Raw genomic sequence first — 117,410 nt, 5'->3', positions numbered from 1 at the left:
AACCTGTAGGCTACGTCTCGATTTGCGTGCGTGTGTTTTTTACGCGTTGCTGTTTTGTACTTCGAACCAGTTTGCCTGGATTGTAAAAAAAATAAAAATAAATAAGAATTGCAAGACAAACATTTGTGCGCTGGGGTGTGTGAGTGTGTAGACCTGAGGAGCCGGCGCTGCAGCTGCTCCTGATGTGTCCTCAATGCGCTGCATGACGGTGGGAGCGCAGGTTGGGCTCTGACTGGGTCGGGAAGCTTCAGCAGTGTGGCCCTAAAATCCCCAACAATTCAAATGAAGCAAAAGCAGTAAGAGCAGAACAGAACTAGTCAGGCGGCGCGATAGAGCGGAACTTCTCCCGTTTATTTGCGCCATCTTGAACTTTAGAGCTGTTTGCGTTTACAGTGATTAAAACCGAACCAGTAAATGGTTGTATATGAAGATGTAAATATGCAGCCCCAGTTTGCGTGAGAGATGTCCCCCTGTTCCTGTTTTTTTTTTTTTTTCTTTCTGCCAGTTGATTTTTTAGTAAGACAGAGGCGGTGCCTAGAGGAGGAGGGGCCGGGGTGGGATGTAGTGGGGGGCTTGAGGAAGGGCATATTCCCCCCCGCCCCCCCACCTCCCATTTCTTTCCCCCAACACACTTTGTTAAAAATTCCAACTCAACACACATAAATATCATTTGAGTTGCATTTAAATAGGTAAAACAGCAAATAAGTTCAAATGTTTTTTACAAATTCTTACAACACAACAATAACAAAGCTATAAAAACTCTTGGAGAAACTCCCCTCCCTACACCTCAACCCCCTGCAGCACTGGATTAGCCTGAAACAGACCCCCCACCACCACCACCACCACCACCACCCCCCCACTACCCAACCCCCCTCTCTTTCTTGCCCAGGCACCAAGCTTCCCAAATACAATACAAACTCAATTAAATGCTGTCTCCGCTGCGATTTACGGCAATGAATGATAAATTGGCAGTTGTTCTCACCCAATCCCCTCCCGAAATCTGCAATAATAGCTGGAGTCGTTATGTAAAATATGCGCGGGCACACATTTACCAAATTTACCGTAGGAGGGGCAACTGCCCGTCTGGGTCTTTGTTAGGAGAATCCAGCTCAAGTGACAAGGTTCGCCTCTCAGAGCACAATTTAAGGTCAAACAGCTGTATGTGCAAAATATCTGCATTGTTACCCAGAAAAAGAGACTATTAATAATAACGATAATAAATGTATCATTTATATATTGGGAAAATGCTGAATAATTGTGTGGCTTTGTAGCGTAAAATTAGCATCTCGCAAAATGTGGTCTAAGCAGTTCATAGAGTAAAATAATAATTATAAAGAGGAAAAGATGAGAAGAGAAGAGGCTGTTATTACCTGGAGGATTCATTTTGAAGCATTTTCTATCTTTAGGCACATGGAGTTGTCTCATGATAACCAGTCATACTTTTTTTTTTTTTATAAATAGAAATTTAATAGAGCAGAGGTAATATTCAGCAGCAACTTCATTTATTTACTTATATGTTTATTTATCTGTGTCTATGTTTAATAAATTATTGTAATTGTATGGAAATACAGAGATGCCACTCTGCAAAAAAAAAAATGGAAGAAAAAAGTAGAATTGCACCATTATATGTTTTATGTATAATATTATCTTCTGTTTCTGAAAACATTTTTAGGTCAGTAGTAGAAAACAGTAAAAGGCTTGGTATGATGCAATAAATATGCTAATAAAAATAACGGTTTGGACATGATAACAGATATAATTAGACCAGTGAACCTTATATTTTAATGTTCTTACGATGAAATGTGAACATTTTTCTTCAGCTGTGTGTGGTTGCTCTGTGTCTCCATATATTTCACACTGACCGTCTCTAAGCTGTCTCTCCAAGAGCATCATTTCAAATATAATCCATGCCCTTTTCTTAAATCCAACTCCCAATATAATCTTAACAATAAGCATTGTTTATTTTTATTTATTTATTTTTTGTTATATCTGTTAAATTTCACACCCAGCTATTGAAACCGACTTTCAGTTCAGATATGAACCAGATTCGCCTTTTGAGTGTGAAAAATTCACCGAGCGTCAAAACCACAAAACTGCTTTTCTGAGTCACGGTCAGCGCAAATATCGCACTGCATGGCAACACACTGAGTGCCAGACCCACTCCTCCAACGCCCTCTAAAAAAAGCAGCCAGTAAACAGTTTTGTTTTTTCCTGAAGAGCATTTCATAAAACATTTCACCCTCTATTGCCAGACATATCACTTTTTAAACCTCATGCCAAGCATGTTACTTTATTTTTGAAACAAACATCCTGAGACCTTTTACCTCTTTAATGAAACGAGAACTTCCTTCAGGATCCTTTTGTTTAAAGTAAACATGCTGATATATATATAACTTTTTTTTACACATTCTTCATAAAAATTCAAAAATGAGTTGAAGAAATTTGGATTAACTTTTTAAAACAGTAAAACTTTAAAGCGTTTATAAAGTGCATACAAAATATATCTTTTTGGCTTTGATAAATAAGTGGCAATAAAAATAACAATATATTAATTAGGACACGAAAAAAAGAATTTCAAAAATTTGCCTTATTAAAAGCGCGTAAAAACAGTATTTTACATAAATCAGAATTGTTTTTGGAAAATTATTTGTTTAATCAGGTTTTAAAGATTAAAGGAGACTCAAATGTATGCAAACTACAGGCTTTACGCCAAACAGAATCTATGCAGCTCTCAGTTCAACTCTCTCCTGAAAGGGCATAAAACAACAAACCCGCTTTTCATTTCTGAAACTTTTCCTACATTTGTTCATCTGCATTCGCTTTGCTGATGTGCTTCAATATTTCAGGCATAGATTTTGTTTAACTTCTTTTTTTAAAACACTGTAAGAGAAGAAAATGGGTTAATATGGTTTAACAGACGAGTTGGAGCTGGAAAGATAATACTTTCTGTAGAGGATGATCCACTCCCATGTTGTAGGAGTGTGTGTGGAAAAAAAAAAAAAAAAAAAAAATAGCTACTGCAGGCAATGTCAGTTTGGGCTTATTATAAAATACAGGAAGCCTCAAACGAGCAGATTCCTAAACAAATCAAATACTACAATTCCAAACAGATCCGTCTGGTTAGCTCTGAAGCCGGACCTCAACTCAGGAGACCCAATATTTGGCTTTTGATGAGTGTATCTGAGAGTAAATCTGCAGCCAAAAGCGAGAGCCGTGTATCATAGCGAAATATTGATTTCGCAGTGGCCCAGGAAAGACAGGAGGAACACTCAATCCTTCTCTCTCCTCTTTATTCCATTAATCTCTGGGAGCGGTGTAAGATACTGCAGGGTGAGTGTAACATTGTGCTGCTCTAATATATTCCAGCCTTCACTTTGCCCTGTGGCATCCATATGTTTAATTCCAGTACAAATGTTTTGGCTGCAAATGAAACTTGTCTGCCTTTTTTTTTTTTTTCTTTTTGCTTTTTTTCTCCCTTTTTTCTTCAATGCTTAGACTGTAGTTTTCAGGACAAAATTACCTTCTTTTTTTTTTTTCTTTTTTTTTAGGCTTCTGCATCTATTGGGCTTTTATATGCATCTCAAAAAGACGCATAATGATTCTTCATTTAATTAGTTTAGGGCCACCTGGCGTTCCAGCATTTCTCCTCTAGCTGATTTCAGAAACAATATGCCAAATGTGTGTTTTTTTTGCACTGTAAAACCTGTATAATACTGTAATAAATGTTTCTGTTGTATTAACACAGGTGCATTCAGTGCTTTGTTTTGTTTGTGAAATAAAGAAGCGCTAGAGAAACTATTGGGCTTCTTTGTGTTTTCTAGAAATGACTCATAATACTTTAGTTTGATGCATACACATGCGAAGCTACGGCGAATGAAATGCAACTGCAGCACATAATAAACACAAGCAGAGCTGCGGGCGTGTGTGCAACACTAAATGCTACAGACAAGACAGCCTATAGTCCCTCTTTCTCTCGCAGCCACATCATCAGGATCCTGTGCGTGAAAGCAGAGGAGATGTGGCGAGCAGGAAGGAAGGAGGCCTGTGAGGTCAGGAGGGGAGAGGATAACAGACTGAAGAGGGGTGAGAGAAATTTAGGGAGGAAACACATGTGTGTGTGTGTGTGTGTGTGTGTGTGTGTGTGTGTCTATGAAGCTGGCCCACAGTGGCAGGGGAGGTTTCGAACGTGTGCTTCCGGTGCAGAATGGCCCATTCATCATACTCACATGGTGAGCTGCTCTGTCGGTGATAGAGAGCGCGGTGAGGAGCAGCGCATTACAATGGTGCAGGGGGAATTAATGCATGCGGGTAAGAGTTCGTGAGCATTGGAGGAGGGGCCACTGGAAAGTGGACAGATGACCAAAGCAGATGTGAAAGCAGTGTGTGTACGCTTGTTTTTATACACTCCGGTGTCCAGAAGTGGACAGCACACCCAACCTGCGGGGACCCCCTGTGAACACAGGACCCAGGAGCACTGGGTACATTTTTCTTGAAGTGTGGTCGTATTGTCGCAGGTTCGAGATGCCTTGAAATGCACTATTGTCTGAATGCAAATATAAGACCAAACATGCATGTGTCTGTGGAAGTGTTCACGAGCCACAATGTGTGAGAAGATCAGATTTAACATGCCTTCTTCCACTTGCCCTGGCTGTGTTTCAGATCACCACATTCCTCCATGTGGAATAAAGTCCCGCCAACACAAAGTGTTCTGTAATTGTCAGGTGGAAGCAACATGATTACATTGGGTTTATTACTTGCACAAATAAGTCTTTTGGGGGTATGTCTTAAGACGTTCTGGACACACAGAGACTAAAATGTTTGCCCGTTATTGCAAAAAAAAAAGCTAAACTTTACCAGATTAGACAGATACCTTCTGTGAACATAAATTTTCCAGTCTGTAAGCTTTGACTCATTATATTTCTGAACGGTGAATATTGGCCCCAGTCAAAAATGTTTGGAGGGTCTTAGCAGGTTTTCTACCAACAATATCCTCACTTAAGCTTCAAGCATCTCTTCATCGACTCTGACCATGTTTGCTGCCCTTGCAGGGTTAAAGTATCCCCACAGCATGATACCACCACCATTGTGGTATGATGTGTTTGAGGTAATGTGCAGTGTTAGTTTTTATGGATGTTGGCCAAACAGATCAGGCTAGGTCTCTACTGACCAAAGCACATTCTTGCACATTTGTCATAAAACTTTGAAAAACATGTATTGTTCTCTTACAACTTTACAATTACTTAATTCACTACTTTTAAGTCTACCACACAAAATCCCAATAAAATACACTGAAGCTTGTGGTTATAGTATGCTGAAATTGAAAAAAGTTCAACGGGTATGAATACTTTTGCCAAGGCACTGAATGTACAGCACACACCCACTAAAAGTAAATCCCAAACACACACACATCAGGAGGCAGGAGATGGCGCCTTCTTTTGAATGTGGTCCCTCTTGAGATGACATCACACCAGAGGTGTGTGCGTTTCTGTGTGTGTGAAGGTTCAGTTTAAGGTTAGGTGACATAACAGATGATCTCGCTGAGGCCTCAAATAAACCTCCGCTGCCATGACAACAGCAAAATATGCAGCAGGCGTCCTAAAAAGAAGAGGAGGAGGAGGAGTCAGAGGTCAGAGGCTAGAGGAGGAGGCGGACAGATGAGGAGTCATATCCTCCGTCAGTGTAAACTCCAACCACCAGCACTTTTTCCCCTCATCTGTGAAATTCCAAATCAGCTCAGCTGGAATGCCTGGTGCTTCTCCGAGTCTGTCTGCTGACCTCTGACCAGGAGCATCAGCTGCTTTTGTGTTTCTCAGTCAAGTTCTAGAGGATGTGCCACAGCCTCCCCTGCTGGTCGAAGACTAAACCGCAGTGAGCTTTTTTTTTTTGTCAGCCGTGTCTCTTTAACTGGAACTATTAAAGGTTCCATATGAGCAGGTGAGACTTGATCAAATGTGTGTTTTTTATCCTGCGAGGGGAAACGGTGAAGGGTGAGTGAGGGGACACTCGCAGTAAAACGGGAATTGGGAACACCTGTGGGATTCTGGGACTCATCTGATTGCAACCAGAAATGAATCATGGAATGAGGCAACGTGCATCCAGCCTCTTCTCCTGCAAAACACACACACGCACACACACACACACACACACACACACGCATGCACACAAACACACATATGCTCCTCTGACCTGGTTTAGGGTCACCCAGAGGGAGACTGAAATGAGTTTCAAATGTTCACATTATTTATTATTGGCTATCATCTCACTGTACAAATTCTTTACAGATGTTAGCCTCTGGTGCACACTTTTATGTGTGTGTGGTTTGCAAATGTAATATAGAAAACACAGGATTCCTTTAAAATGTATCTGTGATCTGTGTGCGTGTCACTGAGTGACTCGAGAAGAAATGAGCAATGATCTTTATGTGGCAGCTTATTTGTTTTTGAATGCAGGAGGCCTCCTTACTAAAGGCATCAAGTATGAGGCAAGAGGGGCATCCGTCACCATACTGTCAGCACACACACACACACGCACACACACACACACACACAGAGAACAACGAGACAGGAAAGGGAAGAGAGAGCCCCAACACACACAAATACACACACAAGTTTCTCTGTCTTGTGATCGGGCCCTTGTGAGCTTCATTTGAGAGAAAATGGCTTCTCTTTTTGCAGAGTGAAAACAAGCGTGGCACAAGAGCCGGGTGATCAGTCACACACCAGATGCGGTTTCACAAGGTGAGGAGTCTGATGAGTCCACAGGCGGCGAGATACAGGGAGGCAACAATGTGACCTCCAAGACAGAAAGAAGTTTTTTTCATTACATCAAAAAACCCAGCAGACGTGTCAGACTGGATCCCCAAGTAAACCAGCCGCTCTGATTTGGTTTTGAACCAGGATGTTAAAGGCAACGTCAGCAAAAAAAATAAAATAATTACTGGTGACTTTTATCCTTACAGTATCTACACCATAAGTTTTTTGAGGTCAGTAAATGAAATGAAATAAAACAAAGATTTAAATCCTCCAGGTGACGATTCTATTATACTTAAGTCAGTTTCAAAAAGTGAGCAGTCTGATTTTTCTATCAGCCAAAAAAGAAGTATTGGCGACATTCATTTTTACAGCCTCTGCAAAATCAACTAGTGAGTTTAGTTCAAATAAAATAAAATAAAAATAAAATAAAATAAAATAAAATAAAATAAAATAAAATAAAATAAAATAAAATAAAATAAAATAAAATAAAATAAATCCTACAGGTATAGATTTTGTTGTAACTTGTAACAGGAAAGTATTGATGATGTTCACTCTTCCTGTATCTACATCATAAATTGAGGTTAGTTATTAAAATTTTAAAAAATAATAATAGTAAAATACATTATATTTTTAAACCCTCCAGGTGAAGATTCTGTTGTAACTTTGTTTAAACTCTGTGGTAAAGAATATAAACACAACCCAAGGAGAACCAAATGCTTTTAATCTAACAGAATTTACAGACCAATATAATTAGGGTGGCTAATAAAATGAAATATATTTCAACTTGAATTGAGTTTGATGTACTTTTGTGGTTTTACTGTGTGAAAGGGAGAGTCAGCAACAACAAAATGAAAAAACGATTATTAACTTTCCATCAAATAGTTATTTACAATGTAATGTATTGAGGGTGGTTAATAAATAAAATAAAATAAAATTTAATAAAATAAGACACATGCAAACATATAAAGCTGCAGGGCTGTTTTACATTAATTGTTTTAAAATGACTGTCTGCAACAATTTTAATGATTAATTTCACATTGTAAGTTAGTAATAAAAAAAATAAATAAAAAAAAACCAGGACAAGAAAATAGAAACATTTAAGTTAATTGTAAGAAAGTTTTACAGGCATTAATTTCTGCTGTCTCGACAAATAATAGTGGAGATGATAGTTGAATAATCCACCATAGTGGAAAGAAAAAATTTGCTCATAATGTCCTAAATCCGTACACCACACCAGTCTTTAACGTAAAACAAGTTAGGGCGAAATGTCTTTCTGATTTTTAGTTTGGGCTTTTCAGTCGTCACTAGATCTATTCATGGTCGCCTTGATGAAATTTGGAAGATTTCTCAAACTTTGCTTCATAAGGATAAATATATTTTTGGACGGGGGGACAGGAGAGGGAGACCTCATATCGCTTCCTAAAGGTTTTAGTTTGACCAAAAGGAAGTGAAAGGATGTCATTTGCTAATTCTATAAGCAAAAATCTGATCTGCAGATAACAAGAAGGAAATTCTGCAGCCGCAGCCTAATTTTCCTGAGGTCTGGTAGCAATGAAACTCCCTTAAAGGTCAGCGGTGAACTGAGGGGCCTGGTTGGTCACCGGCTCGCCTCGGGACACGGGGTCAGCTCCGTCACCGGCTGAATGGCACCGCTGACCTTTCTGATGTCAGTCTGGGGCTCTGCCAGAGTGTGTGTTGATGGGCTCTGGCCTGAAGGAGATTCTAAAAGCAGACCATATATATGTAGATCTATCGCCATTTAAATATATATATATATATATATATATATATATATATATATATATATATATATATATATATATATATATATATATATATATATATATATAAAGCCCACATGTTGATTGAGGAGGCGGTCAGTAGATGGGGGTGGGGGGATCTCCTCAGTTTTAGTTTCTTGCTTTCTGGAAGGTTGGTAGTAATATTTCTGCAAATAAAGAGAGAACATTTGCACACACACACGCAGAGCAGCAGGAGGAGAAGGAGGGGAGTTTGGTACTTTGTAAAACACCTAGGGCTTCTGTTTTTGGCCCCCCATGCTGGAGAGTCCTTGGCAGAGGCTAAATGGATGAAAGTAAATAAAAGTGGCCATTATGTGTGGGCTCCAGTAAATAGCTGCTCTCTTGTCTCTCTGTGCTTCAAAAAAGGGGCGGAAGATGCAATCACGAGGAAAGCCCGTGTCTTTTCTTCTCCAGCATCTACAGACAGAGGAGGAGTGTGTGTGTGTGTGGGGGTGTGTGTGTGTGTGTGTGTGTGCCTCCCCTTCCTCCACTTCTTTACCCCTCCACCCCCACACCTTTTTTTTTCTTTTCTCCTGCCCTCGCTCTCCAGTTCTCCTCTGTCTTCCCTCTCCTCCTCCTTCTCCACTCTCTTCTCTGACGTTTCAAAATCCGAGCTTTGCCCGCCCAGCGTTTTCTCAAACGGCGCAGGAAGGGGGAGAGATCAATGGGTGTCCTCGGAGAGGGAATTACACAGCTGAATTTCGATGAGAGCCGAAGAAAAGAAGAGGAAGGGAGAACAAGCAAAGGCGGGGAAGGCATGTGAAAAGGAAGAGAAGGGAAGGAGGAAGGCATATCTTTCAAGAAAAAAAACATAGAAACAGGAGGAATGTGGAAAGCTATGTGGAGAAGCTGTGTTTGACCAGACTTTGCAAGCCTTGATTTAAAAAAAAAAAAAAAGAGAGAGAGAAAGATTAGAAACATATCTGCAAAGTACAGCTCTGGGAATTGAAGGTGTTTGCATGTCAGAGATCAAATTCTCACTATTAATTGAGCTAAATGCTGAGGTTCATAAATCAGATTTGCTAGGAGAAAAGAGATATTTCCTGTTTAGGGTGTCAGGTATTTAGACATACACACAAACTCTCTCCTACACCCACACACACAGTCGTGTTTTTGTACCTTGTGGGGACTTTACATTGACTTCCATTCATTTTCTACAGCCTGACGCATACACTACCCCTAACAATCACATACCTAATCCTAACCAAAAGTCAATTCACACCTTTGCTCTAAGCTTAACCCCAAAACACAATTTCCTCTCATAGGAACCAAGAAAATGTCCCCACAACCAGCAGTGGTCCCCACAAACCCACATTGTAGACAGACATAGGTCCCCACAATGATATAAGCACCTGGTTCACACACATACACACACGTGGTATTAAGAAAGATGAAGAAAATTACAAGACACCGAGAGGAGAAATTCAAATATTTAAACCATGTGTCTTTAATCTTCAATCATTGGGACATTATGTTACAGCTACACAGCAAAAAACACAAAATCTTACAAAGTATTTTTGGTCTAGTTTCTAGTGCAAATAGTACACTTGAGATAAGAAAAACTATCGTACAATAAATTTTTCAGCAACATCTAGCAGCTTGTTTTGAGTCAATAATTCCTTAATATTGATGGAATATAGGCAGACTTGTAAAAAAAAAAAAAAAAAAATCTGCCAATGAAACTAGCACTTTCTCCTCTAACTGAATAAATACCGGAAAGAAATTGATTTTTTAAAGTTTTTAAAAATCTGCATATGATATGAAATCTCTTAACCCTTTTCATGTTTGCAGACGGGTTCTAAAATGATTTCCTGATTCTATGGGTCACGCTGTGATCAGTCTACCGCATTGCTAGTAATACTGAACCTAAAAAAAAAGTGGCTTAAAATCAGATGAGTGGGATTTAGATAGATTTTTGAAATTATTTAAAAACTCGTGGGCAGAAAAAATACTTTTAGAAATTCTAGAAACCACCACCTTCCACCTCACAGAGGCGACTCCGTGACTCAGCTCCTTCAGACTAGCCAGCGGCAACTGGCAAACACCAGGTGGAACTGTGCATCAGTGGAGCTCATTATAGGAGCTACTTCTTAGAGCAACGTTGGTAAAAAAAAAAAAAAAAAACATTGTTAATAAAGAAACCATGTTGTAATAACTTTCTGAAGGTGGAGTTTCAGAACAAGGAGGAGTTTTTAAAGTGGCAGAGGCCCAATTTTAATGAGATGAATCACAAAGTAACATTTCTTTTGTCATATTTTTAGCATTGTTTTAACAACTGTAGTTAACATAGTTATTTGATTGTGCTATAAAATAGCACTATGTGCCTGGAATCACATAATACTCCACCTTAAGAAATGCATATAGTCTTTCAGCATCACTCTGTGACAGAATGCTTCTGACTTTATTAATATTACTGAGGTGAAAGAAGAAAATCATTCAAACCAGTTTAATCTGCAATCTGATTGACATGACCTGGTCAATGATAACGTCATACATTTTTAATAGACCAAATTTTAACAACCAACCTGAAGCTGTTTTTGTTTTTTTCTTGCCCAATTTGTTCAAAAGAAGCAGCACTGACTGTTTATCACCTGCCAGACTCGTTCTCACTCTTCCCTGAGTCTTTGGTATTTCTCCAGTTTCTTGTGTTCCTTTTTCCTGATGTTTCCATTATTGAGGATGGACGCATCGATCACATCACTGTCCTCTGTTGCTTATTACCGATAAATAACAATGTGTGGTTGGTTGGCCATTACTAATATGTATGTTTGAATCTAGAAGTTACAGAGGATCTTAATCTGTCCTTCGCCACCACGGATGGATGGATGGCATTTCTTTGGATCAACAATGAATCACTGTTCTATTACTTTTCAGGTATCAAAATCTTTAAATATTTGACTTTTGATTTACTAATTTATTAAATGGATTTAAAGCTGCAGTATGTAACTTTTATTAAAAAATATGTTTTTACATATTTGTTGTAACTGTCAACATGTTGTGACAGTATAAGTCCCAAACAACTCGAGCTCTTCTGCCTCCTCTCTGTGCTCCTATTGCCACCTGCAGAAATACACTGCTCCTGTTCAGTAACAACCAATCAGAACCAGGAAGAGGCTCTTAGTGCAGCCAATCATGCCTGTGTACACATTCATCACACCCTTCCCTTTGCTCTGTGCTACGCTACAGCTCATTGCCAAATGCTAGTTAGCATGACATGGCAAATGATCCGTCTTCCTATCAGTAGCCTGTTTCTCCGCCACTAGCACATTGAGTAGCATGTACACAAGCATGATTAGCAGCTATAAAAACCTTCATCATGGCTCTGATTGGGTGTGATAAGTTTTTTTAGATCTAAGTAGCAGCAGAGGGAGGATGAAGTTGATCTTTCCACAGGTTATCTGTTGCATGTTAAACTGTCGCGACTTAGTGATAGTTTTAACAAATATGTCAAGAACATTTCTTTTACAACAGCTAAATATTGCAGCTTTAAACACATTAATGCTTATTAGTACAAATTTGTACATAATATATAATTCAAATTGTATTGTTTGTGTTTTTTGAGATAAAAAAAAAAACGTTACTGAGAAAAGGCCTCCATCTTTTGAATATAAGCTTCAGGAAATCCCCCCTCCATAATGTTATTTCAATACTACTAGACGTCTGTCATGTTCTTTTCTGGATTTGATTAGGACATTCTGTTTCTTGTCTATGCTGTTTCTGTTATAAATCAGTACAGCAATAAAAAAAAAAAAGGAAGACAGAATCCTAATATTCTCTGAGTAAGGACCTGGCTGTTCATGTGCTAAGTGCCTCTCCTAAAATCCTAATGATGCTGCTGGCACCAGAGAACCACATAAAGCAACATTTCAAAGGCAGCGTCTGTCTCTGGGTGAGCAGCCGCAGAACTGCAGCGGAGGAGAAGAAGCCGTGGTGGAAACCCGAGGACAGCGCCGTCCCTGCTGGCTCTCAGCTCCGCTCGCGGCCTCGGACGCCGTCAATTAACCGGAGATATATGGAGCTGCACCGTTTCCACCACTTCACTGAGTCCCTCCTTCAGTCGCTGCCCCCACCCCGCTGTAAAGTATCCCCACCTCCGATCCGAGGTCTGCATCGGTTCAGAGTCGCCATTCAGATTCAAAACCCTCCTCTGTCTGCCTTCGGATCTCTCCTCCTCCGCGTGCCAAACACCAAAAAAAACCTCCCGCCGTCCGAGGCCTGCTCAGACGCGTGCAAGCCCCGCGCGCCATCGTTGGACTCGCCCGCTCGCAAACATTGATTCAGGCACACGCAAACGCACACACATGTCCGTATGAGGCATATAAAGCATCCCTCCGAAGCAGTAGATCAAGGGGGAACAGGTAGGGAATTTAGCGTGAACGCACAGGCCGTAGATCACCGCGGTGGGCAGGAACGTCAGCGCCCTGCACACAGCCGGCCTTATTGCAGAGTTTAATAGAGGAAGCCCAGCATGAATCCCCACAGTCATTCTGTTCAAGTCAAACACACTATTCACAACGCTCAGGCTCAGTGTGTTAACACACACAGATGGCCCAGGCGGTATAGGACACATTACGACCCCTCAGTATGCAACCAGTGCGTTAGATATTGTGGTATAGAGTATGGATGCATGACTCTAACAGGAGTGTTCTGCTGCAGTTATCACAGCGTGCAGAGATATACATCCAGCTCCTTGTGGGCCCTTACACCACGCCTGACATTCAAGACTGTGCATGGAGAGATGAGAGCCATATTGAGCCATCAAGTGCCGCTCTGTCACCTCTTTGCTTTATGAGTCTGGCCTTTTAAAAACACCCCCGATTTATGGTCAGTTTGGGCTCCGGCTCAGCGTGTGTGAGCCTCTCTCTCTCTAAAGTAGAAAATTGGTCTGATTTCCTGTCAAAACAAGAGGCTGAAAAGCCAACATTGAAAGTGACAAGACGGTTACAAGCGCGGCGCGTTGCTTCAGAACTGCAACACGTTGGAAACTTTGCAGGAGTGTGAAGGTAACGCAGAGGCACCTGTGGAGCTTTAGAAAGTTTATTTTTTAATGCAGGCCTTGAAGCAGTGATAGATAGCTGGCAAGTATTGGAAGTTTTACATTCAGCTTCTTTACATGTGGTTGGTTCATGTAAAGATGGAGCTTTCTGCTGATGCAGTGCCACACAATATCACCGCAAACCTCAGTATGTCTTGTTGGGATTTTAGCTTTATCTCTTAAAATATGACTAAGATTTGTAATCATGCCCCCCTCTAAAAGAAAAGACACATTTTCTTAAATGATGTGTCTTTACTAGCTTTGCACATCTACATCTTGAAGTGTGTCCAGCGTCTTGGCCAAATATCTCAATTTAAACATGAGAACATGCACTTCCAAGTAATGGAGTTTCAGTTAGCTTTAGGTCTGGATTAGCCTGGTAAAACCCAGCCCTTTGTTCTACCTGTTTGTTTCGTCCGGAGGATCTGGACTCTCGGCTGTTGAGAAACAATTGCTTCCTGGAGTGGTGGACTCTGTTGACGTTTTAAACTTTACCCAATCGCTAACGTTTGCCTGTGATGTTTGATGCTATGAAGTTGTTTGCAAATAGACTGACTGCGCTGTAAACAACCACTCTCCAGGGAAAAGAGAGAAATGGCCGATGTGCAAAAGGCAACTGTTAATGTTAATTCAACAACACAACACAAACTTAATTCATTTTCTACGCTGCCATTGATATTAGATATTGATATTGTAGTCTGCCATTACAGGCAGACTACAATTCTAAAACAGCACAGAAAATCAAGTCATCGTTCACAACTTCTTCTGTTTGCTGATTGGCTTGGTAGAAAATCTAACGGTGGGAATCCAAGTATACAGGACAAATTCCAGACTGAGCTGTAAGCGAGATTTGAATCGAGCGGAATAGGAAGGTGATGGCCAGTCTCGGTCTGGACCTTTCTGACACATGAACACACTTTGACCTCAACCATTCCACTGAGGCTTCAGGTGTGTTTGAGGTCATTGTCCTCCTGGAATCTCAAATCTTCTGCAGCCTCTGGTGACTATTCATCCTGTATTCACCTCCTTCCATGTCCTATTCAGCTTGGACCAGCTTACCTGTCACTGCAAAAGAAAAGCATTCCAACAGCATGATGTCACTACTGTGTTTCAAAATAGGGCTGCTGTGTTCTGCAGCACTTTCTGCCATATAAAACATTTTGGATGCAGGCAAAAGAGCTAAAGAAAAACGATTGTGGCTGAAACTGACCGTTGCACTGATTTCCATATGTTTAATGTGCCCTTGTGGCAAAATACTAAATATTTTATGAATTTTGTTCAACAGTTACTATTACCTTTTATTAACTCTTCAATAAAAGTCTGATTTGCTACTTGTGCATCCAATAGCTGGATTGTTGAAAGATTCTCCGACCCGAGCTGTGAATCTCTGCATCTCCCCCACGGGCCTCTTGGCTGCTGAAGCCAGACAGTCACGTCTTGGTATGTTTGCAGCTGCACCACAATTTCTCCATTTTCAGGACTTTTGATGTTGTTTTAGAACCCAACCCTACCTAACATTTCCCTACAACTGTTTCCCTGACCTGCAGATAACCTGCCTCTGTCTGGATGCAAGTTATCTGTTGATGAGTTCATCTGAAGATGTTTGACGTTATCGATCGACTAATGATTAACTGATAAGCGGCCAATCTTAAAGGCCGCACCAGAAGCAGGAAGCGGACTACACGCATTGCATTTTGGGTGAAAACGACCAAAACAAACGCAAGCAGGAGAAATGGTTTGTGGTCTTTTATCAACGACAAAGGAGGAATACTCCAACAGCTAAAATCTGCCGCTGCTCCATTTTTGTTTATATTCTCCTCCAAACGCAAGAAGGAGGAAGTTGCGTTCAGGGTCTTCTTCAGAGGTTTTTGTATAATTTACTTCAGTGGTTCTTGGTGCAGCGCTTCGACAGGCGAGGGGGTGAACAGGATTTTTAAGAAGTTTGACAAAGTGCAGTGTGAAACTGAACCACAGCAGCTGAAAATGTAACAAATGTTGCATTTTTGGTCCATAAAAACATTCCAGACTCAGATTGGCTCACATGGAGGAAACTCTCTAGAATAAACATCCTTCATCAGCAGAACTAGGTGCTGTGTCATTGTGGACGGAGTGTGATGTGTGGTCCCATGTGCTGCATTAACGGGGCAGACACTAGCTGTTCAAGCAGGAAAACGCCCGTTGTTCCCCCGGTTTTTAATGTGCAGCATTAGTCCCGCAGTCGTTAGCGCTGCAACGTGGTGCTTTGATGACGGTCAAATGACAAAGTCTTAATAGAATATAACGGGATAAGCGGGACAAAGGTGGGCAATGTTCAGCTGGATGCAGCCAATTTCTGTGTGAGAGGCCTGCCTAAAAACCCTATTCATAAGCCGTCTAATGCTGGTGCGTAATTAAATGTGATTACTGGAGCGGGGGGGCGGTGGAGGGGCTTCGCTCTGGTTCTCCAAGGGCCACACACAGGACTGGAGGGAATGTGCATGCGCTCATTAAGGAGGCGCTAACAGATGTACACAAGCAACAACCACAGGCGAACCTGAAGATCTGAACTGCATCTCCCTCTGCCTTCCACCAACACAAGCAGGAGTATAAATATATATATATATATATATATATATATATATATATATATATATATATATATATATATATATATATATATATATATATATATATATATATATATATGATTAAACTTCTCAGGCTTTAACAGAACGTGGATTCGATGTTATTGTTGAAGAAACTGGAATGTGTTTTAAGTTTTCCAAACATCATCCCTCAACTGGAACTTAGAGAGTAAATTTGCGTTGCTGTTTTTAACCTGATGTTCCAAAATCCTTCAGTGGTTTCCAGCATACAGAGAGAAAAAGAAAATCAAACAACCAGCAAGGCGTTTGGCAGTAAATCAAAATCAGGAGAAATTTTCAGTCAGTGATAATAAGGAGCCAAACAGGCAGATATATAAACAAAATCAGTTACGGTTTTCCAGCCTCACTTACACACACACACACACCCACGCACACACACACCTCCACTGACGCTCCGGTTCAGTTTCCTGGGCAGACATGGTCCCCTGGTGCTCATGGGAAATAGTGAGCATGCCAGGGCCCCACAAAGGCGTCCTTTCAGCCGCCCGCATGCTTGACCTGTGCAGGGTCAACGCTCTGCTTTGTGCCCCGCGACCCCAGAGCGACCCCTGGGTCACGCTGAGGGCTGGAGGTCAAATCCAGATGCCTGCGTCCAATTTCGCCCCAACCGGGTTATCCGTTCAAATCTGCCGTAAAAATCTGCCCCCCCCCTCTCCCTGCCTCACCCAGGCTAACTCAGACGCTTCCCCGGCTCCTGAAGCCTCCCAGTACCTCTACACATTACTGAGCCTCAGAGGAACATAGGCGCTCTGCAGTCTAATTGGGCTACGGTGGAGTATCTCTCACACTCAAGCTCTCTCAATCACACACACACACACACACACACACACGCACACACCCCCTCATGCACGCAAACACACAAACCAGCAGGCTTGACCCCCTGTAACTGCACTAATACCCAATCCCATCGCTGTTGGTCAATCCTGAGGGATTAGGTGAAGAGAGACACACAGACAACCCCAGATACATCCATATACATAAATGCAAACACACACACACACACCCACGCACACACCAACACACACAGGAGCACAGCAGGACTGGCTGAGGGTCTACCTTGAGGGATTATGTGCAGAGAGACAGGACCCTCCAGCCAATCAACCAGTCTGTCACATTGATTTTGAGGGGTCACTGCCACACAATGGCCAGGGTTTTTCCTGTCTTAACCTTTCTGATCATGCACATATGCACACACACACACGCACCCCCACACACACAAGTTTGTATTTCTACCCATATTAGGATTTTGCATTGACTTCCATCCATTTTAATAACTTCATTTATGCCTAATCCAGACATTTTCTCCTAACCCCAACCACTACTGGTCTATTTCTAACCCTAACCTTAACTAAAACTTAAATCACACCTTACTGCTAAAGCTAACCCTTAACCCTAACAAGAAGGTCCACCGTAGTATGACTGGGCTAACGGCCTTTAGAAGGTTAGTAATGCCAGAAATGGTTAAAAGAAGAATAGCTAAACAAGTACACACAAACTGTGTTCATACTACAAATATGTGCGAAACTTTTTCTTTATTCTGCTGATTTAAAAAAGCACAATTTCAGAATTGCTGGGTTTCAGACACGCGACCCGGATGACGCGCAAAATTCAAATGGAGGGCCGGAAGTAGATTTCTCCTGTTCAAACCAAAGCAAAACCGATCACAACAGTTCACTAATGCCCCAAATAGGCTGGAACAGACAAGGCATCTTGAAAAAAAATATGTATAAAAAAGACTTCTCTTGTAGTATTGAGGATTTACCTGCATGGAGGTGATCCACATCACTAACTATCTGGTGCTGCAGACCTCGTATTATACGAGCCAGAAAATATGTTTTCAAAAGCCTGGAGAATACAATCATTTAGTTCCAAGTTGGAAAGTATCTTTCTCTCTATGAGAACGGTACGAACAACCATGCAGGACGCAGACTTTAGACATTTTGATGCTGGATCAACAGAAATAAATGGGATGCATTTACTTCAGGCCGTCCCTCTGCATTGGGTGACGTCAGTGCCACGTCCTCTGAAACCCAGCAATTGCAGTGTTTCCATTTAATAAGAAAGGCAATTAAAATCACGTGAATAAATTTGTTCCCGCGATAAGTCATTAAAAACAAACCATGATCCTACCACTACTTCTTCTGTTTCTTCATCTTCTTAAAATTAGAATTTTTTTCAAAAATGGCGTGTTTCCATTAAGCAAATTTATTTTCATAATGCCAAATTGTGCAATTATATGGAAAATTGAAACACAACTATACGCACACACAAACACTCACACACACCGCCCACAGAAAGGAACACATGGACCTTAAAGACGTCCACAAAAACACACACACACACGCACATGCACACACACACACGTCACAATAAATACAATTTGATTAGCAGAAACAAACAGCCATACATTCTTTTTACTTAAATGAAATATTAAGGACATAAATTTGATTTTATTAGTGTTAAAATGCGGTTTATCGAGAAGGACACATGCTGGATTACAGACTGAAAACTGGCTAAAAACAGTTCAATTATTTACAACACTGACCTATCAGGACTGGTCTGGTTTAACCCAACAGGTTTGTTTTTGGGTTTCACCCAGAGTGCTGGGTTAAGTCATCGACCTAAAACAGGGTTAAACCCTTTACCTAAATGGATTGAAAAGAATAACTGATAACCTTGATCAATAAACAAGTATTATTTGTGTTGAAATGTGTCATGTTTATGTTTTGTTTAATTTGGGATTCAAAAAGATCAGATTAAAACAAGAATTCAATTTCATAATCCCCAAAAAAGGCTTTTTATTGGCAACGCCTGAATATGAGTGACGAACTTATCAGTTTCCCTCTAATTTACCTCATTTTCTGGTGTGAACTAAAGCTATTAACTCAACCCACTGACATTATGCAGCGTAATTTTTCCATTTCCTACTTCACCTGTTTCACTGAACAGGTTCACTGAAGTCTGATCAGATGGCATAAAGTTCAAAACGAGAGCTCTGTGAAGAATCATGAAGAAGTTTAAAAAGTCCAGAATTTAATTCCGTCTATCTATCTATCTATCTATCTATCTATCTATCTATCTATCTATCTATCTATCTATCTATCTATCTATCTGTCTGTCTGTCTGTCTGTCTGTCTGTCTGTCTATCTATCTATCTATCTATCTATCTGTCTATCTGTCTATCTGTCTATCTGTCTATCTGTCTGTCTGTCTATCTGTCTGTCTGTCTGTCTGTCTGTCTGTCTGTCTGTCTGTCTGTCTGTCTATCTATCTATCTATCTATCTATCTATCTATCTATCTATCTATCTATCTATCTATCTATCTATCTATCTATCTATCTATCTATCTATCTATCTATCTGTGATGGCTAGTGAAGTAGATTTTGTAACAATCTAAAACATCTGCCATATCCACCCACACACATGTATATATACATCCACATCCTCTGTGCAATTCAGAATTCCCCTTCCTTGCCTATCAAAGCTTCATCACATGCCCGCTTTAAAAGAAAAATCCCTCATCTCTGGGGGAAAGCACAACCGGCTTCAGGGGGAAATTTAAGGTCAAGACCCTTTTCGCCCTCCATGGGTTACTCCTTCCAACCCCAGCCTCCTTCTTCTCTTTCCTGGTCAAATGACACAATAGTTGTGTATCAGAGAGGGCACCGGGCAGGCGGAAACGAACCGGGGCCGCTGCCAGCAGCATCTCAGGTGCAGAGGCTAAAAAGAAAAAAAAGAAAAAAAAAACAGAAAGAAAAAAAAAAACCCTCTCCAACGTCATCGACTGCATTTGCTCTTTTCTGTTTTAGTCCTTTGTTGCTTGTTTCCCTTTCCTGAAAGGAATATCTGAGGCCTCTGGAAAAACAGGATTCCAGCATGTCTGTTGGTGCTTTTGTAAAATAAATATAACAAGGCAAAAATATTCTGTTACTAGTATATGACCCTCAGGGGGAAACAAGGAACAAAGAGCACTGTCAACAAAATGTTCTCCAAAGCATAATCTATTATGCAGGAGAAGAAAAAAAAACCCATTTCCATCTAACTAATGACATATCAGCATTTCAGGATGCATTAATGTATCAGTAGCACCGAGTTGCATCACATTATATCTGTGTCTAAATAATTATTTAAGTAAAATGAATTAAAATCACCAGTGAAGTTAATGTCAACAAAAAGAAATATATGTCACAAACAACATTCAAACTGAGGGCTAAAAGGTGAAAGAGAGTGCTAACAAAAATGAAACGATTGAAAACTCATCAACTTTTGTCACAAATCATCTGTAAACTGATATATAATGATGATAAGGAGAACTGCAAAAACATGCATAACTGTTAAAAACAGCTACAATCACAAAATGTGTCCGAACAAGGTATGGGATTGTATGAGATTGGTAAAACATGACCAAACGCCACAGTTTTATTGTATTACCAAATATATTCTAACACTAAAAAAGGAAAATAGTGGTCACATTAAAATTAAGCAACAATTATGCTTAAGATGGCATACAGAGACTATTATAGATTTTAAAAAAAGGAGTAAATTTCCACCAAAAATCTCAGAAATGTTGGGATTAAACTCAGAAATTTTCCAGAAAAACATGGAAAATTTCACAGTTTCAAAAATCAAAATGTTGCTAGAAAAAACTTTGGAGTTCTGAAATTAAACTCACGGTAATTTCGCAGTTTCAAAAGAACATATTTTTCAACTCTTAGGAATTTTCTGAGTTTCATAAAACACATTCTGTAATGTTGTCAATGTGTCAAACTAGAAAATTATTTTAAACAAGTTATATTAAATGCAGGATGCACAAGAAAATGAAGCAATGCAGAAGAAAGATCAGTAATATTAGTGGCCTTGGAATATTATTAGAGTGAATGGAAAGAAAGAAGCTCATTATGTACTAACAGTAAAACAAAATACACCTTGCTCGGTTACCATATACACTTAAAATGTTTTTTTTTTTTTTTTTTTTGTTGCCTTGATGTAAAACAAACTTTATAAAAATCTCGATCAATTTGCCTTTTATAATAACAATGAAGGTCTAAGAGAAATTGGGTTTCATAAAAAGTGGCATTAAAGTTTCGACCACTAGTAGGCGCCCGAGTATTTCATCAGTCTTTAAGTAGAGGCAACGTCACTCTGCTCTTAGATACCACTTCCTGGATACACTTTCAGGGAAGCAGTCCTGTTGTTTTTGTTGATGTACTGTGATACACTGATTTTCTTCTCTCATTAAACGCACCAACACGCCTTTTACCCGCAAAAAACGAAAGAATGTGGCGGAATTACAGATGATAACGTAGCAGCACAGAAAGGCGGGAGGGCGGAGAGTAAGGTAGGCAACTAGGAAGTTAGCTTTGTGGCTAATGACTTTCGACTTTACAAACTGCCTACGTGGACTTATTTACCTTTACTCAAACGCTATTCGGGTAGCTTATCAGCTGGTATTTTAGAAAAATCAATAAAGTTAATTGCGTGTTCTACCGGGCAGTCGTTGTGTTTCCTCTCAAAGCGCCACGTCACTTATCCACGGGGAAGTAGACCAGCAGCTCCAGAGATTAGACCGAGCCAAAACAACACCGGTGGTCCTCACGTCTCTGCCTCGTAAAGCTTTATTGGTTTTGTAAGACCACTGCCACGTACGTAGCAACTGAAAATGACGGCGTCAAACTGGGGCCTGATCACGAACGTGGTGAACAGCATCGTTGGAGTCAGCGTGCTCACCATGCCCTTCTGCTTCAAACAGGTGGGTCACTCAGCTGCCGCCATAAGGTTCACTTTATTCCATGCAGACAGGCTGAGGTTCACTGAAACTGTTCTGATGGAGTGTTGGATTATTAATTTTTTTGTCACTTGCTTTAGTGTTATATTGAAATATAATAAATATTTCGTACGTTTTCAAATGGCTTCATTGAGACATTTATCCAAATAACCAATTCTTATTTTGATTACGTATACTTTTAACTTTTAATTTTGGTGCCTACTCTCACTAGGCATTATGGCAATATTTTTTTTTAAATAGTTGTCTGTTTAAAAACATCTAATCTGACAGGGCATTTTAGTGCCCTGTCAGATTTAGCGCCCTCTGGATCATGTGAAATCAGTTTCACACAATCCAAAGTTTTTTTGTTGTTTTTTTTTTTATGTTTAATTTAAATAAAGAATAATGTGTAAAATAAGATGCATATAAAAGGAATAGGGTAGGTTCAAATATGTTTAAACTGTCTACAAAAATGGTTATGTAAATATGTATCACAGTTTTAAAAGTGTATGTGAATATGTTGAAAATAAACAACATATTCACATACCTAAACCTATATATCTTAACATTAAGCTAAGATATATAGGTTTATAATTTGAAAAACTAAGGGTGAAATTCAGTGGGAATTTATTTACCTAAATTTACAATAAAATCTGTGAAAAGCTGAAAGTATAAATCATAAAAAACAATCAATTTCAAAACCTTTTTCAAAATGTATATGACAAAATGATGAATTTTGCAAGTATGTTTTTAAGCTCGCATTTAGGCAAACTGAAGTATCATAGCTTGGACATGAAATCATCTATCACTGTTATGCAACGCAAAATGGATTTCACAGCCTGCATGTTTGAATCCAGTTGTTGATGACGGCATATTTTATGTGGTCAAAATGGATTTTATTTCTCACTCTGTGGATTGTAATACCATCATCTGATTATAGATTTACTTTATTTGGATTTTTTTTTAAACTATAAGCTGCATATATGTGTGGTCTTTTTTTAGTCTTGCAACCTTTCTGTGTAGAAGTTGCTTGTTCTTCCTGTGCATGATGAATGGACTTTTACCAGATTCAAACTTCCTCCTACCTTTCTAAAAATGCACATGTTGGATAAAAGGGTCGCTCTGTGACTCGTTCATGGTTGAAATTAGCAGCCTCTTTCAGATTTTGGTTTTTCTATGTACAATGAGAGAGATTTAGCAAAACATGCACAATCTGAAGCCTACCTGTGGCCTTGTCATGTCACATGTTATCTGTTGTTGTAGCAGAAGAATCTTTGCCTGATTATTTTAGGGCTCATATTCCGCAGATGGAAACTATTTGGTCTTATAAAGCTGGTGTTTCAAATTCATTTTCATTTTGGGCCATATAAAGATCATCAATGTAATTAAATGGCCTGTAGTGGCAGAATGTATTCATGAAAAACAAACTTAATGACAAACTGAGTATTTTTTCAAATCAGATAGTTTGGCATGTGCTACTGGGCAACATTTTTACAGATAAATAACATCTTAAAGAAATATTGAGTACAAAAAAAAAATACTTTTTGTGCTTCCCATTTATTAAAGCTTTTGCATTCGTCTTAATTTTGGAGCGGCTAGAATCACAAACATTGGTCTGTTTTTTCTCAAATGCAAATCTTCTAGTTCAAATAAGAAAACGATCAACATGTGGAAACTGTCTGACAATAACGCCTTTTTTCATGTTTTCTATCCATCATGATCAGTTTTCTACAAAAATTCAGACTATTTTGTTGCTTTCTGTATAATTGTCACTTTTAGTTTGTTATTGAACAGGTAAAATTAAAAAAAGGCACAAAATGTTCTTAAAAAAACCCTAACACTTCTGTGACCACAGGTCCTTTCTACTTAACAACTTTGTTGCTCACGGCACAAAGTTTGAACACCACTGGTCTAAACTGTCCATTTAAACAATTCCCAGAAATTCTGTGAAATATGAAAAGACCAGAAGTAGATCTCGTACTTCCTCCATAATTTCCTGAATCACAGGAATTGAACGTAAAGGTTGGGTTTGACGTTGACCTGCCTCTCTGCTCCTCCCCAGTGTGGCATCGTGCTGGGCACTCTGCTGCTCTTCTTCTGTTCATGGATGACCCACAAGTCCTGCATGTTCCTGGTCCACACCGCCAGCAACACCAAGCGGAGGACTTACGCTGGACTGGGTGGGTAATCTGTGGTGCCTCCTTGTTGCCGCAGTAACAGAAGTAGCAGCAGTTGTGGTTTTGAAGAAGTGAGAAAGCCAGCTGCTCCTCCTTCAGGATGTCAGCTGATGAAGTGAGTTTCTGTTTGATTTTTCACGTCGATGTTTCCGTCTCTGCAGCCTTCCATGCTTATGGGAAACCTGGAAAAACGCTCGTAGAGACCAGGCAAGTTTCACTTTGTGTGTTTTTAGATTTGAAATGTTTTTTGTTTGTTTTTTCTGTGAAAACTCCGCAATGACGAGAATGTAAAGTTAATCTCAGACTTTGACTTTTTAAATAAATTGAAATTCTTTTTCTCGTCTCTGCAGTATGATCGGTTTGATGCTCGGGACTTGTATCGCCTTCTACGTTGTCATTGCTGACTTGGGATCAAATTTCTTCGCTCAGCTGTTGGGTTTACAGGTTTGAGACTTGCTTTATAAATCAACGTTCAGTCTTAATCTGCTCCCCTCTCTTAAATACACAAAAAATCTGTCAAAAGCTACAGCGGGGGTGTCCAAACGTTTTGCACCGAAGGCTGAAATCCTCAAGTTAGAAGCCTTTTTTGTTTTGTATTTGTGTTTTATGTGAGATAATTTTCAGAAAATCAATAAAAATTTGAATTACAAAAAAAAAAAAAGAAAAAATTAACTAGAACTGGAAGCAGTTCCAGTTATCAGTGGCTTCCCAGCCTTACAAGTAATTTTAATAAAACCAAAGTTAGCATGACATTTGAGGTTAATAAAAAAAAAATAAAATTGATTTTTACATTTTCCATTTAGAAAATAAATTTGCCATGGCAATCTGCATCAAAATTGGAACATTCTTCAAATGCTGCCAGGGGCCATGAAAGCTTATTCTAAAGGCCTCGAATGGCCCTCGGGCCACACTTTGGACACCCCTGATCTGTAGCCAGTGAGTGTGACTGCGGTGGTATGACTGTCGTCGTTGCTGTGCTGCGTTCAGGTGACGGGGAGTTTCCGTGTGCTCCTGCTGGTCTCCGTGTCGCTGCTGGTCGTCCTCCCCCTCAGCCTGCAGAGGAACATGATGTCCTTCATCCAGTCCTTTTCAGCCATGGCTCTCATCTTCTACACCCTGTTCATGTTCACGGTGAGCCCAGTTCCACTGTCTGTCCAGTACATGCGAGGACTGTCGGTGAGGTCAGCAGGTTAATGGTTTGCACCAGCAAAACAGCCTCTGTATACACGAGTCAGAGTTTCTCTATAGATTGGAGTCAAATCCTGTTTAACAGTACATTAGTTGGTGGCTCTGTTGCCTTGCAGCAACGAGGTCCTGGGTTCGAATCCCGGCCGGGGGTCTTTCTCCATACTGTTTTTCATTGACTTGTTTTTAATCTCGTACAAACTCAACTATAAAAGTATTAAAGATGAGTTTTCATTTAAAGCGTCCCTCCATATTTTCTGTTCCTCTGTTTGTTCTTTCTTTCTTTGGTTTGTTCTTTCTTACTTTTTATTTCTCTTTTCTTTGTTTCTTTTGTTCTTTATATTTTGTTTCTTTCTGTATTTCTGTCTCTCCTTTTAAAATACCAGTCAGTTCTTTGTCTTCATGTTATTCCTCAGAGGAAACCTTCAACAGACTAGATGTAAAGGCTTCAGATTTTGCCCAAACCTCAAAGAAATATTCAGTCATATTCAGTTATTGTACCGTTGTTAAGGGAAACCTGCAGCACTGGTTGTCTTCAAAAATGATGCTTCAGATGTTTTTGTGGCTGACGTTTTGCTAGTGCAAACCAATGATAATTATTTCTCATTTCTACCTTTAGATTTAGAGCAGCTTTATTTTATTGTGTATTCATAGTCTGTCTTGTTTTTATGCATGTAAAAACCAAATGAATCTAACGTGCCGTTCTGCTTTTCAGTTGGAGCTCCTGATCTGTTTGAACAAATGTTGTTTTTGTTGTATTTTTTATGAATTGTTGCTTATTTGCTCCGTTGTACCAATGCACCAACAAAGTACTGTCTTGCTCCTGTTTGTAAAGAGCAAATCCACACCAAGTCATTCAGGCAGAAAACAGTTGCTGTACTGGTCTTTGGATTAAATCTGACCTCTAATCTGCCCAAGAAATGACTATAGAGTGGATGCAGGCGCCAGAAATGGAAGATGTCCAGTTTCTATCGAGAGAGTGTTAGAGTTTCCAACTTAGCAACTTTGTATCTATAATTTAGCAACTTTTCAGACAAAAAAATTGATTGCTGTCTGTCAAAATAGAAATTGGTAGGTCAGGCTTTTTAAGATCGGTGATCGGTCAAAAAACTGCAATCGGTGCAGCGATAATTTTAATGGAAGATTAATTTTATTGACTTATTCTAGAGTCAGTTCTTGTTTCCACTCAGCATAACTGAACTTTGACTACGTAGCCGTTCAGCGCTGATCAGCACCAAGCTGGCCTCTCAAATATTTTTTTGTTTTTACCAGTCTGGGCTTTGCTTCCACAAGAACAACAGAAAAGTCAAGAGACGTTCTTCTTCAGAACGTTCTTCTGAAACACGTTTTCAGGAAGTGGAAAACAGCTGTTAAAAATACAGTTACAGAACTGTTCCATGTTTTCACACAAACAAAAAATTCTCTGTTATAAGAGGGACCAACATAATTTGACATATTTGTGAAGAGGAAGGAAAAGATGCATGCATTATAATTAATAACAACAAACTGGATTCATCCCTTTTTACTCTGTTGGACAAAGATGCACCAGGTGACATCTTGATTCAGCTATATAAAAACCATTAGGGATGAAACGATTAATCATAATGAATCGATTAAAGAATCGTCAACTAGTTTTGTAATCGATTAGTTGTTTACTGGATTCAAAGAGTATATTTAGACTGCTTTATTTATGCACACATTTTTCATTTAAGATGCAAAAGCACATTTTTTGTCTGTGAAAAATTTACCCAAAACTCATCAAGTGGCAGATGTAGCTTCAGCTGATTTAATTTTGCAAAAATAAATAAAATAAATAAATCTATTAAGCATCTTTAGTTGTCCAATCATCACTCGATTAATCCAAAAATAATCAGCAGATCATTCCTACAACATTTTGATAAGTTGGGGCCCCACAAAACCTAGAGACGGCCCTGCTGTAGTACTGCAGACGGTTGTCAAGGCAACGTTCTACAGCAGAGGCTGGTCCAGCATCAGTTTCCTGCCTGGTGTGAGTTAGGTTGCGTTTGTGTTCAGATTAGTTTTAGTGAATTCCTCCAAAGTCTTCAAACTGCCGTGGTTGCTCTCTCTCTCCCTCTCTCTCTCTGTCTCTGTCTCTCTCTCTCTCTGTCTCTCTCTCTCTCTCTGTCTCTCTGTCTCTCTGTCTCTCTGTCTCTCTCTCTGTCTCTCTCTCTCTCTCTCTCTCTCTCTCTCTCTGTCTCTCTCTCTCTGTCTCTCTGTCTCTCTGTCTCTCTCTCTCTCTCTCTGTCTCTCTCTCTCTTTCTCTCTCTCTCTGTTGTCATGTGAGTTGTGGAGCATGTCGGTAACCTAGAGCAGTGGTGCGGTGAGTTTAACTCTAGACCCGGCCCGACCCGGCCCAGTCACCTCACCCTCTAATAGATGTATCTCCTTCCCTCCCTCTTTCCATCCTACCCTTAACTGATCTCCTCTCTCACCCTTCATCATCTAACTTTCCCGACTTTTTTTTTTTTTCCTCTCTTGTCCCGCCTCCCTTCCTCTCCTCTACCTAACATGTGCATCTCCTCTCCCTCCTCTGGCTCTTCCCTCTCCTCTTTTCGCCGCTGTCTCTGCTTCTGGTGATGTAGATAGTGTTGTCGTCTCTGCGCTACGGCATAATCTCGGGCTCCTGGGTGGAGAAGGTTCACCTGTGGCGTTTCAAGGGCGTCATTCAGTGCCTGCCCATTATCGCCACAACCTTCTGCTGTCACCCGTAAGTAAACCCCACCCCCACCCCCAATAACACCACGGTAAGGGCAGAGAGTGAAGGAAGCTTTGCTCTCCCTATATCTTTCCTCATGTTCCCACCTGAACCTTCTGCCCATTCCTGTCCTTCATCCCCATCATTCATTCACCTTCTCTGGTTTGAGCTGTGTGTGTGTGTGTGTGTCTTCGGTGGCAGTAGTAATAAGGTAGAGGGGTTTAACCAAGTTTTTTGCTACACCTCCACCCAGAATGAATCACAGTGTTCTGGATGTGGAGGATTTTTTTGTTTGTTTGTTTTAAAGGAGCAAGACAAAGGAAACGCTTGCTGGTGAAAAACCTGTCAGGTTGTCGCCCAAAAACCTCCAGTTTTCCCCAGCTCCCTATTTGACTCATTCTGTCCGATTCCGACGGGTTTTTCATCCAGGACGCGGCTTCCTTCCATTTCTGTCTCTTCACGTTTTTTGATTTTCTTCCCTCAATGATTATGACGAAGAAATCAGCGAGCTGTCGACATGGACATCATCCTCCTTCTTCCTCTGTGCTCTTCATGTCCTCCGTCCATTTGTATTCATTTGGTCTGGGCTGTAACCCCCGCTCCCTCCTCCCTCCCCTCCACCTCCTTCCCCTCAGATGGTGCTGTCCTCGTTCAAACACGGGCTGCTCAGCGGCTGGTGGCTAGGGCAGGTCTATGTGGTGCGCTGGGAGGGTGTTTTTCGCTGTATCCCTATCTGTGGGATGGCCTTCGCCTGCCAGTCGTAAGTACTCCTTTCCCCCATTGCCCTACTTCAGGATAACATCATAAAGCTGATTTGAAAAGGTTTTGTCCGGCTTCAGATGTTGAATTTATTCTATATCAGAACTTAATAGGTGCGGGCCGATCTGAGAGTCTCATAGTATCATTACCTTGAGTAAAAATAATAAAAAAAAAAAAGATCTGATTTTCTTTAAAACAGAAATGTGACTATTATTCCTACTGCTGATTGTGATCTCTGTGAATGGCGGAATATGAACAGAAAAAAAAAACTTTTTCTTTCCTGTATTGGACAATTTCAATAAGGATCTCAAAGTTTCAAATCAACAGTCCAGCTTCTGATATCTGTCGCAGAAAAACAGTACAAATTCAAGTAAAATATATTAATAACTGATGAGATTTATTGTCAAAAACATAAATGGAATAAATGCACTATTCCTTAAACCAGGGGGGTCCAAAATGGGTTTCAGTTTCCATCTATGTCCCCAATGTTGCAGTTTAATTAAATAATAATAATAATAATAATAATAATAATAAAGTGTTGCATATTACTAAACAAAATATTGATCTTTTAATAATTCCACAAATGTCCAACAACTTTTATGCAATGCTGAACTCTATGCACCCTAAGCTGCATTTAATTTTTATCAAAGTTGGCTAAATATGCCTGGTAAAAAAAAAAATATGTAGTTATATATATATATAATTGTTTTTCTGCGCTTTTGATGAATATTATTTATATATTTATCTCGTGGACACTTTGGACTTGATGATTTAGGTCTGTGTGATAATGTTATTACCAGGAAACCAGTAAAAATAATACAGATGTTCCAAACCCCATATAGAACTGCGCTGCATAGAATGGAAGATATGTTTCAGTACAGGCATACAATAATGCACTCCTGGCAGTCTCCTCTTCATCTTGTTAAAAAGGTTGTCCCACTTACTGCCTGATAAAAATTCTTTCTTTTTGAATTGGAAAAACCTACCGACTTCATTGTTTTTCCCCTAATTTGTTTCCCAACAAAATATCATAATTGATATTGAGAAGATAACTGTTGTCTTAATTATTAATAATAATTGTAATTATAATTCTAATAACACATTAATAATCATAACAATAATGATAATCAGTTTAAAATGACCAGTGTTGCTCATTAATTATTAAACACTTTAACAAGAATGTTTGGAGCAGGAAATGGGTCCCATCAGTGCCTTTTGTCTTCCTAGCAGACAGAGTGAAAAATGTTGTAGGCTTTTATAATCCAGCTGTTCAGCAGTGTGCAGCAACATATGATCCATACAAGTAGAGAAAACTCGTCTTTCCCTGGCACCTCATTAAAAACCCTCTGGTAAGATTCTGAAGATTTAAAACTTAGTGTTCTTTGATAGCGGCCCGTGTTCAGTCCCTAAAGATAGTCCAGAGTAATTTAAGGACTCTTTTTTTGTTTACTCGTGTCATTTTCAAGGATTTAAGGATATAGGTTGAGTTTGTCAAGAGGGGGAAAAAAAAGGCAAACATTTGAGGATTTAAAAGGCAAGTTTATGTTGCAAAACTGACGTAGTGAAATTTCTCTGTTCTTAAAAGCAAACATAAGCGATCAAAAACTGCCTTTGCATTCCAGTGAAGTTCCCCACAGTGAGTCTAGTAATCGCTGGAGCAGCAGCCTCCACATTTCTTCCCTTTCATCCCTCTGCTGGCTCAATCAGTGCCTCCTTTGTGCCGTCCTCTACCGTCGCTGCTTGCCCTGGGTGTGCGCCGGCTTTGAGCGGGTTGTGGGGCCGCCCGGACCGACCTAATGGATGGAGTTTGTGTTGGATGTGAATGCAGCGTCGGGGAAGGATTTAGGGGACTGTTATGGTGAGATCATTACGGGGCAGATGTTTGGGCGGCGGTGTTTTTGTTTTGTGCGAGAGTAAGTGAGTAAAACTGTTGGGAGGAGGCGGTAGCTGTAAGCCTGGAGACCTAAACCTGACTTGAATTAATGTAATGACAGAGCTAACTAAACATGGTGTGGTGGGCATGTGCATGTCACCCCAAAACAAAGAAAACATGCACTTGTGCTTGTGTGTGTCTGTGTGAGAGTTGTTGTGCTAAGTGATATTTGGCAGAGGGGTGGGGGGGGGGATTTCTTGGCCTGTGGTCACACTGAGCAAGGCAAGCACTCACTCAGCTTCAGCCAAACCACTAATCAACACCTTGGATTGCCGCCATCTTACAGACACACTGATGCATTCACAGGCTGATTAAACAGCTCTTAGCACATTGGATTTTTATTACGTTCATGAAATGTGTTTATTTTCAGCTAGAACATTACTTAACATCGCCATTATGACGTGGTGGGAGCTGGCCCTGTGGTCTCTTTTTGGGAAGTAGAATAATGTGGAACGCTTGGCTCCTCTTAGGGACACGTTAAAGTGTGCAGCAGAAGCCGTCCCTCTGGGAGGGGCCGGTGGCAAAAGGTTGGAAATCTGCTCAAAATGTCGGGGTATGAAAGGATTTTATCAATCATATACAAAAAGTCAAAGAAACTGTTGGATTTATACTCAGAAGTTGAACCCTAAAGGTCCGTGGAGCAGAAAAAACTTTGATAGAGATAGTAAAGAATTATAGTTCATCTAGTTTGCACTTGGTACTGAGAAGTGAACAGTTCCAAATCAAACAGTTGTTTGAAAATCTGACTGAACTAGTCAGTCCAGGGTTTCCCACGGTGTATTATAAGCCTGGCAGGCCACCAGGCTAAGCATTGCTTATTTTTTAAGTCTTTTTAAAATGTTTGCATAATTTAAGGCTTTATAGTTAGTGGTCAGGTATTAATCTCCCATCTTTCAATAGTACATAATTATGAAGTGATATTTTCAAATTTGCTGTCAACTTTAAACATCTTTTTAACTCAAAAACTTGACCGCTGGATGAATGAGCACCCAACCACTGGACTGGGTTCTCTGGGGGAAACCTTGCAGTCGCATCAATAAAAAGTGAGCATGATTGGTTTAATGTATCACATTATCAGCATTAAAGACTACACACCCCAGGGTTTGTAATGAACAAACCCGAGACCATAATAAATCATTCAAAACACTTTTTCACCCTTTAAAATATCATTCATGCTGTGTATTTCAGCTGAGAATCCAATCTGTGTGATGGATCTACTGGTGTAAGAAATAAAAAGCTGCAATAGCCTGGTTGCATAAGTGTGCACACGGTGAAACAAACCCTTTAACAAAGTGTCTCCTGATTCAGTTTCAGCATCGAGTCTTCCTGTGTCGCACCAGCCACCAGTTACACTGAATCTGATTAGCCTGTGATGAAATTCAGCTGAAATACTTGGATTTTTCATCTTCTCGCGATGTGGAAAACATTTGCATTCTTTAACTCGAGCCATCGTTTTCAGATGGGTTACAAACAATCGCAAGAACGTCATTGCACTAAAGTATCAGCCAGCAGAAGGATACAAATAGCTCCACTGCTTTATTAATGCACCATATTTTATTTAATAAATAGATCATTTTCACCAATTGAAGGTTTGCCAATAGCTGCTGCAGCTGGTGCGGCTCTCTTTCACACTGCACTGTGTCAAACGATCCAAACCCTTTAAAAACCTGTTGACCTCCTGTTGGGGGCGCTGCACCAAGAATCACTGAAGGAAACAACATAAGAACTTCTGAAGAAGACACTGATCACAACTTCCTTCTTAATGAAATGTAAACAAAAGTGGAGTGGCTTCAGATTTGATGGGTTTTAGTATTCCTCCTTTGTCTTTGGCAAAACACTTGCTCTGATCATTTCTCTTGCTAGCAGCAGACTCACTTGTTTGTTTTGGGGTATTTACCCAGAATGCCCTGCACTGTGGTCTGCTTCCTGCTTTTGCAGCGGTCCCAAGGCTGCTTGGAGTTCACACATTAATTTGAATCATACCAGAGTTCACTTCAGCTGAACTGAGATCTCAGTCTTCAGAAGGACCAACGTTTGCTTCTCTGTTCTGAATCAGAGTTCGATTTCGCTTGTTCACATCTCCCCAAACGAACCAGACTTTCTAGGCACACAAACAAAATTTTTGATTGAAGTGAATTGAGCAGACCTGATCTGAATGCGCTCTAGATTTTATAGAACTTTTGCAGTACAGAGAGTGTAAAGATTACACTCTCTGTACTAGGGAAGGTTTGGTGTGTTGATAGTCTACTGCCAGAGGAGTTCTGAAATTGAATAAAGAGGAGATTTTAAAAGGCGTACACATTTAGCCAACCATTTTCTTGCAGCTTTTGGGGTTTTTCTTTGCATTACAGCAGAATTGTTTCTTTCTCAGCTGAATAGTACAGGACAAATGTTACATTATATGTGAGTAAAGAGTTCAGAATAATTTATTGTGGTCTAATTTTTGTTTTTGTTTTCACAGTAGCGTGTTGACTTTTGAGAGCAATTGCAGAATGAAAAGAAATTATTGCTACTGGCTTGAGTAGCTAACGGTGTCTGCATCCAAAACAAGCTAGCTGCATTCCGAGAGCAAATGGGTTTCTAAAAATCTAAAAACAGCTGGTCTTTCCTGACTATTTAGCATCAGAGCTTCACAATTTTGTTGAATTTATCTTTTCAACTTTTAACCTGATGCACAGTGAAACATGTCATTCCTGTAACTGTGAAGAATTCCCCCACCACATCTCCCCAGTTTCATCAGAGGACATCAGCCTTCCAGTAAGGACGGTTGAGTGACCATTAGATGCTTGCTGTTACATTTAATACTGGCGGAAAGATTTAATGGCTCACACATAAAATAAATTTTTAAAAAAAGTGTTAAGAGATAGCATCCTGGTAAGGCTGGAGCTAATAAAAATCAGAGTGTGTGAAAGTGAGACAGGCTGAGAAAGAACAAGAGGAGGAGAAAGTTACGGCGTCTCGCTTCCCGTCTTGTTTCTGCTCTGTGGCTCTTTTGTACCGAAGAAAGGAGGTGAGGGGAAAAAAAGAGTCTGCCAGGAAAGTTTATAATGCTCTAAAACCTGCCAGGCACTGGCTTTTATATATAAAGCCTGTAAATTTACTGGTTAATGTGTCAATGGTCCCATCCACATAGCTGCCCCTTGCTACAGCACAGAGCAGGAAATGATGGAGAGAGAGGAGCAGTTTCACATTTTACCTCGGCCAGCCTTGACTACTGTCACCTATTCTGTGTCACACACACACACACACACACACACACACACACACACACACACACACACACACACACACTGTTAGCATTTTGTATGCCCTTCATCACACTTCCATCCCATGTGTTTCGTTTGTGAACATTTTGCATGAACTGACAAACTTCTGGCTCTTCATATCTTGACTTGGAAATCCACAGATGCATGAGCTTTGAGATGCGATTTTTAGTTCTCCGGATTCCAGACAGGAAGTTCTCTTAAGATACAACGTGGAAGACGACTTGCTCAGTGTCTGACGTCGTACTTGTGTGATTTAATCCCAAACTGCAGAAAATCTCACTCAAATGATCAGGCATTTAACATTTCAGTACAAGACAATTCGCTTTTTCTTAAGATGATGTACAAATGTATACATAACCCTAACAGTGCCAGCTGGGAAAAAAAGAGGTTTGTGGAAGAAAAATGTCAGTAAAAAGCATGGTAGTGAAACTGATGGGGGGATAAAATCTTCCAGAGGATATCAGCATGTTTTTAATTTAATGGACTAATTAGTATTAGTAATTAGCATCGGAAAGAAATGAAAGAAAATCGAATATAATTTTTGTGACGTTGCAAATTGTTTATTTGTTGTCAAAATACATTAAGAAATCGGTGGAAGGGTCACATAAAGACAGTTATTACCTGAAGAACATTTGTAGTTTAAAGGACTACAAATGTTCAAAATGTCCCAACAAGATCTTGGGAAACTCATCTCTGCATTCATCTTTAGTTGAATTTATCACTGCAAATCATGTCTTCAAATTTCTGCCTCAGTAGCCAGTTACACATCTGCAGCTGAACTGGCTGCTTTTAGTGAAGTATTTTATTTATTTATTTATTTTGGATCTAAAGAAATTGCACGTCTTTTTACTTTGGCTTTTTAGTGGAATCCTTAGAAATGGAGAATCCACAGAGTCTCTGTAGAGGTTATCTAAGGACTTGTTCTGCTTTTGTGACATTGAAAATGTTCATTTAATGTTTAAAATCAAAGCTAGTGATGTTTTCATAAGTGGCTCCTTCCCCATATGTAGATATAAAATGATGCAAAAATGTTCGAGCTTGAAAACCAATATTGTCTAGGAAAAATGTGAAAGGGAAGAAAAATCTTGTTTGGTCAATAAGATGAACATTTTTCAAGTGCTTCAGATTTGACAAAACTCTTTTCAAAGCAGGTATAATTAAGTTAAAATCTGATCTCTCTCCATTTCCTCTTATTTTTTGGCAGCTGGCACTAGCTGGGCTTTACATGTTTTCTGTAACATTTTGCAAAAAAGGATAGGACAGAGGCTGAGTAGGTTTTCATTCCCCATAATGTGAAGAAGAAAATAAAGCAGTCTGACTCAGGTGAACTGGAAGCACTACAGTTGCCTTGCAGTTGATGAAGGCTTCATTTGAACAATCTTCCTGATAAATTAGTCATGTTTTAGTGGGATAAACAAAAGCAAGCAATGAGATCAGATGAGTGCACTTCTGACAAGGACAGGAGAAAAGAGATGCATCATTTGATTACTGAGAAGCACTAACGGGCCCCCATATGCCTGCTCATTAAAAAAAAAAACTTTACAGAGCCAATCCCAGTATTAAATCTGGAATGAGTGGCTGTGAAGATTGTCATGTTGTCAGCTGTCAGGACGGCAGAATAAACAACACAATTTCCTCAACATCTGTGGAACCAGGCTCCCCCTGACCTCCTGAGTTAGATCTGGAATGATGGAGTGCCTCCTCTCAGAGGAGGGTGTATCTGTGATAGCGCAGGCAGCATGCGAGCCGCAGAACTGCAGCTCCAGCATGGCGTTGTGCGCAGCGGCATGCCGAGTTTTGTCGTTTTGGCCTGCTTGTTCCTCACAGGCAGGTGCTGCCAACGTACGATAGCCTGGACGAGCCGTCAGTCAAACGCATGAGCACCATCTTCACCTCCGCCCTCAACGTGGTCACCATCTTCTACATCACCGTGAGTAGAGCCGGCACTTCTCATCACACCTGGCAGACTCACCTTTAGCTCCACCTTTGCTATTACAGCATTTGCTTTTAGCAGCAATTAGGGGTCCACTGATTGTAGTTTACAATCAGTGGACTACAATCAGTGGCATTTTATAGCATAATCAAGTAACTATGTCAATTTCAGTTGTTATGAAAATGCTATAAATTTCAAATGGGACTTAAAAGAAATTTTACTTTGTAACTTATCACCTTGAAATTGGGCCTCTGTCTCTTTAAAAACTCTTGCTCTTTCTGAAACTCCACCTTTTAGGAAGTCACCACAACATGGGTCCTTTATTAACCCTTTAGTTGAGAAGTAGCTTCTATAATGAGCTCTGCAGATGTGCAGTTCCACCAGGCATTTGCTAATTGGTGCTGGCTAGTCTGAAGGAGCTGAGAGGGGGCGTTCCAGGGGGGGGCTGCTTAGTGAGGTGGAAGCTTGGAAACTGCAGCTCGGAGGAGGAGCTATATCTCGAAGGCGGGGCTAGCTCCACCTAGGTGTTTTGCACACCTGAATGGTTGCCATGGAAATCAAAGGATTTCCCAAACATGCTTGAAAGATTCAAAGCAACACTCCAGATATGTTTTTGATGATGGAATAACATAAGATATAAAGCTCAAAAAAGTGGATTTTACATAATACTTTCCACGATGTAACTTACCATTTATATGCTTATTTATTTATTTATTTATTTATTTATTTATTTATTTATTTATTTATTTATTTATTTATTTATTTATTGTTTTTTGGGGGGAGGGAGGATTGTCCCGAAAAGTCCCTAAATATAGCAAAAAGTTCCTAAGGTGACTATGTTAACCTGTTGGGAGGATTTGTCAGTCAACTCTCTCAGAGGGGACAGTAGCTGATTTTCAGAGATCTGTATCATCCATCCAATTTATTTATGCACCCCAAGTAACGTTCAGACATAATAATAATTAAAAAAACCGTTTATTTGTCCCACCCTCCTCAACACTACATCCTCTGCTTTCCTCTCCACCAGGTGGGCTTCTTCGGCTACGTCAGCTTCACGGAGAACATCGCCGGCAACGTGCTCATGAACTTTCCATCCAACCTGGTGACAGAAATGATCCGGGTGGGCTTCATGATGTCTGTGGCCGTTGGATTCCCCATGATGATCCTGCCCTGCCGCCAGGCCATCAACACCATGCTGTTTGAGCAGCAGGTAGGGCCAGGAAAATGTGTTTTCACTCACCATCAGAAGACTGCTTGAGTGCGTCATTCATTGCCTTCAGAAAATATTCACACACCCTTGTGTTTTATTTCTTTTTTACACCTTATTAGTTACAACCACATATTTCAGTGTATTTTATTGGCGAAAAATAGAATGCAACACAGCTGCAAACCCACCGAGAAAACGCAAAAAGAGAAGAAATGTGAGAATTGTATGTTTCTAGATGTCCAAAGCTGGTTAAAAACCAGCATTAAGTAGAGTTGACTCAGAAAAGCCTGATACAAACGAGGCCATGCTTCAATTTAACAACTATGTTCTTGTTTGTGTTTGTCTATTACATCACATTCCAAAAAAATATGTTAAAGCCCATGGCTGTGAAGTGTAAAAAAGTTATTAATATTTTGGAGAAGCACTTCTGGAACGTTAATGATAGACTTGAGGTGTCCCGATACAATTTTTTCTCTTCTGATATGATACAGATATTACAGCTTTGAGTATTGGCCGATACTGATATTGACCCGATGCCATATCAGCACAGATGCATACTTTATTACTTATTTTATGGTGTGATGTTAGCAAAGACTTGATGAAGTGATGTTACTCAAACAGAGAACAATAGCCAACAACAATAGGTTTGAAAACAACTGACCCCTTTGTTTTTAATAAACCAATGGGTCTGTGTGCAGAAGGCAAGACAGAAATGCCGGGGCAGACTAAATGCTGGAATAGTGCTACCAACAGTGTGCTTATGTAGGAGATTTTAGATGCAGGCCGATATAATCCTATACCTCTTTTTTGCTGATTTCAGACCGATTTCTAATATCAGATCTGGACAACCCTGCGACAGACTTCTTTCATTTACAGTCGAGACACAAAAATCACCTTCAGTTTTGTAGATGTTAGTTTAGATACCCTGAGTGGTAGATTAATTTTTTTTTTTTTCTCCAATCTGACTTCTGGTTCCGTCTGACAGCAGAAAGATGGGACGTTTGCTGCCGGAGGTTACATGCCCCCTCTGCGCTTCAAGATGATCACACTCTGCATTGTTTTTGGCACCATGCTGGGAGGCATTCTCATCCCTAATGGTACATCCTTTGTGTGTGTGTGTGTGGCATGGACTGAAGGGTTTAAAACTGCGTGTGTGTGTGCATGTGTGTGTATTTTTGTGGACGTCTTTAAGGTGCATGTGTTCCTTTCTGTGGGCGGGATGGCTGGGGAGCTTTACGATGTGTGTGAATGTGACTTTACGAGTCAGTGACTGTCACACTCTAACACAGTCTTTAAATCAGGGGCCCAACTTTTATCTCCTTTTAGATGGGCTGACGGTTAGATAGGGCTGTTATTCTCCCCAGCTCTCTCTCTCTCTCACACACACACATATATATAAAATCACACAAAGACAAGTTCACGTACACACCAGTACTGGCTCTCTGTCAGCTTCTTTAGGTTGCTTTACCGCTCACAAACAACTCCAAAATGGTGGAGATGAAAAGGTTGGAAGGTTAGCGTTCCTTTCCACTTCGTTTCATTGTTCAGTTAGTTTCTGTTTGTTAAAGGGCTGATTGGTTGAACACACATGCGGACACACACACAAGGGTGTGGGGTGTGTTTGTGTGTCTAATCAGACTAATAGACTGAGGAGAAATGCAGCGAGGACCCCGGGGAGAATGGACACTAAACCTGAGCAGAACAATCTGGTGTCTGTCCCCTAAATGGAGGGGCTCCTGGGGCCCCGTGCCCAGTGCGCTGCTCCTCGGTGGCAGAGCCCGGACTCGTGGTCCGCTGCGCCCTGCCAACAGCAGCAGCAGCAGCAGCCATTAATAATGGCAGACACAAGGTTAAATCTACAGAGGATTTATTTCAACAGAAAGAGCTGGACAGAACACTCAGTGAAGCTTTTTGTCATGTTTTTGAAATTAAACACAGGATTATTTAAATGGGCCATTTCATTCACCAGTGTATGATTTTCATCACTGAACTTGATCAAACTTTTTTTTTTGACCTTTTCTACATATTTTTACTAGACTTTAAGCTTCCTGCTAAGAATTTTGTCATTGTTTTGATGTTTGCTTTGTAAATTTAGGCCACACTTGAAAATGGACTTAGTGGTATGGAAGCTCATTTCTACCTGGAAAAAAAAAAGTCCAACATAAATTGGACTGCCATATTTATGAGATGGAAAGCCGCTCTGTTTCTATAAGGAGGCCTGCTTCTCTGGAAGCCCATATCCCATAGTCACTACTTTGAATTAGGAAATCAAAATTATGACTGAATCTCAAAAATTGTGTCTTTAAAAGTTGAAATGATCACTTTGTATCTCAAAATTGACTTTGAGAGTCAGTTTTCAGAAGATACAAAATTCTGACTTTGTCTCATAATTATAACTGAAAGTTGTAATTATGACAGAATCTCAAAATTCTGACCTTGAAAGTTGAAATTATGACTTTGTAGCTTATGATAATGACTTTTAAAGTTGAAATTCTGACGTTCTGTTGGGCTTTTTTTTTTTTTTTTTTTTTGTCTGCCTTGGTGGAAATGTCCTCCCTTATCCTGGTGAACTGCTGCTCATCTCTGTGTTTCTCTCTTAACAGTGGAAACCATCCTGGGTCTGACCGGTGCCACCATGGGCAGCCTCATATGCTTCATATGTCCCGCTCTCATCTACAGGAAGATTCAGAAGAGCGGCTTCATTTCTCAGGTTTTTCCTTCTTGCACAGTGTGTTCATCCTGTTGAACTTTGTCACGTTTCATCATAATACCACCACAAACTTTAAAGTTGTTCTGCCGAGATCTTAGATTTTAGATTTTAGATTTTAACCAACACACAGCAGAGCAGGATCATACGGGTTTTTTAGTTTTCACAGTTGAAACTCTACTACGGGTGATTTGTTGTTATTTTTGAAGAACCAGCATTGTTTTGTTCTCTTTTTAGATTTTTAAATTAATGAAAAGCTTTATCTTCCAACATAATAATAACAAATGTACATGTTAAAATGATTACTGACACTTTGTGTCATTCTGTTGTGGAAGTTCAGTGCAACTATTATACCGGGATCGCTTAAAAATATACTAAAATCAACATTTGCTAATAAAAGTTAGAGGTTTTAGGAGCCGTTGTGGAAGGTCCAAGGATCCACTCGCAGCTTGCAGGCTTCTGGTTAAGACCAAAAATTCACTTTTGTTCTCATTTGACCAGACCAGCATCTTCCACATGTTTACACTGTTCCCTGCTAATAGAACGTCTAATGACTTCCTGTCAGGAGAAGCTGATTTCCTCTCACCACTCATATAAACATCAGATTTGTGGATCTGGCCTTCCTGGTTCATGACAGATTCTACGTTCATAGAACAACTGGGACTTGTATCCAACTTTTTCACAACAGTCTAACTGGCCCAATTTCAGTCTATTCACCCCTCACAAAATCTAATTTGTGCATCTTCCGTATGTCTGACCAATTCGGATGCGTATCTGACTGTTTTAAAAGTGTCTTCAGTCACAACGTTGTATTTAATCAGATTTGTACGTTGTCGACGGGAGACGTGCGTCATAATTCTGCACTAGAAGAAGCCAGGCCAGACGCAAACAATTGCTGAAAAATAAAATCAGAATTGGGCGTGCCGTGGTGGCGTAGGGGACAGCGCCACCCTCGTTTGAACGGCTGTCACGGGTTTGATTCCCGGACCCGGCAACATTTGCCGCATGTCTTCCCCCCTTTCCTGTCAGCTGACTTTCATATAAGGAACACTAGAGCCCACAAAAAGACCCCCTGGAGGGGAAGAAAAAAAAAACATCTAAAAGAATAAATAAAATCAGAATCCTGAAATTGTGACAGATGTCGGTTACACTGGAGTTCCTCCACACTTGGTTCTGACTCCACGTCCAAACAGACTTCTCAACAGAACCTGCAGTTCGTGCTCCACAAAAGGCCGCTGTTATTAGTTGTTTGTTCATTTTATTAGCTTCCCTCATGTTGTTTTGATCTGGTGACGGTCCTGTAAGCTCCTACCGCTTTAAAACCCAGCCATAAACCTCGGCGTCCCTTATTACATAAACAGCGCGCTGCTGTGTGACGTCTGCATTCTTCTTCTGCGCATTCAGGTCGTGTCATCCAGTGGAATGAAAAAGAAATTGCAATGAATAAATCAGAATTGAGCATCAAGACCTGCTGTGTGAATGTAGCTTAATAGTTAATAGTGCCTGGTTGTGAATCTCTACAGGGTTAAATAGTGGCTGAATGTGAAACATTTTGAAGAGGGGTAAATACTTTTGGTAAGCTGTGTGTGTGTGTGTGTGTGTGTGTGTGTGTGTGTGTGTGTGTGTGTGTGTGTGTGTGTGTGTGTGTGTGTCCTGTAGCTGGTCCTCTGCGTTGGCCTGGGAATCCTCCTGATCAGCACCTTCACCACGCTCTCCGTCTCCAGCAGCAGCCCCAGCTACAAAGTCCCAGCTCCTCCTCCCCCGGCACCCAACAGGAACATGGCGCCTCTACCAAACCTCCCCGACCCGCACGGTAAAGATCACGACTTCCTCTAATGGCTGCCAGACACTTAGCCACTTGATGGACTGTAAATGAAAGTGGTTTTCTAATGAGCCGTGGAAACATTTACCTCAGCGGGCCGGAGCCGGGGCCGGGGCCGTCTGCTGAGTGTGAGATTGGCCAGCACCACTGCGTGTCATTATTTTCTGTAACACGCACCAGCAACAGAAAGGAGATGCTTGTTTCTTGTTTTGCTTTCAAATTCCAAAGGCTTGTGCAGCAGACTAAATGTAAAAAAAATGAATCGGAGGCAAAGAGCTATTGAGATTAAAACAAAAGCACAGAGCAGCAGCAGAAGAATGTTATTTTTTCTATTTCTCTGAGAAGAAAAGAGACAGACAGGGTGACTGGTAGTCAGACAGGCAGGCAGGGTGAGGAGATAACCTCTTGATAATATCTGAAAGCAGCGCTCAGTGCTTGACATTGATGAAGCGGGATTGATGCCCTTCAAACTCCAGCAATTTCTCTCAGCCCCTCTGCCTCTGTTCATTTCTCTTACCAGCCCCCAACCCCTTAAAACACACCATGTTCAGCCTCCTCCACCCTCAAACCTCGTGTGGCAGCTAGAAAATGACTGCAGGCTCAACCTGTACGAAGCAAATGGATGCAGTGGGCTCAGAGGGAGATGAAGAAAACCAATGAGACCCGGAGAACATTGTTTTTATCTGGGTTTGTTGTTTTGGGGTAACACAGGAGTAAGAATAGTCGTGAACTTCACAGTTCCTCATTATAAAAAAAAAAAAAAGAAGACAAAAACATGTTATTTTCCCTTTTTATTTCCTCTAAGTTGTCTATTTTCTGTTTATTATAGGGTATCAGCGCATCCTCAAAAAGTCTTAAGATTAAATTAAGGCATCTAAAACAAAGATAAAATATGTAAGTTAGCTACGTTAATCACAGGTCTTAAATTTTGTAGAGGCAGGTCTATTTAGTATCATATGTAGGTATGTATGATATGAAGACTGGTTTGTTTTTCTGGTGGGGCTTTTCTGTCCTTCAAAAGTTTGAGTCGCACGCAGACATCTTTATTCCGTTCTGTGACTCGAGGTGGTTGAGGCTAACCAGCTGCTAATAAGCCCTTGCTAGCCAGCTAGCTTTTTTCCTAAGTGCCAGTTGGCCAGACGAGTCGACGTCCGACTTCGCCACTGAGTCATTTCTGTTGCCATAACCCGTTCGATTCTACGTGCAATCAGTGCAAAAAGTGCTTGGCACTACTATATAAAAGTGACGCAATTTCCTTTTGTACATTTGTGTCGTAATACAGGTCTTTAATTTCATTCTTAAAAGTCATAAAATTGAGTTGGTAAAACCTGCAGAAGACTTGTATTATCCTTATGGAGCAAACAATCCACCTGTTTTCTGTTAGTTTTAAACCGTGTTCCCTTTTACTCTGAGATGAGGCGTCAGATATGTTGTTTTTGCATTTGCTGCCACCTAGTGGATCTTTTGAAATCAGCAGTTTGAAAACTAAAATACAGATGCATCTTTATAAATTGTATTATCAAAAAACGTCTTAATTTTAGCAGTTTAAATCAAAAAGGGGAAATTCTATTTTACGTAGATTAATTACACACAGAGAGGGTACATTATAACATTCTTATGATGATCATGGCTGACAGTTAAAACCCCCAAATTAAAATTTAGCACAAGACCAACAATAAGTTAGACAGAGGGTCATTTACAAGACACAAACAAAAGTGTTCTGGAAGCAAGCTTATTGGTGGAAAGTTGAGTGGAAGAAAAAAGTAGCTTGATTTTCAACACAAATTAACGCAAACTACATCAGTGCGTGTCGCGTCTCAGTAACATACAGCCGGTGTTTGAGTTGATCAAGTTTTTCTTGTCCTCACAGATGATGCTGCGGTCAAAAAACCAGTAGAAATAGAGAAGCCTGTTCTTCCAGAAGGGAACGAGGTGCGGCCCGCGGAGAGAGACGCCGAACCCCCCCAGATCAAAGGGCCCGTGGAGAAGAAGAAGGAGGAAGTGGTGCAGCTGGACCGCCCCGAAGCCGGTAAGGAAGCTGAAGCAAACTGTGAAACGGAGCGGATCCGGAGCCGCTTACGACCGCTGTCTGTTTGCTCTGCCGCAGTTGTGCCGGACGGAGAAGCCCACCGCCACGAACCGCCCATCCCTCAGGACGAAGTGAGGGTCAACTCCAGGAAGGACAAACCAGAGCTGGAAGAGAAGAAACAAGCTGAAGAAGGGCTCAAAGCAGAGCCACAAAGGGAGGAGCCGGGGCCCGACCTCAAGAAGGACGACAGGAAAGAACGAAACGCAGAAGAGGCCGTTGGAAGGAAGGAAGAGGGGAAGGCGGGTGGTCCGATGGCATCCAATGAGGTGCTGGAGAAGCCGGTCAGAGAGGTGGGCAAGCAGGACTCTGCCGCACAGAGGGAGGCGGAAAAACCTGCCAAAGAAGCTAATGCTGCAGAAAAGGGTAAAGATTTAACAACTAGCAATATAGGAAATATGCAGCAATTCCCTCTTGTGTGTTTTGTCCAACTTCTGTGAAATTTCTGACCAGCTCCACCTGCTGAAGGAGAGCATCACCCTGTGGCAGACGCTGGCGCAGCCGCAGACGGCAAAGACACTGCAGACGAGAAGATGGACGGTAGGTTCAGCTAATTTACTGAACGTGAAGTCAGAAAAAGTGAGAGGTGGAGAAAATGAAGGTGACAGAAGCAGCAGTAGGATACCAGAACCCAACCTGAAGCCTGTCGCAATGAATCGATTAATCACAAACCAAGATGAGCTTCACTCATGATGACTTAATATTTTTTAAAGCGAAATTTTGTTTACAGATGCGTCATAATCTATTTTATTTATGGTTTTGGTTGTAAGTGGTTTTTATTTCCGTTTCATTTTTGATATTTCAGATGTATTCCAGTGTGAAGCGTTCTTTACAAGATCACAGTTGTTGGTCTTTGAGAGAGCATTGAGACTTGAAAATGGTCTCAACAATATTATCATTTATCACAATAACTACTGGACATTTCTTCCTGTCCAGAGAAATGTGTTTTGGAGAGCCTTCTATGTGTGCCTCTGTCTGTTCTGAAAGCCTTAGAATAGTGCCTTGCTTGAAGGTCACAGAGGAAGCTGGAATTAAACCCCAAACTTTCTGACTACATCCCAGCTCTCCCCAAAACGACGGGTTTTGTTTTTGGAAGAAAAGGTTCCAGTTGATTAGAATCCAGTTCCAAGACATCAGGTTCTCACTCTGAGTCATTCCTGATATCCTAAGGTGGAGTTTGCTGCTCCCTGTATTTAAGTTTACTTCCATGATGGGTTTTCCTTCAGAATTTCCTCAAACATTTTCTTCTATCAGAGCTGGTGGAGCGATATTCAACGTTGACGTAGCTTCCGTCCTCTGAAGCTAACAGGCTAATGATTTAAAATGAATGGAAAACAAAACCTGCAGGATAACTGAAACAATGTGCTGGTAGTCGACCCCTCCGACGCTCTGATGTCCAGGTTCTGCCTGTCTACCTGTCCTGGTTTCCAGGTACATTTCTGCCCATGTGGACACTCAGAGAACCCATGTCAGAAACCCGGCCTGGCTCCCCAACAGCTTCCTGGAGTTAAAATCTAACTTTGTTTCTTCTCTTCCTCTCTCTTTGCTTGTTGCACCAGAGGTGTTAGACACGCGTTGATCTGATTTTAGTTTGATTCTTGCCGCACTCGGCTATCTGACGTGGCTTGTTCACTCTTATACTCTGTTGTTTACTTTTCTCCTCCTCTTAACGCCTTTGCTTTGTTTCCTTCTCTGGCGGATTCAAATGGCAGTGATAAAAAAGCTGGTCGCAGGTATGGACTCCCTCTTTCCTTCTAGTCTCTGTGTCACAGTCTGTCACCACACTCACTCATCAGCTGATCAATAATCATTACTTTAACACGTGGCTCATTTTACTAACTGCTGCATTCGTTGACAAATGGTCGTGAACGGAGATGCACCAAGATGGAGACGGTTGGGTTTTCAACTTCCTCTGCCCTGACTGGTGACTGGCTGGTCCAAGGGAAATTTAAAATCCTATTTTTAACAACGATTCCAATTTGTTCATTGAGCTTTTTATCTTTAATTATAAAAAAAATTGCCGACATAATTCTCTTCCGATGGAAAATGTTAATTGCGACACGAAGTGTTATTTTTATGCCCAGGCTTTTTCAATAAGCTTGGGCATAAAAATGAATCTGCACCTGAATCAGCTTTTATTAATTAAACATAACGAGTGTTTTGAAAGAAAGTGACTCGTGTCCTGTTCTTATAGCTGAAAATAAATTTGTTCACTCAAGTCCAAAAGAATTTGAAAACTAGCTACTCTATGATGAACAAACGTCCCTTTGCTGCAAAACCCCAGCAACAAATCGGCCCACTTTCTACGGAGGCCCCCAAGGGACATGGGGGAAAATTTTTCTTTTGCGTTCCCTTGCAATAAACAAATACTGCTTAATGTATTATTTTTTGGGGCTATTATGTACACAGTTAGAAATATCCGTTTAAAATGTCAAATTTATACACATTTAAAGAGCCTCAGTGAAAAACCTGTTCATTCTTAACTCTTTGGTGCCAAAAATTAGAAATCAATTTATTCACTGCATGTTTGTCTATTGGTGTAAGGCTGGGATGGAACTGCACATGAAAACAGCCTTTAAAACCATTCAGACCATCAACACTAAAGAGACACAATCCAAACTGTCAGATGACTTTATTACCCCGTGACAATAACTCACAACTTGTCCAGATAGTTTGGATGTACATTGAAAAACCCAAAACAAACTTTCCTTCTTAAGGAAAGTTTGTTTCCATCTTAGAAGGGAGATGGGAAGCCCATGTTTGACCTGTTTTGCTTTTGGTTTTTTGCACATATGTGTTTGTGGTGCATTTCTATCCTACAGAAAAAAAAAAAAGAGATATTAACATGCGTGGAAAAAACCTCAGGAAAACCTTTGGCAGAAAGTTGGTGGCCACCGTGAGAACGACTTTCTGTGTTCAATGATGCCGCATGAACTGATCAGTGCGTTATTACAAGAGAACGCAAAACCTACTGCCAGGTAACAGAAGTTTTGTGAAGGAATGCAATACTTTTGCAAGGTAACTCAAAAGAAAAAAAAAATCCCCCTGTTCCCTGAGAGGCTTTCTAACTTTCTGCTTGATTATAAACTTTCTGCTTGATTATAGCTCCTTTTTAAAATTCTTTTCTTTTGACTCAATGATTTTGACCCACGGGACACAAAGTTGGACACCCCCTGTCTTAGAGTTACGGTAAAGCTGTACGTTCTCCATGGAGCACACAGATAACTACTACGTTATTAATGCTAACCCATTAATCATTAATAATAGATACTACCTTTTTTTTTTGTTTTCATTCTAAAACAAAACAAAAAAAAAGTTCAGATCCTTTTTTTAACAGCCGTTCTTTCTCACACAGTGCGACATTTCCATTGAATATAAATATTAACGGCTCTCATCAGGAAGGCCACATAAGAATTTCCATGTTTTCTAGATTTTGATGGACTTTGAAGAATCAAACTGCTAAAACCTTGACCTGCAGGTGAACAACTCAACCTGGTGCATCTCTGTTAGTGAGGAAAGCCTCCATCCACCTTGCCCTCTAACATGTAGCTCCAGTCCTGTCGTTCCTGAGGCTGCGGTCTGTAGTGTGTCTTGCTTCAGTTGGATGTGTGTGTGTCCGTGCAGAGGGCCAGCTGGACCACGCCGTGCTGCTGCAGGTGATCAAGGAGCAGCAGGAGCAGCAGAAGAGACTTCTGGACCAGCAGGAGAAGCTGCTGGCCGTCATAGAAGAGCAGCACAAGGAGATCCACCAGAAGCAGCCGGGCGGTGTGTACACACACCACACACACACACACACAAAGACACACGACTGCTGTTCAGCTGATTTATACATGTGCTGAGCAGCTGTGGGTTTTCTTCCTTTGCATTGGCTACAAAATTTATCGTTTTGCTTAATGGAAACACTGCAATTTGTTGTTTTTCAATCCTAAGTTTTTGTGCTACAATCAGGTTTTTTTTTTTTTTTGGCAGTATCAAAATTGGTTTATTTGTCAAAACTGCAGTGGAAACACTTTTTTTTTTTTTTTTTTTGCATCACACGAGTCACATGATCAACAACTGAACATCGCCACTGGTGCAAACTACAAAGACGAAACCAGAAAGGGGCAGGAGTATCATCACGCTGTGTATTTTTCAATAATTTATTACGTAAATAAACTTATTCGTAGCTGATTTTAATTGTTTCTTGTTTAATGGAAACATCGCAAGTGCAAAATTGTGCTTTTTGATGTTAGCAGAATTGTAGCCGTGTTTCAGTTAACCGCAGAATTATGCAAATTACAGAAATGGTTTTACTTGATGGAAACGCAGCAGTTTGAAAAAAAAAAAAAGCAAACGTTATTTTTTGATAAAAAATGTTTGCAGCAGGATGAGGCGGTTTTTCAGCCGTGTCTAAATAGATGAATTTTGTAAAACTGCAATGGAAGAACTTTTCTTGCACCACAGGATCAACAACAGGATGCTACTACTGGAGAAAACGATGATGAAAACAGGAAGTGGTGGTAGAATGATGGTTTGGTTTTTGGGTTTTTCAATGTGCAGCTGGCTCCAGCAGAACTCACAGAAACACACAGTTCATTGAAAGTTGTCTCATTCCAACCTGTTGAATCCAGAACTCTTCTGTAATTTCCCCAGAATGCTGCATAAGCAGCCGTTCCCAAGTAGGCGGGGCTTGTTGCTCCAACACCTGAATAAGACGCCGACGTCTCCTCTGATTGGCTGATAGTTTGTTTAGTTCCATGACTTAATTATGAATATATCTCATGTAAATGTTTAAATCCATCACTGCCATGATTTTAACGACTTATAGACAACAATAATTCATTATTTATTTTTGTGTGTGTAAGGAGCTGCAGATGTTGAGGCAGAGAAGGGAGTCCAGGACGAAGGAGCGGGGAAAGCCAAAGATCCCGACGTGGGATCAGACCTGAAGGCAGCAGCAGCTGGAGGACAAGATGCTGCTGCTGGGGAGCAGAGAGCGGCTCCAGCTGGGAACGCAGCAGGCGAGGCCGCCAAAGAAGCTGCTGCCGCTTACAAGGAGGACGTCAAAGCTGCACCAGGAGGAGAGTCTCAGCAGCAGCAGAGCGATCTGGGGGCCCGGGGGGTCCGGCTAGGGAAGAAAATATCCGCAGAGCTTCAAAATGATCAGGCGTCTCAAGTCAAAGACGAAGAAAGAAAACTCGATAAGGAAAAAGAAGCGATGGAAAACCTGAAAAAGGACACACTGGACAAGGACAAACTGGACGGAGACGGAAATAAAAATATCGCCGGTGAGAACGAGCTGGAAAAGGAAAAACGTCAGAGGGAGATGATGGAGAAGGAAGCCCAGGCACAGCTGGATGAGAGACGGGAAAAACTGCAGTTAGAGAGTGAGAAAGCTGAAAAGGAGAGGATAGAAAGAGAGAAAGCTGAAAAGGAGAGGAGAGAGAAAGCTGAAAAGGAGAGGATAGAAAGAGAGAAAGCTGAAAAGGAGAAGATAGAGAGAGAGAAAGCTGAAAAGGAGAGGATAGAGAGAGAAGTGGAGGCGCGGGTGGAAAAGGAACGAGAGAAGAGAGAGAAGCTGAACAGAGAGCAGGAGCTCACCGAGAAGGCAAAGCATTCTGAGAAGCTCCGGGTTGACGATGAGATCAACGAGAGAGCAAAGAGAGAGCAGGAGGCGAAGGAGACTCAGGAGAGGCTGCAGCAGCTGCAGCTGGTTCTAGAAGCCAGAAACGCAGAGGGAGACGAGGGCGAAGCTTTGAAAAAGGGAGGAAGAGACCTGAAAGAGAAAGCTTCCTCAGAGGCCGGAGCCAACACCGACGCTGGGGCCAAGAAACGCCTCCAGGGCTCCCACGAGAATGCCAGGGACCAGGGAGAGACGGATCTGAGGCGCAGGAAGAGAGCCCTGGGGCCCGGAGAGGCCGCAGGGCCCCCGGGGGACGCCGGAGGATCCAGAGGGGTCCACGGCCTGGAGCCCCTCCTGGAGCTGGGGGGCCCAGACCTGCATGCTGCCCTGGAGCAGCAGCTGCTGGCCGGGGGAGTGTTGCACTCCAGACAGATTAAACAGGTCGCAGTGGACGATGGCGCAGAATAACACACACACACACACACACGCACACACACACACACACACTCTCTGCACCTCTCCAGCTGTACAGCACAAACCTGCAGAACCTCAGAACTCCGCTGCCTTCATCAGCCTCTGATCCACAGCTGACCCAAAGTCTGTAAATATTAACTTATTTTTGTCTCTTATGAACATTCTGGAAAGGTCACTGTGTAAATAGAACTATCTCTATGCAAAATCTGTCATTTCTGAGCAGGAATATTCTGTATGTAGTGTTGATATTTGTGTGGATGGAACCCGCCTCTAGTTTTCACGCTGTGGTGTTTTTGTCGTCTCGGTCCCTGTTGTTCTGTTAAACCCGGTTAAGGCTCTCCTGTGCATCGCAGCCTCATAAACGGCTCATCAGCTGAACGTAACTCTCTTCCTTGGTGCCTTCCCTTCAATATGCTGCAAAACAGACTAAATGTGCAATTTTTTTCCCCCCCACACTTTTTTTTCTCTTTTCTCCTTTTTTACCTTCATTTTTCTACACAATAAGAATAAAATGAAGGCGATGAGATGTGCGGTTGGAAATCTTGTCTGTATTTTCTGATCTCTCCTGTGAAGATCAAGATAATTTTTACAAGCAGATTTTTCTACGTGTAATATTTTGCTTATAAAAAGATCCAATAAAAGATATTCAACATTATATATTGCTGGTTTGTATAAATCTCGACTGAAATGAAATAGTTTTGTCTTCCCTATCATAACATCCCATCAAAGCTCCACTTGGAAGGTTTTCTCCCACAGATCAGTCCAGATGTGTCATCTGGTTTTCTTCTTGGCCTGGGAAACAAATGATGAGAAAAACTTTTCATTAATCAATAATTCTAACTCCTATAACACCAATTCCACTATTGCGGACTGTAACTTACTGCGTTTGTAAAACAGGTCTTTAGTGCCTCAAACTCTTTAGCACACAGATCCTTCCTCAGCTCCTGTTTACCAGATGTTGTAGCAGCAACACACTTCCCATAAACAGCTGCCTACAGCGAAGAAATGAAAGGAAACAAAAATTAGTCATATTCATTTTTAATCATCTTGCAGGGAATATTTAGTTTGACCTCTAAAGTGGAGTGTCCATTTTTATTCACTCCAGTTGTGGTGATTCGTCTACAACTGTGCATAAAGGTGGGGAAAACAAAACAGTGAATTTCCACCACAAAAACATAGATCTTGGTAATTTTCTAGAAAACACATGGAGGTTTCTGACAACGAAAAGTAGAAAATGGTAATATTTTCAAGAAAATATCTGAGTTTTTTGGTGGAAAAGATGTATTTTTTCTATCTACGATACCCCTGATATAATGTATGTCTGTCAGGTTTGCACATCTAGGAGACTGAAACTTTTGCCCTTTCTTCTTTGCAAAAAAATAAGCTTTGTTGGGTTGGAATGAAAAGTTTTGGGAACATTTTTTTTTTTTGATTTATTCTTTTCACTGATTTTCATTTGAATCTAGGTCCGCATGCAGGTGGGCTGTATTTACTAATGAGATCCCGAGTGAAGCCAGTTTTTCACTAGATTTAATTTAGGATAAATAAAACCTCAGATTAAAGGAGTTGGATACAAATGCATGCCACACTTTGCAGTTTTGTGCTCTTGTAATGTAATCACGACGCCTTTAATGAGGGAATTTGTATATTATGAACAATATCACACTTATACAGGAATACAAAATGCTTTAAAAAGTGCATGTTTGATATAAATTTGGTAAATGAGACTACAACCTTCAAATACATACGTTTTAATTAATATTTTGCAGCCCATGCCAGAATACAGTTGAATATTTATTTAGGAAACAATGTAACAAACAATGTAAACAAAGAGTAACTGTAACCCAGTTTATCTGTAGAATCATCCTAACGAAGGACAAACAGGTCATCAACAAGCCTCATTATGTTGGATCTTACCTCATCTGCACACTGAGCTAACAGCTCAGGGAACCGTCTCAGTCTCTCTCGGCTACGACTCCATACATTTGACCCCGACATGCTTTTGTCCTTTGTGGTTCACATCAACAACAGTAAAAAAAAAAGAAATTCTGCAGTGCCTATTGGTTTATTAAATTCACGAACAAACCCAAAACCTGTTTAAAACAAAGATATCATCCAGTAGGTAGTGTATTCATGCCAGCCAGGGACAGCGCCATGTTGGAATCTCTGTTACATGAAGGGAAAAAAAAGTCAGCCTGATACTCTAAGTCTGATTGGCTGACAAGAGCTGTCAGTCAAAGTGGTGCCTGTGAAAACGTCATGGGCCGGGAGCTTTTCTTTCTACCTGATTCGCTGATTCCCACGCTGAGAAGGCGTCAGTACGCGAATAGACCTGAAGTATTCTAATTACTGCCTTCTGATTGGCTAGCTGTCAATGATGACCCCGCCTTCCCAGATTAGCCGGAAAATGAGTGACAAGCAGCTAGGACTGCTAAATCATGGCAGCATTTATGGAACGTTTATCTTTCCTGCAGAAAGTAAGTGAATTTAACTTGCGTTGAATGATGACCGAGCAGCTAACACACTAGAGGAAGAGGACACGCAGGAGCTAATGCTAACTTGCTCTCCGTTAATGCTTTATCCTGCTTGTAGCTTCTTATTGCTAGCATTCAAGCTAAACACCTAAATAAACAAGTTTATCTTTACATATCTTGTTTTGTTAGAGCTGAAAGTCACTGTGTTATTATATATATTATTATTAATGACTTTTCTGGCTCCTGTGTGTTAATATCCTAACAATAATAATAATAATAATTTCAGATCCCCACATTGATGAAGGCAACAGCAGATGATGAAGCTCCCTGTCCTGGTTACCTTTTCCAGGAGATTGGAAGTATCCTTGTTTGGCTGTTGTTTGTCCTGCAGGTTTGTGTTTTTTCCAAGATCTCAGAGCCTCCAGTGCTACATGGTTCCACTCAGTGTAAAAGTATTCACACCCTTTGAGCCCTTGCACTCCACCTTCACCCAGCAGACGTCTTCCAACAACGAGTCTCATTCTGCCGCTCTTATTAACTTAACTGACAGATTCTCCCATCTGATGTGTTTGTCTCTGCAGCTCCTCCAGAGTTGGCGGCCTCTTTGCTGCATCTTTATTAATTCATCCTCTTTCCGCATTAAGATGCTAAATAGAGCAGTTTTCACTGAGATGTTTGGCCCCATAATTCGCCCACGGGCCACACATTGTCTACAGGATGCTGTTTCTTTTTTCTTTTCAGTACAGTGTTTAATAAAATAGAAAATGATTTTGGTAGGTCTGGATTATACAGCTGAACTTATCATGACATAAGGGTTTCATATCAGCCAGTATACACAATTATTGATTAGTACTTTGTTTTAAATATCTGATATACTGCCAAGCTGGTGGTGTGACCTTACATTTCTTTATGCAGTTTTCTATCTACGCCGTTCTTTTAAAATTTTTAAGCAGTTATGAGGCACGGTAGCAAAACATTAAGCTGTTGCTGCGCAAGTTACTCGACAGGTTGTTGCTAGGTAACAAAAGAGTGAGTAAGTTAACGTGAGAGCTTGAGCAACTAAAGCCTTACCTCTTCCTACATCCCCCAGAATGCTGTGCAGATCTGAATTGGAGTTCAGTGAAATTATTGAATATTTGATCAATATCTCTTGATATTGATCATGGTTCATGGCTGATTTATTGTCCAGCCCTAGATTTCGTGTAATCTGCGTAATACACACATGAATACACACGCCTGCCACACTTTCCAGATTTTTTTTTCTAGAAAAGCTCTTTGATGAAATGTTTTGTTTGATTTTTTTTTAGATTATTTTCAAGCTGTGCTGCTCTTTATCGGTACAAACCTTTGACCTTTAACCCCGCTGTTAGAAATCTGCCACGAGTCGTCTGGCTATGGCCAGTGTTTGCTGGAATATCTCCTGGAGAGGCTGCAGGTGGAGTCGTGTCACGTCAAGCTGAAGGTGAGAGCGACCGGCGCCAGCCGCGCCTTCCTGTCCTCTCAGTTCCTGATGCCTCTCCTCTCCCCCAACCAGGTGCTGAAGATCTTCATCCATCTGTGCGGACACGGCTCAAAGCACTTCCTCACGGAGCTGAGAAGGAACTCCACCTTCATCCAGCAGGCATCGAGTGAGCCCCGCACCTCGATGCTTTCAGGAGCTTCAGGCTCCACGTACTTCCTGAGCCGCTGCAGATTGTTTACGTTCTAAAAACCTGCCTTTCAGTTTACAGCGGCGCTCCAGACCCCGTCCACGGCACGGCGCTGTACCAGAAAGTGAGGAGTGCGGCACAGGTGAGCTGCAGGATATCATCTGACTGTTACCACGGTTACAGTAAGATGATGGAGCATCCCACTCAGCTCCTTCAAACTAGCCAAAAGCAATTAGCAAACATCTGGTGGAACTGCATTTCAGCTGATCTCACTATAGGAGTTACTTCTCAGTGAAACACTGGTAGAAACATGGTTAAAGGGTTAATAGAGGAGCCATGTTGTGATGACTTCCTGAAGGTGGAGTTTCAGGAAGAACAGGAGTTTTTAAAGAGACAAAGGCCTTAAATTACAAAGTCAAATTTGAAATGCATAATTTTTATGACAACTGAAGATAACATAGATACTCGATAAAAAGGCACAAGGTCCCTCGAAAATACATAATACTGCTCATTTAAATATATTTGAATATATATTAATTTATTTTTGTATTTGCTCTGCCTTCCAGAGCTGCTGTTTTTTTAAATGTCGTTGTGCTTTCTTTCACAATAAAGGGATTCTGATTCCAGTGACTGTAAGTTTGAACTGTTTTCTTTACAGGAAGTGGCCCGTTTACTTTTTACGGATGCAGTTTCCACCAAAGACAGCATTGCTCCTCCCACCACAGGCCCAGCATCTCTGGGTGAGTATATGTGCTATTTAAAAAAAGAGCTTTGTGATGTTTCACCTCGGAAACAATCACTCGTCAGTGTGTTTGTTTCCGTTCAGGAATGGGGTCAGCAGGCTCCCAAAGGTCGGGGTTGCAGGGATTCGGGTACAGTCCAGGGAAGCAGGGGACAGGTGAGGGACAGTGGTTGGTTGTTCAGTCTGTGGAAAGTTCTCCATGATGAAGCTGTGTCTCTGTGTGTGTGTGTGTGTGTGTGTGTGTGTGTGTGTGTGTGTTATAGGCAGCGACACCCTGCTGGATAAGATCCAGAAGGCTGCTGAGGTGGTGGCCAGCGCCGTCCTTCCCCCCACCGAGCACCAGGGCATCCGCTTGCATGAGAACCACTACCGGGCAGTCGTGGCGCCATCCGCACCCATAGAGGTCGCCGTGGCAGCATGCGCTTATAACCTGCCCACTCGCAGACCAAAAGGCGAGACATTTGCGTTGTTAGTTAAATTATTTCTCCTTCAGCCTCTCAGTGTTTTTGTCACGTTGCAGCCACACATTCAGTGTATTTGTTTCTGTTGTCGTGGTGAATAATTGCCATGTGGACAACGACCCTGAACATACAGCGTATTCATGTGGTAGAATGACCCAGTCAAAGTCCCAACCTTAGGCGATAAACCAACTTTCTACTTTTTCTGAGCCGATGCAGCCCTGGCGCCATGGCAACGTAAAGACAAATAAATCCCTTCTCTGTGTGTCCCTTCACCGCCACAGCCAGCCAGCGATGCCCGGGGCAGGTGGGGGGCGGATGGGAAGAGACGGACAGCAGCAACGGCTCCTCTCACCACTCCTCACAGGACATGGCCGCCAACAGCACAGCTTCTGCTGGCAGCAAGTCAGCCGGCAGCAGGAGCCAATCAGGAGCCAGCAGAGAGAGTAACGGGGACCCCTCTGAACGGTCAGTAAAATCCTTTAGCTGGACATGTTGTTGTGGTTTTTAACTGAGTTTTACATATGGAGTGAATGTGTGTCTCTGCCTCAGCAGAACTCATCGAACTACATTTGGTCACATGTTATTCCATCGTCTGTGTTGATTTAACCAACAGACAGGATAAAATCCAGGTCCAGTGGAGGTAAAACTAGGGAGAAGCACACACCTCTGTTTTCATTGTTTAACCACGTTTAGGAGTTTTTGTTTTGGATAAACTATGAAAAGCTGGGATATTTTTTTGTGTAAACTTGCTCAAGACAAGCCTGAACCTCCGTTGTCGGCTGATACTAATTAGATACACACCAATCCACTTCTTTCACTTCCAATTCCAAAGTTATTGGAAGTGTTATTGGTTTAGTATCGGCCAATACCAATCTGGTACAGAAAAACCTGAAATTGACTTAAAATGTTTCTCTTTATTTAAACAGACATAAATGTACTTGATCACTAATTCATTTGCTAACTCTGCCCCAATACAGCACACTGAAATACAGCAATAACTTTGGGTAGGTTACACAAAATTCAAAAAATAAACTGAAACAAACCTTTCAAATGGTTCAGAAAGGGCACTTAGGAATTCTTAATAAAATATAAAATAATAAAATAAATAATAAAGCATAACATCTCTGAGTTTTTACACTGTTAATTACTTTTGTTGTCTATGCATTGTGCACATTCAAGTCTCTTAAGTCCTCCATCTGAAAGTGAAATTTACAAAAATGTGCTTTTTACCATTTTGTTTAGAATTTATTGTGAAACATTTTGATTTAAAATTGTCACCATGAATTTCAATAACGTTTAAAAGAAACTGACTAAAATTTTAATTTTATTATTTTCTCCCGTTTTATTTCCACCAAAGCATCAATAAATATCAGTAAATTTAAAAATATGATTAAATGACGTCTCATGTAATCATTTTAACGACATCAATCATGGTTAAGTAAGCGCCGTCCCGAAGACGCTTATATCACATGTGAAATCTAATAACTCAAACACTTTAATTTCTCTGAATATTTTGTGAATAATAACTCATTTTTTTTGTTCAGTAACATAAGACTTCTTTTTATTCCAGTGGCTTTCATGCTTTTTTTCCCCCCACTGAAGGTCTCTGTGTCCAGCTCGCTTTAACCGGCTTGTCCACTTCAAAATGTTCAGAATTTTAATGAGAACAAAACCCAAGTCATGTTTTCTAGACACAGATCTACCAGGGGAACCGCGTCATCCTTCCCTCTTCAGCTTTTTGCGTGGATCTTCTTGGAACTGGCACAGAACAGCCTCTACTCTGGTTGCCTGGGTGATCTGGCTTCTGCTCAGATAGAATATGAGACCCAAAATCCTTGGACTATAGCTGAACCAAACCAATAAGATTTTAGTGTTGCATAGTAGTGGATTGCTCTGTAAAAGCCTTGCTCTCCACATGTAGGACCGAAGCGCTGCAGCTGGGGGACTGTGGTCAGGAGATGGCTCTGATCAGCAGACTGACCGAAGGATCCAAGGTTTTCCTGACCAGAGAGGAGAGTCAACACTTCCTGAAAGAGTCTGTGCTTCTCTTCTTCTTCAAGCTGCTCTCTCTCTTTCTCTATGCTTTGTGTCGTCTAAGCTAATGTCTCTTTTCATCCTTCTCAGGTGTTCTACTCTTAATTGTGAGGTTGTGGTGGAGTTGCTCTCAAGCAAGCTTCAAGACCTATCGTACACAGTTAAGATGGTAATAGAAACACTTCGCAGAGAGGCAGGGGTGCACCGATAAATTGGGGCCGATTTCCTTCATTTTGGGAGATCGGTGACGGATCAGTACCCGAGAAACCGATCTAATCTACCAATCAAATCCAGGGTTTCTTCTACATGCGACTGATGGTGGCATAAAATAAAATCTGCCATTAATTTAAATATTATGAAGCGTTAAAAGTTACTTTATTTTTCAAAAATCAACCTGGACGGCTCTTGCCTGTCTGGCTGCAAAAGTTACCCACTGCACGCTGCGTCGCACTCAGGAGTGAAGAAAAACTAGAGGCAATTGTCCAAAGCAGAGAAAAGGTGAAATAAATGTACCTAACGACGGTTAAGTTGAATCCATTTTTAGTTCAAGTTTGAGAAAAAGCCCCTAACGTTGACGTATGTTGGATTTGAACGGCAGTGACATAGTTGATACAGTCTGTAATGTTGCAGACACGTTTTGAAGGCTCCCTGACCATGGTGTTTAATCAGGGTGGTGACACCCCACTGATGCCAACTTAGTGACTTTTCAGACCAAAAGAAATTCATTGCAATTCCAAAATCGGAATGAGCAGTTCAGACTATTTAAAGATCGGTGCACTCCTTCTGACAAGCCTTCTGTCTGCTGTGAGGAGTTCTTCTTCCTGTGAACCTATGGTCCTCTAATCCCGCAGCGGGCTCTGTGTGCTGTCGCCTGCCTCATGACCTCCGACCTTCTTGCTCTGGAGCAAACATTCCGAGCGACTCAGCTCAGACTCTGCCAGCTCAGTGAGGGCCCTCCAGGACCCGTGGCCAACAAGGCTACCAAGGTAAGAAAGGAAGACGGGGAAGGGAAGGGCTGAGAGGTCAAAAGGGTTTGAGATTAGGTGGAATGCTTATCGTCTCTCTCCAGATACTGCGACAGTTTGAGGCTCTGATGGGCGGACCGCTACAGGCAACCAGACAAAACACGGCGCAGAGCAGCCATCAGGCAACGCCTAATCAGTGTCACCCCTCTGCACACTTGGAGAGCTCGGAAGCAACAAACTCTGCCAACACCTTCTCTGGACCTAATGAGTCTGAGCTCTCGTCCAGCATCATCCAACCGCAAAATCTCCCGTCTTCATCTTCCAGTCTGGATGAGAGTTGGAGATGCTCGACGTTAGAGCAAATGGACGATCTGACCGGCAATAAGGTTGAGTCGGTTAGGACTGCTGGAGACCCAGAGCTTATCGACAAAGAAAGTCCCTGTCTTACCTCTGAACCCGAGAGTGCTCCGGCCAATCAGAGGAGCCTGAGTCTGTTTAGTGGGATGGAGCTGGTGACCAGGGGGGCGGCGCTGTGCGGACGAGGCGTCCCGCACGCAGAGTCCGACGACACAGACGAGAGCGGACTTAACGCTGAATGTTCACAGAACTTCTCCGTGGTTTGGACTGAAGACAGAGAGGAGGAACCTTCAGGCTGCAGTCCTGTCTCATCGGATCCAGAACCAGTGTCCGTTTTCTCCTTCCTCAACTCTTGACTAATTGCAACAATTCTGTTCTATGATGATGTCAAATATATAGCCTTTCAGAAAGTTATTTTAACGTATTTTTTTATTTTAACCACTTATAACTTTACCCCATGTGCAACCAGTCAGGCATGACATTATGACCACCAATATGGATTTTTAGGGATGCATCGATTGCACCTTTCTGTCCGATCACCAATCTTTAAAAAGCTTGACCTACTGAGTCCGATTTTGGCCGATACCAATTTTGCTATAAGAGATACCTGGTAGTACCTGGTAAACTTTATGCTCACAAATAACACCTACAGATGCCTTATCGATCAGGCTGTCTGCTTGTAGGAATAGCATGAACTGAGTTCTGTCCATTTTTGTCAGGATTATTCCATTTTAGTCAGCAACCATGTTGAGTGAAAAGCATCAAAATGGTGCTGAAACAGACATTTTTCAGTATCCATATGTGGAAGTGTCTTCTGTTCTAGCAGGCCTGACTAAAGCCTTTACTTGTGTCAATATTTGTAAAATCTCTTATTCTGTGGTAAAACTATCGCAATTTGTTTCTCATCATCAACGATTCAAAGGATTTCTGGCTCAAAATCCCTTTGAGGCTGTTTTAGTCAAGTCCTCAAGGGCCAGCATCCTTCAACTTTTAAATGTGTCCCCTGTCCAACACACCTGAGTCAATAGCTAAACTACATTCTCTGTATGGAGTCAAGTTGTTCAAAGTGACCTAAAAATGTGACTTCAGGTGGTTTGAGGCAGAGTCTAAAAGCCCTTGAGGATCAGAGTTTGACACCTGCGCTTTAAAGGATCTTGGTGCCAGACACCAAAGCACACCCTCAGTTGAGTCCATGCCTTAACTGGTTGTGGCTGATGAACACACTACTTGACAAGGGTCATATTATTATGCCTGAACAATGTCCCTGTTAGATTAACTTTTTTTTTTGTCTGTTTGCTGCTTTCAACAACAAACTCAGCCAAGAGTCTGACTTGGAAAACTACGGAGAAGCATGTCTGTCCTGACGGGAGGCTGAGAGTTTGGAAACTTTGATGCCTTAGGTTTATTTTCTGTGAAGTATTATAACAGCTGGGGTTTTATGAAATAGCAGGATATCACGATGCCTTACAATGTTGAAAGGCAGTAAGCACAGAATCAGAGATTCAGAGAACAAAGATTGTTTTTTAGCTCATGGTTGCTTTATCTCAGGATTCTTTTTTTTTTGTTTGTTTGTTTGTTTTTTTAAGTAACAACCAACACCTCTGGTGCATGTTGTGAACCTTTAAGGGAAGCCCCTATTTGTGATTTGCACTACAGATGCTTTTCTTTTAACCTCAAAACTTGGAATGAAATTAGTCTTCCATATGTTTTGCTACTAAGCTGTTATGTGGGTGTGAATTTTTCTTTACATGAGGAAAATGTCTGGGGTAATTGTATTTGGAAGGTTGTAATGTGCATGGTTTAAAATTGAATGGATTATTTTTTTATATTTGGGGTTCTGAGTCTGTGATGGGACAAGTGTTTGATCTGCAGTCTCTTCAAATGTCATGTTACATTTACAGACTACAGTAAAGTGCAGTACAACTTTATGTAAAAATAAACTGCTTCAGTGAATACAAACCATGCTGCTGAACAATAAAACAGGCTGTACTTTTGCTACAGCACAACCGCTTCATAAATGCTTATTTATTGCTGCTCAAGACAAACTCTTAACTTAAATATTTAAGAGGAACGCATAAGAAATTAGCTGTGATGCATGAAATAAAGTTATTTCAGGTTGCTTTAATTAATTACGTGCCCTTTTGTTGAATACCAAAACCTCACATCAGATTTGAAGTGAGGTTTTAGCTTAACAGTTAGCTTAGCATGGCACGTTGTAGTTACTACATTCAAGGTTTAAAAATTTATGTTTTGAAAACCAAAAGTCCAGCCCCTCTCTGACGTTTGGATTGTGTAGACTTGGATTCTCATATGTTAAGGTTATGTGCAGCCATATGCATGTGAGCAGATAAAAAAAGAAAAGGGAAAGACAGAATCCTTTTCTGAATCTGTTATGATTCTTGAATCATAAGATTTAAGAATCACTTTAAGTTGAACAAAGTGTTTAGTCATTCCTGACTTTGTTTCTCTGGGGTATAAACAGCAGAAGCTGTTTCCATTACAAACCTGTGCCCATCTTTGTTGCTGTCCCGCTAGTGAAAAAAACAGGACTCCCAATTGGTCTCTCCATTAAATAAGAATAGCAATTAAAAATCGCACGTGAATGAGTTTGTTCACGCGAGAAGTCGTTAAAAACATGCCACCTCAACGTCTTCCTACCACTTCCTGTCGTCGTCTTCTTCGTGGTTTGCGCCAGTGCAACATCCGGTTGTTGATCATGTGACTCGTGATGCGAGTAACAAAAAAAAAAGGCGTTTCCATTGCAGTCTTGCGAAATAAACCAATTTAGAACAGTTGAAGAAGTTGGAAGGAAATATTTCAGTTTCTTTTCTAGCTGATTGAAATCCTAAAATCCTTTTTTTAGATTTAAAACATCTGAACAAAGAATTAAGTAAAGGTGAGGAGGTCTTGGTTTGAAGACATATGTATCGTTGACGTTAGCATAAAACACTATTTTTCTTTAGTGTTTGTATTAAAAGGTAATATTTAACCAATTTGCAATGTTCTGTTATTTTATCAACAAAATTTTTTGTTTTAAACAAACACTTTTAGATCACGCTATGCATGTCATTACTATGCTGTTATTAAATTATGCCATGAAATTGTCACCAGCCACTAATTTTTGAAGATGACCAGCTTCCTATTTAGAAACATGCAGCCAACTGGAGTAAAGTGCATACCTTTATTTCAATACACAAGCACCTTGGATCATCGTCACACTTCTGTTGTTATTAGCACCAATGAAGAATGTCCATGCAGCAACGCACGCATGTAAAAAGAATGATACTTCTTGATAAAGTGCACAGGGTGCGTACACGCACTCACACACACTCACACATAAACACAGCACAAGAAGAAAAAAAAAAGACACAGTAGCTAGACCATGGAAAGGCGGATGTGTACGACGTCGTATCAGGGCCACTTTGGAGTTTCAAAAGTTGGAAAGTTTTTGATTTTTGAAAGTGTAAACTTTCCAGTTTTTGAGATTACCCTGAAAATGTCTGAGATTTTTCTAGCAGATTTTCGGCTTCCCAAAATCAGAAATTCACTTGTTTTTTTTTCTAGAAGAAAAAAAAAATTGATTAAAAATTTCTGATTTTTTTTGGCTGAAATTTACTGTTCCTTTTTTTTTTTTCTAACTATGATACTAATACGCCGTCAAATTTGTGCTTATGGTCTCAACCAATGATAAGACGAGCTGAGCGGCTCATCGACCCTCCGAACCTCCCACTCAGACACACACACACACACACCAGACTCCACCCCCGCGCCAGGATCCTGTGACGGCGTCAAAGGCTTCAGCACTAAATAAGACGACAGAAGAGATCAAAGGTCACGTCGAGCCCAGCCACCCTCTGGTCTGCAGGCTGCTGAAGTGCGCCTCCCGCAGGACTCTGTTGATGTGGTCGTAGGAGGCGCTCTGCCCGTGGCCATGGAGACGGCGCTGCCAGGAGCCGGCCGAGTCTTCACGCTCCGGTCTGCCGCAGTTCTTCTGGTGGCGCGCGCTCAGCCCGGCGCTGGCCTCAGCTGCCCTTTCTGGACTGCTGGTTCCGTTGCTGCTGTCGCTGCTGGAGGACTGCAGATGCACACAGAGAGGAGGGAGAGCAGGAGGAGATGCGGAGCTTTAAATAAAATATTCTCAACAGATAAATCAGAGAGTGGTGCAGTTGCTGGGAGAAGCAGGACTATACGTGTATCACACACTCTAAATGTCCACCGTTTCTACTGACAAGGACATTTATTACATATATATATATAAAAAAAGAAACATGAACTATTCAAAGGAAACAAATAAAAGTAGGTAGGAATGGGATCACTAAAGATGATGACTCTGTATGGAGTCTAACACTTTTGAAAGTAGATTTGAATCTAAATGGGAAAGTTAGGTCCTAATTTATTTAATTTATTCTTGAATGGCCCTGGGCCCCACTTTGAACACTCTTGGTTTAATACTCTGGCTGAATACAAATTCAGACTTTTTATCTGTGAAAATCATGCATCCTTTGCGAAATATGTCAAAACTCAAATGGTATCAATACTTTCTGCAACGCGCTGCAGAATGAGGAAGAACCTTGGAAGCGCAGAGCTAACCTCCGAGTCCAGGTCCGACACCAGCAGGCAGGGACCCCCTCCTGACCTCTTGGCCTGAGGGTTCAGCTGGTCGTCGGCGCTGTCACCGCTACGGTGTCGCTTCCTGTGCAGAAACCGGACAAGAGCGTGTGACAGGAGGAACTGCAGGGAAGGGAGAGGCAGGAAGAAGAACCAAAAATAGAGCCACACACTCATATGTTCCACGTCTGAACACATTGTCTTTAACAAGACCCAGAGGAAACTATAACACATCAATAAAATGCAGTAAATGACGACACTTATTCCGTTACCTGTTACCAGTCAGCATTTCTGCAGCCTGATACGGAGGATATTTGGCACCGAGTTGAGAAGACTCCTTCAGAGGCTTTGACAGCGGCTTAGTTTTACCAGCATTTCTCGGTGGGACTCAGTGGCACAGCCTCACTAATCTCACCGGAGAGCCTCGGGGAGTGGAGCCGAATCGGTACAGCTAACACACCAGCCCCCGCACTGGGTAGTCCGGCTCTCTTCGGTTCTCCGACGTGTTCTCAGAGCGAACCCACAGAACCTACTGCTGCGTGTTCTCGTTCACTCAGCGTAATCTCGGGGAACTCAAGGCATGACGGCGAGAAGGGAGCAAACCGACCCGCAGCTAACTACTTTAGCCAAACACTTCTTCCGCTTTCGTATTCACACCGTTTATGGCGTCGAGAAGCTTTATGAGGCTCGCGGTGGTTCGATGAAACACAACAACAGATAAATTAGGGAGATATTACACTTCTAATTCCCAGGCACCAGGAAGTCGTTTAGTAGTACCGCTTCAGAGAGCCGCTTCTCTGAGACGACGAAGTTGGCATCATATTCAGAACGTGACTAAAGGAATATTCAGCTCCGTTCAACGACCATTAACATATCTAATTCAAAGTCTAATAGAATGCTTAAACAAAGAAAAAATATATTGTATTTTATACTTACTACATATTAAATAGTTTGTGATTTACGAAATACATTTTTTTCAATTTGGGAAAACAAAAACATTGAAATGTCTCGTTTTTGAGTCTTCATAAAAATCACAAACTGTGTCGTACAGAATCTATACTCAATTCAAAACAATCCAGTTCACGTATGGCGATTCTTTGTATTTCAGTATTAAATGAGCGGAATATCCCTTTAGTGAAGTTTCGGACTTGGCTCTACAAGATTGACGCGAACTTCAGCCTGATTAAGACTCCACCTCTGTGTTTACATTGCGTCATCAGACGTTATAATACTGGGCTCATTAGGGGAATTTGAGGTCAAGATATTAGGATCCAAGAGATGGCAGCAGTGCAACAAAAATGGGTGCAAGCTGCCGTTACAATCTAAAGAAGAAGAAGTTGGACGTTAACGCCATGGTGAGCTTTTGCTAGCTCCTGCTTACAGCGACGTTTTAATAATAATTAATAATAAAGGACTAATAAATAATTAATAAATAATAATAATTATCTCATTATAGTGAGATTATTATAATGAGATGGTATTTCAATATAATGAGACAGTATCTCATATAGTTGTCTTCCTGCCCAGCCTTCTAACCGTACAGCCAGACAAGAGGAGCAGCATAAGTAAATGAGGTGGATTAGCAATGCTTGCTAACAGCTGACGGTGTCATCTAGGATATGTTACTGTGGAATATTGTTTCTGTTGCTCAAATTTAAAGGTGTTATGTCATGGCAGTTATACACCAAGCTGTCTCTTTACTCTGAGGCTTTGCAAGACTGACTGCGGCCAGAGATCCTTCCTGTAGTCCTTTGTGATGAGAAATACAAGCAGCATACTGTAAAGCACATATGTCAGAGTCAAGGCCCGCGGGCCACATCCGGCCCGCGAGAAGATTTTTTACGGCCCCTGGGATGATCTTGATTTATTATTAGAACCGGCCCGCAGACCGCAGCAGGCCGGCACCCCGTCTGAAAAAAAAAATCTTCCTTATTTGAACTGTAAGTAGTTCTTTAAATGTTCTGTGAGATGATGTACTTACCCATGTATCCATAACAACCGGAACTTTCAATATCCACCAAGTTATTGCCGAAATATACCGTCTATTAAACGAGTGCCCCCCGGATTAATTACACTCTGTGCAGCTGCAGCTGCGAAGTTACCGTATTAACCCGATACTTGCTGGAAAGTGCAACGTCTCCCCTTTCAGAAACCGTTGGAATTTTCCCACTTAGCGCTACGTGTGGCGGAATTACGGTACTGCAAATTTAGATAGATTTTTGCACTTTATTTTATTGTATTTCAATCCAATTATATTTTTAAAATATTTCAGTTGTGTCTGTTGAAAATTAAAGATTACTGACAGAGCCATAAGAAAATATTGCTTTATTTATCTGATCATATTGGAATATATTTCTTAGGTTTTCAGTAGGTTCAATTAGGTTCACTAGACTATATGCGTCATTTAAAAAAATTTAAATGAACATTCGATCAGTCCGGCCCTCGGCTTGTAGCTACATTTTTTATTTGGCCCTCCGTCCATTTGACTTTGACACCCCTGCTGTAAAGACACAGTGAGTGTCATAAATTATGGACATAGAGTATAGAGTGCACACAAAGCCCTGATCATAGCATTAATGAATATGTAAAGAAATTCATAAAAAGTGAGAAGAACCTGGGTCAACATACATCAGTGAATATCTGTGGTTGGTTCGCTCAAATGTTTGGAGCAATCCAGCTGCTGCGGTTCCTTAAAAACAGAAAACATAGAAAAATTTAATAATTGCTTCTATTATACAGGCAAAAGGTGCCTGCCCAAAAATGGACTTTTGTTTATCTTCAACATCCCTGCTGAATTGTTAATAGCATACAGCAGAAGCAATTCTGTTCCAGTGTCTTTAACTCTTCAGTCTTTAACTCTTTTTTTATAAGTGTTAGTGAAGCAGTTTTCTTTAAAGACAGCAACGGGGTTGAGGGGAGGAATCACTGCTACACTATGCTAGGCTCAGCCGCAGTAAAAGTTAGTTTTTATTATTCTGATATAATTTCATTCTGTCTCCATCTCCTGATCTCCGGCCCCCCATCCCACAGATGAACGTGGTCCAGCATTCTGAGGAGAAACTCCGCAGGGCTTTGGTGTCTAAATTACCTTCTGTGGCTAAATTATACAACGACTACACAGAAGGAGAAAGGCGCCTCCTGGAGGAAGGACTGCACCCTGGGCAGCGAGGGTCTCTCTTCCAGCCCATCACTCTTCACTCTGACTCGGATTGGATCGTTGCTCATCCTGAGGAACCCCAAGACTTTGAGGCTTTCTATAGAGACCCTCACCGCAAGACGCCTGACGCAGGCCACAACACTATTTACATACAAACTATCGGTGAGTGAGCTTGTGCTACATGTGACTTGAACTTTTTGAATTTCTTGTAAAATGTGTTTTTCTTAGAAGGTTGAAGGTTGTCAAATAATTCAACAAGTATTGCGAATTTGATGTATTGTTTTACAAAACCCTGGTTGCGCTTCCAAAGACCATAAAATTGCTCGACTTGAAATTACAGAAATGGATGTGCTTAATGAAAGGACGCCAATTTAGAAAAAAAAACCCTCATGTTCAGTAAAAAGTTTTTTTAATATGAGGTCATATTTCACAAAACTGCAATGGAAGCCCATTTTTCGCATCACACAATGTGATCAACAGCAGGATGTTACTACTGTTGGAAAAAAGTGAAGAAGATGACAGGAAGTGGTAGAAGGTTGAAGGCATGGCGTGTTTTTTAACGACATCATGAGGACAAACTTATTTACGTGATCTAAACTGTATTTCTTACCTAATAGAAACATCGCAATTGTGAAATTGTGTTTTTTTCAACATGAGCAGAGTATCAACAAAGTTTTGAGCACATTTCCAATGGAAAAATATGTAATAGTAGCTGTGTTTCCAAATCCACTAAGGTCGAAAAAACACAATTTTGCCACTGTGGTGTTTTCTACAAATAAGAAACTACCTCGTTGTAGTCCCGACATTTTTTTTTTTTTAATCAAAAAACTATTGTTTTTTTTATAGGTGTGTTTCAGTTAAGCAAAATGTTTTTTTGAAATATCAAACCGTGTGTCTGTTTGCAGGTTCTTTTGGAGATGAGGGACTCCAGACAGACCAGTGTGTTGAATGGCTCAGAGATTACTGCCAGGCCTTTTTCTGGGGGCTTTCTGTTAAGTTGCTTCCAGCAGTTGGTGTGTCTGAAACAGGATGCTCCTTTAGGGTGAACAGCAGCTCACACAACCTGCAGATTCTCACGGGTAACTCTGACATATTTCTTCATCCAAGCTTTGCTTCGCGATGTCAGTCGTCTGTACTTTCCCTTCAAACACGACCTGTTTGTTGTTTCGCTTTGAAACAAAGGTGACTTGTTACGGTTTCTGGGGAAAAGAAAACCAAAAGATGCTTTCTGCATAGTTGGAATCACGATGATTGACCTCTACCCAAAGGACTCCTGGAACTTCGTGTTTGGTCAGGCTTCTCTCAGTGACGGTGAGCTTTTTGTCGTCGTTAAGGAAAATGTACAGCAACCACTAGATGGCGCTCAAATGCATAGAGTGTGACTTTAATTTCCACCCCCATCAGGGATGGGTGTGTTCAGCTTTGCCAGATATGACGACCACTTTTACTCCAGAAATTATGCTGGGAGGCTGAAGAAGAAGCTTCAGCCGAGGCAGGGAGATTACTCTGTGTTCCAGGGATACTACACTCCACCCATCACCAGCACTCTGCTGCTTCGATCCTGCAAGGTTGTTAAAGACCATATGGAATCATTTTTACACGTTTCCATTTTCAGTCGCACTCATATTTTTGGCTTACAATAGTTCTATTCATTTTTCATGCTTGGAGTTTATTAAAAAGTTAGCGCAGAACAGCTGAGGACACAGCTGCGCGATTGTGTGATGATGTCATATTGAGGAAGCTGAACTCGGCCCCTGATTGGCCCATTAAGGAGGCATGAGGAGAAATGTCTGACAGCTTGGATACCTATCAAACTGAGATCCCCACCCAGGGATTTAAAAGATCATAAACAGTTATTTGAAACACAAAATCTCAGAAATGTCCAAAAGTTGAAAATTCTTAACCGTTGAAGCTTATACATTTCCAAGTTTCTTTCTAGCAAATTTCTGAGATTAATCTAAAAATGTCTGAGTGTTTTTTGTTTTTTTTAATGTTCTGCTCCTGTTTTTCCTCTTATCTACAATGAAAGGAAAAACACATCACACTTTCTCTTTCAGTGGTGTCAGTTTTTTATTTCAGAAAAGCTGTACTCTGAAACTACTCTATTTTGAAAATAATTGCAACGACTAAAGTGACGGTTGCATTTTATGACTTCAACATTTTAAGGCCTAAAACATGTTTAGAAATAACTCTCCCAGTCTTTGTGTGTTCTGTGCTTTGAGTGCAGGTGGTTTTATCTCACTTGTTCTGTTTGTGAATTTGCTTTGATACGGTGTGTGTGTAACATGCTGTTGCAGACCGTTACCCATGAAATTGGCCATATGTTTGGAATAAAGCACTGCCAGTGGATGAACTGTGTCATGCAGGGATCGAACCACTTGGAGGAGTCGGATCGTAGACCACTGGACCTCTGTCCGATCTGCCTTCACAAGCTTCAGGTCGCAGTCGGATTTAAAATTGCTGACAGATACAAGGTAAAACTACACTCTGCTTAATGTACGCTCAACTATTCAATGTACTGGAGACATTTTTATGCTGTGATGAGGATGAGTGCAAAGTAACTTGGCGTTTTAAGGGCATATGATGTCAGTGTTAGAAACTCTGATTACATCAGCAGGTTTTCTGGGAGTTTCTGGGTCGGTGTTCTGCGCCCTGACATGCCTGAGTTCACATGACGGACTGAATTTTAACCTCACTGTGGTACATAGCTGGTACATCCTAAAAAAATATCTTTCTCAGCATCTGCTTGAATTTTGAACCCTAACGGAATGCTGCGTATTTCCGCTCCACAAGAAGGTTTTTCTGTAACAATTTGTAACATTGTCTTTTTTTCTTTCTTCCTTTTTTTTTTTTTAATCTCTAAACATTTTAAGGATCTCCTTGTTGTTAAATTGTTCTCTTGTCCTTCAGAAATTCCTGAAGCATAAACCCCAATAATCCAAAACAAGATTAAAAATCAATGTTGGATTTGAACATTTATTTCAAATTCAGGGTCTGGTTTGAGTTCCCTCTCTTTCCCAGCTTTCCCTGCCCTGCTTTAAAGCTGCAGATTGTAACTTTTATTAAAAAAAAAATATTACTTTTGCACATATTTGTGTTACCATGTCGTGACAATGTAGCATGAGACAGATAATCTGTCTCCTCCACCTCCTTCCTGAGCTGCTATTGTCATGTGTAGAAACGCAGCCCTCCAAGTCAGAAACAACCAATCAGAGCCAGGAGGCGTGTCTTAGCGCTGTCAATCAATTTTACTGCTAAATGTGCTAATGGTGGAGAAAGAACTCCTCGTTCCAGGAAAACCACTTATCCACCATCATCACTGGTTATGTTAACTAGCTTTAGCATTCAGGAGGGGCTCTGCTGATGGAGAGAAGCTGCGTCACACCTGACCACAGTGGGTTTTTTTCTTCTCCCTGACCTGAATCTTTGGTAGATGACACTTTTTCACCCAACTCTGACCACCTCACCTAGTGTTTCAGCAACAAGGCAGTTCAAAGTGCCTTGTTGTTTATGAGGATTTTACGAAAACATAAAACCATCATAAATGCAGCATGCAGACAATAATTGTGAAAACTAGTAACAAACATTGCATTTTGTCAAATGCCATTGTTAAAATCATCAAAATATATTAAATATGTTGGTTTATGTTCCATTTCAGAACTCTAAACAGGTGGGTGTATAGTCTTGATTTAAAGGATCTCTGTGTTTCAGCTGCTTTGGAGTTTTCTGGAAGTTTGTTCAATATATAACCAGTTAATCTGCTGATTAGAGACTCTCCCAGAACTATAAGTATCTTTTTTTTCTCTCTCTTTTCGTAAACCTTTTAGAAACATTTTCCTCTGCTGGTATCAAGTCCCACATTTTGTTACTTTATTTTTTTAAATTAACAATACTGAAAACAATTTCTCCTGTACATCTGTCTCTGTTAAATAAATGGATCACAAAAAAATCCTAAAGCAACTTTGCCAAGATTGCTGCTCATAAGGTTGTACTTCCAAGAAGATTCCATTAATATGACCGGCAAGGTGCAAGAAATGATTTATTTAGTCACTGATTAAGTGGATGGTTACTGTGATCTTCACAGTTTGATTTTGCCATATTTTGGGAGAGTTTATTCATCATCACACTATTTTTACTTTGATTCTTGTAAATAATATTTCTGTGTGTTCAACAGGCTTTACTTTGCTGGATGGAAGACGACGAGCGTCAGCTGTCAGAAGCAGAGGGGGCGTCTGCTGACCACTCTGCTGTCCGTTTTCACAAACCCACCCAAGCCTTCAATGAATCCCGGCTGTGGCTCCGCAGCTGTTTGGACAGACTGGAAATAAGTTAGCAAAAGTGACTGCCAGCTTTCATTCCGCTGATGAAGAGTTTTGTTTAGGTCTCTTCAGGTCGTTCCTGTGGCTCAGTGGCAGGGCTGGGATCTTACAATTGGAAGCTTGCGGCTTCCGCGTGATCTGGGCATGACACTTAACCCCAAGTTGCCTACAGCTTGGTGTATGAATGAATGAACATGTGAAATACTCAAATGACATCTTTTAGGCCAATTGTTTCTCCTTCATTTGGCTCAAACACAAAGAAAAAAAACAAGTCACAAGTGCAGCTGGTTATCATGAGTAAACATGCAGGAGGATCATTAAGATATTTTTTATTGATTTATTGTGTAAACTGAGGATTCGACTGATGTGTCACTGATATGACACGTTAAAAATAAGAGGGAATTTGGATGGAGGGTCATACTTAGAAAAACAATCAACAGGAGAAAGAAACTGTGAATTAAGGGACTTAATGTCACATTTTGATTTTGGTCTGAAATGCAAACTCCAATCTGATGTGTTTATGCTCAGATTAGCATTAGCAGGTCGTTTTGCATGGATGGATGTGTTTACATTATGCAGGCTCTTCAGTGACTGATGTGATCAATACATGAGCCATCACTTCATGACACAAAAATACGCCTGGAACGCTTAATTAAAAAGTTCAAATCACATCATTGCTTTATTGCGATTTAATGCGTCTTTGGTACAAAGTGACAAATGATTGATATACAGAAACAATAGATTATAAAAGAAGAAAATACTTTTTGTTACATTCTCCTGAGGTTTTGGAATTTTTTATTTATTTATTTATTTATTTTATTTTTCAGTTAAGTGCAATAAAATCTATGCAGCATATTTTGTTAGCAGCTCTCTTTAGTTTCTAGAATTTTCCAGGAGTGGTTAGACTGATCAACAGCTGATGTAAAAGACTTCAGTGTTAGGCCCTGATTGATATCAGACAGACAAACTAACTTCACACTGCAACACTGATGACTTATTGAGGACGGGCCTTTGTGTGACATCTTCTGTCACTGTTCATTCACTTACACTCTTCACTAACAGAAAAAAGTACTAAAAAAGCAGTCATTTTTATATTTGGCATGTGAACTTGTAGAAAAAAAAATACTGGTTGTTGGATCATAGATCCTATTTGAGGTAAAACTCCCTATTTCAATCAAACAGCACAGCGATATTTCCCTCTAGGCATGATGCGGTATGAAATTATGACGATATGATGCGTCAGGTAAAAATATCACTGTGTCGTGGTGTCACATGGTGGATAAAGGTCACCCCCTTGTTCTACTCTTAGCTTGGTACAAAGGGTCTGAACGCTCAGCTATTGAGAAACGATTGCTTCCTAGAGGAGCGGACTCTGTTGGGGTTTAAAATTTTCCTAAAGTCGCTAATGTTTGGATGTGACATAACGATGATGCTACAAAGCTTCCGGAAATTAGGAGGCGGCTGTTGATGTTAATTAATTTTTGAAAGTGTGGCCAACATGGACTGAAAGACTTCCTTCACTTCCTCTGCTGCCATTACTAACACTACAGTGAGAGTACAATTCTAAAACAGAGCAGATAATCAACTCCTCCTGTATGCTGATTGGCCCAGTAGATATTCTACTGGCAGACTCCACGTCAGCGGGAGGAAGCCCAGACAATATCAGAGATTTGAATCAAGCAGAGTGGCCTAGGAAGGCTAGGCTAGGTGTGGTATTAGTATTACAGCTCTAATATGCATCATGTAGCATTTCCTTAGCATGTTTTGATGTGAACGCATAGGCAGTTTGCTTCTTGCATGTTTGTGGGCTGATCCTCTTTGACATGATACGTTGCTGCCAGAACAATTAGAACAGCCATTTGAATTTAACTAGAATTTCTTTTTTTATTTTGTTTACACTAGTGGCATTTATTTGAAAGCAATTTGACAGGAAGGGGTCAAAAAGAAGGGGAGAAAGACAATGGGAGACGAACGTGGGATGGACACATCCTCTGTCTACATGGCTCATCTCGAAAGTCTGCGCCACTCAACAGCCCTTTATTTTCATTTCAAATTTGCCTATCACCATAATCTCTACAGTCAATCTCTAGATCACAAACACAGTGATATTTGTTTCACTAAATGTAGCTCGTTCATTTCACCACAGCATGAACTTTACCTTGAATTTAGAAACTTGCCCTCCTAGATGTATGATCGTGTTTGCCTCTGGCTACAGTATGGTAAGCATGTTTTGCACATAGGACAACCTTCTTCCTCCAAGTTGCCATCTGTCTTCCTGCGGTAGCTGATGTACTCCTATAAAGTGGACTTTATTCTTGTAGACAAGGTGGACGGGTTGTGATAGTGCAGCTACACTTGACCAGTTTGATTTGACCTCCGCTCTATCTCTGACCAGACAAAAATAAAAAAAAACGCTTGTACTGCCAGAATGGTATGATGGAAAACTTTTGTGGTTTTGAAACCGTGATGTTTTTTATATTGCGGTATACCTTGAAACCAGTAACCAGTCCATACCTACTTCCCTCTCATAACTGTTGAACCTTCTCTTTACTGCAACCTGGACTGTTGACCTTACACCCTTACATTCATTTGATTTGTTCTTTTACTTGTGCGTTTTTTCAGCTCAGTGTTGAATTGTGACCTCCTTGACTCCTTCCTGACTGACGTTCCCTTTGTCGTCTGTCTCAGAGCAGTCGTGTGCCGTGTGAGTTTGGTCCGGTTTCTCCTCTCCGCTCACCTCCTTGTATCCAGGGTTCCTTTCATGTTCAACTGCAGAGCATTTCGGGCTTCTCCTCCTGCAAGGCAACCCTTTTTTAGCAGGTCTAACAAGTCCCAGGAACACAGCACTCAGTCCCATTCCCACCGCGCAGGAGTAGAACGCCGCTCCGTAGTTCTCAGTTACATCCACTAGCACACCTGTAGGTACGGAGTGGGCACAGAGAAACAAGTTCAGTGAACTATAAATCTAAAACTATGGCATCATATTATTTGGTCCTCCACTGATCGTTTTGGGGTTGAGAAACTGATCTCACTGTCCTCAGTGACATATTTGTTTTCATACTAAGAGAAAAATGGAATAAGAAGAGATCCATGTGTCTAAACAAGTTTGAAACGATTGGAAGTCTAAGTATCACAGACCTGTTCAGGCTGCGCAAATGGAATACATGAACCTCAGATACTGTTTGATGTTTTTGAGTCGTTTGTTAATCCAGTTCTCTCATGCATATCTATGCTTCCTCTCACTTTTTCACTAAATAACAGCTTCCACGTCAAGAGAGTTGTTGTTGAGCATTCTGGTAGTGCTTACTTGAGGTGTTTTCTAAATGAGTTTCCAATCAGTGAGTTGCTGATCAGAACCAATCAAGCTGCAAATTGTCAATTGTGTGTCGCAAGTAAATTTCTCGGTGCATCTCTACTTTTAAGGGCCTATACATTTGCTTAGGCATCTTAAATATTATACTACCAGAAATGTTTACCCATAAAAAGATCTTTCCTACCTCCAAGTGGCGGCCCACCCAGTCCAGCAAAGCTCTGGATGAACACATAGACACCGGCAGCTGATGACATCCTCTCCACACCCACCACCTCGTCCTCTGCCAGCATAGGGATGTGAGTGCATGCCAGGGTTCCCATGAAGAACCCGTACACAGCACAGCACAAAGCCAGAGTGAAAAAATTTGTCACCAAGGTAAATCCCACTAAGTCCACTGTCATCATGATCACACACACCAGGAGCACCAGGAGCTTCCTCGTCTTGAACACATCCTGGGACAGGACCCACCCGATGACGAATCGTCCAAAGATTTCAGCCACGGCCATGATGGAGAGCATGTAGGTGGCTTGCTCTCGCTCCACGCCACGGCTCACGCTTAGCTCGATGATGTAGAGCGGAGGGGCGAAGAAACCCACAGTGGCAAACAGTCCAAACAGAGAGTAGAAGATAAAACTGCAGTCTTTGAGGATGGAGAAGTCTAGGAGACTAGAATTTGCAGCAGATTGCTTTGTGCAGCCTGAGTTGCATCCTTCTTCTTGGTCTATCGTTTTTTCACCATCTTTGTTGTGTTTTTCTGTTTCCGGTTCCTTACTTTTTTCCCGAGAGTTTGGAGTCATCTCTAGCCTTGCCTCTATGTCCAGTGAAGTATTCTCCAATGGTGTACACGGGTTTTTAAGTGTAAGTGACAGGACACCATTAGTCGTCTCAAAGTTCTCAAGAACCAAACTGTCTACAGTCTCTTGTTTCTTGAGTGCTTCCAGCTCCTTTGGGGAAGACGTGTCAATGTTTGGGCTTTGGGGCACTCTGGGTTCAATAATGATTGGCCGGAGCAGCGCACCACAGACTATGATGACGCTTTGCAGAGCTCCGATCACTGCCATTGTGCGTCTCCAGCCAATTTTGTCTCTTAACACAGAAAAGCCTAAAAGGCAAAGGAAATGCAGTGATGAAATGAAATGTGTGATTGCTCAGCTTATTTAAAGATGAACACATTTTGTCTTATGTTGTTTAACCCCTACAAGGTATCGTCACACCCAGCAATGGGGTCAACAACTCTTCCTCTCTGAGGGAATTTCTGTCAACTCCTCGCTCTTAGTTCTTCTCAGCGGCTGACTGAATCAGTTTTTACATCCAAATTAAAAGTTATTGAGACCGGTCCAATGAAAAGTACCTCTTGTTTATGGCTTCTCATCTCTTTTTAACTGCCATTTTTTGTGTGCTATTTGTTGCTGCCTCTTGGCCAGGAGGTGGAGGAGGTGATACTTACTATACTGTCACAATATGATGACAGTTTTAACAAATATATGTACAAAAATATTTATATTTCTTTATAAAAGCTACATCTGCAGCTTAACCATGCAGCCAGAGCTACCATGGACATGGTTTTTGATCAAAGCATATTTGTGTTTTAGAATGGGTCAGCTGAAGTCCACACCTAAATCCAATTGATGATCTGAATCTGGAACAACAATCTGGCTGAGCTTGTTGAAGAAGTTAAGAAAAATAATGTTGGCCTCAAGATGAGTAGATCTGGTATAGACATTTCCCAGAAACTTACAGCTGTAATTGCAGCAAAAGGTGGTTCTAAAACATAACCACTGAGTGGGGAGAATTCAAATCCTCTTTGTTTTGTAAATCATGTCATCCATTTTTAGATTATTCTCTGGTCTCTGTACAGAATAAGTCCCAACAAAATACATATAAAACATAAATACGTCAACAAAGCACTCTTGGAATGTGTGCATAACAATCATCAGATCCGGATGAGACTTTGCTCTCACCTGGAGCTAGGGCAGACATCGCAAGGGATTCCCCAGTAGAAGCCAGAGCAGTGACCAGAGAGCGCCGACGGCTGAAGTACTTTGACAGGATGGTCACAGTGGGCAGGAAGGTCAGACAGTAGCCCAGACCTGCACAGTTCAACACATTTTTGTTTAATTCACCAAGACACATCGCTGTAGGAAGGCTTCAGAGAATTCATTATAGGTCTAGATGAAGTCAAACAGATACCTGTCACTAATCCATAGGTGATGTATATCTGATTGAGTGAACTGGTAAAGCTGGTTGCAATGGTGCCAGTGGATATTAGTAATCCTCCAATCATAACAACAAACTGGAAGCCAAAGTGGTTCATCATCACCGTGGAGAGAGGACCTGCAGATTACAAACAAATTGTGATTTAATATCATTGCCACTCATGGGCTGGATTTGTTTTCTTCAGAGCTGCATCCAGTCTGAACCGGCCACCTACTATTAAACGCCATGATGAACACACAGATGGAAATGATCCACGAGACCCGACTGTTGGTCTCACCAAACTCCTCCATCATGTCCTGGAGGAAGATCCCAAAGCTCTTTATGATGCCATATGTGAACATCTCCACCAGGAAGAACGCCACAGCCACCACCCACCCCCATCCTCCGTCAGGGGCCTTGGTGTACTGTTTGGCCCCCAGGAACTGGGTTAATTTAGCTCTGCACAGTCCCATGCTCTGCAAAAGAGGAAAAAGCTTTAATAATCGCAAGGGGAGTACCAATAAGTCGGCCTCAATTGCCTTCATTTTGGGAGATTGTTGATTGGCCGATACTGAAGCCGATCACCATCTACCAGTCTTGCTGACCTCAGCAAAGGTCTAAAAATCAACCATTGACCTCTATTGTTGTGCTGTGAGGGAGGTTTGACTGACACACCAGCCCACCAAGTCATGTACATGTTTGGAGTTAATAATAGTCACCAACTCAACGACTTTCTTGCTATATTTGACAACATTTCACACACAAAAAAAACACACAGCATCAGCCAAAATTGAAATTGGCAAGTCTGGCTTTTTAAAGATTGTTAATCATTAATTGGACAGAAAACTGCAATCGGTGCATACTGTTAGCATGACTGACTTTCAATCAACACTATGTGAGATTATCAAATGAGATTTCCCATGAGATCCTGGTTTGATGTGAACCATAACCATCAGTGTTGACAGAAATAAAAACTTGTAATATATCACTTTGTGAATGAGATTCACTTTTTTGGGATCTTCTCATCAGAAACCAGGAAAAGAAAAAGGGGCAGCTATTCTTTTTGAAACAGAAAATGTTACATTGAAATACAGGCCACTTTTTGTTTGTTCGTTTTTTATTGGTACTCTGAAAACCCTCCACATCCCAAAAACTAACGATACAAAATCAGCTTATAGAAAATTTGAGACGTGTTTATTTGTAGCCTAAAAAAACAAGTGGGATACATTTGAGGTGAACAGATGGAAATAGCGCCTCCTACAGTCACCGTAGAGATTGGTCGCAAAATTAGGAATTTTAAAAAGTGGGTCATTCTCAGTCAGTTTGAGGGACTTTTATTATTATTATTATGAAGAGGAAAAAAAAGTGTATTTTAAAACAAAAACAACAAAAAAATAAAATAATAATAATAATAATAAAATTAATTTTTATGCTTTGGCACAGTTAGAAAATGACCAAAACATGCACAGACCTTTGAACCGCGATCAGTCCGCGATGTGGAGCCGAACCTCGGCCACCTGCCGGATGCAATGAGCCCGCAGTAAGAGCGCTTCGGATTAGAGTCCCAATCCCTGCTGGCGCTGGTTCGGTCGGACTCTGCAGAACCCGCCTCAGTGGTTCTAACAGCGAAGAGCCGTCAAAGGACGCCTGACCCTCCCTCTGACCTGCTCCTCTTCTCCTCACTGACAGGTCAGATTATCTGTTTTACAGAACCTCTGCAGTTTTAGTTCAACTCACGCCACTCCGTTTTCATGCTGCACATCCTTCCAGCTATGTCGAATGTACAAACACTGTCAGTGCGGAGCCCATAGATGTCAGGAGAAGAAAGAAAAAACAGTAGCTGAAGTTCAGCCTCTTTCTGCAAGGTAGAAACTAATTAATTATTAATACTTGAGGAGGGGGTGAGAGAGGGGGGTCAAAATTGAGCAAAAAATCCAGATGTCGACAGTATTTTTGTTTCTTATTTGCAAAAGTGGTGCATTTACTGACACTTCAATCTCTACTACTTATGAATAAAATATGAATTTTATCCTGTAGGAGGAAAAAACTACATTATTCCTCGGCCTTCCAAGGAATTTATTAAAGACTTAAAGACATTTGTTTTCATTTTAAAAATTGCAAAAGGGGAACTGCAATCAACTCTGTAATCCTCTTATAATAAGGTATGGAGATGAATCCTAATCCAAACTGTTACAAATGTGCATCTTTTTATTAGCGATCTGCAGTTTCTGAATTTTTCCTCTAACTGTCCCTCTTAAGGGCAACATTTAAAATTTTACCTTCACTATATGAAACTTATGCAATTTCCCCTCATGGCTTTGTTCAGTTTCGCAACAAGAAGAGATTTCATAACCGCCGCTGGTACGTTAAGCGTGCAGTGGAGTAAACCCAGGTTCATTTCGATCTGCTGGAAACCTTTAATGAAAGACTTATTCTGCACAGTATGCTGTAGTTGCATAACACTTTATTTACAAAGCAAATAAACATAAAGGGTAAGTAACCATTGTCCCATGCTATTACACATACAGGGATGTGAAATGTGAAAGAAAAAAGAAAAAAACTCCTGTTAGAAAACACCAAGAAAAACAGATTTAAGCGTGTTAATATGTTAATACACCTCCAGGTGTGTATGAATGAAAATGGGCATTTATTACCAACCCGAAACAAAAGATGACCTACAGAGAATAGAAAAGACTGAGATGTGTTCTATGTCTTGTGTGATCTTAATAGTTACAAAAACATACCTATAAATATTTATATTGACTGATTTTGAAATGATCAAGTTAAAACTTAAGTACGCATATCAAAGGTGTGCTTTGAAGTTTTCCATATTATCACATTACATTACAAATGTCAAGGTTTTATATTGGGAGTGCATACCTACACAAAAAGAACCAAATGCTTTTTTTTTTTACTTTTTGGAAAATAAAAACAATAATTTAACTGGTAATTTGAGACTGAGTGGAGGTTAGCCTTCCACCAGGACAACAACAGGAAACATAAAGCCAGAACGACAATGGAACAGTTTAAATGGCCAAGTCAAAGTCCAGACCAAAAAATATATTCAAAAAATCTTGGTTTTATTTCTCTACACCTTTATCACAGCAGCAAGATTTACCTGCAGAGGGGTTGTGAATGTAAATAAAATCACATTCCCAACACACTTTTCAGATTTTTATTTGGTTCAAAAAATATATGAAATCAGACCATCACCAAGAAAAATGATAGGTTTTCCTTTCACTTCACAATAATACACTTCTACTTTACCAACGGAAAATACACTGTTATGTGACAAAACGGAACAAAGTCTTGAGAAATGAATAACTTGCTGGCTGTATCTATTTATAAAATAAAGTAACATGTATAACATGACATTAACAGACTAAAACATTTTAAAGGATGGAAAAATACAAGACTTGGAGATGTTTTTGAAGTCTTGCATATATTACTTACAAGCAACCTACCTGTACTTCCTCTACTTTTTTTTTTCTTTTGCCTTCTTCGGAAACTTTTTGTATGATCTTTTATTTTCTTAGCAAGTTATCAACCAGCACACAAATGCCTCTCTCGTTTCTTCATTTATGACTATTATTTACATCTGCTAACATAGTCACTCATATTTTGCATTCTGTTGGTTTTAAACAACAAAACGCCTGATTATCTGTGTGCTTGGAGGAGATGTTGACTTAGGGTTGTATCCTCGCGCGCATGGCGCGTGACGCAAACGTCCTCGTTCCAGCCGGCTGTATGTTGTCGCGTGCTTGTTGTTTAATGACAACTCACTCCAACACTCACTCACACTGTAAGTATCTGTACGTCGCCTTTTTAAGACATATACAGCTCAGTTAGCCAAGGTAGCGGGTTTTTTTTCCCCCACTCACGGAGCAGTGATAAATGAAAGCCAACCAGAGAGGACATGCCAGGTTGCGAAATGTTTCGTTTTGAAGTGTTTCTGTCTGACCTGAGAGTTGCTAATTTCAGCTGAAATTAATCCGTTCTTCGTCGGTGTGGCTGCGACTGTTTCCACTGTCTTCCATCTGCGAACGACCGCAGCGTAGCCCACGTGCTGTGTATGAGCCACATGTTCTCGCACGCATTTGTCCACAGACACGCGTGAACCCCGAGAACAGGCGTGCTGTGTGTGTCACAGAGTTACATTCATACAGAGGAGGGTTGGAGGGATCTGGTTGCAACCAGTTCTAAGTCTGTAATAACCGTCCAGAGAAGCACACACGCCTTTTTTAAAACTTGGTCCACTCTGATTGGTGGTTGCAGGTTCTCAGGTTGAAATCTGTGGAAAGTCCTATTTAAATCCACATGTTTTCCAGGTTTGTCCCAAATTTTTTCAACATTTGGAATGTCTGCCCTCTGTGTACAACATGTCCTTTTAGGTTAACAATCTACATCAGTTAACAATGTTGAGATTTACCTACTTTTCCAAACTTCCATTGCAATGAGTAAGATTTCCCCTTCTGCCTTGTCCTTAAGGCGAAAATGATTCAACTCACTCAACAACCTTTAGCACGGAACAGCCAGAGTAAATACAAAATGCAATTTGAAATGAAATGTGTGAGAAAAATAATCACTCCTAAATCTAACAAACCCCTGGTGGCAGCTGGCAAGGGTTTTTCATGGCTTTAGAGAAACAATGGCCCACGTTTCGCAGAATTCTTATAATCCAGTGCTTTAGCGTGCAATTGACCTGTATAAAGTAGCACCATAGAATGTTAGTTAAATTTAAGTACAGACTTTAAATAGGCCATTCTGAAATGTTCATTTTAATTTATTTTTTCCCAGTTTAATAGAGTTTATTTTATTTACATTTGCTTACCTTGACAACTTTATAAACTTAATAAATGAACTTGGATCAACTTAATTTGATGATTTGTGACTAATTCTCAAATGTATTTTTTAAAAGTTGGAGCTGTATTCTCTTTTTTTGGTGTGACTTATTATTATTCTTTAATACCATGTGAAGACCGTAAGGTTGTTCATCTTCTTCCCATCTCTGTGTTTAAATCAAACAAACCTGAGTTTAAAGAAGGCTTTCTATGCACCGATTGGACATTTTCTAGAGACACGGAGATCTGCATGGTCACAGAATCAATAACTGCCTACATCTCTTTCTGTGTTGACTCAGTAATAACCAAGGAAATTGTTATCAAGAAGAGACTAAATAACAAGCCCTGTGTATGTCACAAAAGGTCGACATTGCTGATAAGTTGATAAAGCAAAGGAACTAAACAATTTCTATTTGTTTGAACGTCCAGCGCAGATGCTGGGATTTTTACGGGAGGCAGCATATAAATTCTAAATGAGGATGGAATTTTAATCAAACCTGATTCTCCAGCCGAAGTTTTTAAAGCTGTTCACAAGGCGTCACTCTTTTTGCCCAAAACATCTGCAGATGAACTCACTCTTGTACGGCACCAACTTTTCCAGCTTTCACTTGACACACACTGAGAGCTTCAGCTCTGGAAAAAAATAAAATTTGTAATAGTTCCGGTTCCTAAAACGTTGAGCCCTCATGAGAACAATGATAATCAGCTGGTGGCTCTGACCTCCAACATTATGAAATTATTGGAGAAACTATTATTATTATATTAGAGAGGTTGAACCATCCCTCGATCAATATCAAGTTGCCACGAGAAGAACGCAGCACAAATGATGCCATTTGAACAATAATGCATTTGGTTTTATAACACATTGAAAGCTCCTCGGTGTATACCAGACTGCTTTATTGATTGTAGCTCAGCTAATTAATTCAATTCAACGTCACAGTCATCTGAAAAAACTGCTCCACCTGAATGTAAATCCCTTTTTATTAAATTGTACCATTTTATAGGCCACAGCAGGTGTACTTAGCTCTCTCTTTTCAGACATAGCTGTCAGTATACATCAGTATACCTTCACATGTTTCTCTGTCCCTTACATGGCTTATGGAGAAACTGCAAACAGGATTTTTTTTTTTATAGCTTATAGCTTCCTTCCAGCCCCTTTCCCATAAAGGCCAGGTTTGTGGAGTGTGTCTGTAACTCCTCCATCGTTGCCTTGGGCCTCTCGGCTTCTTCTCTGATTAATTCTCTCCCAATTACTTTAGGTTGGCAACCATATCTTTGTAGGTTTTTTGTTCTTCCATAGTCCAGTTTTAAAGACTTGAACGTAGCAGTGACATGTTCAAAATTTGGAATATTGTATTATAACCTAACTCTGCTTTAAAGGGGAAGTATTATGTCTTTTTCAGGCACTTAGTGCCATTTTGTAGCACAATCAAGTAACTACGTTAACTTCCGTTGTTATAAAATTCTACATATATCAAATATGAGTTAAAAGTAATTTTACTTTGTAATTGAATGCCTTGAAATTGGGCTTCTGTCTCTTTAAAAACTCCTGCTCTTTCTGAAATGGTGCCTTCAGGAAGTCATCACAACACGGCTCCTCTATTAACTGTTTAACAACGTTTTTACAAGCGTTTCACTGAGAAGTAGCTTTTATAATGAGCTCAGCTGATGCCCAGTTCCACCAGGCATTTGCTAATTGCTCCTGGCTAGTCTGAAGGAGCCAAGTAGGGGAGTCACAAGGGAGAGCTGTTCTGTGCGGCAGAAGCTTGAAAGCTTTGATGCTGCAGCTCTGAGACGGTGCCAGGTCCATCTAGGCGTTTTGCACAGCTGAATGGTTGCCATGGAGAATAAAGGATATCTCAAACATTCATGAAAGAATCAAAGCAACACTCCAGGTATGTTTTTGATGAGCGAACAACGTTATAACATGATGTAAAGCTCGAATACGTCTATTTTACATAATGTCGGCCCTTTAAATTTCTCTACATCTTGGTTTTCATGATGATGTTTGTTCTGTAACTGCTTGAATATTATGATATATTAGCCAAGCTCTAAGTCAAACATGTCTTCCTTTTCACAGTTTTTATCCCAAGATGGTCAGGCCTGTGTCTCCGCTGCTCCAGACTGTGACGTTGCTGTCAGGGCTGGTGATCTTCACGGTTTCACAAAGAGGAGCAGAAAAGAAGCCAAACTTTATCATCGTACTGGCAGATGATATAGGCTGGGGAGACCTGGATGTTAACCAACCAGAGAAACACACAAATAATACACCAAACCTCAACCAGATGGCCCAGCAAGGGCTCAGGTAAAACCTTTATTTGTGATATATGAGATGTGAGCCTCTGATTTCTATGACAAGTTAACAAAGTAATTAAAGTGTAATCTTCTTAGAAGAGGACCTCAGATGTCATAAACTGTATGTGTATGAATAAACTTTTTCCAGGTTAACAGACTACCACTCCCCTGCTTCCACCTGCTCTCCATCACGTGCTGCTATCCTGACCGGCCGCTATGGTCTCAGAAATGGAGTGACTCATAACTTTGGTGTGAACTCTGTGGCTGGCCTGCCTCTGTCTGAAGTCACATTGGCCCAGTTGCTTCAGCAGGCCGGTTACTACACCGCTGTTATAGGGAAATGGCACCTCGGACACAACGGACCTTACAGTCCAAACAACAGAGGTGAGTCTAGACAGATTTCACTCTGTCCTCTGCCTGACTAGCATTCCAGTCCTGTCTGTGTTGATTGGAGCAGTACCACCTGTACTCAGCATTGTCTCTGCTTATCTGCTGAGAGTAATGATAGGAGTTAAGAGGGTCATTGGAGAATTGGAGTAACTGTAAGATCAGGGCACAGAGCATCGGCCAGCACGCTCGGGCCGATGTCATGGTCATGTTCATGTGGTTGTGGAATGTTCGTTTTCTACACTACCTTGAAGACACACTGAGCCATGAAACCCCTCCCGTTGCAATCATAGCCGTGGTATTTTGGCATATAGGTGTAGTTTATACCAGTATAGTAAACACATATGTTCACACATTTGTCGGAGAAGGACGTAATGATTGACAAGCTGGAATACCTTATTTTATTTTCCTTAATGTCAGAAGCCAAAATAAAGGAGCATGAGGCTTCTTTTGGACATTCGCCCGCTGAACCGGAACAGAACTGAACAAGGAGAGTGCAGTATTTTGATCCAGCAGGATGTACTGCTGACTTGACTTGTTCCTGCTCTGTGGCTGAAAAATCAACTTCTGCAGGTTTAGTTGTTGGGGCTGTTTTTTTTTGCATAAACAAACACAGCCATGAAATTCCGAGACAAAATGACAGAATTTTTGTCAACCAACTTCGAAAACAACGAGAACCAATTTTACCCCAACTGATGCAAAAGTAATATGGTAAAATGACAATAGATTCATTTGATTTAACCATGACTAGTATGTTCCTCCTATTTATATTGCTGATAAAGTAGATCTATCCATGTGTCTATGGAGCAGTTTCTGTATAGAGAATCAAAGGGTGTGAAGCAGGGTACACTCTGGATAGATCCTGGTACTCTTGATAAAGATGACATCCTGTATGACGGTGGCCAATGTCAGCTGGATAGTTGTTTCAGTCATTCTCCAAAAATGCCTTAAGAAGGACCATCAAAGGTTGTTGACTTCCTCTTTAAAGAACTCACAAGCTTCTGGGAGGTTTGCTGAACACACAATCGTCAGAGCCATTAGCTGGCAACTTGGACCCTAAAGGTTTGCTACTGGTAACTTTGTGCCAGGTAAGTCAGGGGATCTACAGAGGCTGATGAGAGTCCTAGATTTTGGTTCGTTTGGTGCTATTTTAGTGCCAAAAATTAGATTTACTCAGAAACAGGCGTCTATCATAGCGTTGTGATAAAGTTATACAGAAACTGCAGAGGCCTGATATCTATTGAAACAGTCAATGGTAGAAATCATTCTACGGTCTTTATATATCACTTAAATTGAAACATGAGCACATTTGCACCTCTTGTACAATCCTGCATCCTTCTATTTGCCTGGCCTTCTGAGCACCTCCAGTCCTACGTCTCCGCTGCAGAAAATGTACAAAACAACCATCTTCCAGCTGCTCCTCATGTGACAATAAACATCATTGCCGATTCTTCTTCACCAGCTGAGTTACAACCCTCTCTCTTCTAGCATTTCGGTTCATACTAACAGATTCAAATTCCATTACATACATTCAATTTTGAGTTAGAACAATTTTTTCTATCTAAGGAAACACAGGAAATGACATCAAGTCATTGACTTACATCATTCACTCCTCCTGGACCAGCATGTGTTGTTGACTGAGCCTGCATGTAGCGACAGTGGAGAGGAAAAACTACAACTTGACTAGAAGAAATCTCCAACAGAACCAGCTTATAACCATTTGTGGCAGATTGTTTTAGCAATGGTGCTCCACAACCGACTGGTTGTTCTTGTTTTGTGAACAGGATTCGATTATTACTTCGGCATTCCCTACAGTAATGACATGGGCTGTACTGATACACCAGGATATGATCTACCCCCGTGTCTCGCTTGTGTTTCATCAGAACCTCAAGTGATCAGGTGTGGCTGTTTTTTGTTTGTTTGTCTTTTGTTTTACTTTAACATCTGTTTCTTGCACAGTCGCAATATTGGACATTTCAAAGAATAAAAGTTTATGCATCACGCAAATTTGGTGTGTGAAGCTTTTGGTGAAAAGACATGCAAAGGAGAATATTAAAGGGACATTATTATGCAAAATGTAATTTTTTTTTTAGGTTTACATCATGTTATAATGTGATTTGCTCATCAAAAACATACCTGGAGTGTTGCCTTGATTCTTTCATGCATGGTTGAGAAATGCTTTAATCTCCATGGCAACCATTCGGCTGTGTAAGATGTCTTTGAGGACAAACGTCCTCACCTGAGCTGCAACTTTCAACCTTCCACTTCACAGAGCAGTCCTCCCCCAGAACTCCCCCATAACACTGCCCCTTCAAACTATTGTCATTATTTGTGTGAAAAATCAAGATACTTTTTTTGTTTAAAACTAATTTCATATCATGCCACAACTCTACCTTTGCAGACCCTCATATGTTATTGTGTCTTCCTGTTGTAGACAGAGGAGGAGTGTTCACGGTGGCTGTTATTCCAAGGTGGGACTTCCTCTGGTTGAAAACGGCTCCATTGTGGAGCAGCCGCTGAACCTCTGGGCGCTAACAGAGAAGTACAGATCTGCTGCTCTCAGGATTATACAAAGTGCAAGGTACAGCACAGTGAACACAGAATAGATGAAGCTGTTGATCTCTGCCAGACAAAACATTTGGATAACTCATAACATCCGCTTGCTGATTGCGCAGAGGACATTCTTATTGATTTTTACAAGTCGGGACAATACAGACCAGTACGTAATTTACAACTAACGGAAAAGTGGGAGGCACACAAAAGCTGTGAAATTTACAGAAAATTTGTTCACAAAAGAAATGATCAATTAAAATGCATCAGGGTAGGGTTAAGAATAAAATGGTTTTTATTTTATTTCCAAAATTAAGTCATATTATCAGAGAAAATTTGCGTTAATACTAACAAAAATTGTAATAATTCCAGAATAAAGTTTATCAGTTTTGCTCCTAACGTTTTCAAATCAACATTCACCAAACACATCACACCATCATCTTTACCCAGCAGTCAATGAACTACTCTTGACTTTTTGATTTGATGTTTGTGTTGTGACAGTTGTAGTCACCTGTCAGAAAATCAAAGACAACATCCAGCAGAATTAGTTGTTAGCCGTTAGCTATTCACTGTTGTCTCGAGTGTTTTTATTAGAGCATATTTGCACTGTAGTTGTACCAATAACACACTCCTGGTGTGTGTGCATGTTTGAAGCGTATGAGGAGGAGGGCGGTGAACCCTGCTGCTTCCAGCTGTTGATTAAAAGGCAGCATGACCCCATGCTGCACCAGGGGGTCATGTGAACGAACCCTGTACTTTTCAGTCAATGCCACAGATTTGAGTGGCTAGAAAGCAACAAGCTACACATTAAGTTACATGTTATTCATTCTAATCTAAACTATATTTGTTTCCATTGTTGACAGACACACAATATTTATTTCACACACAGATAATGTACAACAATTTATTAACCTTTTAAAAGGAGAGATGCTTTGCTGCAACAAAACTGGGTTACAGCAAAAGATGCTCATTTCCACCTTTAGTCCATGGACAGTTTGGTACTAGTGAAATACTACAATTTAACAGATCATACATAGGTGAAAAATCAGTGTAATAATTAATTACACACATATCTAATAATTCATTATCTCACTAAAACCAAGTAAATCAAACTGCAATCCTTCCAAACAGTCCATAAAGCCATTTTGTGCCAAATATGTAAACATTTTCTAATTAGAACATGTTATAATCTCACCAAACTGACCCTGAATGCTGTTACACCACGTAGCTTAAAGTAAATCAATAAGCAGCCTGTTAGGTCATGTCGCTTTATCTTGACTCTTCCTTATGAGGAAATTATGTTGTTGTTTTTTATGTTTTTCAAAAATCTTTACCCATCACATATTTTATGAAACTGTGACAGACTGGCGACCTGTCCAGGGTGACCCCGCCTCTCGCCCAGAACGTAGCTGGAGAAGAACCAGCAACCCTCCTGACCCCATTAGGGACAAGGGTGACCAGAAAATGGATGGATGGCTGGATGGATGTTTTGTGAAACAGAATTGTCCTGTGGTTCCAGGGCCCGAGCACAGCCATATCTCCTTCTGGTGGCGTCGGCTCACATGCACGTCCCGCTCGCCCCCGCGGTGGCGGAGCTTTCAGGTGACGCAGTGTACGCCGCCAGCCTGCGGGAACTGGACGGTCTGGTCGGGGCGTTAAAGGCTGCCGCCGATGAGACGGATAGAGGGAATACTCTAATCTGGTTCACTGGTAGGACTGTTTCATATCTGCCCTCACGTGACTGATCAGAACATCGTGTGATGGAGTCAGCAAAGTGTGTGTGTGCTTTAGGCGACAACGGCCCATGGGAAGAAAAGTGCCAGTTTGCAGGGAGCGTTGGGCCTTTCACTGGAAAATGGCAGACCAGCAAAGGTGTAACAAACTGAAGTTGAGATCGGCTCACTGAAATCCCTCAGAAGGCTTCACGGTCAATTCTTGACTCCCTATAAGGTGAACTTTTGTTTCTGCATGCTAGGCGGCGGATCAGCTAAGCGGACTACATGGGAGGGTGGTCACAGGGTACCAACTGTGGTGTACTGGCCAGGCAGGATCCCTGCAAACACCACCAGCTCAGCCCTGCTCAGGCAAGCCCTGTTTCATCGTTTACATCAACCAAGTCAAACACCTGCAGCACTTCTCCTCGCTGACTACACCAGAATGTCAGGGAGACGAAGATGGTCCAGGTCTGAATGTTGAAGGGAGTAGGCCTGTCACCATGATGTCAAATCGTTGCAGAAGTTAATGCGATAAACAATAATATTGTCGTTTTGAGACTATTTTCAAGTAATATAATGGTAATAGCGTAATAATGCAAGAACACATTCTCAAAGATCAATAAATTTTAATTTCTAATGAACATTTAGCACTGAAACTGGAAGACATTTTAAGTATTCAAACAGAAACAACAACAAATAAAATGAATTATGACGACTCTGTAAACAGAATTAATTGTCCTTCAACAAAAAAGGGTTAGTTGAAACCCAAGTACCAGATTGAAGACTTTTATCATTCAGGTTTTGGTAGATAGAGACTGAAGTTTGTTTTAATTCCTCATGTGATTAATATATTTGTTAGTGCGACATATATTGTCTTGACTTGTTATGAAGGATATATTTAAGCCTACTTTGGTAAGTTTTACAAGCTGATTATTTATGTAGCGGTGCTTGTCAACTCATAACCTGAATTGAAGCCCTAAGGCCATGAAGTTTGTATGCATTTAATAAACAGAAAAGAGAATTTGCACCTGTACATTAGCTCTGTTCGGAAAGTGTTTGTAAATTGTTCCACTATAATTAAAAAGAGCTGAACTGTTTTGAATTATGATTTCATAACTTACATTCTTGCTTCATTTTTCATCGTGCAGTGGTATGGACATCTTTCCAACAGTTCTGTCTCTGGCGGGCGTAGCGCCCCCTGCAGACAGGCGTTACGATGGAATCGATGCCAGCGGCGTTCTGCTGCGCGGCGAACAGTCTGGTCATGAGGTACAAACTGCTACAAACAGGTGGAAGTGTTGCGTTGCTGCGTTGCGTTGCTTTGTAAAATGGGACTGTCCTGTCTTGTAGTTCCTCTTCCACCCCAACAGTGGCGCTGCAGGAAAGTTCGGGGACTTGCAAACAGTTCGAGCCGGAAAACACAAAGCTTTCTACATCACAGGTAGAAATATAGTATGAATATCAATAATTTTGCTGCTACGTCCATGCATTTGTTTCTGAGTGGAAAAATCATACAAGTAGCGCTGCAGCTAACGATTATTTTAATTGGCCATCAATCAATGTCAATTATTGTGACAATTCATTTATTAATCGGATACAAAAATAGGGACATTCTGAAGATTTTTCACTAATGCAATATTAGAAATATATATATGTCAATAAACAAATAATGCAAATCCTTTTTTAAATAGGAAAGTATACTTTTTATTTCTTAAAAAGCAGTGGCAGCATTCCTTTAATGAACACTTGATCATTTGTAGCAAAAGATGCATCTGCAGCTGAAAATTCCTCCTAACATCAACATGTGAAAAGCTCAGTGCTTTCTGCTGGACTGAACATACTTAGTGCCGTGGTGTAAAGACAATCTGGTGATTATTTTATGATTATTGGACTAATCATTTGTTAGCAAAGGTCACAGGATATTTATTATTTCCAGAATTTGAATCAGGTGAAGCTAAATCTGCCACAAGAGGAGTTCTATGTACAACATATTTACAAATAGAAAGTTGTTGTTGTTTTTTATTTCAGATGCCAAATGTATATTTTTGTTACGGTTTTGGTTAAATTACCTCCTTTATTGTATTGTTTTTTAGTAGTTGGCCTTTATTGAATCTCTATTCCCCAGTTATTGATCAATCGATTACTAAATTAGTTGGCAACTAACAAGTTCTGCATTGGGTCCTAGAGGCAGAATTTACTGTAAATTCTCTCTTATCCACCCATGGTTACAGTTCTATATGTGGCTGAGTTTGAGGAACAATAAAGAAGGACCCGAACCAGTTGTGGTGTCTGGTGGATTATGCACTAGTTCATACCACCAGCAAATTTAATATGAAGTTGCTGCAATGGACCTCATCTCAACCCAGCAAACCAACCTAGTTAAAGACACACACACACACACACGTTTGTTTCTCAGTCTTCGCAGGGATTTTCCATTGACTTCTATTCATTTCCATAGACACTAAACCTAGACCTAACCATTGCTAGTACATATTTAACCCTAAACCTAACCAAAACTTGACAGAGTTTCAGAAACATTTGTTTGTCACGTTTGTCTGCCTTATGACGTGAAAGTTACACAACAAAGAAGAGTTCAAGATAACATAAGATTCATTTGAACATTTCACTTTTGTGGAAGGATTTAAAACTGAAACAGATTTCATTTTTGCAGGTGGAGCAGCAGCTTGCAGCGGCAGCACTGGCCAGGAGCAGCTCCACGATCCACCTCTGATATTTGACTTGGATCGTGAAGAAGCCGAGGAAACACCCCTGCAGTTCGCCACAGCCGAGTACAGGGCGATTGCAGAGAGGGTAGCCCGCAAAAGAGAGGAACTCCTGTGGGACATCGCCACTGATGGATCGGTGTCCACAGCGGACTACAGCCAAGATGAATTAGCGGCGCCGTGCTGCGATCGGAGACAGGCCGTGTGTCGATGCCACACCGTGTGCAGAGGCCCGGAAGAAACATTAATAACAGGCACAAGGAACGGGCCATGAGGTAGGCGAACAAAAGCGCAGACACACGACTCATTCGCAACAGTTAGTGTGCAGAAAGAGTTGATTAAAAGGTTCAATGTTCAGATGCAGCAGATGTGCAAACAAGAAATACCAGCAGCTGAAATCTGATTGTTTATCTAAAGGGCTTCTGGTCCAGTTCTGTTTCAGATCGATACTTTAAAAAATCCATAATACATCTGCAGCCATCAGACTGTGTGTCATTTAAGTGTCATTTTGTTGATCTGTGAACAAAGTTCCTGTTAATCAGCAGCATGTTTCACCTGTAGAGGTGATTGGTCATCCAGGCTTCAGTTCCTTTGTTGCACGTTGTCGTCTGAATCCTGAGACTGACCAGTTCAGAGGTCTGAAGCCATGCGACTCTTAACTTCTATCAAAAAACACTAAAGATGTAGTGTTTTAAAATGCTAGCTGTTTTCATGCAATACAGCTCTGGAAAACATGAAGAGACCACTGAACTGAAAACCTCCTGGTTATTACACTACATATTGATTTCTGAACTCTTCCTGAGCTAAAACATTATTGTTGTTTCTAAATGACTATGAACTTGTTTTCTCTGCATTATTTGAGGTCTGAAAGCACTGCATCGTTTTAGTTATTTTGACCATTTATAATTTTCTGCAAATAAATAGTAAATTTTTGCTTGGGATTTTAGAGACGTGTTGTCAGCATTTCATAGAATAAAAGAACAATGTTCTTTACTCAAAACATATAAATATAAAAAGTCAACTCAGGGAAACTGATCATTTTAAGTGGTCTGTTCATTTTTTTTCCAGAGCTGTATATGTAGTCTAAGGGATATTCTTTTTTAATATGTTTTTTCTCTTTTGGTTGCAAAGTTTGTGCTTCTTTTGAAATAATTTTCTGTTAAAAATTTTACATCCCACTGAAAAACTCTGTACAATCTTGTTTTATAAAAAAGAAAAAGTTAGATAACTGTTATTATTTAAAACCTAACATAAACAATCTAAATAAGCTAAGCTAAATAAGCTAACGTGTTTTATGTTGCTTTGACCAAAGGCCAAAAAAGGTTCTGTGTTGTAAAAGTCACTGACTCCTGAACTAGTCCCAAAAAATGCCTAACAGGAAGCACAATGTACTTATAAGTAAAACACATTTAATGATCACTTGTTATTTTCCACGCTAAATGATTTCAGTAGTCAAATATGCAGAACTTAAACAGACACAGGGAGTTTGGGAGGTTGAGTCACTTTGAGCTTTAATGTGTCGCTGGGTAAAATATCCTGAACTGAACAGCTCAGAGTGTCCTAACAGCGCCATCTTTTGGCAAGTCACGTTTAATTACCAGGTTACCTAGTACACTTGTATTATATAGAAATTCAATATTTACACATTATACATACAGTAAAAATTCTTAACATACATTAGGTATGGTAAGTCTATGTGCTGATGTGTAATAATGCTTTTGCAAAAGAATGTTTAATACATCAATGTAAAAATAACTGAGTTACATCTGAACATCTTCTTATTAAAAAGGTTTGAATGCTATCACTGAAAGTCAAAGACGTGTAGCTTCGCCCCGTTCATCTGGTCACCAGCTCCTCAGAGTTAACTCTTCTACATTTATTATCAGGTCTGTTGCTACCATGATTAGCATCACAGCTGCAACTAATGCATACAGCATGTGTAATGATGGAAATAGTGTGTTACTCACTATCCTTTCCTTCTTTAGACCACTACTTCTCTGTTTCGAGGCAACATTTAATAACTTTAATAAACTTAAAGGGTCTAACGCTGATAAAAGAAAAGATCAGTGTATGGTTGTAGGAAAGACTTCAGATAATTTGTATCAGGAAATACTCTTGTTGTCCTGAGCTTTAAAAGAACCGGCCCAGTGTAACGTCACAGATGGACTTTACACATGCCTTCACAATTCGAATCTTAAACAAAAGTGGCATGTCAGGCTCAGCTGTTTTTAATTACAACACAGTTACGACGCCTTGCAAAACGGCTCACACCCCTTGAAATTACATTTTGTCACTTCAATGTGTTTAAAGGAACAGGAACTGCAACAGACTGGTGACCTGTCCAGGGTGAACCCGCCTCTCGCCCTGAAAGTTAGCTGGAGATGGACAGCAGCATCTCTCCTGACCCTGTTCAGGGCAATTTACTATGATGTAACATATGTCATGGTGGGTATCAACATGGTGGAAGCTAGCTCGCTCTATAGCGTTAGCTTCTGCTAAATACCATGTTGGTATAGCGCGATAGCCTTAGTGTTTATGATTAATGCTTTAGGGTTAGCACAGCTAACGTTTTAGCTAGCGGCGCCCACCACTTCTCTTTTCCATCCATTATCTAACACCCTTGTCCCTAAGTGGGGTCAGAGTTGTTATTGCAGTTTAGGGGAAGCTAAGTGCGCTAAACATACTCAAAGTTAGCATTCATTCAGTGCTAAAGCACTGAGTGGAAAATTAGCTAAACTATTAGCACATTAGCGAAGATGTGGCCACTACTGGAATAGAGTGACTACATGTAGGGAATAGTTGTGAAGAGATGAGGAAATGACACGTTTTTTTCTAGAGATAAAATATGACAAGAGTAGCTCAGATGTGTCAGCAGTAACGTAATTAAACATATTTCAGTTACAACTACAAAGAATAAAAAACAAATAGTTGAAGTCCAAAAGCCATGTAGGGGTCACGGTGCAGACGTGTGTGAAGCCAACTAGTCTTAAGCGTACCACACACACTGTGAAACGTGGTGGTGGCAGCATCATCCTGAGAGTTTTTCTTCACCAGGGGCAGGATCATTGATTAGGGTTGATGATTAGATAAAAGGAAACCTGCCATCTTGGACACCCCACTGTTTATATCAAAGCATATTCACGAGTTGCATCTGTAAAATGACAAAATGTGGAAAAGTTCAAGAGGTGTAAATGAGTCGAACCCAACCGCTCACCTGAACACTGCCGGAATCAGGCACCGTAAAGTCTGCGCAAAATCTTTTTTTATGCCTTCAGGTTTAAAAAGACGTGCAGCACTGGTAAACAGTCAGCACATGATTTTTGTTAGAGTTAAAGCTGCATAAAAAGGGCTACACTTAATACCAAATACAAACTTCCAGCATCCCTCCTGAAGAACACATGAAATATCGGACTATTTTTCTTAAAGTGTAACCTCTTGAGTTAAGAATAAAGTGCAATATTCAGAGAAAAAACATTAAAATTAAAATGGGAAAGAAAATCTTAAAGGTTCTTAATGAGACTGTCTGCATTCTTCAACAGAATTAGCTACAATGATAATGTTACTTCTCTGCCGAGGTCTCTTACTGTTTGAAGATATCTAACACTGCTGGTTATGGCATTATACTGACTGAAAAAAACAGAAATCAGGAGGTGTTTTCCTAATGAGAGATGTCCTAGTGCTTTTTTCTTACAGAATGAGATGAACACAGGAACAAGCACAAAGTAATCCTCTAGCATGGTATCCAAGGTCAACAGTGAGCTTTGAGGAAGGTCGCAGAGTCTCTAGTCATCAGATCATTCTTTCTGTTTGAACTAGTACTGTCGATGTTCTGGAAATCTTTTTTTTTTTTTTTTTGTGCGGGAGCATGATGGGGATGTTGGTGGATTAATTACTCTGGTTTCCAACTGGAGGAAATTCGTTCTCGTCATCCAGACAGATTGGGCCCTCTGCAAATTCATGCTCAGGGAAGACCTCCCCTCTCTGGGCTCCGCCGTCTTCAGAGTAGCCTGGGAGGGAGAGAGAGAAGAGAGAGATGTTTTCTGATCAACAATCCAAAGGGGAAAAAAACGCTGAAATTTTAGGGGTGCACCAATTGCAGTTTTCTGGACGACTGTCGATTACCAATCTTTGAAAAGCTTGACCTGCCGATTTTGGCCAATACCAATTTTTTTGGCTGAAATGTTGCTAAATATATTAGGAAAGTCACTGAGTTGTTGACAGTGAACAAACATGCAGACATGACCTGATGGGGTGCATGTCAGTCAAACCTCTGGGTCAGTGGTTTGACTGACATGAAAGTGGGAGAAAGTGGACAGTGGCTGATTTTTAGACCTTTGCTGAGGAAGATGAAATCGGTCGATAATATCGGCTTCACACTTAAGTATCATCCAATCACTGATCTCCCAAAATTAAGGAAATCGGGGCCAATTTATCAGTGCACCCCTAATAAGTTTGGCTCTTTTATTTTGCCCAACTGCACATCTAATAATCTTCCCAGTGGTTTTAGGTTTTATTCTCTCATATCCGCTGTAGATATTTCATGTTGATATATCCAACAAATCTCTGGATAAAACTCCACTTTGGTCCTGTTAGGTATTGCCATTAGAATTACAGCAACTCTTAAAAGTATTCACACCCCTGGATCTTCTTCACATTTTTCACAACCACAACCTTCATTCTTTTATTATAGGCCCACAGAAAATATCACAGAGCTCTGAAGTGGAATCCTTCTTCTGTCAGGCAATTGTTATGTTTGTGTTGGTGTTTCATCACAAAGCAAATGAAACACATTTACTCTAAAAGGTGTTTCAAGCTGTAGAAACGCTGTGAAAGGTTTTAAAACCCAGTAAATGTCTGCCACTACCACACTTTATTAAAACGTGGAAAAAACCCGTAAAACAAATAAAAAATGGATTATACATATTCAGTATTGAAAGACATTTCTAACTCAACAACAAGTTACCCAGGAGCGTGGTGGAGGAAGGAGGCGTGGAAGGAAGAGCCACAGTGGCAGCATATGATTGGCCGGCGGGTTGCTGGGGGCCGTCCTCTTGGTTCTCCTCTTCTTTCTCCTCCTCCTGCTCCTCTGATTCAAAGAGTCTGAAGGAGCAGAGCAGAGGGGACAACACGGGAACATGAACATCGTATCATTTTGACAGCGTAAATATTTCTGGTAACATGAACACACCTGTGTTTATGAACAAGGGCACACTCGCCTCCCTCCTGCGGATCTACATTGTAGACATAGAGGTAACCCTCAGAGGACGCAACCAGCAGCCGTGGAAGCTTCTGAATCCTGAAACAAAGATAAAGTGTAAACAGATCGATTTAGAAACATTCGACTGCGTGTTGTGGATGGAAAAAAAAAGGAGGAGTACATTTCGGACAAAGAAATTCTAATTTCAAATATTTTCCAGAAATATTTATTTCTGGAAGTAAATTTTAAGAAAAATAAAATTTTTGAAAATGTCAAAAATGGGCAAAGAAAAAAAACAACAAAAAAAACTCAGAAATATTTAGATTAAGCTCAAGAATTTTCTAGAAAAAGCTTGGAAGTTTTCTGAACCTGTGAAGAAGAAAATCTTTGACTATTGGAAATTTCAAAACTTGAGCATTTTCTCCTTCTTGCGGTCAGAAACGAATGCATTAGGGCCATTGGGCATAGAAAAAGAAACAAAAAACAGGAAGTAAATTTTCCACCAAAAAAGACTAAGAAATGTTTACATTCATTTCAGAAATTTCCTCCAAAAAACTTGGAAACTTCTGAGTTTTAAAATTCGAGATTGTTTGACTTTTTGTCCTCAGTTCTATTTCATTTTTTTCCAGAACATTTTTTGGCAGAAATTTACTATTCCTTTTTTTTCTGTCTACAATTACCCCAATAAGCCGTCATAGGTACAACCCTTTTATATGAAAAATAAAAACAAAGTAAAATAACTTTCTGGTGCCGATTTCTTACGTGGCCAGGGCACAGATGTTCTTCAGGCCGAACATGTTGAGCCGTACGGTGGCGAAGGCGCGGTCCTGGTGCATCATGTCAGACACATGGGCGGGTAGGTAGGTGCTGGCTGCTGTGAACATTTTCCCCACGTATGTCGACCATGTTGGAGATTCCTCATCTTGACTGGAGGGAACATGAGGGTTCAGGATAAATATTTAAATTACTTTTTTTTTTTTATCCTTACACCACTGACCATGCCAGCAGGTAGCAACAAAATCAGCAGAGACATTAAAAAGAAAGCTAATTCTAATGCTGCAAAAACATGATTCTACATTTGTTGTTGCAACACTGAAAGCCTCCGATGATCAAAACTGAGATGAAGAAAAGACTTTTAAGACTTCTGTTGGCTTTCTTCTCATTATAAATTTGTCACTGGGTTGTTTCAGGAAGAGAAAAATGTCCACCATCGTTAGAAAACCTGGGAAATGTCATGATATCAAGCAACTTTTAATTAAATTATTATTATTATTATTATTATTATTATTATTATTATTATTATTATTATTATTATTATTGTCTTTTTTTAAAAAACAATTTCTAGTTTTTATAAATGTCCCAAAAGTTGTTCAAACCAATCTTTGGAAAATGTGTCAGGTAATATATGTTAGCTTACACATCAGTTAAAATAGCGGCAGTTACACTGTAGTTACGGTTTGATTCCCTTAGTTTTTTAAAGACAAAGGTTCCGGGATCAATATGTAGAATTATGATTTATGGATTATTTCAATATTCTTCAGTTAGTTCTTTAAAAAAAAAACTAAGACTTGGGATACTTTGTGACATATTTACAGATATTCAGACAAACATTTTGTTTTGAGTAAACCTGACAAGATTATGAAAACAGATTATGGAGATTCTCACCTGTGCATAATAAGACGTTATTGGTATGATCATTGGGTGTTTGGGTTTTAGTTTCCTTCGGGGTTTTGATCATTACTGTGTTGGTTAGATCTCACTAATATTTGGTTGATCTCTTTGTGTTTGTTATTGTCACTAAAGTGTTGCCATATTAGTGTTTTCCTTTGCTTCTGTTTTGTTTCTTGTATTCTGAATTTATTTCTCTTAGATGGACGTCAGGCCTTTTCCCTTTTGGGTTGTAGACCCTATAGTTTTAGTTAAGACTTCCTCCCTCAGCCTTCCTGCTGTGTCCAGTCACAGCTCTTCCACATCTCCTCCGTTTAGTTCAACTTCTGCCTCTTTATTTGAGCTCCTGTTTTTTTTCATTGTTCCTTTGCTGTATTTTTCCATTCTGCTGCCTAAATCTCTGTCCATGCTCCATGTCCTGTTCTTGACACACTTCATGACAGTTACTTTGACTAGGTCAGCACGGCATGTTGAAGCGACCTGGAGAAAGCAGGTGAAGTAGGTTAAAGGTCTGTTTGTCTGCATTATAACTGCAGCCGGATGCCAAAATGGGGGCAAACAGCTGGCTTGTGCTGGACCTGATAGGTGTGTATTCAGTACAATGTGTGCCTGACATGAAGCAGATATTCCATGCTGTGGGAATAAAATAAGATTTGATGTGATTAAAGCAACATTGTGTATTTTCTTATCATCAAAGGAGAGGATTGTGATGGAAAATTGTCTTATCTGGTAATTAAATCAGAATATATTATCTGACAGTAAAACGTTCTGCCGCTGAACTCATGGCCAACTAAAATCCAAAGTTATGCTATGCTAAATAAATGTAACACTTGTTGAGTAGTGAATAAAAACCTTGTAAAAGTTGTTCCTCTACATATTTTGTAGCATCGTCTGCAGGTTTGTAAAGAGGGAAATCAGACCAGGAAGTTGTTAGATAAACGAGGAAAAGCCACCATGTGCAAATAACATTACCTCTAGAGAAGGCCTGCGGACCTCGACTGAGACATTCAAGCATTTATGACCCAGAGCTTCTAATCGGTGACTCAAACATAAAAGGAAACGGTGTTTACCTGGGGCTGTGTTGTTCCAGTTTGAAGATGTGAACAGTCTCAGTGTTGCTGGAAGCGCACAGGAACTGAGCGTCTGCGCTGAACGACAAAGAGCTGATGCTAACGTATCTGAAACAGGACATCAACAAGAAAACACTAAGTTAAGATGCAATTGTGCATTTTTCAAAAGAGAATATACGTCGTTTATAATAAGAAAATCATCTCGGGAAAAGAGAAGAAATCTGATTTGAGAGTCTGTTCATAGTTAGCCAACGCGAACTTCAAAATTCCTTTTCAAAAAAATATTATTTACAGATGTAGCAGTTTGTGAAGCATCAGTGCATGCAGCATGGTACTGGGAAAAAACAAATACAGAATCACACTCGATCGAGTTCTTGAACAAGAACTGAAAAATTCCAACCTCTGAGTGTAGATGAAAGACATGATTCCTCTCACCTGACAGAAGCTGTGTTTCCGTTGACCATAAAATTGAGCAATTTAACATTTTGAAAATAAATTAGCTTAATTGAAACTTGGCAACCTCAAGAAAACTCATATTTTTAAATAAAAAGTTTTGGCATGAGAATGAGGTGTGTGTTTTTTTGGGGGTGGTTTCAAAATTGGTTTATTTTTCAAATCTCCAATGGAAACGCTTTTTCCACATCACGAGTCACATGATCAACAACCGGATGTTACCACTGGCACAAACTACAAAGAAGAAGAAGACAGGAAGTTTATGGAAGATGATGGCGCGGCGTGTTTTTGTAGCAACTTATCGCGTGAACCAACTTATTCACATGGGATTTTGATTCCATTTCTTATTTAATGGAGACACAGCAATTGGAAAATTGTGTTGTTTTTTTAATATTAGCAGAATATTGTCAAGATTTTGTGTATATTTATAATGGAAACGCATCCAGGTACTGATGTGCTGTTAGCCTGTTAGCATCCTCTACAAGCCAACGCCACAAAAAGTACTTTGCTGAGCTGGCAGTTTTTCCACTACTAAGACGATTCCCTTCATCCCAGTCCGCAAGCGCAGCAGCACAGAATATTAAAACCACATATAAACACAAACCTTTTCATCCCCCGACGAAATTCAAACAACTTCTGACCCTCTGGGATGCTGAAAACTCTGATAACAGTGCCCTACAGAGGAGAAGAAGTAGTTCACGCTCCCTGTTATTGAAAACAACAAAAGCAGGCTTTTGTCGTTTTCATGCTCTCGCCTTCTCAGATGCGCTGGCCAGCTTTGTGCCGGAGGCGTTGAACGCCAGGGCCGCCAGCGGGCTGTCGTGGGCCTGGATCAGGGTCACCGTGCTCTGACAGTGGGAAAACAAAGGCTTTCTAGTGACATGCGTCCAGTCTCAAACTGGGGTTCACCACGCCAACCCCAATCCTCACCAGGTTGTTGGCGTCGTAGACCGTGATCTCTCCAATGGTGGCGCTGCCTGGGTAAGCCAGGTAGGAGGTGCCATGGTTAACGGACAGCGCACACAGACCTACAGGTGAGCAGAGGGAACATCATACAGTTTTATACCAGTTGAGTCAAATTTCAACTTGAACTCTTTCATTGTGATTATGTTTCTGTCCTGGTTAGTTTAACTTGTGTCCCACTTTGGATGCCCGTGTTTTAAGTGAAAACTCTGTAATGTATTTCAAATAACCAAAACAGGAATGTCTCTGCGAACGTTGCGTTTTTTTCACCCATATCATCAAATGACTTGCTTACCGTGTTACAGTGAGCTGCAGCTGCTCTCCTGGCTAAAACACTAATTTTGTAAGTAATTGTTCTGGCTGAACCAATTCCCATCCATCTGTATGCAATGAAAATGGACAAACTGGAGAATCCAGTTTCTGGATGCTTTATTTAAAACAGACTCCAATTGGATAAAAAAAAATGCCTTTAGTTTTGATCGAACCAACTTTAACACACTCCACTAGAGATTACCCACTAAATATATGTCTAATATAAATACATTATAAGCTAAAGAGATGGTGCAAACACTTAGTTATCCATAAGGAATCTTCTGAAAGAACACTTTTAACTGATTCATGTGCACAAGCAAGTTTGGAGTTAATAATTTTGCGCACACATTTTGAGACATTTTGGTCCATTTGCTCCTGCAGTCTTATTTTCAGTCAAATGACCCTGTAGCTGGTGTGTACCTGTTGGGTTGACCGGCGTGTTGAGCAGGGTCTTGAGGAGTTTCATGTCTCTGATGTTGTGGATGTAGATGGACTCCTCCAGGCACACCACGAGTCGCTGAAGTCGACAGACCAGGAGATCAGCACGGCAACGCAGCCGGACACAACCGGAAAGATCCGCTTTTCCGTTCTCACCTGTCTGTTCAGCTTCACCGATAGGATGTTGTTGGAGTAGCTGTAGTTGCAGATTTCCGTCCCCTTCTTGAAGTGGTAGACGTTCATTCGACGGGGCATGGAGAGACTGACTACCACCACCAGGCTGCTGGAGAACAGTCGCTCCACGATGTAGACGTCTGGGCACTCCACTGAGAGAGAGGAAACAGACACGAAAGCAGCCTCGTGAATGCTAAAGCTAGTTAGCATGGCCACCGATGACGGCGCACAAAAGGGTTTCCTGAAAAGGTGAGTTGTTTCTCCATTCACACTTTAGCAGCGATTATATGAGATTGATTGACAGCACTAAGCCCCTCCTCCTGTCTCTGATTGGTTGTTTTTGATCGGGGCGACTCAGGAATGATGTGTTTCTTCAACAGAATCTGAGGGAGGAAATTGATCCACTCACAGATTACTGGTTTTAATTTGTCATGCGTCTTAATTTGTCCTAATTGATGGTCGCTTCTGGAGACATCTGTGGTTGAGAAGTCATGAGACAGCCCATCTGATGAGGGCTCAGAAAGCCATTTAGAGAATACTTTGATTAGCAGAATAATGCAGCAGCAGCAAAGTGCTTCTGTGATAAATATGAATCCAAAGTTGCATGTTCTGCGACAATAAATCCTCTTTGTTTCAGGAGGTTTTGTTTGGTGGTGAGGTTAGCATCCTGCTCCGTACCTCCTTCATGGATACAGTCCAGTTTGTCCACAGCTGTGACGGAGAAGAGCCGGTATCCCGTCTTCGTGCCCACGGACAGAGAGCTGCGATCAAAACACACACACACACACACACTGTCATCAAGAGAAGGAACTTCATGATCAGAACCTACAGTATGAAACAACCATCTCCCCGGCAGTTAGGGTAAAGAATTATTTTGCGAAAAAGAACAAATGGAGACCTTTAAGAAGATGGATCGCACCGTTCCTACTGATAAACACGGTGGTGGCAGCATCATTCTTTAACTAGGCATTCATCTGTAAAGAACACAATTGTTTCCACTGCTGACCAAATGTATGCAAACTTCTGAATTCAGAAAATCTGTTTTAAAAAAAAAAGTTCTCCCTACGTTTTCTAAAATTTGTCAAAAAGAAATAATTTTTGCTCATTCTGGCTGACCTAAATCGAGAGAAGTTTGGTCTGATTTAACTTCAGACAGTGAGACAAAAAAATATGCATGTCTCTATTAATTTGCTGTAAGTAATCTTCTGGTTTCAACTGTTTAAGCTGAGTTATTTTAAAAAGAGCCTACAGTAGACAAGGACGCCCCCATTTTTCCCCTCTTTATTTTTTCAAAGTATCGTAGTTTTTATAAAACTGATAGGATGACATCAGGTGAGTTGTTTATATTCAAGTGTTTGACTCTTAGGAAGTTTTTGGGGACAACATGGAGCTATTGGCCAGGGGACATAATAAACCTACCATGGATCACTGCCTATCTGCTACCTATTAATGTACTTCAATTTTCATTAAAATACAAACAGATATATGTTTATATATAAGTTTTGGCGTTCTTGTATATGTTTTGGTGCTCTATTCAGTACAAAGAGAGAAAAGAGAAAAACAATAAATCGTCGGCATCCAAAATATATGTATATTTCTTTTGTACTGGATATTTTTTTGGACTGGAAAGAGTACCAGAACTCTGAAGTGGTTTTGGGCTGAAGTGCAATTATTCTTAAGGACTTCAACAACCCCGGGCTGCCTCTTACTTCTTCATTAACATTCAAAAAACAAAGCAAAATGCTTAAGAAACATATTTATCCATGTTGCTAACATATATGTGTCCCTCGATTTGTTAATCCAGATTGTTGATGTTATGGTCAGCGTGGTTCGACCCTAAATTCACTACTTTGATGTGCAACAGGCCCTGAAGATTAACACAGTGGCCTACTTCACCTCCACCTTGTCTTCAAGTTCTGATGTTTCGATTAAAAAACCCCTGCAGATTTGTTCTGTTTGTTTCACTGTTTGGGTTCATTTCAACAAAACTAATAAGCCGTATTATCTGGGAATACGGCTGGACATCGTTATGCAACAGCCAGGTACATGAAGGAGTTCACCCTGGGCTCGACTCGGCCAGGCTCGGCCCGACTCGGCGCGGCCCGCAGATCGCTTACGTGGTGTCCTGGTTGAACGAGGCGCAGATGAAGTGGCGGTGCGGTCCGGGGCCCTCCGATATCGCCTCTTGGGTCTCCATCCGAGCCACCGGAACCTCTGTCGTCTCGCTGTCCGAGGTTGAAGGCCTTTGGCTCGGGCCGATCCCCGCCGGAGCCCGCTGCTCCTCCTCGGCGTCCAGACTCCAAGCGCCACGCTCGCACTCTTGAGGGAAAGGAATGTCCAGGCTCAGATAGCGGTTCGGGGAGCGCTCATTTCCCAGAGGAAGAGTTCTGCCGAACCGAAACAAGATCAAAGATCAATGCTCTCACCTCCAGAATGAGATGTTTCGCCGTAGCCAGTCAGGAATCCTGTTATTATCCTGCTATTAACTTCCAGTGTTCTCTGAGAAAAACAAAAACAGCTGATGGGAGGATGCGTCACAATCAGCCGCGTAACGATTGGCTCATTCCAACAGGTCAACCCCCTTCCTTCTCGCATTGCTATTGGCCAACATTTTCTGCGCTGACGTATGAGTGGATAAATCGTCTAAACTTCAACCACGAACTGCCTATTAAGAAGGCATTAACGCCTGATTGGTCGACTAACCTTTCTGTCTTATCACGAGGAATTGTTTTGGTTATTTAATTGGATAAAACATGGAGACAAAAACAGCCCAGAGAAGGCGCAAAAGTTAAAAAAAAAAAAAAAAGAAAAAAAAAAAGTTTGGAGTCATCTGGTTATGTTTGGCTTTTTTCTCGGGGAAGGAACATAACATTTTTTAACCGTAGCAGGTTTTACCTGTGATAGATTTACTCATACTTGTGTCCAAAATAATAGCAGTGAAAGACAAAAAAAAAAGATTATTAACCAGATACAATACATGGAAAAGTAATTAAAAATGTGTAGTAGAGTACCGGTAATAGAAAACTAACAGACATGTATTCTTTTGTTTCTGTATCTGAATCTAAAATAACACCATTATTAAGTTCAATTATCCATCCATCCATTTTCTTACACCCTTGTCCCTAGTGGGGTCAGGAGGTGCAGGTGCCAATCTCTAGCTAAGGTTCCGGGCGAGAGGCAGGGTCACCCTGGACAGGTCACCAGTCTGTCGCAGAGCAACACAGAGACAGACAGGACAAACTACCATGCACACACGCACACACACTCACTCACACCCAGGGAGAATTTTAGAAAGACCAATTAACCCACAGGTGTTAAACTCCAGTCCTCCAGTCGCTGTCCTACAGTTTTTAGATGTGCCACAGGTACAAAACATTGGAATGAAATGGCTTAATGACCTCCTCCTTGTGTAGATCAGTTCTCCAGAGCCTTAATGAACCAATTATTCTATTCAGGTGGTGAAGCAGAGGCACATCTAAACATTGCAGGACAGTGGTCCTTGAGGACTGGATTTTTACACCCCTGATTAACCTATAAAAGTCATGTTCTTTTTGTTTTTGGTTTTTTTTTTTTTTGGGGGGGGCGGGGGGGGTTGTGGGAGTACCCGGAGAGAACCTACGCATGCACAGAAAGACCATGCAGAAAGAACCCAGGCTGGGACTAGAACCCAGGACCTTCTTGCTGCAAGGCAACAGTGCAACCAACTGTGCCACTGTACAGCCCAAGTTCAATTATCATCTGTTAAAAAAATATTTTAATGTTGCAGACTTATTGTGCTATCTTCAGATGATTAATTCATTAGCATAATACATTATTTGATAGGTATTTTCTAAACCTACATAAAAAGAGAACCACAGACAACGTTTATGAGTTTTCAACCAAGCTTCTGCAGAAGGAGAAAACATAGCAAACCACTTCTCCAAGGTGTTCACCATGCGTTCTGACTCTCTGCATCAGAACAAGTCTTTTTATTACAGAACAGAGCAAGAAAGGAATGTAAAGGTAATAACTCAAAGAAGATAGAGAAAGATAATACAGGAACTAACACACAGGCCCTTTAAGGAGTATCCCTAGATTAGAGAGCAGCTGCAGCTTCAAGGTCTTGGGAAAAAGCAAGTTTTGTCTTTCACACAGTTTAACAGACTCTTCCTTTCTGGGGTGTGAATACTAAACCTATGAATGAAAAACAAACTAGTAAACCAACTAATGTAAGAATGATAACAATACATAATTATTCTAACATTATTCATTATTGGTTGTTACATATATACATATATGGTTCTGGGCTTTAGAGCAATTATATATATAATAAATACATACCTCTTATGCTTTCCTTACACACAGTACAGAAAAGCTAATACTATTCACCTGGTATAATTGTAAAAAGCCTGAAAACAGAGCTAAACAAGAACCTCAATGTAGTAAATATTTTTTATTAGAAGTGGTTATCATGATGCGTCACTAAATCAGCAAATCAATGGGTTTTCACATTTAGTGCTCAGTAAAGAGCAAAAAGTTATTGGCCGGCCTTTTCCAATCTACTGTTCTGGGAAATATAATGAAAAAGAGAGTTTATGAACTCATTTACAAACTACAAATCTAATTTGGTTCAGATTTGATTAGGCAAACAGAGATTTCTTTGTGGCATTTCATAATTGTAAATCTGAGTGAACAAAAATGAATTGTGGAGTTCCTCAGAGGTCCATTCTTAGGCCACTTTATTGAACATCTACAATAACCCCTATTTTAGATTGAAGGGTTCTACAGCATTTCCAAAACGTTATATCTATATGTCAGCGCATAGCTCCACATTCACTCAGATTGTCCATAATAGAAATGAGACAATGCATCAGACTTTCCACCAACTTAATGCAATTCGGTTGCAAAAGATTGCTTTTGACCTCAAAAATGAAACAATTTCAATAGTCATGTTATATACAATTAATTTTCAACTGGTTGTTGTAATAGCTTTTTCTGTTATTTTTCTTATTTTGTGTCTCATTTTCTTGCATTGTGCAGTACAGGTATTGCATCTGATTTGGATTTTTTATAAAGATACTATAAGGATACTTTTTGTTTGATGACTGCATGCTAGATATCCTATTTGTTTCAGACATATTTTTGCAAAGTTTAAAATATTTTAGTTTTTTAGTCTATTTTATATCACTTTGTTGACATTATTCTTTTTATGTATTTTATAATTCACTTCTTTTTATCTGCGTTATCTGAACAAACTTTCTTCCTTTGTCCAAAGATTTTTTAAATCTTTCGTTCGATATACCTTAAAACGTAAATTAGTAGCTGCATATTGGCTGTGTTTCGTAAAGGGATCGTACTCTGACCACAGTTAGACCAAAACAGCAGTTTCATTACTGAAACCTAGGTCTTGCATACAATTAAAGCACTTTCAAATACTCTCATACGCATTTTACCGTTTCATTTTGCATTAATGTGCAAACTAACTGAACGTAGATGATGATATTGCTTTCATATTAGTTAATCGTGTTCCGGTAACAGAATGTAGATTGTTAATCTAACTCGTTTCATCAACTGCTTTTGTGTGTGCAAACCATTTCCTTGACGTCACCATTTCCGCGCTGTCTCCTTTAAGGTTGCTACGGGTTACAGGCTCACATGTCAGAACGGGCAGAATTGACGTCAGTGACGGCTGCTGATTGGTTGTCAGCCGTATCCGGTGGGGCAGCGGTCCAAGGCTCGGAAAAAAAAATCGAAGCGAGCAGGAAGATCTGGTAACGGTGCGCTTTGTGAAAATATCATACGTTCCGAGTCTTCATCGAAAGGCTCGGTGGGATTTTACACTTTTTGTGAGTATTTGTGTCGTTTCACCGCAGTCTGTTTAGGTGAAATTTTGTTTCCTGCGTTTCTCGTTTGTTTATGATAGAACTCAAGATGGCGTCATTGGAGGAGAGCTTTGCCTTTGCACAGAGCCAGCGAGCCAGTCGTTGACGCACAACGTAGGCCAAATATAGTTAGGTAGTTGTAAACAACCTTTATTGAGCATTTTTTGTGCGTTTAGGGGAATATTTTTCAACCAGTTCCTAGTTAATTTGTTTGCGGTGGGTAGCTTGAGTTCACCCGTCGGCCTTCTTGACCTACACGGCGATACTCCTACAGACAGGACATTTGATTTATATTCTAAAAAGCAGTTTTACTGAATACACTTGCATTTATCGACCTTCCTTCATCACATTTCGTCGTTTTCTCATAAGCCACGTTAATATGCACGACGAAAATGTCTCCACTTTCAACTGACATTTGTTATTTGATGGACAGCAGGTGAAATTCTGCAACTAAACCGAGGACTTAATGAGATTTTTGGTAGAGCCAGACCGCCACAATGGGTACTTAGATCAGCCCATTACACAAGGCGTAAATTCTCTACTAATAGCTACTACATGTGGGTCCAAAAACAGGCATCTTCGGCTTACAGGTTCCGCGCTAGGTTAGATTAAAACAATCCTGCCAAATTTTCAGTACAGACGGACTTTATTGCTCAGAACCTATGTCTGGATTATTATTATTTGTTTTTTTCTAAGTTTGATTACTGGTCAGTAATTTTCCTTGCACAGTTGTCAGATTAGAAGTGTCATGGGTGCCTTTCATGCTCAGTGCACATGCACAGTCCCCATGCAGGCAGAGATTGGATTGTTCTGCTAGTGACACGAGTCCTCTTTATTCCTCTAAAACGCACACATTGATTGGTGGCAGCAGTTGAGAGGCAGTGCTGCTGCTGAAACGGCGGACAGGTTGAGCTCAGTTAAAAACTGAAAGCCTCCGGAGCAGCTAAGGTCAAGATGCTTTTGCATTTTTGTAGAAATTCTGTGCTGCGTATGAATTCTGTTGTGGTTCTGCCTGTTTAACAGCAGCTCTGTAACTGTAGGCCCTGTGCGTGACGAGGCATCAGATAGTTGAATTATTTTCATTCAGTCACATAAGTGTGATCACATCATATGACCAGACTCCCTGGAGAGCAAAGCAAAACCCCGTCTTCCCACTCCGTCTCACCCTGGTTCTATTTTTCTCACGTTCCCATCAGTTCTGTTAGTCCTCGTCTCATCCTTTCTCGGGATCTTAATTTCAGTATTTCAACAACACAGCGCCAGGTTAACCCTCTCAAAACCTCCGTTGTGCAGTTCTAATCTGACGTCGGGCTTTTTGTGTCCTGTCCAGCGTTAAGGTCAGAGGTCATAGAGCAGGGTCGCGGCTGTCGTCATGGCATCTGGAAGTACGAGCAGCGAGGAGGAGCGGAGCCTCAGGGAGTGTGAGCAGTACGTGCAGAAACACAACATCCAGCAGCTGCTGAAGGACTGCATCGTCCAGCTGTGCACCTCCAGGCCCGACCGGCCCATGGCGTTCCTCAGGGAATACTTCGAGAGGCTGGAAAAGGTGTGTGTTTGGTGTGGTTTGTAATGGTAAACAATGCATCACACCGCCTTCATTAAGTGTGCAAAATAATGGATTCTTCTCACTTACTCTTCAGCTGTTACAATCATGTCATCTCTTAAACACGTTTTATTCGTTTTCTATTTCTACTGTGCTGTTGTTAAGGTTTTGGCTTTTGTTTGAGAATTATGTTTGAGAAAAGCAGATTTTATTTTTTTTCAATATGATCTAAAATAGAGAATTACTTATTAAATCAAAAGCAAAATGGCTTCCAGTCAGGTCAGGTCAGTACTGTGTCTTACATGGTGGTAGCTGTTGTTTTGCAGTGTTTCCTGCTCTGTCCGGTGCTTGCTTTGGCTTTGAATGCTCAGACTAACGCAACCTACTGAAACATCAATATGTGCTCAGGGCCTTCTGAAAATATTCAACTCTTTCAAACAGATTTTGACATCACACTCTTTGGTGTCGAAGGGATTACCAAGTGAGGAGGACAAAAGAGGTGGCTATTTTCCTCATCATTGAGGTGCTTAAAAATGAAGTCAGAGGAAGGACCAAGATGGAAGAAGTTATGAAAATACTAATAACACATATTTTACTCTAGCAGCACAGACAAATAAGAAAACCGGAGCTGGAGTTACTGTCAGACAGTGCAACCAAGGGCACCGCCTCAAAAAATGCTATGTAGTTTCATTTTATTCAAGCTGCAATTTATAACTTTAATAAAAAAATATGTTTTCTTCACATTTGTTAAATCTGTCATCGTGACAGATAATCTGTGAAAACAATCAATCTCCTCCACCTCCTTGAACTATTATCGCTAGTTGAAGTAATGCAACATTCCAGCCAAAACAACCAATCAGAACCAGTGGGACGGTCTTAGCGCTGTCAATCAACCTCATTCACTCACTGCTAAATGTGCTAATGTGGGAGAAACAACGTATCATTACAGGAAAAATGTTTATCTGCCATCATTGGTAAATATGCTAATTAGACTGAGCATTCCCAACAGGCTGCACTAGCTACAGAATAGCACAGAGCAAGAGGAGGGAGGATGAGCAGCACCACATAAGATTGTGATTGACAGCAGTAAAACTCTCCTGCCACTGATTGGTTGTTTCCAGAGAGAGAAGGCAGAGGAAATAGATTATTTACAGATTATCTCTCATGTCGTAATGTAACAATATAATGGCAGTTTTAACAAACGTAAAAAAATTTATATTTTTTAAAAAGTTACATACTGCAGCTTTAATTTCACTTAGGAGAGGAAAGATCAGGAGGGATGTGAGTTCGAGCTGCTGCTGACTGACTCACTGTTGTTAAGTGGTAAATGGTTCATGGACAAGTTAAATATATGAATATCTTGGTAATTATTTTCCTTCCTTTATTAAATGCTAGTGAAATGGAGGCAAACAGTTTGTAGCTAAGCTAACTATGCTAAATGGTTGATAATCTCACACAGTCTAACCACCTCGGAGAAAAACTGGGTTAAAAATTGACACTTTTGTCTTTTTCTCTCTCTTATGTCTCAGTTTATTTCAGTTCCTGATTTTTCTCAATTTCTTTAGTGGCAAAATAACCGCCACAGTCATTCTTGTCTTCTACTGACTGCTGCTGAACACCGTCACCATCAAGCAGGATCAAACCATTTCATGCAGATCCAGGGGGTTCAGTGCAAATATGGATGTGTGTTTTTTGGTCTGGGAGTGCTAGCATTTAATTTTTACTGATAAAAACAATTTTAGAAAACACAATATGATTAATTTTGTAATTGACAAGGCCCCATTTTATTTAATTCCTCTGAAAAAAAAAAAAAATTGTGGAGGCCCCCCTGTTGGTCAGGGGCCCTTGGAATTGTCCTAAGTTCCCCCCCTATATGGAACCCTTGGGTAGCATAACTTATTATATCACTCAGTTTTGAACAGTTAGCGTAGGCTAGCTACGCTGACAACATGCTAACCAATGTCAAAACAACAGGTTAATGGTGGGTAACTATGGCAACCAGTGACAGTTTAAAAGCCCACAGACTCTTTCTGCAGTCATGTTGCCTGCGCATCCATCATGTTAATAAAAAATCGATCAGACAAGATCAAACGTAACCTGTATATAAATGTTGGTCTTATCTTGTAAAAAGTGTTCGCTGCAAATCCATGATCCCAATGAGGATGGCTGCTTTCCATAGCCGATTTAACTTTCCTCATTAAAAGATGGACAATAAAATGGCAAGTATGGTTTGCATCGTGTGGTTGTGCAGCTGGTTGCACAGTATCCTGTCACCATTTTAATGTGAAATCAACTAAATAAAAGTGATATTAGATAACTGTTTTTGACAGACTATAAAGGAGGCATTGAATGCATTGGTCACCTGACATGACCTGCTCAGTCATGACAGGTTTTGACGTCTGTCATGACTGAGCAGGCAGAATTCTGAAGAGCGTGACATCACGTGAAAAGGGTCAATAGAGAATCATAATTGTTAGTTCTGGGAATTGTGAACCCAATTAAAATGCTCAAAAATCATTTGAGAATGATTTTTACGTTCCTATTTTCCTATTTGTGAGTTTACTGCTCATCATGTCCTCGTGATCACCATATGTGCTTTGAATGATTCTTTGAGATTTTTATCAAGAAAAGGCCAGGCAGCTAAGCTAACTTAATACTAATCATTTAAGTAGCAGGATTTTATACACAAACCTATTTTTGTTTAAATATAAACTGATGGGATTTGACACAGTACAGTAAATGAATGTTCTGTTTGTTTACACTGTCTGTTCATGGCAGTTACAAAGCGTAAACACAATCTCTAGACTAAATTGAAAAAATTGGTTTCTGAATTAAAAATAGTTTCTGAGTCGAACCGCTGGACGCTGAAAGATTGGCGTCTCCACATACAATAGATTTCTGATCGCAGTACGTTTTCCTCTCTCACTTGGCCCTGCAGGAGGAGGCCAAGCAGATTCAGAACCAGCAGAAGGCCAGCAGCTCCCGCTCAGACTCGCGCGATGAAGAGGTGTCTCCGCCCATGAACCCAGTGGTGAAGGGTCGCCGGCGGAGAGGAGCCTTCAGTGCCGAGGTGTACACAGAGGAGGACGCAGCCTCGTACGTCAGGAAGGTAGGCACGGTCTGACGTCAGCCATCAGGAACATGATGCATGCAGTTCTTCTGTGGATCTGCTTCAAACATCTGTTTTCCTGCTGGTACTGAAGGTGATTCCAAAGGACTACAAAACCATGGCTGCTTTGGCTAAAGCCATTGAAAAGAATGTGCTCTTCTCACACCTGGATGACAATGAAAGGAGGTACCTGCCTTATGCTACTTTTTTAAAGAGGCATTATCATGCAATGTTGCCATTTTTAAGTTTTGCATAACATTATAATGTTATTTCCTCATAAAAAACATACCTGGGGTGTTGCATTGATCTTTTCATGGATGTTTTAGAAATCCTTTAATTGCCAGGCAACCATTCAGCTGTGTAAAACACATGGCTGGATATAGCCCAGCCTTTGAGAAGCTGGAGTTTCCAAACTTCCACCTCACAGAGCAGCTTCCCCCATGAGTCCACCACTCAGCTCCTGCAAACTAGCCAGCAGTAATCAGCAAACCTCTGATAACCTGCACATCTGCTCACCTCATTATATGAGCTACTTCTCAGAGCAACGCTGCTAAAAACATTGTTAAAGGTTTAATAGAGCAGCCATGTTGTGATGACTTCCTGAAGGTGGAGTTTCAGAAAGAGCAGGACTTTTTAAAGAGATGTCATTTTAAGGCATTAAATTGCAGAATCAAATTTTTAAAGTCATTTTAGATGTACACAGCTAAACAGAAGGTAACAGTTATTAGATAGCGCCATAAAGTAGCACTATGTTCCTAGAAAACACATAATACTGCCCCTTTAATAAGTTCTTCTTATAAACATGAATATACGTCCAGCTCCTCCTCTCATAAACCTGTTCTTTCCCAGTGACATCTTTGATGCCATGTTTCCAGTCACCTACATTGCTGGGGAAACAGTCATTCAGCAAGGTAAGGAAACATCCGTCCATACTCGACAATTATTCAAAGCATAAATTCACTTCCAAACGAAACATTTTCTTTTTGTACCTTCAGGTGATGAAGGGGACAACTTCTACGTCATCGACCAAGGAGAGATGGATGTGAGTGTCTCCCTATCTCGTTGTCGTGACGTGGCAGACACGTTTCCGTCTCTTTCGGGTGATAAAACTTGTCTGACCGACTGCTCAGGTGTACGTGAACAACGAGTGGGTGACCAGCATCGGAGAGGGAGGCAGCTTCGGAGAGCTGGCACTCATCTACGGCACCCCGAGAGCGGCTACAGTCAGAGCCAAGACCAACGTGAAGCTGTGGGGCATCGACAGAGACAGCTACAGGAGAATACTCATGGTATTCAGGATGCCCTGGTCTGTGTTGTTTCATGTGTTTGGAGGGACACTAACACAATTCGGCCTTCTCTGTAGGGAAGCACTTTGAGAAAGAGGAAGATGTACGAGGAATTCCTCAGGAAAGTCTCCATTTTAGGTGAGATTCTCTGGTTCCAACAGTTTAAAAATAGACACAGATCATGTCACCTGTCTGAAGATCTGAATAACAGAACGAGGAGCTAAAAATACCTTCTTGTCAGTTCAGTTCAGATATTTCTTCCCATCTCCATCCTCAGAGTCTCTTGATAAATGGGAGCGTCTGACGGTGGCCGACGCCTTAGAGCCCGTCCAGTTTGAGGACGGCCAGAAGATCGTGGTGCAGGGCGAGCCTGGAGATGAGTTCTTCATCATTTTAGAGGTATGCTTCTGTTTTTCAACAAACATTTTACTCTTTAGACATTAACAAGTTCACTAATGTACATTAGTGAACAATCAGTGTTAAATGTGCTGTTTCAGTTTGTTCTGTCGTTTACTGTTTTCTTAAGCTTTGTATAAAGATTTTTGTTTTTGTTCTGTTGAACAAACTAGACTAAAACTAATCAGAGATTTTTTTCTTTTTTCAGGGTTCAGCAGCTGTCTTGCAGCGTCGCTCTGAGAATGAAGAATTTGTTGAAGTAGGAAGATTAGGACCGTCTGACTACTTTGGTGAGAATCGAACAAACACTATTCCAGGATTTCTGATTTGTACAGCGGACAGTAAGGATGTCCCTAAACATTTTCTCACACTGCTGTGTATTTGGTCTACTTTAATATTGTGATTGTCTGACACTTACTGCGCTGACCAATAACGTCCCAGAAGCTGCACTGTCCAGTTTTATTTTGAAGCAACAGACATTGATAGAAGAGCTGGTAGAGGGCAGCTTTTTTTGGCTTCTAGAAACTTCCATCTTTGCCCTGCTGCTGGTGTTAGAATGTGGAGCAGTTTGTTGGAGAGCTAGGCTACTGCTAGCAGGTTTCCTCTATGTTTAGGTAGTACTTGTTGATAATTCAGCAGGCTAGGCTAATGCTGGCATTTTTCCTGTGTTGATAGGACATGTTGATAATCCATTTTCTATGCTGTTTCTGTGAATCGTGTAGTTTCACTCCTTTCATGATGTTAGTGTTTTGAATGACTTGACATTAATTGAATGATGTTTCAGCTGCTGTCTGTGCAGCTCTAACTCTACCGTTTAGTTGTAGGACTGGAGCCCACTAAGATAAGAGCTGATTACAATGACATACAGGCTAAATGATTAAACACAAACGTTTAAGGTTTGTATTTAGCTTCCTTTCAGTAGTCGTCTCTCTCTGCCTCCCAGGTGAGATCGCTCTGCTGATGAACCGCCCTCGCGCTGCCACAGTGGTCGCCCGCGGCCCCCTGAAGTGCGTGAAGCTGGACCGGCCCCGTTTCGAGCGCGTCCTGGGCCCCTGCTCAGACATTCTGAAACGCAACATCCAGCAGTACAACAGCTTCGTGTCACTGTCTGTCTGAGGGAGGAGCGCCGCTCCCCATCTTCTTTTTCTGCCCCCCCTACTCTTCCACCTCCTTGTCCTCCTTCTCCTCCTCCTCACCTTCTCTTCTGTCAGACCCAGGGTCCACAAATGCAATTTGCTTTTTGTTGTTACTTTGCTCTCATTTATTTTACTTATTGGCTTTTGAGTTCTCTGTTTGTTTTACTCAAATGGTTTTTTGCTGTCTCCACGTGTCACGCTGTGGTGACTTTCAGCCACTCACCAGCGCTTGTACCAGCTGCTGTACGCTACCTTGTAGACACAGTTACACCACGTTACTTATCTTTCATATATATATAAATATATATATCTATATATATTTGCTGGTTACACTTTTTCTTTTTAGATTTCAATTTAAAGCAGGAGATCTGAAAGACTTTAGGGTCTCAGACTGATGAGACAATCAGACCTTACAAGGCGCTTTTACTGTTTTGCTTTCAGACGAGGCGAAGGCTGATTCTTGCCTCTAGGTACACAGGAGCAAGGCAGAAATATGACCGCACCCAACTGTCTTTCTGCTTGTTTTTAATCCTTTCTTTACGGGAATCAGCTGTGATCTGAGACTCCATTCGTTTATTTTTTTTATTGTTGTTTTGTTACCTTTTCGACGGTGATGACGAAGGCGGTCACGTGTCTGTTTTCGCTTAGTTTGGAAGAGTTTGTACAACTTAAAGGGTTTTTATTGTGCAGCTACCAGGCTAGTGCCAAATGTTGATTATTGTCACAGCGCAGACATGCATAACTGCGGAAATGTTCCCTGGAGCTCCAACAGGAAGTGGCTAGAGCCCTCCTAATCGACTGAACAACCACACAAGAACTGCCTTGAATACTCGAAGGAGAAGAAGAAAAAAAAATACACAAGAATAGAAGGCAAAGGAGTATTACGCGAGTTTCAGTATTCAGTTTCTTTAGAAAAAATACCAAATAACTTGGTCGCTCTTCTGCTATTGTTTATAATCAAAATGTTATTATAGTATAGTTCTATTATTATCATTGAGAAAATGATAAATCTTATGGTTTGGAGTGAAATATGTTTAACTGTCTTTTGTAAACACTTATTTTTCCATAAATTCTATTTTAGGTGTTTGGTGCCACAAAGTACTAAATAAATAAATGATTCTTCTCGTCGACTGACATCAACAGTATGTAACTCGTATTGTGTAAAACGTCCTGGGAAAAGTTTTCCAGCAGCAATGGGAGCACGTTTTGAAGGAAAGTGAAATATTTGGCTGCTGAAGCTGGCGGGCAGAGTAGACTCACTGCTGTCATCGCCTCTTATCGCCTGCAGGGGGAGCCTGACCTGTTCTCTACGCTTATTTAAAGACAGAAAGGAAAAAAAAAAGAGATGCTTGTTGCAGAAGCAGGAAGTTTGTCGGATATTTTGTTTGTTATCCCTTTGGCTTAACTGCTTCACCACTATTTAGATAGCATATGATGTTTTTGTAAGATCTCTACCAAGTGAGGTGATGTTGATCTGACTCCTCATTCCCGCTTCACTCTTTTATCGGAGCGGACCTGTGAATCCGCAGTGTCTCTGTTCTTTGCTTCATTTAGAGCAGTCGTATGCGCTTCACGTTGAGATGTCTGTTTGATTTTTTACTTTTTATTTTTTTTAGCTTTTTTTTTTTTGGTACTGATTGCGGAGTGTTCAGCATGGTGAGAGGAACGTCTGAACTTAAACTGATCATCTGTCGTCCCAGCCGGCCCCCCGGGTCACTCCTGGGTTTGTGTCCACTGATGACACGCCGTGTTTATCCTCCGTCAGGGCGGAGGGAGTCACCTTCATTGTTTTCATGTAAATAGCTGCATCGGAGGTTTTAGTTGGAATTGTTTTTAGCCACACTGCAATCGTCCCGGTTTGCCTTAGCTTACCTAACCTGGGCTTACAGTAGTTGTCCGTCACTTCTAGCCCGACCTTCAGAGAGCTTGATTGGTGTGCAGCACGAGGAGCTGCGGCCCGTCAGAGGACCATTCTTTTTCTATTCTAACCTGTATTTAGTTTGACCTCCTGTATGTGCAAAGATGTTTATCCTTTTGGTATAGATTGTTCCAGATGGCAGTTTAAGCAATAAAAAAGTAAAAAGCCATTCACCTTTGTTTCTGGCTTCATTATTTTATTAATTTATTGTTGTGGCTTTCTGAGTGTTCTAGTCCTATATTGCAGTTTCTCTTTCACACTGGGACTCACTTCTCCTGGGTTTCCTCCACATAACTTGCTGAGCTCGGCGGTCGGGGCGTTATGACGGTCATCCTGCTGTGTTTTTGACTAAAAGCTGGCGGGGAATTTGAAAAATATGACTCGTAATTATGTGCTATTGGAAGACATTTTTAATACTTCCTGAACACCAACTATAAAGTCTTAAGGCAGACATAGAAAAAGCAATTAAAATGAGTATACATTTTTTGGCCATCTTTGCCCTCCTGTTGATATTTTAATGTGGAGCAGTTTGCTGTAGCTCTGCTAATGCTAGCATGTTTCCTCTGTGTTTAGATGGAACTTGTTGATAATTCAGCAGGCTGGGCTAATGCTAGCATGTTTCCTCTGTTTAGATGGGCCTTGTTGATAATTCATAACCCATTTTCTATGCTGTTCTTGTCGATCATGAGTGCGGTTAATGTTAGCTTGTAGATCAGTAAAGACCGGCAGTGGTTATCTGAATAAAACAGACACCTGACCTCGGTTTCCCTCTGTGTTCACATGCTCTTGGCAATTAAATTCTGATTCTAAATCATAAATATTTGCAACTATACATTAAATGAGATCAGTATGGAAAATCATACAGAATCTTTGTAAGCATTCTGTCTTATAATGAAAACAACAAAAATCCCATAAACATTTACTGAGCAAGTTCTGATGCCTGTGAAATGTCAGAAAAGATGCTACACCGCATCTGAACAGCAGAGGGAGACATTTATCTTGTGTAACTCTTGAAAACTTGTTCTAAATCAGTCCACTGCTGCATAATAACCAGAAAGATTTATGAGTTTACACATCCTTTCAGTTCTACTTTACTCTTTTTTCCATTTGGTCACTGGTAATTCTTCATTCCAGACAGGTCTGCTTACACCATGAAGAAAAAGTGTCATGTTAAAGCAAACTCTGTGCTTTAGAGAGTTTGTTGGACATGGTTCCAAATCCACACCTTGCTGCAT

At 40.7% G+C, this 117,410-nt stretch overlaps 9 protein-coding genes across 15 annotated transcripts; 5 read left to right on the top strand and 4 right to left on the bottom strand.

Annotated features, from left to right (window-relative positions):
• The first annotated feature begins 21,382 nt into the window (after nucleotides 1-21,382).
• slc38a10 (solute carrier family 38 member 10) lies at nucleotides 21,383-50,520 on the top strand. Of its 4 annotated transcripts, XM_044103607.1 has the most exons (18): nucleotides 21,384-21,572; nucleotides 21,750-21,983; nucleotides 24,061-24,178; nucleotides 24,337-24,382; nucleotides 24,526-24,619; nucleotides 25,163-25,306; nucleotides 27,964-28,088; nucleotides 35,862-35,964; nucleotides 36,995-37,177; nucleotides 38,160-38,271; nucleotides 39,778-39,884; nucleotides 41,541-41,694; nucleotides 43,574-43,732; nucleotides 43,811-44,155; nucleotides 44,243-44,329; nucleotides 45,502-45,522; nucleotides 47,414-47,554; nucleotides 48,634-50,520. In XM_044103607.1, the coding sequence occupies exons 2-18, from the start codon at nucleotides 21,894-21,896 to the stop codon at nucleotides 49,857-49,859; spliced, it is 3,255 nt and encodes a 1,084-aa protein (XP_043959542.1). In that variant the 5' UTR covers nucleotides 21,384-21,572; nucleotides 21,750-21,893; the 3' UTR covers nucleotides 49,860-50,520. The 4 variants fall into 4 exon arrangements, with proteins under 4 accessions (XP_043959543.1, XP_043959542.1, XP_043959544.1 ...); XM_044103608.1 differs by having other exon boundaries at nucleotides 21,383-21,983; nucleotides 48,643-50,520; XM_044103609.1 differs by lacking the exons at nucleotides 27,964-28,088; nucleotides 45,502-45,522 and adding an exon at nucleotides 28,712-28,836.
• Nucleotides 50,315-52,052, bottom strand: ndufaf8 (NADH:ubiquinone oxidoreductase complex assembly factor 8). Its single transcript, XM_044103610.1, has 3 exons — nucleotides 51,783-52,052; nucleotides 50,747-50,857; nucleotides 50,315-50,657 (listed from the first exon to the last, which is right to left on the bottom strand). Exons 1-3 carry the CDS (start codon nucleotides 51,861-51,863, stop codon nucleotides 50,637-50,639), a joined length of 213 nt encoding a protein of 70 aa, XP_043959545.1. The 5' UTR covers nucleotides 51,864-52,052; the 3' UTR covers nucleotides 50,315-50,636.
• A 175-nt stretch (nucleotides 52,053-52,227) lies between these two features.
• tepsin (TEPSIN adaptor related protein complex 4 accessory protein) lies at nucleotides 52,228-60,561 on the top strand. Its single transcript, XM_044103605.1, has 13 exons — nucleotides 52,228-52,342; nucleotides 52,626-52,698; nucleotides 53,710-53,801; nucleotides 53,874-53,967; nucleotides 54,063-54,130; nucleotides 54,647-54,728; nucleotides 54,815-54,886; nucleotides 54,994-55,182; nucleotides 55,473-55,656; nucleotides 57,113-57,226; nucleotides 57,316-57,394; nucleotides 58,077-58,211; nucleotides 58,295-60,561. Exons 1-13 carry the CDS (start codon nucleotides 52,304-52,306, stop codon nucleotides 58,901-58,903), a joined length of 1,830 nt encoding a protein of 609 aa, XP_043959540.1. The 5' UTR covers nucleotides 52,228-52,303; the 3' UTR covers nucleotides 58,904-60,561.
• A 1,153-nt stretch (nucleotides 60,562-61,714) lies between these two features.
• Nucleotides 61,715-63,959, bottom strand: si:dkey-21c1.1 (uncharacterized protein LOC100150256 homolog). Its single transcript, XM_044103604.1, has 3 exons — nucleotides 63,428-63,959; nucleotides 63,138-63,240; nucleotides 61,715-62,622 (listed from the first exon to the last, which is right to left on the bottom strand). The coding sequence occupies exons 1-3, from the start codon at nucleotides 63,442-63,444 to the stop codon at nucleotides 62,380-62,382; spliced, it is 363 nt and encodes a 120-aa protein (XP_043959539.1). The 5' UTR covers nucleotides 63,445-63,959; the 3' UTR covers nucleotides 61,715-62,379.
• A 142-nt stretch (nucleotides 63,960-64,101) lies between these two features.
• LOC122823699 (archaemetzincin-2) lies at nucleotides 64,102-71,302 on the top strand. Its single transcript, XM_044103603.1, has 7 exons — nucleotides 64,102-64,510; nucleotides 66,186-66,474; nucleotides 67,218-67,391; nucleotides 67,495-67,623; nucleotides 67,717-67,880; nucleotides 68,610-68,786; nucleotides 70,487-71,302. Exons 1-7 carry the CDS (start codon nucleotides 64,454-64,456, stop codon nucleotides 70,643-70,645), a joined length of 1,149 nt encoding a protein of 382 aa, XP_043959538.1. The 5' UTR covers nucleotides 64,102-64,453; the 3' UTR covers nucleotides 70,646-71,302.
• On the bottom strand, nucleotides 71,289-82,527 carry LOC122823697 (monocarboxylate transporter 7-like). 2 transcript variants are annotated; one of them, XM_044103599.1, is made up of 6 exons: nucleotides 77,612-77,923; nucleotides 76,376-76,616; nucleotides 76,135-76,278; nucleotides 75,906-76,034; nucleotides 74,129-75,046; nucleotides 71,289-73,547 (listed from the first exon to the last, which is right to left on the bottom strand). In XM_044103599.1, the coding sequence occupies exons 2-6, from the start codon at nucleotides 76,611-76,613 to the stop codon at nucleotides 73,255-73,257; spliced, it is 1,722 nt and encodes a 573-aa protein (XP_043959534.1). In that variant the 5' UTR covers nucleotides 76,614-76,616; nucleotides 77,612-77,923; the 3' UTR covers nucleotides 71,289-73,254. The 2 variants fall into 2 exon arrangements, with proteins under 2 accessions (XP_043959534.1, XP_043959535.1); XM_044103600.1 differs by lacking the exon at nucleotides 77,612-77,923 and adding an exon at nucleotides 81,479-82,527 and having other exon boundaries at nucleotides 71,292-73,547.
• Nucleotides 77,691-92,452, top strand: arsg (arylsulfatase G). Of its 3 annotated transcripts, XM_044103596.1 has the most exons (12): nucleotides 77,787-77,829; nucleotides 77,911-78,005; nucleotides 83,062-83,286; nucleotides 83,425-83,660; nucleotides 85,448-85,562; nucleotides 86,098-86,244; nucleotides 87,733-87,923; nucleotides 88,005-88,085; nucleotides 88,189-88,297; nucleotides 89,077-89,197; nucleotides 89,279-89,369; nucleotides 90,600-91,462. In XM_044103596.1, exons 2-12 carry the CDS (start codon nucleotides 77,920-77,922, stop codon nucleotides 90,923-90,925), a joined length of 1,728 nt encoding a protein of 575 aa, XP_043959531.1. In that variant the 5' UTR covers nucleotides 77,787-77,829; nucleotides 77,911-77,919; the 3' UTR covers nucleotides 90,926-91,462. The 3 variants fall into 3 exon arrangements, with proteins under 3 accessions (XP_043959533.1, XP_043959531.1, XP_043959532.1); XM_044103598.1 differs by lacking the exon at nucleotides 77,911-78,005 and having other exon boundaries at nucleotides 77,691-77,829; XM_044103597.1 differs by lacking the exons at nucleotides 77,787-77,829; nucleotides 77,911-78,005 and adding an exon at nucleotides 79,861-79,942 and having other exon boundaries at nucleotides 90,600-92,452.
• A 2,031-nt stretch (nucleotides 92,453-94,483) lies between these two features.
• Nucleotides 94,484-103,658, bottom strand: LOC122823698 (WD repeat domain phosphoinositide-interacting protein 1-like). The gene is made up of 13 exons (XM_044103602.1): nucleotides 103,353-103,658; nucleotides 103,044-103,245; nucleotides 101,605-101,687; nucleotides 100,909-101,078; nucleotides 100,735-100,831; nucleotides 99,970-100,067; nucleotides 99,795-99,887; nucleotides 99,644-99,714; nucleotides 98,587-98,694; nucleotides 96,611-96,775; nucleotides 95,840-95,947; nucleotides 95,615-95,751; nucleotides 94,484-94,658 (listed from the first exon to the last, which is right to left on the bottom strand). Exons 1-13 carry the CDS (start codon nucleotides 103,519-103,521, stop codon nucleotides 94,537-94,539), a joined length of 1,623 nt encoding a protein of 540 aa, XP_043959537.1. The 5' UTR covers nucleotides 103,522-103,658; the 3' UTR covers nucleotides 94,484-94,536.
• Nucleotides 103,659-106,570: 2,912 nt separating this feature from the next.
• LOC122823694 (cAMP-dependent protein kinase type I-alpha regulatory subunit) lies at nucleotides 106,571-116,344 on the top strand. The gene is made up of 11 exons (XM_044103595.1): nucleotides 106,571-106,751; nucleotides 108,118-108,333; nucleotides 111,269-111,439; nucleotides 111,534-111,625; nucleotides 112,289-112,350; nucleotides 112,435-112,481; nucleotides 112,570-112,728; nucleotides 112,803-112,863; nucleotides 113,003-113,124; nucleotides 113,330-113,411; nucleotides 114,065-116,344. The coding sequence occupies exons 2-11, from the start codon at nucleotides 108,160-108,162 to the stop codon at nucleotides 114,235-114,237; spliced, it is 1,143 nt and encodes a 380-aa protein (XP_043959530.1). The 5' UTR covers nucleotides 106,571-106,751; nucleotides 108,118-108,159; the 3' UTR covers nucleotides 114,238-116,344.
• Nucleotides 116,345-117,410: the final 1,066 nt, after the last annotated feature.

Source organism: Gambusia affinis, linkage group LG20 (assembly GCF_019740435.1).
Source record: "Gambusia affinis linkage group LG20, SWU_Gaff_1.0, whole genome shotgun sequence".
NCBI classification, from domain to species: Eukaryota; Metazoa; Chordata; class Actinopteri; order Cyprinodontiformes; family Poeciliidae; genus Gambusia; species Gambusia affinis.
Note: the sequence above shows the minus strand (reverse complement) of the source record. Positions and strands in the feature narration are given on the sequence as shown.

Coding starts and splice junctions, on each gene's coding strand:
- slc38a10 (XM_044103607.1), top strand. CDS start 21,894: ATGACGGCGTCAAACTGGGGCCTGATCACGAACGTGGTGAACAGCATC. Junction 24,179..24,336: donor GAGGACTTACGCTGGACTGG/GTGGGTAATCTG, acceptor CCGTCTCTGCAG/CCTTCCATGCTTATGGGAAA. Junction 41,695..43,573: donor AAACCTCCCCGACCCGCACG/GTAAAGATCACG, acceptor TTGTCCTCACAG/ATGATGCTGCGGTCAAAAAA.
- ndufaf8 (XM_044103610.1), bottom strand. CDS start 51,863: ATGTCGGGGTCAAATGTATGGAGTCGTAGCCGAGAGAGACTGAGACGG. Junction 50,858..51,782: donor TAGCTCAGTGTGCAGATGAG/GTAAGATCCAAC, acceptor TCTTCGCTGTAG/GCAGCTGTTTATGGGAAGTG. Junction 50,658..50,746: donor AGACCTGTTTTACAAACGCA/GTAAGTTACAGT, acceptor TTTGTTTCCCAG/GCCAAGAAGAAAACCAGATG.
- tepsin (XM_044103605.1), top strand. CDS start 52,304: ATGGCAGCATTTATGGAACGTTTATCTTTCCTGCAGAAA. Junction 54,887..54,993: donor TCCAGGGAAGCAGGGGACAG/GTGAGGGACAGT, acceptor TGTGTGTTATAG/GCAGCGACACCCTGCTGGAT. Junction 57,227..57,315: donor AGTCAACACTTCCTGAAAGA/GTCTGTGCTTCT, acceptor CATCCTTCTCAG/GTGTTCTACTCTTAATTGTG.
- si:dkey-21c1.1 (XM_044103604.1), bottom strand. Junction 62,623..63,137: donor TGTCGGACCTGGACTCGGAG/GTTAGCTCTGCG, acceptor GTGCATCTGCAG/TCCTCCAGCAGCGACAGCAG.
- LOC122823699 (XM_044103603.1), top strand. CDS start 64,454: ATGGGTGCAAGCTGCCGTTACAATCTAAAGAAGAAGAAGTTGGACGTT. Junction 67,392..67,494: donor CAACCTGCAGATTCTCACGG/GTAACTCTGACA, acceptor TTTGAAACAAAG/GTGACTTGTTACGGTTTCTG. Junction 68,787..70,486: donor AAATTGCTGACAGATACAAG/GTAAAACTACAC, acceptor TGTGTTCAACAG/GCTTTACTTTGCTGGATGGA.
- LOC122823697 (XM_044103600.1), bottom strand. CDS start 76,613: ATGGGACTGTGCAGAGCTAAATTAACCCAGTTCCTGGGGGCCAAACAG. Junction 75,047..75,905: donor GATGTCTGCCCTAGCTCCAG/GTGAGAGCAAAG, acceptor TTTGCCTTTTAG/GCTTTTCTGTGTTAAGAGAC. Junction 73,548..74,128: donor GGGTGGGCCGCCACTTGGAG/GTAGGAAAGATC, acceptor CCGTACCTACAG/GTGTGCTAGTGGATGTAACT.
- arsg (XM_044103596.1), top strand. CDS start 77,920: ATGTACAAACACTGTCAGTGCGGAGCCCATAGATGTCAGGAGAAGAAA. Junction 83,287..83,424: donor ATGGCCCAGCAAGGGCTCAG/GTAAAACCTTTA, acceptor AACTTTTTCCAG/GTTAACAGACTACCACTCCC. Junction 88,086..88,188: donor AAAATGGCAGACCAGCAAAG/GTGTAACAAACT, acceptor TCTGCATGCTAG/GCGGCGGATCAGCTAAGCGG.
- LOC122823698 (XM_044103602.1), bottom strand. CDS start 103,521: ATGCGAGAAGGAAGGGGGTTGACCTGTTGGAATGAGCCAATCGTTACG. Junction 99,715..99,794: donor TGGCCAGCGCATCTGAGAAG/GCGAGAGCATGA, acceptor TCTCCTCTGTAG/GGCACTGTTATCAGAGTTTT. Junction 94,659..95,614: donor TTCCTCCACCACGCTCCTGG/GTAACTTGTTGT, acceptor TCTCCCTCCCAG/GCTACTCTGAAGACGGCGGA.
- LOC122823694 (XM_044103595.1), top strand. CDS start 108,160: ATGGCATCTGGAAGTACGAGCAGCGAGGAGGAGCGGAGCCTCAGGGAG. Junction 108,334..111,268: donor ACTTCGAGAGGCTGGAAAAG/GTGTGTGTTTGG, acceptor TTGGCCCTGCAG/GAGGAGGCCAAGCAGATTCA. Junction 112,351..112,434: donor GGAAACAGTCATTCAGCAAG/GTAAGGAAACAT, acceptor TTGTACCTTCAG/GTGATGAAGGGGACAACTTC.